General features: G+C 34.2%; 9 protein-coding genes and 1 long non-coding RNA gene across 15 annotated transcripts; 6 read left to right on the forward strand and 4 right to left on the reverse strand.

Annotated features, from left to right (window-relative positions):
- The first annotated feature begins 27,047 nt into the window (after positions 1-27,047).
- LOC110715061 lies at positions 27,048-35,922 on the forward strand. 4 transcript variants are annotated; one of them, XM_021893635.1, is made up of 10 exons: positions 27,048-27,222; positions 27,384-27,515; positions 27,807-27,879; positions 29,097-30,310; positions 34,150-34,429; positions 34,696-34,920; positions 35,008-35,100; positions 35,185-35,322; positions 35,425-35,609; positions 35,724-35,922. In XM_021893635.1, the coding sequence occupies exons 5-10, from the start codon at positions 34,154-34,156 to the stop codon at positions 35,899-35,901; spliced, it is 1,095 nt and encodes a 364-aa protein (XP_021749327.1). In that variant the 5' UTR covers positions 27,048-27,222; positions 27,384-27,515; positions 27,807-27,879; positions 29,097-30,310; positions 34,150-34,153; the 3' UTR covers positions 35,902-35,922. The 4 variants fall into 4 exon arrangements, with proteins under 4 accessions (XP_021749327.1, XP_021749329.1, XP_021749326.1 ...); XM_021893637.1 differs by having other exon boundaries at positions 29,568-30,310; XM_021893634.1 differs by lacking the exon at positions 27,384-27,515 and having other exon boundaries at positions 29,097-29,201; positions 29,568-30,310.
- On the forward strand, positions 31,649-33,037 carry LOC110715131. The gene has a single exon (XM_021893704.1). It carries the CDS (start codon positions 31,649-31,651, stop codon positions 33,035-33,037), a length of 1,389 nt encoding a protein of 462 aa, XP_021749396.1.
- LOC110715060 lies at positions 35,892-40,018 on the forward strand. 2 transcript variants are annotated; one of them, XR_002510201.1, is made up of 7 exons: positions 35,892-36,166; positions 36,344-36,610; positions 36,691-36,986; positions 37,125-37,245; positions 37,395-37,505; positions 37,610-37,691; positions 37,791-37,850. XR_002510201.1 is itself a non-coding variant. In XM_021893633.1 (7 exons), the coding sequence occupies exons 1-7, from the start codon at positions 35,906-35,908 to the stop codon at positions 39,485-39,487; spliced, it is 1,239 nt and encodes a 412-aa protein (XP_021749325.1). In that variant the 5' UTR covers positions 35,892-35,905; the 3' UTR covers positions 39,488-40,018. The 2 variants fall into 2 exon arrangements, 1 of the variants encoding a protein (XP_021749325.1); XM_021893633.1 differs by lacking the exon at positions 37,125-37,245 and adding an exon at positions 39,362-40,018 and having other exon boundaries at positions 37,791-37,886.
- Positions 40,019-40,955: 937 nt separating this feature from the next.
- Positions 40,956-45,852, reverse strand: LOC110715079. The gene is made up of 5 exons (XM_021893654.1): positions 45,373-45,852; positions 43,473-43,565; positions 42,175-42,291; positions 41,711-42,094; positions 40,956-41,255 (listed from the first exon to the last, which is right to left on the reverse strand). Exons 2-5 carry the CDS (start codon positions 43,530-43,532, stop codon positions 41,220-41,222), a joined length of 597 nt encoding a protein of 198 aa, XP_021749346.1. The 5' UTR covers positions 43,533-43,565; positions 45,373-45,852; the 3' UTR covers positions 40,956-41,219.
- Positions 45,853-48,698: 2,846 nt separating this feature from the next.
- On the forward strand, positions 48,699-55,376 carry LOC110715110 (beta-amyrin 28-oxidase-like). Its single transcript, XM_021893687.1, has 3 exons — positions 48,699-49,698; positions 50,511-50,698; positions 54,907-55,376. The coding sequence occupies exons 1-3, from the start codon at positions 48,756-48,758 to the stop codon at positions 55,201-55,203; spliced, it is 1,428 nt and encodes a 475-aa protein (XP_021749379.1). The 5' UTR covers positions 48,699-48,755; the 3' UTR covers positions 55,204-55,376.
- Positions 55,377-77,248: 21,872 nt separating this feature from the next.
- On the reverse strand, positions 77,249-78,652 carry LOC110715081 (23 kDa jasmonate-induced protein-like). The gene is made up of 2 exons (XM_021893657.1): positions 77,908-78,652; positions 77,249-77,632 (listed from the first exon to the last, which is right to left on the reverse strand). The coding sequence occupies exons 1-2, from the start codon at positions 78,355-78,357 to the stop codon at positions 77,450-77,452; spliced, it is 633 nt and encodes a 210-aa protein (XP_021749349.1). The 5' UTR covers positions 78,358-78,652; the 3' UTR covers positions 77,249-77,449.
- Positions 78,653-78,985: 333 nt separating this feature from the next.
- On the forward strand, positions 78,986-80,243 carry LOC110715080 (23 kDa jasmonate-induced protein-like). Its single transcript, XM_021893655.1, has 2 exons — positions 78,986-79,676; positions 79,780-80,243. The coding sequence occupies exons 1-2, from the start codon at positions 79,233-79,235 to the stop codon at positions 79,984-79,986; spliced, it is 651 nt and encodes a 216-aa protein (XP_021749347.1). The 5' UTR covers positions 78,986-79,232; the 3' UTR covers positions 79,987-80,243.
- Positions 80,244-83,118: 2,875 nt separating this feature from the next.
- Positions 83,119-87,550, forward strand: LOC110715100. The gene is made up of 3 exons (XR_002510215.1): positions 83,119-83,633; positions 84,871-84,948; positions 85,804-87,550. It is a non-coding gene; the product is annotated as an uncharacterized LOC110715100 (long non-coding RNA).
- Positions 87,551-90,258: 2,708 nt separating this feature from the next.
- Positions 90,259-92,382, reverse strand: LOC110715085. 2 transcript variants are annotated; one of them, XM_021893665.1, is made up of 4 exons: positions 92,214-92,382; positions 91,412-91,995; positions 91,220-91,283; positions 90,259-90,904 (listed from the first exon to the last, which is right to left on the reverse strand). In XM_021893665.1, the coding sequence occupies exons 2-4, from the start codon at positions 91,972-91,974 to the stop codon at positions 90,440-90,442; spliced, it is 1,092 nt and encodes a 363-aa protein (XP_021749357.1). In that variant the 5' UTR covers positions 91,975-91,995; positions 92,214-92,382; the 3' UTR covers positions 90,259-90,439. The 2 variants fall into 2 exon arrangements, with proteins under 2 accessions (XP_021749357.1, XP_021749356.1); XM_021893664.1 differs by having other exon boundaries at positions 91,412-92,000; positions 92,214-92,376.
- A 32,926-nt stretch (positions 92,383-125,308) lies between these two features.
- On the reverse strand, positions 125,309-127,330 carry LOC110715132 (protein FAR-RED IMPAIRED RESPONSE 1-like). The gene is made up of 2 exons (XM_021893705.1): positions 126,505-127,330; positions 125,309-126,186 (listed from the first exon to the last, which is right to left on the reverse strand). The coding sequence occupies exons 1-2, from the start codon at positions 127,328-127,330 to the stop codon at positions 125,309-125,311; spliced, it is 1,704 nt and encodes a 567-aa protein (XP_021749397.1).
- Positions 127,331-144,179: the final 16,849 nt, after the last annotated feature.

Genomic DNA, 144,179 nt, shown 5'->3' on the forward strand with positions numbered 1-144,179 from the left:
GTTTATGCTGATGTGTTGATCAACCGCGTCATTCGGATCATGATATCCGTTGATATTCGGGCCATTTACATCGCCGTCTTCGTTGCCGTCGAGGGTTGGTGGAAATCGGCAAAAGTGTTGAGTGTGTGACAGAGGTGGGGTTGATGGTTGAGGTGAGAGGAGTGAGAAAGAATAGGAGTGAGAAGAGAAAATGCAAAAATAATAAATAAATAAATAACTTTTTTAACCTGTTTATCATGTCACAAGTAAAATGGACCTGTTGGAGAAGGAGGGGTATAAAGGTTGGATTTTTGAGGAATAATCAAAAGGTTGGATCTTTGTAAAGAAAAAGTTGAAAGGTTGGATTTTTCTTTTCCATTTTTCCAAAAAAATATTGTAATGATTTGAAAGGTTAAAGATGTTGTAAAATTAATCAATAGAAGATCTAGGGTTAATGCAACCTTTCAAACAAAAATGAAAAAAATGATTAGTATGGAGTACAAAAAATAGAAATAAATACAAATATAAATGTACAGTGAAAAAATTAAAACAATTATATATTGAAGAGAATTCGTTTGATGAGTTTGTTAAATCTGAAAATGAATAAACAAAATAACTACAAAAATACAATGTAATTTCTATATTACTGACCAAGTAACTCAATGACACTGACCGAGTAACCTCTATAACCCCAATGAAGTAGGGCCTGTTATGTTCAGCTTAATTTCATTTTAGTTTAGTTCAGCTCTAATTAGTTAAGTGCAATTTCTAATATCCTTCTCTTATAAACAATTCGATTTAGTTTAGTTCAGTTCGGTTCACCTTCAATCAGTTCATTTCGGTTCAGTTGTTTTCATAAATCACAATAGGCCTGTAATATCTATGTGATATAAAATTATAAAGATTTGGAAAGATTGTGAGAATTTAATAAAAAAACATGAAAATACAAAGGTGGAAACACCTGGGTTGGTTATTAAAATTTTTAAAACGAAAATACAAAAATTCATTATTTCATTGTGATGAGTCTTCTAAATTAACCCTCAAATTAACTAAATTTTAATAAATTAATGAAAATTTGCGTTATTCAAAACTTATTAAAATTTTTATAATTTTAAAATATTAGTATGCTACATATATTTGTATTCAAATTTCTTAATTAACTCTAGTACTACCTCCATTACACATTATTTGCAATGATTAGATATTTTTCTTCTCTACTTTATGTCAAATCGTTGCAAATAATATGTAACGAAGGTAAATGTAAAATCGTTGCAAATAATATGTAACGGAATTAGTAATAGTTTTGTAGGATTTTGACTTGGTTACCGTCTCACCTCTAGTCACATACTCACATTATTAGGATTACTCTAGTGTATAGTAGACATGTTTAACGAGCCAAAGCCCCACTTAAGGCCTGCCCCGCCTCATTAACAAACGGGTCAAACCCAGCCATCATGTAAAAGGGCAAGAGGCTACTGGTGTGGATCGGAGAGGATCCTTGCACAAATTACAGCCAACAGTTCAATACTTTTCAGAAAAACTTGGTATAACTTAAGTAACGAAATAATGTAACAACCTTACAACTCATGCATCATTTCATGGCCCTTTCGCATGGGTGACAGATACAATCATATGATCCCCAGACGTCAAAAAAAACCAATGCTGTTGATCAATTTTATTATTTCTTTAGCAGCAAATAACACTCGAAAGCCGCCGATGCTTTTCTCTTTGTCTTTTTTGCTGGCTTGAATCTTTATTTTGTCCTTTATAATTATATACATAGAATTTTAGATTTCTATTTTCTGCATAATTAAATGTCTCAATAGATACCTTTTCGGGTCACATAATTTTTGAAAAAAAATAGATTATGCACGGTTGAATTATGTCCTTTCATATAAACTATATCACCAACAAATATATATGGATTACAACGACTTATCCCACCCATCAAGTGATGAGATCTATAGCCCACTTGCACAGTTGTACTCGTACTCCCTTAACTACTAGCCCACAACTTGGTATGGTGCATTTAGCTATGTACAAGATGTCATTGGCTATCGATATGGGCCAGGCAAATGGGTTAGATCATTCTATTAGGACCATGTCCACTACCAGTATAACTTATTCACCATGACTATGTGAAGAGCTGCTTTCGACCACATAAGCACTTGCCATGCATTCACTTGACAAGACCCTCCCTAAAACGCGACACTTGCTTTTGTATTGTATAAATACCCCTCAGACTTCTAAGATATGATTTTTTTTCATAACCTAAACACTCTCAAATTATTTTTTTAACCCTTTCGAACCAATATTGTATTTATCATTAGAGCGGTTTTTCTTGGGCAAAACCTCGAGAGCAGCTTTCCCAAGCATTATAGGAATAGTATAGTTTGTGAATAATGTTAATAGTACTTTATTCATATTACAATAGTTGAATCATTCGACAAGTACATTTGATTCTTAAACTGATATACAATAATTAAGAAAAACTAATGAATAAATCAAAGTATGGTTCGACCGAGGAGAGACACAACTGATGCAACTAATTTAAAACTTTAATTTTTAAAAAATGATGCAACTAAAAAGAAAAGGAGAAAGTATTTACTTTTATGAAATTGGCAATTTGACATACATAAAGATAAGGGACCCTTGTTTCCAAAAAAAAAAAAAAAAAAAAAAAAAAAAAAAAAAAAAAAAAAAAACCTTTTCGGAACCTCCACCAACTTGTCAAGGGCCCGTATAAGGTCTCCCCATCAAGAGCCCAACCTATTATAATTTTCTTTGAGTTCGATCCACCATAAATCTATTGTGCACCCTGGTCCATCTAGGATAGCTGGACTACAGGCGATTGTTCAGATTTTATTACCAAATGTTCAAAAGTATGGACGTAGTGCAATGTTCAGATTTTTGTACAAAATGTTCAAAATTTGTAATTGTTCAGATTTTTTTACGAAATGTTTAAAAGTATAGGCATACATTGAGATTGTTCAGATATTTTTACTAAATGTTCAAAATTTGCGAGGTTCAAATTTTTTAATTAATGTTCAAATTTTGCAATTGTCCAGATTTTTTTACTAAATGTTCAAAAGTATAGGTGTGGTCAATGCGATTGTTCAGATATTTTTACTAAATGTTCAAAATTTGCGATGTTCGGATTTTTTTCCTAAATGTTCAAAATTTGCAATTGTTCATATCTTTTTACCAAATGTACAAAAGTATAGGCAAGGTGCATTGCAATTTTTTAGATACTAAATGTTCAAAAATTTTGATGTTAGTTAGGATTTTTTTTACTAAATGTTCAAAATTTTCAATCGTTCAGATTTTTTTACTAAATGTTCAAAAGTATAGGTGTGGTACAATGCGATTGTTCAGATACTTTTACTAAATGTTCAAAAAAATTTATGTTCAGTTCAGATTTTTTTTACTAAATGTTTAAAATTTGCAATCGTTCATATTATTTTTACTAAATGTTCAAAAGTATAGACGTGATACATTGCGATTGTTCAGATATTTTTACTAAAAATTCAAAATTTTCGATGTTCTGTTCGGATTTTTGTACTAAATGTTCAAAATTTGCAATCGTTTAGATTTTTTACCAAATGTTCAAAATTATAGACGTGGTACATATAACTAACTTTGAAACAATCAATTAATAAGAATTCATACAAATTAATAAGAACGATAAAATTAATCGATCAAATTAATGAGAACAATCAAATATATCAATTAATCGATCATAATGACTTGAAATGGCTTGAAACCGATCAGGATCGATTAAAATCGATAGGATTAGCTTTAAGAAATTCAAATAAAATTAAAACAAGGATTCTTTTTTTTGAAGAACAAATTAAAACAAGGATTAAATCCACACATTCATCTCAAAAACAAAAACTAAATCAATATTGATCACAATGAATTCAGAATGACTAACCTTGATTGATCTCTTCGGGAATTTCAACGATATTCATCACGTTAAATGCAACAAATCAATGGAAAAAATAAAAAAAAAAATCAAAAAACAAAGGAGAGAGAAGAGTATGAGAAAAAAAAAATTATGATTGAAAAAGAAATAAAAGAATCAGATTAAAAAGGGAAAGAAGAGATCTTATAAAAAAAAAAAAAAAAAAAAAAAAAAAAAAGAAGAAGAAGAAGAAGAAGAAGAAGAAGCTAAGATGGCAAGGTTGAAAAACAAAGTGAAGTTGTGTTTAATTAAGAGATTCGTGCGTTTAGTGACAGGTCCATATAGAATAGGTGGACCAGGGTCCATGTAAAAATTTGTATTCGATCCAATTGCCAACTACTAGCGTGGAGCAGGGCCTTAAATGATGGCCCAACCAACACCTCTAGAACATACTACGAGTACTACGTAAAAATGTACAATACACTACGTACATTACATATTCAAAAGCAATTAATAATGCTTAAATGTTTCTTTCAAAACAAAACAAAACAAAAAAAAAAAAAAAAGCTTAAACGTTGCCTTGAATTGTTTGGAATTCAATTCATAATGAAAAATGCACATAATTGTTAGTGGATCATCTCAACCAAAAGCTTAAAATGATGGCTGGTACCCAAAAATATGTTTTATACACTATCAATAACAATATTTATTATTTATTAACTTCCTCGAAAGTTTTTTTTTTATACTACATGTGTAAAATAGGAGAATATGATATGTACTATGATGGATTGATGAGTTTACTGTATTGCGGGAAGACATTCTTAATTTCCTCTGTATTTTACTTTAAAAAATGATGGATTGATGAGTTATTTAGAATAGAGACCTTGTCACGCTAGCTTTAAGTAACAGCCAATAGCCCAACCTACAATATGCTAAATATCATCTAATTCTTCCATAATTCATACTCATCTAGTCATCTAGCCAACTCAATGTCTCAAGTAACCCCCCACATTTGTACATTAACAAAATCTTTGAAATTTATAAATAAATCAACGTTTTTGTTGCTTCTCCTTATTAAACACAAATAATTTACTTTTTTAGTCTCTTTTTATTAGCTTCTGTACGGGATAGACCGATAGCATCCTTGATTAGCCGGTAAAAGAGTGTTGTTCAGTTAAGCCCTCGTTAATTAGCATCGAAACCGTGGCCCTTATCGACATTCCTCTATGCCACGTGGAGAGCTACTTCTCATCGCGTAGCATGTCCCTCCGACACGTGGAGAGCTGCTTTGGGCCACGCAGGCACCTGATGCCTATAAGGTCGGTGTGCCACCTATCTGTATAGGTGGCACCTGCTTGGTTGTCTTTCTATAAATACCCAAGCAAATCCCCATTCAAAAGGTAGAATCTCTCTCTCTTTCTCTAAAACACTTTCTCTCTCTTATTTCTCTTTCTTCTCATAAAAGTACTGACTTTAGCATCGGAGTGGTTATTCCCGGATAACCCCCGGGCTAGCTAATCTGTACTGGCTGTGTAGGTACGCAATTGGACGGTAAACCATTAATAACAAATCCTAACATGTCAATAAGCAATAAAAATCAAAGCTTTAGCCCTAACATGATGCTAGCATGATATAAGAAATATGAAGCAACCTAAGCATGATACCAGAAACATACATGATATTAAAAATATTAGTTAATACTCTAAACATGATACCACGAACCATAAAGACATCCTAACATGATACTAGGAATTCCTAAAGATATATAGCAATAAAACAACTTACTTTGTTGTCTCGTATCTCTTTCTATCAAAACAATACACACGTTAGTAACTTCAGTAAAAGTAGTATTCAACACTAAATCTAATCAAAGAATTGAAATAAGATTTGGGACCAAACCCTCATAAATTAGCAACCATTCACGTTGAGTTCTAAAGCAACTTTGAGATTGGCTATGTGTGTCTAAGTCTCGTGATGGACGAATTTTGTTTGAAAAGGGAAGGATTACAAGAGGGAGAAAGAATAAGCTTCAAGCTTTGAGAGAGAAAGATCTAATAGAAATTAAAGATGATTGTTGATGATTGAAAACGGGAAAACAAGACCCTATTTATAAAGCAAAAACAACCGAAAACCATTAGAAAAGAGTAAGAATTTGAATCGGAATAAAATTTCTTTCAAATTAACAAGATAAAAAGCATCGTGACGTGATAGGACCATTGCGGCGCGAAGGAACCATCGCGGTGCGATGGAGCTATCATATCACAGCGCGATAAAAAACAGTTTTTTGCGGATTTTGTTTTTATCATAACTTTTGATCCAGAAGTCAAAATAAGGCATATAATATGTAGTTGGAAAGCACTTGAAGTCTATTTTCCAAAACAATTGGAATAAGATAAAAATATTTGTAAAATAAAAAATATAGCCGAAATAGTATGACAGTGTCAGTTTTTGGATAGAGTTTCGTATTCCTTTCATATCTTTTTCGTTATAGATCGGAAATAATATTATAATATATTATTTGAAATATAATTTCAAGATCTATTCAACAATATAAGATATGGATTAAAATTATGAGGCATGAAAATAATATCTAATCATCTTTGAACGTCTTTCATTTCGAATAGAATTAGGACTTTCAATAAGAGAAGTTTTATTCAATTTCAAACTCTTTAATCTTATATTTTCAAAAAAGATAATTAAGATATTTTAGAAACTCAAAGAAGCTTCTAATTAATCTTATTTGATTTATGAATGGGATTAAAACCTTTGGACCCTCCACATGATCATTGGGTCGTAGGTAAAATCCGGTTTGGGCTTAGTTTAGTATTTTGGCCATAATTTCCTCATTATTCATCGGAATTGGGCTTATAATATATCGTTGGAAAGTTCTTTTCAAACCCCATCCAACTACACAATTATTAGACCCATATTATATATGGACCAAACTAAACTAAACTAGATGTTTTCATAAATGGGGTACGAAAAGAATGATTTTCAAAAACAAAATGAAGTATTTTTATTAAAAACAGAGAGATTCACGAGACTCTTTCACATTTTACCTCGTTCAATAATCAATGATGTAAAAGGTATTCATCAATGGGTTTGGTTTTTGGGGAGACACAATCAGGTGTCTACATTCCCTTTCAGTTTTTATATTCTTATTTTATTGATTAAAAATGAATAAATTATGCACTATACAAGCTAAAGAAAGTTTCTTCAAAAAAAAATCTAAGGAAAGTCGTTTCCTGTTACCCGTAGTCTATAGAGGGATTCAAAACTAAAATTTTGTTGTCATATTAATCGGCTCAATAGTTATACAATATAATATCTATTTTACCCATTATATAATCACCAAATCTATAGACATAACACCCTTATATCTTATCTATCTACATGCATATATTTTTTCTAAGCATTGTGCTAAAAAAAATTACATAACAGTTGCATAATCTAAAAATGAGGGTATGTTCTGACTTACTAAACTGAGTTGAACTGCACTGAATTTAACTTAACTTATTGGAGCTGAAATGAACTGAACTGAACATTTTATGAGAAAAGGAAATTAAGAATTGAACTGAACTTATTAGAGTTGAACTGAACCGAATTGAAAATAAGCTGAAGAGAACAGGCCTTGAGTGATTATACAACAAAAATATATATGTATAGATCGATATTGATAAATAATATATGAATTAGTAATAATGGACTTATTTACATTAACAAATTAATTATTAAAGTATTCATTGACAACAATGGCTAGTACAAAAATTAAGGAATGTGATATGAATATAGTACTTTGTCGTTTGTATTTCTTATATTTTACTTTTGTTTTTATATTGCTATTTAATTAATTGAAAAACGAATAACTCGTTAAAATAAAAAAAAAAACAAATAAATTATTATGTTTTATTCAAGAAAAGTTATTTTCTATCTCGTGTAGAGGGAATTAAAATTAAAATTTTCTTCTCATATTAACCGGTTTAGGGTGTGTTTTATTTACCTGATTTTCACTGATTTAAACTTATCTGAACTTAATTATTAGAAGTTAACATCTTATTAAAACTTATCTTAGTTGTAATTTGTACTTGGGTAACCTTTATTAGAACTTATAAAACTAAATTGAATTTATCAGAACTTAATAGAACTTATTACACCTGAAATAAGTGAAAATAAGGTGAACAAAATAGACCATGATAGATGTACAACCTAATATCTATTTTACCCTTCCTAAGCATTGTGCTAAAACTTTTACATAATAGTCGTACAACAACCAACTGATTGAATATACAACACAAATATATAGATATAGATCAATATTGAAAAATAATATTTGAATAAAAGATATTTATTACTTCAAAGATTTATATGAATGAAAGGCATAATTCATCATCAACTAATCAATCATGTTCGTAATGTATTTTTTTATGACCTGTATTCTTATAAATATGAATGAATAAAAAATTATAGCATATAGGTATGTATAAATCATATAAAATTAAAATATGATGAAAATTCAATGATTATAAAAATGAGAATAATCTTCATATATTAGATAATATTCAATTATTAATCATAGAATTGTATGGAATATTTAATAGTTATCAAGTATGCATAAATATTTGGAATTCAATTTCAATTTTTTTTTCTTTGGGAAATTCTCTTTGGTAAATCTCTAATTTTTACTTTTCTCAGTGGTAAATTGAAAAAATTCTTATTATCTTTGGTAAACCTAAATTATTGGTTACCATTGATAAGTGTTATTTTAATAAAAATTCTTAACTATACTTAGTTTTTATTTTTTTAATAATTAAATTATTATAAAAATATTTTATTTAAAATAATAAAATCAAACCGGCCCTTCCCCCACCCAACCTAGCCACCGGCGGCCAAGCCTCGGCCAAAGACGCCCGACCTCCCCCACAATCGGCCGGCGACGCCCGGCCTCCCCCACCCTCATTCGGTGACGCCCAACATCCTCCGTCCCACCTTCACTCTTTCCCCGCATCTTGAAACGTCCCATTTCACCACCTAACGGCCACCGCCGACCGCAACACTAACCAACCCGAAATCTAACCTCCTTCTCCAACGACTCTCCTCCCCTTTTCGCCCGGCCCAGGAACCTTTAATCCCACCCAAAACCACCTGAAAACCAAACCCATTTTCTAGGTTTAATTTGGATTCAATACCCTAAATGGGTTTGAGATTTTTGTGTTTTTGGGTGGGGTTTAGGATTTCTGGTCCGACGAATAAGGGAGAGAGGTCGTCGGGGAAGAGGGACGATTTTCTGGGTGGTTAGTGCGGTCGGGGAAATGGTACATTTTGAGATGCGAGGAAAGAGAGAAGGTGGAACGGGGGAGGCTATCGCCGGTTGAGGTTGGGGGAGGTTGGGCGTCGCCAGGTGGGTGGGGGAGGACGACGCACCGGCGATGTTGGGTTGGGCGCCGGCTGTGGGTAGAGGTGGCGGAGAGTTGGAGGAATTGGTGATCTTGATGATGATGATGAGTTAAGTGAGGGTATTTTAGGAATTTTTTTTTATTTTAAAAAAATGTTAACCATGGTTAAATATTAACTAAATTGCTTCATTAAGTTCACCATTGAAAAATATAACAAATTAAAGTTTTCCAAGGATAATAAGAATTTTTGTAATTTACCACTGAGAAAAGTAAAAATTAGAGGTTTACCAAAGAGAATTTCCCTTTTTTTTTTAAAAAAAACAAATTTCAATTTTCAGAATTAATCAAATTCAATAAAATTTATTTTTAAAGCTATGTAATTTATATACTCCCTTCGTCCCTTAATACAATGCCTCGTTTGAGCATTTATTCCTCACATAATAAAGAGAAAGAGGCATTGTATTAAGGCACGGAGGGAGTATTAAAAACTAACCAAAAATATTATGTAATATATTACAACAAATTTTACATATCGTATTACAGATATAAGATAAGCAAGTTATAAAATGACACTTGTTAGCTCTCATTGATCCACTTGTCATAAATTTTGGCATAAATTTTTCTTATTTAATACTACCTCCTTTTTTTTAGTTGACACGTTTTGACTTTAACACTATTCACATACTTCCCTTGACCTTTTTTTTGTGGTTTATACATAATGAAACATATAGTCATATAGGATCTTGTTAGATTCGTCACAATATATATGGTAAAAATAAAATTTTCATAATTTATGCTCATCGATAATTAAAGATATGAATGGTTGAAGTTGTGCGTTGGCAAACGTGACTAAAAAAAGTGTCAGCTAAAAAGAAACAGAGGAAGTATATATTGCTACAAATATCAAATCGATAAGCTAGACAATGACATTTGTTAGTTCCACTAACGTGTTACGGAGTAAAACCTAACCTAACCAACCCGATTCAAAACCAACTCGAATAATATTCAATATAGACTTTGACTCTCATGTACATATACACCTTAATTTAGGACTCTAGTTTAAAACTAGACCAGACCTGACCTCATCGAACCCGACTCAAACATTAGGTGAAAAAAGGGCTTTGGCAGCGGTTCAAACCCGATCTAAGGCACCGGTTTGAACCGCATTCTATGTGGGGGGTGCCAAATACCCCCCTTTTTAGCATCGGTTCAAATCCGGTGCCCTATACGCCATTTTTTTTTTGTGGTAGCTAGTTTTGGCACCGGTTTACCGGTGCCTTTTTAATCAATTATTTTTTAAATTTTTTTTTCCAATTTTCGTGCAATAATATTTAAAGAAAAAAAAAACTTGTTTCCAGCAATAATAATAACCTGTTATTACAACAATTATATTAAATAAAATAATTAATAATATTATTATTATAATTACTAATAATAATAATATTATTAATTATTACAATAAGATACAAAAATAATATTAAAAACAAGAACTCATATATATACATATATATATATATATATATATATATATATATATATATATATATATAGATATAGATATAAATATTTCCAAACGCAATACATTAAAAAAAAGTGTTTTATATATATACAAATGATAGTAAGTAAATATATAATGAATAATAATATATATAGTTCAAAAGTTAACATAAATAATTTACAATTAAAATGCCATTTACATGTTGAAGGTGATAAAAGACGCCAACATGTCACGAACTTCATTAAGCTCCTTGATTGTCAACGGACCATCCTTTTGGACCTTGAAAAACTTGAAATACAAAAACATTATGTTTGAATTAATTAATTAGGCAAAACAATATGTATTTTATAAAATATTATCTATATGACTTCTATGTAGCCCATTTCCTACATTACTTATCAAATGAACTATTTCTTTCTCATAACATGTTAATGATGGGTAATTTTATGTGTCTAAGCCCTAAAATTGAATCAAAAGAGCATTTTATTAAGGTTTATGACGCTTTTTACTCAAAATGGCCCGAATATGGCCTATATGACTTTACTTTGCCCATTTCCTACATTTCTTATTAAATGAACTTTATTTATCTCATAACATGTCAATATTATCTAGTTATAGGTGTATAAGGAAAGAAAGCACATCAAAATAGCATATTAACACAAAATGGCCCAAATATGGCCCATATGACTTCTATTTAGCCCATTTTCTACCTTTCTTGTCAAATGACCTTTTTGTTTCTCATAACATGTCAATGTTGGGTAATATTAGGTGTCTAAGGCTAGAAATCACATCAATATATCATTTCATTAAGTTTTAGGACTTACCTCATCAAGTTGTTGAGTGTCCGTACAATGAGCCACAATGTCAAGCATGAATCTCATCACATACAAAGCACAATCAAGTCCATTATCTTGTTGTGCACACTAGCATATGAAAAAAAAAATCGCATCAGTGAAACATGCAAAGGAAATTAGCAAATATTTACTAACATAGATTTTGAAGATAATCACAATATCATGTAAATTACCAACGGTGACTTCCATGTTGGACCCTTTGGAGCACGACAATGTAGCTTCTTCATAACACTGTAGTAAATAAAGTACATTCAAATTTTATTAGTCGTATGACTACTAAATTAGTTATTATTAGCAATAATCATCACTAGGTAGCTATATATATTTACTTTTGCAATATAGACTTCACGAGCCACTTCTCCGATGATCGAGCTGAATCAAGGTGATAAATTGTGTTATTGGAATTACAAATCACCATGAGGCTCCAATGCTCCCTATATAAGTTCACAATAGACAAGCAAATTAATATTTAGGAGTCAACATATAATGAGGCCAAATCGATTGAATTTGACAGGGTTAGACTTACTCTTTATAACATGGGGCGAATATGAACTTGTCTCCCGCACGCGCTGATTCCTTGATACTTTGCTCAACATAGAACAACACGTCATGGGGGTTGCCTATGATTCTAGTAGTGGATAACTGCTCGGGGCATAACCACACAACTTTACAAGGATTAATCACATGTAGGATAATCACCATAAATTTGAATATCTTGAAAAAAAGTGTAGATTATGTGGGCATTGAAGTACCTCATGAATGTTTGAATGAGGGAAATGTTAAGATTTGCACCACGTAGAAATTCCTTCACATCTTCTTTGCTGATCCATGCAATTGCATCCTCATCATAGTGGAACATTGCCTTAGGAAGTGCAACTTCCAAGGGATCGACCAAATGACAAGCACGGTTGTGAAGAAAGGTCATGTCAGCAGAGAGCGATTGAAGAACAATGTCTTCAACTAGTGGAGTAGGTTGCATGGGTGAACCTTTTGAAGAGTGCAACTTCGACGCTTGTTCACTCTTAAACCTTTGTTCACTTAGCTTCTTCTTAGGTTGATTAATGCTTTTAGGCTTCTCCACCCTCTTTATCTTTGAAGTTTTGCTTCCATGCGAAATCTGAAATAGTTTGAGAAAGAATAAGTTTATAAGTTGAGAAATGAAGAAAATGGCTTTATTTTGATGAATTGGACCAAAAACCTAAGAACTTAGCGATTTTTATGTAATTTCAACTGACAACCACTTATAAATATGTAATTATGAGATGGTTTGAGAATGAATAAGTTTATAAGTTGAAAAATGAAGAAAATAGGCAAGTGAGAAGCCTTATTGGCTCAAAATGGCTTTATTTTGATGAATTGGACCCAAATCCTTAGAACTTAACTTCTTTTATGTAATTTCAACTGACAACCACTTATAAATATGTAATTATGAGATGGTTTGAGAATGAATAAGTTTATAAGTTGAGAAATGAAGAAAATAGGCATGCAAAAAGCCATTCCGCCGAGTTTTTTTTTTTAAAAAAAAAAGAAAATTGCTCAAATTTTTTTTTTAAAAAAGACGCAACTTCCGCCAAACCGGAACACCCGAGGGAGCCGCCCCCGCTGCCGGAACAGCGAAGGCAGCCCGCGCCGAGGCCACAGCAGCCCCGGCAACCGCCTGCCAAGGCTGAAACATCCTCGGCAGGCTGCTGCAGCCCAAGCAAGGGTTGCTTCAGCCACTGCAGCCGCTCCCGGGGCTGCGTGATTCCAATGCCGGAGTAGCCCCGGCAGCGGCTGCCGAGTCCGGAGCTGCCCGGGCAGCGGCTCCCGAGGTTTGAGCTGCCGGGGCAGCTGCTCCGGAGGCCGGAGCAGCGCAGGGAACACCAGACGAGGCCGCCATTGCCTCGGCATCGGAGATGGGGGCCGGTGAGTCGTGCTATTTCGGCGGTTTTATTTTTAGAGTGCCTAACAGTTATTTAACACTTAAAAAATTGAGAAATAAATAATTTATCTCCTTATTAATCAACTTGACCCATGCACGTGGCCAATCAACGAATCTACCTATAGCTTGCCAAAGCTTTGTTATCTCAACCTCCTCTATCGGTACGGGTAGTGGGATGTCTTCGAACCCCGCAATCACCGAATCGATCCCAACCGAGTAATGATGTGGCCCCGCCGTAGCAATGTTGTCGCTTGGGCACTACCATACGCCACCCAACTGAACGCCGTACTATTTTCATGCCCTGGGGCTAGAAGTGCACACCGGGTGTCTTCCTACACAAGTATATATAAAAAGAAGATAGTTAAATAGGAATTTTACTACAACATAGATAATATAACAAAATTCATTAAGGTAGAGTGTTACAAATCACTTGTAACTCTGGATATTCATGCGGTGTTGGATTATCAAGCTCCCTCGAGTCCGCATGTGTAGGAGTAGGAACCTGCAACAGTACATCAATCATGCCACCTCAGATCTCAATTGACTCAGTATTTCTAAACTTTTAATAACCCAATTGATTTTACCTTAGGTGGCACATCTTCACCACGTATCTCATCTCCTCCATGTCTATCACCTTCTCCTTGTCCTTTTGGTTGAGAAAATGAGTCGACTGGGGTACTCGCAAGGAACGACAAAGTCGGTAAGTTCATCTGCTTCGCCCAAGCATTGAATTCACCTACTAACTCGTTGCGTACTTGTTCCTTGATTGATGCCACCTTGGCATCCAACTCCCCCGGTGAGTTAACACTGGCTCGAGATCTACCCGATTTTGTGTATTCTGGACCCATCACCTTTTTCCATCCAAGAAATAACCCTCCCGAACCTACTACTCGTCCTGGATGGTATGGCCTTCCCAAAGCCATGGTGAAAGGGTTATTCTCCACACTTGGTTCAAATTTTCCCTCCACTAGCTCTTGAGTGTGCTCAAGCTATAGCAAAAGGAAAAATGAGGTCAGTAAGACAGTTAATGGTTTGTATAGTGATTTAGATGCAAAAGTAACTTAAAATTCAACAGTTCATAGGTAACTTACATGCTTATCTGCCAATTTTTTTGTTTCCGGACCCTTGATGACCCATTTCCGGTTTCCTTATCAAACGTATGGAGAGAACAAAAGAAATCACCGGCACGACTCACCAAAGTAGTGATCGTGGAACTAGAGGGTTCCTTCGATGCCATTAGCAGCGATTTAAGGTATAAACCCGTATCGACCCACTCGGGTCTCTTTTCACCAAATGTCTTAGGCCCCATACGATGGACGTTCCTTCATTATTTCTGCATTCTTTTTATTTTTCTCTCGAAGTTCCTACAAAACTAAAAATGTTAGTATCATTGCTACAAAAAGAGTCAAGCTATTATTCAATTGAGATCAGATTTACACAAACTTACAACGGCTTTCTTTTGAGTCTTCATTCTAACGAACTCTTCCCAGTCATCTTTTGACACGGTCAGCCATATTTTCCACGGGAGAAGGTCATCCTCATCAGCTTTCTTCTTCTTCTTGTAGATCCACCCATTACTCAAGTTGGTCTTCAAGCCTCTGAATCTTTTCGCTAAAAAAGATTCAAACACCCTTCTCTTCTCGGGATCATTCGGAATAGAAAACAACCTCTGCAAGCACAAATTAAAACCGATTATTAGTTTCTATTTAGTAACAACCATAAGGTTAAGGTTTCTTAAATTGTCTAAATGTGCAAAAACACACTTACCCTTGTATCATCCCAAAATGTTTGAATCAAACCCGGAGGTACTTGCCGCATTACAAGTGTAATGGGGATTTTCCGCGCATACATTCCAACCTGCTTAGCATATAGTCGACGCCATTTGGGCCCGGGTTGGCCGTTGTTGTCATACTCCAAGACCATGGGACCGTCCGCTTTCTTAAAACTTCTCGTCGGACCCCTTCTTTTTCTTTGAGTCGGTGCCTTTACCCCCCCTCCACCACCTGTATTGTTTTGATCTTGTCCTTGGCCATGAGTTTCAAGAGTCGGGTTCTCACCAACAATCTCACGTGCTGTATTTTCAATAGCCGGTGCACGTTCAACTGATTTAAATTCTTCAAGCCTACGCTCGAACTCATCTTGAGCCTGATCCTCTGGCTCACCCAAGTCATCCTCCTTTTTCACGTCATAAGGCTCATCATCGTCCTCGTACTCGTCCTCATACTCATCATCGTCAATGTCCTCTACACATTGAGGGTCATGATCGTCCGCCATGAGATATAAGCACATGTCAAAGCAATCATAAAATAATATTAGTGTATAGTAAAGTATATGCATGATAGTTCATACACAATACAAAGGAGTTGGGTTAAGTAGAAGCTATTTAAGCCATTTTCACCTACTTATGGTCCTATAACCTTGTATATGCATCATAATGAGTACACTTAGGCAATTTCAAACTACAAACATGTTAAATATAATGAATATAGGTTGTTAGAATGAATAAATGTTAGTTCATACACAAAACAAAAGAATTGGGTTAAGTAGAAGCTATTTAAGCCGTTTTCACCTACTTGTGGTCCTATAACCTTGTATATGCATGATAATGAGTATACTTAGACAATTTCAAACTACAAACATGTTACATAAAATGAATATAGGTTGTTAGAATGAATAAATGTTAGTTCATACACAAAACAAAAGAATTAGGTTAAGTAGAAGCTATTTAAGCCATTTTCACCTACTTATGGTCCTATAACCTTGTATATGCATCATAATGAGTACACTTAGGCAATTTCAAACTATAAACATCTTACATATAATGAATATAGGTTGTTAGAATGAATAAATGTTAGTTCGTACACAAAACAAAAGAATTGGGTTAAGTAGAAGCTATTTAAGCCATTTTCACCTACTTATGGTCCTATAACCTTCTATATGCATGATAATGAGTACACTTAGGCAATTTCAAACTACAAATATGTTAAATATAATGAATATAGGTTTTTAGAATGAATAAATGTTAGTTCATGCACAAAACAAAAGAATTGGGTTAAGTAGAAGCTATTTAAGCCATTTTCACCTACTTATGGTCCTATAACCTTGTATATGCATGATAATGAGTACACTTAGGCAATTTCAAACTACAAATATGTTAGTTTATGGTCATTTTCGCCTACTTATGCTCCTATATACATGATAACTAAACTATATTTGCAATGAAACCATTACTAACTTTTGGGTGGAGGAAGATTTCAAATCACGACCCTCGGTCCAAAAAGTGTACCCATTGATGTCATATCCCTCAAATGAACAGACATTATCCCTAGGACCGTACGCAAGCCACCGTATTGTATCGGTCCCATTAGTATCATCCAATCCACTCATTACTCGATCACGAAACCAATTAACAAACCTCTTATTATGCAACTGTATAAGTGCCCTTTCACCTTTCGATGGAAATTCGTCACGCAAACTAGCCATGTGCTCGTCTAAATATGGGTGCACATCTGAAACATGGTGCAACACATAAAGGTGTGCTTGTAAGAACTGATCTCGGTCTGGTGTCATTCGTTTCGACCCAATTGTGCCATGACCATCAAGTCTACCTTCATGTCGAGAAGTAGGAATACCAATAAGTTGAGCAAGTGCTATGTAGTCCGCCACAAAGTTACATATCTCCTCACCCACGGTCCCTTGCATCATACTTCCTTTAGGGTGAGCCTGGTTCCGTACTTTATCTTGTAATGTACCCATGTGTCTTTCAAAAGGGTAGCACCACCTCATGAACACTGGACCGCACAACTTAATCTCACGCACCAAATGAAGAACCAAATGAACCATTATGTCAAAAAATGAGGGTGAGAAATACATCTCAAATTTGCACAAAGTCACAACCACATCTGCTTGCAAAGCATCTAGTGTACAAGGATCAAGAACTTTGCTACAAATTGTATTGAAAAACGAACAAAGGCTTGTAATCGCTTCCCTCACGTGTTTCGGTAGAATACCACGGATTGCAATCGGTAGGAATACTTGCATCATAATGTGACAATCATGGGATTTCATACTTGTCAGCTTCAATTCTCCATTTAAGGTTACAAATCTTTTCATGTTAGATGAGTACCCTGATGGAACCTTAATGCCGTACAGACATGCACAAAACATACGTTTCTCTACCCTTGACAATGTATAGCAAGCCGGGGGTAAATAATTCTTTTCATCCTTCCCTTTACCCTCAACTTTCTTCTTTGACGCATATTTGACCTTTCCTTTTCCCTTGCTCTTCTCCTTCCCTTTTTTTGAAACATTTTCATCTTCTTTTCTCGGTTCCTTCCCATTTCTAACCTTTTCTTGAGGCCACAATTCTGGACGAATCCCCATCTCTTTCAAATATAACCGTGCACCCTTTCCGTCCTTTGTTTTTCCTTGGATATTCATAAGCGTTCCCAAAAGAGCATCACACACATTCTTCTCTATATGCATCACATCAAGACAATGCCTAACGTCATGTTCTCTCCAGTACGGAAGCTTCCAAAATATTGATTCTTTCTTAAATAGAGCAGCTGAGACCACATTTTTTTTCTGATTTTCCAAACATCGTTCGTATTCCTTTCACCCGAGCACAAATCTCAGCACCAGTCAATGGTCTAGGCGCAGTAACCTCTTCCACGGTTCCATCGAAAGCCTTTTTCTGCCTACGGTACGGGTGATCACGCCTAAGGAACCTTCGAGTCCGTAGGTAGACATCTTTGTGAGAATGAGTAAGGTATATGCTTGATGTGTCATTAATACATATGGGGCATGCTTTTTTCCCTTTGACCTTGTAACCACACAAGTTTCCATATGCAGGGAAGTCATTCATGGTCCACATAAAAGCTGCACGCAATGTGAACATCTCGTTCTGATGAGCATCGAAAACGGAAACCCCTTCGTCCCACATCTTTCTCAAGTCGTCAATAAGCGGCGCAAGGTAAACATCTATGTCGTTTCCAGGTTGCTTAGGACCAATTATTAGCAATGAAAGCATTACATACTTATGTTTCATGCACAGCCAAGGAGACAAATTATAAATCACTAAAAGTACCAGCCATGTGTTGTGTTGGGTACTAAGAGTGCCAAATGGATTCATACCGTCCGTGCACAACCCAAGCCTTTAATTTTTGACTTCATTACCAAATTCCTCAAACTTCAAATCAATTTTCTTCCATTGTGGAGAGTCAGCTGGATACTTCAGCATTCTGTTTTTCTTTCTTCCCTCTGCATGCCACCTCAAGTTTTTAGCGTCTTTTGGTATTGAGAACAGACGCTTAAACCTTGGAATAATGGGAAGATACCACAACACCTTAGCAGGAGGTCCCTCCGTGCCAGGATTGCAACTCGTGCGCTTGTAGTGCGACCGCTTGCATCGTGGACACTCTTGCAGTTGTTCATACTCATTTCGACACAGAATACAGTCATTAGGACATGCATGTATCTTCTTATACTCCAAACCAAAGGTACACATGAGCTTCTTTGCGTAATAGTAAGACTTAGGAATTTCATTCCCATCAGGCAACATATCACTTAATGCGGTCAACAAAGAAGTAAAACTAATGTCCGTCCACCCATGCTTCGACTTAATGTTGAAAAGTGTTAGCACGGCCGATAGTTTGGAGTATTTTTTGCACCCGGGATACAAAGGCTTTTTGGAAGCCTCCGATAATAACTCAAACACTCCACCTTCAACACCATGCAACATCTCATCCACTTGTTCATCCTCGACCTCATCCGCCTGATCATCATCGGCTCCATCCTCACCATTATCAACAATATAGTCATCATTCTCGTATTCCTTATCCACATGAATCTCATTGCTTCTAACACACACATCATTCCGATCAAGATCCCCACTGTACTCTCCACTTTCTCCGTGCCAAATCCACACTGGTATAAATGCCTAAACCCACGACATAATACATGACCTCTAATGATTTCAACACTATCGACCACATTCACATTATTACAATCAACACAAGGACAATAAAGGCCTTTGCCACCCAGTTTGCGTTGATAAGCTAAAGCCCTCTCGCAAAACTCTTGAACCCCATTCCAAAATTCCAATGTATCGCGTCTACCATACATCCAACCACGATCCTTCTCCATTTAGTAAATTGTCTCTAAACATATATAGCAACATATAATGAATAATGTGTAATTGCTTCATATTTTATGTAAATAAAATTTAAGTACAAAACGTGAATATACCATTCATATAGTGAAAAAATGAATGTTTCCAAAGGGTCCTTATCATTCCAACCTAACCCATCCTTGAATGTCTACTCTCACTATTGAATGTATGTCAACTTTCCAATTTTAAGGAAAATCCGGCAGCATTTCCCCCTAGTTCTCCAAGTACACGATGTAGATAATTAATTACCCACATATGTACCCAGAGAACATAGTGAGGAAATGGTAAGCCAAGATGTTCCTTAAAGTCGAAAAGAAAACATACATTCACCACCTAAGTGAGAGTACACATTCAAGAACAGTCCCAACCGGGGACTATTCAAGACTTTCTCCTAATGAGAAAGCCTTGAACGGGTATCTAGGCATATGATGATGCAAGTATTCTATATATTGTTGTATTTATTTGCAATTAAAAAATACACAAGTTGCAATTTCATGAATAAACTTTTATTAAATGGATAAATAGAAAGAAATATAGCTAAGTAAAGTTTATAAGTCATACCAATATAGCAACTACCCACTTGAGCTCAATATGTAGTCCTCAAGCTAAACTCGTGCTTCAATTCACATATGAATCTATATATTAAAAAAACAAAAAACAAAAATTAGGTTAAATATTATGTATGTACTTCTCATAACATGCCAATTCACTAATTTATTTCTAAGCTAAAACACATCATTCATCGAACTAACAATTGCTAAACTATGTATTCACTACTTTGTTCAAAATTCATTTATTTATTCAAAATTGCTAAACTAAAAAGGTTACTAATCTCCAATTTTTTTTTTCATTTTATTTATTCAAAATTGCTAAACTAAAAAGGTTACTAATCTCTAACCATTATAACAAACCAAATTTCAACAAACTAAGTAACAAGGCTAATATTCTCTACTTTATTCAAAATTACACATCAAAACAAATGAATTAACCATTAAAACATACTAATATCCAACTAAATGAGTAACAAGGTTACTAATTTCTAATATTTTCACAATTTCCCTATAAAAAAACCAAATAATTGAAACAAATTGAAGTAAATTATATTCTAACCTAAATTTTAATTTGCCTAACAATTCTTCAACATGCAAAAAAAATTAATATAAGTACATAAATGAAAAATTATTGTGAATAAAGAAAAAAATTTATACATAAAACACTCAAATTATTGTAGTTTAATGTAGCTTGAAGGGAGGAGAGATGGAGTAGCTTCCGTGGTCAGTGGTGCGGTGGTGCGGCGGCAACCTTCAAGGCGGTGGTGCGGCGGCGACCTTCTGGCGCAGGAATAGAAGAGATGAGGTCGGTGGAGGGGTTGAGCTGAGGGGAGAAACAACACGACAGGGGAGAAAGAGAAGGCCATAGGAGAAAGAAAAGGGCAGGGGTGGCGGCGGTGATGGTGGCCTGCGACGGTTACGGCAAGAGTGCAGGTGAGGTGAGGGGTTTCGCAGGTAAGGGCTTGCGGGAATTGAATAGTGAAGAGAAGAAAATAGTGAAACAACCAAAATGAATGAAAGAGAAAGAGAAGGAAGAAGGAAAGAGGCGGGTTTTTTTTTTGAATTTGGCACCGGTTCAAATGGCACCGGTTCAAACCGGTGCCTTTTAATTTTTGGCACCGGTTCAGGCCAAACCGGTGCCTTTTCTCTTGTTCTAAAATCCCTCCCATTTCTAGACCGGTTTGGCCCGAACCGGTGCCATATGGGGGCTGCTGTAACAACCCAATAATTCTCCCTTTTCCAAACCTCTTACTTTAAATAAAAATAGAGTAGAACCATTGGCATGTTACCGCCACGTGTTAAAACGTTAAGGCTTTATCAAAGTATTGCAGCGGAAATCCAACTTAAATATTAAAATAATATAATTTAGAAAACCAATAAGTTAAACCTTACAAATTGGAACCATAAAGGCCCTTATTAAAACCAAACCAATATTCCAAAATCCCAAAACATAATTAAAATAGTAAAACATAAATAAGTTCAACACAAAAAACGAATACTCTCAATCACACCAATCCCTTGACAATGCGTATATCAAATCCCCGAACTTCAGATCATCAACCTAACCTTTGCAATACTGCTCCCCAATAATAAAAGTGTAATAATTGGATCATCACAGGGTCATTGAAAGGCGAAGGCCATGACCAAAAGATAACACACAAAAGCACGCAATCAGCAAAGCTGAGTACATACAAGCTACAACACACAAAACCTAGCATGCTCAACTAGTTAAAGTAAATAAATATACAACTCGAATTCATTAATCAAGACTCCACACTTAAATAATTAAATCGACTCAACATACTTGCTAATCAATTCCAAACACTTGACTCTTTATATTTAATTTAATTAATTTAATTTGGAGGAAGCAATAGACGAGGTTGTCCATTCCACCAAATCATTTTGGTCCCAAATGATCATTTAAAAATAAAAGTTTAGCGCGATGCAAGAATGGGCGCGACTCCATTCTCACAAAGTTAGTCTAGGATCCCATCTAACTTTCATTATAAAATAAAATGTAAATACCAAAAGAAAAGAGAACATGTTGATCAAACAAGCCTCGGAAAGCCACGGGCTACCACCGTGTACCCCAACCCATAATTGTCAATACTCCAGAAGTGCACGCTTTCCAGAGTTTTATTGCTCATTTATGTTTCACTTTACGTGATTACAATTTTAATTGATAGCCGACTCAATCAAATAGACCATACATTAAAATCATACATCAATTTACTTTTAATCTTATTTAGGACAATGGTGATCACATCACAAATTGACCTTTAATTTCATTAAACTTCCAAATTATCCAAATTGTTGAACATAGTCAATCCACCTAGCCATTTCGGCTTAATCCACTTTTACTCAACATACTAACAAGTCATGCTTGATTAATAAATAAAATAAATAACAACCTTATGGAATAATTAATAAATTTATTCCACTTAAACCATTCAATTCCAATCCTTTAATAATCCAAATGTGGTTAACAAACCAATCCAATAAAATTATGCTTGTATCAACATTCCATACAAACAATTAATCCAATATAATTCAACATGTTTGCATCCATAATTCCATACAAACATAATCAATTCACCAAAACATGTCTCATAAACATAATCACATGAATTAATTAAATGTATAACCAAACAATTTTCATCCAAGTGTTCTCTAATCATAAACCTAAGTTCTTTTCTTTGGTACCTAAACACGATACTACTTACAATGAAGTAGACATGTACGTACCTCGTATAAACAATCCTTTGTAACACTTTTAATCACTTAAAAGTCTCCTAAGAAATAATCACTTCCTAGAAAACAAGCAACAACAATAAATTAATACTTAACCAAATTTCCAGCAATATAATTTAGATTAAAGCTCCTTAAAACTTCATCAAAAACATGTTTTTATGCTTAATTAATCATTAGAAAGTCAATAGGAACAAAAGCCCCAAATTAATTGATCATAAGAACCCTAAAATCCCAATTTAAATAAATTGAAACCCTAGGTTTTAAAATTATAAAATCTAAAAATTTATAACACAATTATAATATGAAATTATTAGTTTAAAATATCAAAGACATGATTTTGATACTAAAAATATAATCTTTATACTACAAAAATCAAAACCCAAAACTAATACATTTATAATTAAACAAGTAGTAAAAACAAAGGAGGAATAAGGGGAAGGATGGCCACAGCAGGTGGTCGGCGGTGGCTGGGCAAACCGCCGGTGGTCGGCGCCGGTTTCTGGCAGGTAGGGGCGGCGGACTGAGCAGCAACAGTGAGTAGTAACTCACGTAGGAAAGGAGAAAGAAGAAAGAAAAGAAAATAAAAGGAAAAAGAAAAATAAAAGGAAAAAGAAAAATAAAAGGGAAATAAGAAAATAAAATAAAGAGGAGAGAAAATAAGACTAACCTTTAGTGTGGGAAAAATTTTGGGGATGTATGGGGTATTTATAGGAGAGAGAGTGGTGTAGGGCAAATTGTAAGATTGGGCCTCATAAAATTAATGGGCCAATTAAATATGTAAAGTGAGATTGGCTTTGATTGTTTGGACATGAATTATAGAATGAAGGTATGTATAAAAATTTATACCAAAATAATTTTCGACCCAAAATTAAAAATTGAAACTTTTGAAATTAAATTTCGGAAAAATACAAATAAATATTATAAACAATATATAATTTCATTTATAATATATTTAAAAATATGGGGGATTACAGCTGCCTATTGCAATTTTTTTACTAGTGAAACACTCAAAATTGACACCTTTAACCTCCACATTGATTCGCTTGTCATAATTTTTTGGCACACTTTTTGCTAACAAATAACTTTCTTCTAACCCCCTCTATCCCTTATTTATAGTTCTTTATGGCTAAGGCCCCGTTCTCTTTACCTTATTATTACTGAACTGAAACTATTTTTACTGAAACGAAATTATATTTTCTGAACTTAAATTATGTTTACTAAACTTAAATTAATTGTACTGAAATGAAATTATTTTTGCTGAAATGAAATTATTTTTACTAATTTTCTATTATAATTCTTTTTTAAGAAAATTGAATTTTACTTAACTGAACTTATTTTTACTGAACTGAAATAATTTTACTGAACTTAACTTGTTTTTACCGAACTGAAATTATTTTTGCTTAATATTATTTTTTAAGGTGAAGAGAACAAGGCCTAATTTTAAGTCTCAAAATAATAGTCCTATTTGCTTTTTTCAAGTACCATTAATATTAATTTTTTATAAAAATTTCCTCCAATTTGAAACAATATTTGTACAAATTTAACTTTCCCATGTAAATTTTGTTTTTCATATATGATGCTTTTATGGGTGGATTCGTTTTTTTTTTTATTTTTATTTTTTTTATGTATTTCAGGATTTAGTGAAGCTATTTGAATTGAAGGTTTTACGAAGTTGCGAATTGTGATCATAACTTGCAATTCACTTGGAAAGCCAAAGTTTGAAGTTGAATTCATTTAAGTATAATCTCCAGCCAGATATGCGCATGTCACACATAGAGATGGGTATGTCAGTGTGTTTTGAATAGATGGAAAGTTGGAATTCGAAGTTTTATTTGAGGCATGCCCATGTCTATTTGAGGCACACCCATGCCTTGTCGAGTGAAGTTGGCCCAACGAGACACGCCCATGTCAGAATTTGACATACCCGTGTCTTACTAGAAATTAAATAACAATGATTCTGACTTTGGGTACGAGCATGTCCTGTGTGACACGCCCATGCCTAGTCAATTTTAGGTCGGTTTAGTCCGAATTCTCTCCTTAATTAATCCTATCTTTTAGCCTTAATATAAATACTCATTGACATTGTAATTTCACTTTCGATCATCTTAGAACCCTATTTTTCTCTCTAGACTTTATTTTCATTGTAATTAAAGATTATCTTTCGTAATTCAAGATTTGGTATTTTGTTATTCTCTTTAATTCCCTTGATTGTTAATTATGTTTTCCTTAGTTTTTGTTATTGTTTTCATTAATATGTGTAAGTAGTTTTCTTATTCCAAGATCTAGCAGGGACTAAATATGGTTAATGCGTAATTTAATTCTTTTAATTTTTTTAATGATAATTGCAATTGATATGCTTAATTGGTTGTGCTTATGCTAATACTATATTAGAGATAATTAGTATTGTTATTAATCCATTGTTTGAATCCCAATGAGAGCTGGGTTCTAACGGGTTTGAATAAATCAATTAAGGGTTTGAAATTCATCATGAGAATAGTTTTTTTTTTATAAATGATTAGGAATCTAGGTAATGTGCTTAATGTCTCTAACTTACATGATTCCACGAGAGTAGATTTGATTATGATTACGGAAGCCATTGAAAACTCGAGAAAGAACTTTGGTATTTCTAGGGATTACTTTTCCTCGTTAACTAGGTGAATTATATGTAAGGGGTAGAACGACTATTGCGTTAATTGTATTCGTGGTGATGCTTGATCTTGGATATTTTTAGCATTTGATTTATTATATTACTTAGATTTAATTTCTTTATTAAGCTCTTTAGTTATTAGTTCTCACTATTATATTTGTTACTAATTGCTTAGTATTTATTTGAGTCTGTTTAATTTGTCAAACCTTAGTCTCTTGGGGTTCGATCCTTACTTGCCTATCTACATAGTAGTGGTCTTCTTAGGTTATTTTTGTTAGGTGCGCGACACACCTACCTATCAAAGTTACAATTTCATATTGGAAATTTTGTGAAAAACTACCTATTATAGTCCAGAATTTGCGAGAAACTACCTATTAAAGAAAATGTTGTAATAGACTACCTGATTTTTGAAAAATGTTGTAATTTACTACCTTAGGCCGAAATAAGAAGTTTGACCAAAATTCTCCGGTATGACTTGGTCATGTGTCACTTAATGACTCTTTTCCTCCCTTTTTTCCCTAAAATTGCCCACCAAAACTACAACCAACCTCCATTACCAATCTCCAATTCACACCCTACTCCACCGCATACACCAAGAAGCACCCGCAACCCCGACCATCTCTCTTCTCTCGCTCACAACACGACAACAGCAGCGACTACTGCCACCACGCACCACCAGAAATTAACTCCATCTCACATCTCAGCCACAACTACTCCCACTCATCCGCCATCCCGCAATAATCACACGTCCATTACAGCATACCCATCTCCACCTCTCGCCTCCAAACGCTGCCGCTCACCACCCCAACAGCCACAAAGTCATTATTGCTGCCCAACAGTAGGCCAAAAAATTAGAGCAAAGCAAGAAGTTTAGTGTTCAATCCCATGCACTATACATTTTTGATCTAATGCAACCCCTGAATCCGTTGTGTTAGACATCAAAAACCGTGGTATCAGGCCTAATGCAACGCCCCTGTACCGTGGCTTCTGTTGGCGTGGCGTTAGGCCTAATGCAACGACATTTGGTATCTAATGCGACGGCAGCTCTAATCCGTTGTATTAGATTGTACCTAATGCAACGACCTCCTTTATCCGTTGCATTAGAGTATCACTAGTAGAAAAATTGCTTTTTGTAACCCCCCATTTGTAACTGGCGTAATTTACGTCAGTTACAATAAGAGTATTAATAACTGACATATATAGTGCTGGTTACAATTAAAATAGTTTTAGTAACTGACATAACAAAGGTCGGTTACAAGTAGTAGGTTAATGATAGGCTGACCAACTATTAGTAATGAAAATAAAGAAGGTCAGTTACAATTAATAAGTCAAACATTATTGACCATATCACTTGTAATGGACTTTATTTAGGTGGGTTACTAATTTCATTTATTTATTTATATTTTTTTTTGGAAATTAGTACAATAGTAGTCTGCGCTTCCTCTTACCTTCACCCTTATTCCTTTTACGCTTTTTTCACATAAACTCGCAATCAACTTCTCACTTTCCTCTGAAAGTGCTCTAAAACTCGCTAATTCATCAAGAATATCGTAAGGTATGCTCTCGATCTCCTCCTGATTTATGAATTATTGATTAATTATACCCGATTATTTGATAAAATAAAAGAACTAAAAAGATTTCTAGGGTTAGTTCTTTTGTTTGTTAATGAATTTAATTGAAGTTTTATTACTAAAAAGTTGCAAACTCGGGTTTCAGAGTAATCTGGAATCAAAGAATATCCCCTTTTGAGGATCTGGGTGGCGATAGTTTCAAGAGCAAGAGAGAAATTGATTTTTGTAATTTCTAAATCGATGTCATGTTGTATAATTTGCTGGGCTAGAAGATTCGGTATGGCTTTTTCAGTTCTGGGAAAAATCTTTGATTGTGATATATTGTGTGGTTGAATTAATTTTTATACTTTCTGTGAGAAATTTGACAATTAAGGAAAATAAAATTGACGAACATGAACAAGCTTCTGATTTTAGTAATCTCGGGCTTAATAAAATGCTATAGTTATTTACAATGCAAGTTACTAGCATAGTAGCATGTATGTATTGGAAAATGCTCATATTTTGTTAATATTTTGAGATAATTATGAACTTAAGCTAGACTAATAATCATGTTCCTATTCCTGTTTAGAGATGAAACGTCGATGACTGCTTTTGGAAAGGTCACCTTTTTTACACTGCAACATGATTCTGGAACTATCCAGGTCTTATACGTACTCTCCATTATTTTACTCACTATTTCTGTAACAGCAAACAATTGCATACTCAATTTTTTCTTCAAGTCATTCAGCTTTATTGTGAAAAGGATATGCTTTATTAACTTCAATTTGATCATTTAAAACCACTTGTTGATATTTGTTAATTCTTGTGCTGAGTATTCATTATCCAGTAGTAATATTGAAGTAGATTTTGATATGTTTGAGTTTTATTTTTGAATTTCCTTTTCATGTTTAAAATTTAATGGAAAATTTATTTCCTATTAGTTCTTGTGACTTCTAGTTGTAATTTTCATATATGATCTAGTGCATGTGACTGAAAATGTGAAGAATTTTAAGCCAAAATGATATTTTGCATAGGTGGGCCATTTGGTCATGGAATCAATAAAGCTATCGTCATTGGTGTTGAATTATTAGATTGCATTAGTTGTGCTAATGGAGTAATTATACAGGTTAATATATAGCCATTTTGTTAACTTACGCTTGCTAGTTATGATTATTGTAAACATCTGACTTGATGCGTCTCCAATCTAGAGACACTAGCAAACTTGCACATTCCTGTGAGCAAGCTCTTCTTCCTTCTTTGTCTTTGCTTTACATCATTATCTATTAGTATAAAAGTCACAATCTCTTAAATTATTATCTAAATTGGATACTAGTATTATGAGAAACTAATGTATAATGAATTGGATGTTCTGTTTCTACACTATGTAAGATTAAAAATGGTGAGTGCCTAACTGCCTCATACATGTAAAATTCACATTAGCTTCTATGTACAATGCATAGTATCTATTTGCTCTCTGTATGCTACTGATATATAACGGGTTAAGTTATAACTATATGCCTTCATATGTATGCTCTTAATATAATATGTGTTAATTTATCACTATTTGATCACTATACAGAATACTTTTTTCTACCAAATAAGCATTAGTTTGTTTTGTTAAAGTGCATACTTGAACTCCTACACCTGCTCATTTGCAGAGGCAAAGAAATTGTGTTGTCAAGTGTAGAGATTAGTTCAAGCTACAGACAAATTGAACGTACTTAAGTTTTCAGATTGGTGTGGTGATTGCATTGCACAAATTTCTTTTTCCTTATTGTCGCAGAAATAACAATTTAGATTTCTATTGACTAAAAGACATAGAGATTATGAGTATGGACATTAAATTCTTAATATTGTATTGTTTTCCTCTGTCCTACAGGAATTTCTTATATAAGAATTTGGTATCTATTTTCCCTCTAGAATTAATAGTAAGTGACATGATGGTTTCCTAAGATATTTGTGCTCTATATCTTGAGATATTAAGGTTAGTCCCATCATTCTTCTTTTTCTTTTTTTTTCTCTCCTTTTTTTTTGTTTTTGATGGATAGATCCTATCATTTGGAGCATATACTTGGTATAGTTTTATGTTGCATCTTTCTTATTTCAATAATTCTCTATACTCTTGGGGTTAGGCTCTCAAGTTCCTTATCATTATAGCTCTTGGTAGAACTTATTATGTGTCGTCTTTATTGGATGCATCTGTGGAGTTCCCTCCCTCCCTCCCATCTAACTTGATTAATTTTCATTTTATAGTTCCCTGCATTGGCAAGTAATGTTCTGAATATTCAAAAAGTTGAGAAATCAATTTGTTTTTATTGTTGGAGCTTAGCAAGATTTCACCATTTGGCAGGTAGTGGATTTTGGATACGGGAGTCAATAATAGTTCAAGCTTATTCTATAATCACCTTCAAAAGGGTGAACGTGCTTACGAGAGGATAATTTCTACAAGACATTCTATATATTTTGTATAGTTTATTGTACATTTCTTATCAATCTATTCTTTTAGGATGACATCTCCTTTGTAGTTGAAAATAATTTGAAGCAGACATTGATAAAATCGTCAAAATTTGAAGGTTGACCATTGTATCATTTAACTAACACTACCACAAAATGGAGAATAAATAACGCATAATACACAACGGTGAAGTTGGAAATGCGATCCTCTAGAATTATATAGAACGCCTATCTTAGAAGAACGTTTTGTAGGATAAATTATATAGAGCGCCTCTCTATGTTAACCGTTTTATATGTCACTAATAGATTTTTCTTTTTTTTTTTTAAACATTACCATACAATATAGAGCGCCTGTCAGACTTAACAGATCTATATGATTTTGACCAGGGGAAAATTACACGAGGCGCGCTAAATCCCGCGGAAGGAATAAGTAAATTAGTTTTATATTTTCAAAAGAACCTAAAAATCTTTCAAACCAAAAAAAAGTTAGAACCTTCCTCAAAAAAATAAAAAAAAAAGAAGTTAGAACCCAAAAATGCTACTGCTTCTTCTCCACCGCCTCGAATCTCCATAGCTTCCACCTCCAAGAAGAACTAAGAGAAACGCTGCTACGAAGCCGACGCTGCTACTCAACGTTAGGTTTGTTTTAATCTAATTAATTACAATTTTAAATTTTCAAAGATGAACCCTAAGTATGTATTTGCATGTAATCTGTTTGAATCTTTGTCAATTTCGGTTTCTAGTGACGGAATTCTTGCTAGATATAGACGAATTTTGGTATTTTGTGTTAAATTTTAATTTTTGCTGAAGGTTGTCGGTTTTGATACTCCACAATTTCTGTTATGTTCTTAATTTTTACAATTTAGAACTTTGTGTGAATTTAGAAGCTTGCTTTTGGTAAACTACTCTGACATGAATGTATATATATATATATATATATATATATATTCTTGAGTTTGGTGTATATACAATTTTTTGTTGTGAATTTAAAGTTTGGCAGATTTCTTGATTATTGGAATTATGGATATATATGCTTAGGAATTAGGACCTTAGGTAGATAATATCGTTTATAAATATATAGATAAACATAGGGATTTTGGATCATATTACATGATCTTATTAGAATATTAGTGAGTTAAGCTAAGTGTTATTATACCCAATGCCTTTGGCTGCATATTTATTAATATATATTGTTATTATAACTTTTAATATTTATTTTTATATTCTTCTTTTTATGTACTAGTGTTTTGAATGGATAAAAGTTGGATTACAACTACCAAACCCGGGGACCCAAAATATGATCAGGGAGTTCTGGATTTTATTAAATTTGTTGTAACGAATAATGAAGGTCGTGATACTATGCCATGTCCTTGTTATACTTGCCATAATCTTAGTTATCACAAAGTCGATGTTATACTTGCTCATTTGAGTAAATGGGAATTTGATCGAACATATACTTATTGGTATCTCCATGGAGAAAGTAGAGAAGGAACATCACCAATGGGCAAAAGAATGGATGATGGTCATATTGATTATGAAGGTGATAACTTAGAGGACATGATAGATGGGTTTGAGGAAAGGGTTGAGGATGATCCTGATGTGACCGTACAGGAATTAATTAGAAGCCCTTATATCCAGGTTGTGATAAGTACACAAGATTGTCAAGTGTACTTAAGCTGTACAATTTAAAAGCAGGCCATGGTTGGACAGATACGAGTTTTAGCGCATTACTTGAGTTTATGTATGATGTGCTTCCTCCTGACAATGTTTTGCCAATTAGTACATATGAGGCAAAAAAAATATTGTGTACAATGGGCTTGCGTTGTGAAAAGATTCACGCATGTCCGAATGATTGCATACTTTAAAAAATATGAATCTCTTGATAGTTGCCCAGAATGTAAGGTCTCAAGGTACAAATTTGAAGGAGTTCCAGCCAAGGTTTTATGGTATTTTCCCATTATCCCTAGGTTTAAAAGGATGTATTCAAATCCAGATGAAGCTAATAAGTTGACATGGCATAAATTCGGGCAAAAGAATGATGGGTTACTTAGACATCCAGCCGATTCTCTTCAGTGGAGACTTGTCGATGAGAAATGGAGTGATTTCGGTCGAGAAGAACGAAACTTATGCCTTGCAATGTCTACAGATGGTATGAATCCATACGGCTCTCTCAGTAGCCGCCATAGTACTTGGCCAGTTATGTTGGCCATTTACAACTTGCCCCCCTCCTTGTGCATGAAAAGAAAATACATTATACTCTCATTGATAATTCCTGGACCAACACAACCAGGAAATGATATTTGTGTGTACTTAGCACCTCTTATTGATGATTTGTTATTGTTGTGTGAAAGTGGAGTTGAAGTGTTTGATGCTAATCGAAAGGAAACTTCCAATTTAAGAGCATTGTTGTTCTGCACAATACAAAATTTTCCTGCATATGGTAATCTTTCGGGGTATAGTGTAAAAGGAACAGCCCCTTGTCCTATATGTGAAGACAATTGGAAGGGAGAGTATATGAAAGGATCTCATAAGACAGTGTACTTTGACCATCGTCCATTTCTTCCATGTGATCACTGCTATCGTAGAATGAAAAAGGCTTTTAATGGGAAACAAGAGTTTAATTGCCAGCCACATGTCTCTACCGGCCTTAAAGTGTATGAAAGGGTAAAAGACATTCAAACTACGTTTGGCAAGTTGAAGAAAAATAGAAACGCCCTTCCCAAACAGGGTTATAAGAAGTGTTCAGAGTTTTGGCGTCTTTCATATTGGAAACATTTGTTTGTGCGACATTGTCTAGAAAAGGCAGAACTTTGTGCATCTTTAGCTGGGGTAAAAGTGCCTGAGGGCTTTTCTTCTAATATCTCTTCTCTAGTTTCAATGCAAAATCTGAAACTTGTGGGTTTTAAGTCTCATGACTGTCATGTTTTGATGCAATATCTTTTGCCTGTTGCTATTCGTTCCATTTTGCCAAAAAACGTGCGATATTCCATTATTAGATTATGTTCATTCTTTAATGCAATATACAGCAAAGTCTTCAGACCAAGCGATTTGGATTCTATGGAAACAGAAATTGTTGTTATTTTGTGTCAGCTTGAGATGTATTTTCCACCCGCCTTTTTTGATATCATGGTTCATCTCCCTATTCACTTGGTGAGAGAGATTAAATATTGTGGTCCGGTGCATATGAGGAGTTCATGGCCTTTTAAAAGGCAAATGAAAACTTATAAAGATTATGTTAAGAATTTTTCTCGTCCAGAAGCTTGTATCGCGGAGAGAATGGTTTATGAATTAGCTATTGAATTTAGCATGGATCTTCTAGGAGATATGAAGACCATAGGGGTTCCTAAATCTCGACATTGTGGCTGACTTGATGGTAAAGGGACAATAGGTCGTAGAGATAGGGACTTGACTCGAGAGAAATGGCGTATGGCACACACATATATTCTTCATAATGAAGACGAAGTAGCTCCTTATGTTGAGCGACACATGTCTTTTTTAAGGAGGTTGATTTGAAAGGCTAATCCGAAAGCAATTGCTGCTGAGCATAGTAAATCATTTGGTATTTGGTTAAAAAATGAGGTAATGAAAGAGCTTCAAGGTTCATCACATGCCATTTCGGATCGTCTAAAGAGTTTGGCATACGGACCAGATTTTTCAGCCACTTTTTACTCTGGTTATGTCATTAATGGCTGGACTTTTTATACCAAGGACCAAGATGAGAAGAGTACAATGCAAAATAGTGGGGTATCTTTAGAAGCTGAAGCAATGCATTTTGCTAGTGCGAAAGACACTCGTCCTGTTTTGTGTAAAATGCAATATTATGGGGTAATTGAAGAGATATGTGAGTTGCATTACTCTGATTTTTCGCTACCTATTTTTTGTTGCAAATGGGCTGATAGCAATAACGTTACATATGATGACATGGGGCATACTTTAGTGAACTTTGGTAGGATTGGTCATAAGGAAGATCCTTATATTTTAGCTAGCCAAGCAAAATAAGTCTTTTACATGACTGACCCATCAGATAAGAGGGAGGTCTGTTGTTATAACACCAAGACCTCGATATTCCATTGATGAACATGAAGATAATGCTTTGTTTGAGGAAAGGTCTGGGTTGAATGACATCCAAGTTATGGAAGATGTTGATGATACATCAACCTATATTCGAAATGACCATGAAGAAGGAATTTGGGTTGAAAACAAAGATGATACTTGTAAAAGACCTCAAAAGCGTCGCAAAAAGAATAGTAAAAAGGCAGCAAACAATGCTACAAACATAGTGGCAACATAACTTCTTTTGTAATAACCTTAACCCTTCACCCTTCTTAATTTGCAATTAGATTCTGATTGCTGCATAAAATGATGCATTGGAACTGCGTGTATATCTTTTTTTATTGCTTGCATTTTTTTGTTTCTATTTCTTTATTTTTCTATGCTGACCAATTGTGTAATCAATATTAAATTTTTCTGTTTATTAGGTTGATGGCAAATAAAAGAAAACAAATAAGTTCCTCTCAAGAGGCTGCTACACGTGAGAATCACAGGGGTCGTACAGTCCGTGCAGCAGTTGGAAGAGCAATTCAAAGTGGCAATAAAATCCCTTTACAATGGAATCACCGAAAATTGCCTTGTGGAGATCATAAAACTGACTTTTCTACTTACATTGGTGTTGTTGTTCGCATCCGAGTAAGTATTAATTATAAGGAGTGGGAAGAAGTACCAAAAGAAGTTATCAATGAAGTTCTAGACTTTATTACGGTAAGAGCGTACATTAATTAGCTGCACACTTTCATTAAATTTTTAATTAAGTGTTTTCTTTTTTTTTATTAAATAAAGTTGTATAGACCCCATGTTGCGACCAGGTTGTGGAATAGTTAAGTAGGTTGCAACCTACCTGTGGTCTGATTTTTCTCTTCCTTTCATAAATTTTTACTATTGTTAATTATTGTATATTTAGAACCTTTCTTTTCTTCTGGTTGTAAATTCTATTAAACTTAATAGTGTGCTTATTTTAATTTTTGCAGAAAGGTTTCACTTTTCCTGAAGATCGTAAAGGATATGTGTTAAAACAAGCATCAAAGAGGTGGAGAGAATTCAAGGTTAGATTAAGAAAAGATTTTATGTACGAGTGTGACGAGGAGGGAAATACTACAGATGTGATTATCTGGACACCACCGAGTTTGTATCCATGGATAACCGTAGATGATTGGAAAAAGTTCGTTGAAACAAGTATTGATGATAAGTTTAAGGTAATCTAATATTCGTCACATAAATATTATGAAGTCATATAAGAATTAGCTAAGCTATTTACTAACATAATGTGTATCGTACTGAAGGAATTGAGTGAACTGAATCGAGAAAGGGCTAAAAAGAGGAAGACTTCCTATCGTGGGGGTCGAGAAGGGTACTCTTATTATGAGGACGAGATTGTAAGTTTACTATACTCCATGCTTCTCGAACAATAAATACTATACAAATAAGACTATAACTTTTCATCTGTGTACTTTTTTCAGGCTAAGGAATTGCAGAATCAAGGAATTCAAGTTGTTGATGTACCTCGGCATTTGGTTTGGATTAGAGCTCATTCTAGAGAAGAGGGAGGAGTTCTAAAATTTGACAATCCGGCAAATTTGGAAATAGCTCAAGCAATTGTAACATTATGTATCCATATATATGTTGCATAGTCATAGACCTCAAACTGATAGTATCTTTAATTATTCTAACACAACCAGGCTAATATCTATAAATTTCAGAAAGAATTGGAGGCTCAACATAATCAAGGAGAAATCGATGCATCAGGACGCAATGATATATTGGCAAGAGCATTAAACACTTCCGAACATGGTGGTTGTGTGAGGGCCGTTGGAGGTCTCACAAACAAGGAGTATTTCGGGTACAAGAAGCCTACACCCGCTAACCAAGTGCAATCAGAGCTCAAGTAAGTCAAAACAAAGTTAGAAAATGTGACAAACACTCAAAATTTTCTGATGTCTTTTATTATGTCTAATTTTCAATTGACTCCGGAACAATTCCAACAAATTCAACTTGGTAGTTCAAGTGCTCAATTTGGGGGATTTGGTGTCAACCGGGATGTGTACAGTGCTACATTTGGTGAATTACTTAGCAGCCATGGTTTAGATGGATCAGGTGATAGGCAAATAGTTGGTGAATTGGGTAAGAACCAATCAACCGGTGACTTTACTAATTATAGCTCAGGTGAACCAAGGTAGAAATATGGCCACACATGGACTTCAAGGTTTCCAGTTCCAACTTGCTTCAAAGCCACAACATCACCAACAACTCGAGGTGCCAACAGAGTCATACCATATTATTGCTTCTAAGCCACAACATAATCAACAACTCGATGTGCCAACAGAGACATACCATGTATCATGGCCAGAGCCTGAGACAAACCATGAAAAGGAATATGTTCCAGAGAATTCATTTAACATAGAATCTCAAATTGAACAAACTACAAACCAAGCTTTTCCTGAGGTAAGAAAAAGTTGAAGGTATGTAAAATAATTTAACATATTTTTCCTTAACAAATGTTGTCCGTTTTTTTTTTGTTTTTGTTTTTTTTTTTTGTTTTTTTTTGTGGCCAATATAATTTGTATATAACCCTCATATATTCTTTAATGGATACAGATACTAACATCTTTACGCATTTAGGGTGTTAACAGTGATTGTTCTTTGGCAATTGAGCAAGATAATGGGGTCCAAATAGTTGTCATTGGAACAGTATATATTGGGAAAGGATCTGAAGTGGTCAAGCATCATTTCAAACCTGTGCTGAGTGGTTGTTACCAAGTTTGTATTAAAGAAGGAATTGACATAGGTGCACCTTTGCCTTTTCCAGAAGGAAAAATCACATCTGTGTGTGAAGGAAAAGATCATTTTCTTCTGTGGCCAGCTCACTTGGTTTATCCAATAGAGAAGGTACGAAATTGTTGCTTCTGTACATTTGTATTTATAAAATAACAAGTATACTAAATTAGTGTTTATCTATAATTATTAAGGTTCACAAACAACCTGTGAAAGAGAGCATCACACCTTCTACTCATTCTATACTATCACAATCATCATCCACCAAGTATGTGATCACTCCTGAGGAGAAATTGAAGTTGACCACCAGTTTGGTGCGCGTTTGCAGGAAGTTAGCTATTGAAATGAAAAAGAGTGGAAAAACCATACCTATCAAAATCCCGAAGAATGTGTTTTATAATGAGCAGGAAATTACCATTGATTATGAAGATATGCGTGATTGGTGCTTTGAAAGAAAGATAGGAACAAGTCATATGTCAACTTTTATGATGTAAGTGTGGTGATAATATAAATGGTGAATTTCACTTTACTTAGTTGATTTTTTTTTTTTACTGTTCTAATTGATTTTTTGTTTTTGTTTTTATTATTATTATTATTATTATTATTTTTTTTTTTTTTTTTTTGAAAGGCACTTGAGTGAAATGGTTCATTCACTAGGTATCTCAGGAATCTATGCATTTTGTGATTCTAATTTCATATCCCCTGAAACTCCAACGCAAGAAAATGAAAATGATCGATGTGACTATTTGGTTAGTCTTTGCTCGCAATAATGCACAAAATCGAAACCAATTTTTCTTTGCTCCATACACTGATAAGTAATTTGTTTAATGTGCTTATTATGTTATCATGATTTTATGACTCTTATGATTTCATGTTATTCAACTAACTTTATGTGTAGCATGCACTGGATGTTGGCGGTGATTTGTCCATGGGTTGGATTAGTACATTGGCTAGATCCAGCAGGAGCAGAATTTCAACCTTGTCAATTTGCTCAAGATATCATCAATAAGTATATGCATGAGATTTTAATTGTTTTTTTTTTATCTTATTAGGGTATTAGTTCTGATATTAGAAGGAAAAAAAAAAACTAAACCAGTCCTTGTGGCAATACAGGGCAATTTTGAGATTTAACTTGGAGTACCGAGCAGAAATTAAGTGGAATAAGAATTCAGCCATTAAATGGAAACAAGTAGAGGTAATTGATCTTTACTTTATCTTTTGGGTTCACTTATCTATGTATTGTGATTACAATTTATAAGTATAATTGTATAACTCAAATTTATTATTGTAATAGTGCCCTCGTCAAGATTTCGACTTCGATTGTGGATATTATGTTTGTCGTTACATGCTAAAGACAATTCAATCTAGAAACTCATATGTACCAGAAAAGGTATTACTCTTCCTTAATTGTATGCAGAGGTTAGCTTTTGGTCTTGCAAATTTAGACAACCTACTGGTAGTTTCTAGCAATTTAATGCGATTTTTTTCAAGGTTTAACCGGTAATTTCTTGTTCATTTTCCTGTTTTATTTTCAACTACTATAATTCTTATCTCATTATGTAAATCATAGAGCATTCTTCTTGTGAATTCATCAAGGACCTGCATTATATTGCTTATTATATATGTTATGAAGATCTACATTTGTATTGGTTACCTAAATAATATTAGTTTGCTGCTATATTAAAAATCTTTACTCTATATAAGAGTATAACAAAGCTATATTTAGCTCACTTTTCTATATAATCTTGACTGGAAAACTATCACCCAGAAAACTATCACTTGACTGCTTGATTGAAGGATTTTTGGCAATCAAGCAGAATATTCAGAGTACAAACTATCACCCAGAAAACTATCACTTCACTGGATATGCAATCTTTGATTCACAATTTCTACAGGATTCAAAATCAGTTAAATTTAACAAAACTAACAGTTTTCAACAAGTTCTATAGCTTTCCTTTTAATTCAGAGTACAATAATCTATGCTACCACTCATATTTTCTATGAAGCTTATTAGGTACCAAGTTATAAGTCTGCTAGACTAATAAAAGTGTATACCCATTACCCAGTTGGACAGTTAGCCCACCTACTTGCCTGTCTAGCTGCTAACGCATTATGCTTAAAGCAGAAAGAAATGAAGCAGCCTGATAACACTTGAGCCAGGCACTACAAGCTTGACTAAGACAAACCCAAACACATGCAATGATTTCAGAGCTTTTTTCTCCCAAAAATTTTTTTCTTTGCTTTTTTACCAGACAAGGAAGGGGCCAGAGGGGAGAGGGGAGGGTGGATATTTTTCATCTACTTAGAATCCTAATAAAAACTCTGGATCACCACCAAACAAAACCCCTCACCTATCAAGCAAGAAGATGATAGCCTACAATAGAGCCAATTCTTTTGACATGACTCTGGCAAAACTTATGAACTAAAAGTTAGCAAAAACACAGTATATTACCCTTTATGAGGTGTGTGAAGTGGCTGATACAAAGCAACAACATGCAACAAAAACCCAGCTCATAAAATTTAATGAAGTGGCTCCCACCAAGGTTTCCATCAGTCCATAGGCTTCACCAAGGGCAATAAATATATCAACCCATTTCAGCTTATATAGCTTATAATACAGTCCTTATAATAAACATTATGCACGGAAGAAACCAAGACTCCTAATCGTGATTTTATACATTGTGTCTTAGCAATGTGTATACATGTAAGGATAATATTATGGAAGAAGCCTCCTAATTTTTCTCTGGTTGTTCCAGTTCCTAAGGATAATATAAGTATCTGTTATAATCTGATGGTTTTATAGGGTAGAAATCAGGACTACCACTATATATCTCATTTATTTTTATATATTTTTTTTACATGTAGTATTTTGACAAAGCTCCTGTCAAATATTCTCAACAAATGATCGACGAGATTCGAGACATGTGGATCTTATTTGTTACAAGACATCAACCAGCCGAGGAGGACGATGATGATCAGTTTGAGTTGTAAGTGGGCAGTACATATTAAGTACCTTAGGAATATATTTTGGATATCTTGTATATGTGTTAATTAGATTTGGAATGGAACTAGAATGGACTTTGTTTTAGAACAAACTAGAATGAAACTTTTGACCATGTAAATATTTCTGATGAATGAAATTTTTTTTTTTGGGAAAGTTGTGCAGTTGTATTTATTCTATAAGAAGCAGGTTGTATTTATTTTTAAACATAGCAGGTTGTATTTTATTTTTATGCAAAGCAGGGTGTATACAGGGCAATATTGCATTTAAAAAATTACCCAAAAATGGGAAACCAATTTTATTATATTCATTATTTTTTTTAATTTAAAAAAACAAAAAGATCGATGCCCTATTTCGTAAACAAAAAAAAATCAATAATCATTTTAATTAAAAAATGAGAAAAAGCTAGAGAACGCCTATCTAAGATAGGAGTTTTCTTTGTTAATATATATAGAGCGCCTATCACTAGTTAATCGTTCTGTTTTCCTTGTTTTTTATTCCTTTTTTACACAAAATAGAGAGCTGTTATCTTATACAGGCGCTCTGTATTGTGTTTGATATAGAACGCCTGAAAGAGGCGCTCTATAAATGTTATAGGGCACCCCCTCAGAAGAGTGCCTCACAGGCGCTCTCTATTCCCTATTTTAGGCGTTCTCTAATCCTTATTCATGTGGTAGTGTAACTAGCTTTTTTTTAGTCATATAGTATTATTTATTGTGAATTTGTGAGAGACAAGTTTGTAATTTTCAAGTACATCAATTCAGTAATTTTTTAGAGTTGATGTATATATGTCGTTTAAATTTGGCCTTATAATGGTTAGTTTGATAATTATTGTATTTTATAAAAATTTATTATTAATTTATGGTCTTCACATTGAAATAAATGTAGTGTACGGGTGGTGGCAGTACAGGAATTTGCTACTGCTTCCATTTTATTTTATTTTTTTAAAAAAAACACTATTCGTAACTAGCATTAAGCTATGTCAGTTACAAATAATACCCTAATTGTAACCTGCGTAACTTAACGCAAGTTACAAATAGTATGCTTTCTAACTTGGAAAATAGACTATTTGTAACTGGCGTTAGGTTAAGCCAATTACGAATAGTACATTATTTGTAACTAACATTAGCCGGTTACGAATAATTTTCACTATTTGTAACGGTGGCATTCGCAACCAACAATGCCAATTACAAAAAGCCAATTTTGCCAGTTACAAATAGCACTTTTTCTACTAGTGTATTTTATAAAAAAACGTCATGAAAGTGAGACCTGATACAACGGAAAGGATAACACAACAGTATATATTGCATTTAAATTAGCATCTAATACAACGGCCATATATATATATATATAATAATAATAATAATAATAATAATTAGCTATTTATTATTAATTAACACCTAATCATTAGTAGTTCAATAATATTAATTAGATGTTTAGTTAGTTAAATCTTAAAAGTAATACTAAATATAAAATTACATTAAATTTATAACAATCTCCTAAGTACGTACGTTAAATACATTACAAAATATTGTTTTCATATGACACTACCGCGCGATATTGATATATAAATGTTTACTAATTAATTTAACAATTGTGCAAAATACAATAGATCTCAATATATATATATATAGGCAAACAGTTCCAAATCTTCAGAAGCTCATCGAACTAAATCAACAAGTGTCGCCAATAACATTTACGCACTATTTGTTGGATGCCTAGTCAATGTACTTCATCTCCATCTAGCTCGTCATGCACCTACACGTTAAAAGAAATAAAAATAATAGAAATTTTGATTAGTATAGGTTATAACCACCTCCTCGCACTTAATATATGGTTATATTATAATTACACTAAGAATTTAGTAATCATTAAATAAAAAAAAAAATAACACATGTAAATTTTTTGACATGTACATGGCCATCATTCAAGTTTGGCTAATTGTTTAAGGTAGGCAGTGAAGGTGACATGGCCAAAATTCCTTTAGAGTTCGTGGCCAAAATTCTATCAAATTTCATATTTTTGATCCATAATAATGCCATATACTCAGCCATGGTCAGTGGGAAAAACTTGCTTTAGATACTCTCCCTAGAGATAAAACTGACCAGATTTGTGTTCACTAATCAGTTATGCTCACTACCACAAGTGTCTTAAATCAACAACACACGGAACATAAGCAGCATACACAAGCATGAGAAAGTAAAAGTTGTTACCTGATTAACTGTTGCACCAGATTTGGATTGTCCATTCTGGTTAGTCTTGTTAGTGAGCTGATGTGGTGCACTAGATGCATCATTTCGAACTAATGGCATCACAAAATCAGGAACTACAAGATTAATCTCCGGGTTAGCTTCCTGATGTTGAGTCAAAACTGCAGTTGTAACGCTTGGTGCAAGTTGTTGTACTAATTGTGCTTGCATACTTGCTAAGAATTCCTCTGGGAATATAAAATCTGACTTTTTAGCTTTTTCCTTCAAATCTGCCTTTTTCACACCTTTTCCATGAAGGCGCACAGGATCCGGAATCACTTCGGAGTAAGGGTCCTTAGAGTTGTTACCATCTTCATGTTGGGAAGTTTCTAAAGCTTCCATTTTGGCCTATATGGGAAAATAAAGTAATATGTTACCATTTATGAAAAGTAAAGAAAATATAAATTATATCTAAGATGTTAACTCACAATATTCTCTTTTGCTTTTTCATAGTTGGTAAGGTATGTCCTTCCGGCAACTCTCTTTCTTGATTCCTTATAAACCTTTGCTTGGGAAGGTTCTTGCTTATCCGAATCTGGTTGTTGCTATAAAACATGATATATTGAAGGAAAAATTAGAAATAATAATCCCAACTTTGATGAATTTTGCTAGAATAATCCCAACTTTGGATTATTATACAATAATCCCAACTTTGGGGGTTCCTCTTTTTCTTCAATCCCTAACTGGTCAATAAAAGTCAATGACCTATTATATCAGGTCACTTGGCATGTGTCAAGTTCTTATTGGACCAAATTTTTAAAAAAAAACAAACAAAAAAAAAATCAGAAAAACATCTAGCTACTCCTTCCCCCACCCAGCCACCCTAACCTCCACCACCAAAGCCCAGACCGCCACTCCTCTGATCCACCCTGACCTCCACCACCACAGCGGCCTATCCCGCGGCATCTCCCTCATTCCTTGAGTCGCCTTCCCCCCCCCCCCCTTAAACCCCACGCAACCAGCGAAATCACCGACCCCACATAACCATCGTAAACCCAAAATCGCATCCCCTAAACCCCTAAATCGCAGCCACCAGTCAAAACCCCCAAAACCCACCAACAAAAACGAAGGTTTCAGGGGTGGGTTAGGTATGTTTGGGAGTAGGAGAGGGGTTTCAAGGGAGTGTGCGAGCAGCGGCGCACAGGTGGTCGAATTTAGTGGCTGGGGGCAATTAAGAGGAGAAAGAAAATGAGAAGGCGTTTCGTGCGTGGCTGGGGCAATTGGCCGACGGGAGGAGGGGTGATAGTGGGGGCGACGTTCAGGCAAGGGGAAAGGAAAACCAGCAGAGTTGGGGCGGATTCCGGCGTTGAGGGGTTGCCGGAGGCCGGAGCTGGGAGTTTGGCTGGGATCGCTGATTCGTTGGGTGAATTTTTTTTTATTTATTTTGTTTTTTTTTTGAAGATTTTATTTATTTTGTTTGTTTTTAATTTTGTTTTTTGTTATTAATTTTTTTAACCAATTTACATGTGACACGTGTCACTTTTTATTAAAAAAATTAACCTATTCAACCGGTCACCGGTTTTTGGGATTAAAGAAAAAGAGGAACCCCCAAAGTTCGGATTATTCTGACAAAATTCATCAAAGTTGGGATTATTATTTCTAATTTTTCCTATATTGAAATGATTATATATTATTAAAATAAAGAAAAGGGTAAAAACCACATGTACAGCAAGTAATGACTATAAAATTGATCATGGAATAGCTTAAAATTAGATAAAGTATTTACCAACTCATGGCGTAAAATGACAAATGACTTACGACCCAAATTGTGCATATCATCTAACATTAGATGATTGTCTTTGTTGGTTTTACTAATTTCCTATGGAATAAAACAATCCAATAAGAATTCAGAATTTAAGGGCATATTTGATAAAATAAACAAGAATAATAAACAAGATAATTCGATTGTGAGTAACCTTCAATCCCCTTTCGAATGCTAATACATTTTCTGACTTTGCAATGTTATATCTTATACAAGTATGTCTTTTGGCCTAATACTATTGATATCTTAAGCTTTTTAGCTAAACTTTGATATATAAACAAGCAGATTCCTGTCTAATACTAGTTTAAGGCAGCTTGACAATCTTTGTTATAAGTGGCTTAAAAAGAGTTTTTACAGTTGTCAAGTAAACACAAACCCCAAAAAAAAGGAAAGAAAAAAGATGAAGAAGAAGGTAGAAACATATACTGGTATATGGCATTCATGTTGATAAAATGATTTCAATGCTTCATATACTATATTTGGAAAAATGTGCAGGTCCAATAATCTGAATTTCTAGCTACTACTATCATGTGCATAGTTTATAGTTGTGTGAATTATGGTATAATTAGTAAAATAAATGAATTATAGTTGGCATTCATGTTGATAAAATGAATTATAGTTGCAGGACCAAGTCGGTAATCAAGTAGCATTGAAAGACATTAAGTATAACTAGAGATGGAAACCTTCTCAACACACTAATTACACCTCGCACATATTAGTGGCGAAGGTCGTCTCAATCATTTCCGGGTCCATGTTCTAGTAAAATAAATTGGGCCTTAATATAGAGTATACAATTTTATCAAATCTTAATAAACTTAGTCTTTAAATTTTCAAAGTAACAATATCTCATGTCATATTACTCGTAGTATATTACAAGTTTTAAAGTTTATACAACAATACTCATTTGTTATAAGTACTTTCTTAAGATTAATATTCCATAATCCTTAAGTCAATTTTACTACCATTGAAATATTTTTTCTTAATATGTATTTTAAAACTATATAATTAGATGTAACTAATTATCATAGCAATTATTCAATTAGTAGGCTCAATAAAAATATAAGTATTTTCTTTTTTTGAGTTCATATAAATTTAAAATAATAAGTAATAAAACAGAAAAAAATAATTTATTTTTACAAAATAATCGGAAAATATAAACTCTAATTGAATTTCTTTGGAAAAAGAACACTAATTGAAGAATCAAAGAACTATAATGTATAAAATTTATTTATTTTGGGTTCAAACCAAACTTGAATATCGCAGTAGTGTGGTATGTACAACTAATTGTGAAGAAAAATGGAGAAAATAGGAGTAAAAGCTAATTGCAATACAAATTCACAAACACAAAGAACTAAGTAATTGTAATAACACCTTCCATGGCCTCAAACACAAATCCACAAACACAACAGCAAAAACTTCAAATTAAATTAACAAAATACAAGGGGAGAGAGAAACCTAGACACATATGGATTAGTGCATACCACCTCTAAACCCAACAACATAGATTAGAGAAGAACCCTTGAATATTCTTGCCTAAATTATTCTCTCTTTTCATTGTTTTTCATTTAGGCAGTTGGGTTTGTTTCCTGTTTAATACTATGGGTATTAAAACTGGAAACTACATCTAATTATAGAAGATTTCAGCGTTTCTTTGGAATTCATTACACTCAATTGCTCTTTTTGGGCCAATATCTTTCCAAAATATAGCTAATTAAAGAATCTGCTACCCGATTTACATGATCTTGAGGGATAAAAATTGTGTATTTTTATTTTCTTCCCTAATTTTGAAAAAAAAAAAAAAAAAAAACAAAACAACAACAAAAATTTCATAAAGAAACCTCAGAAACGAATATTCGTTGTATACCTTGAATAGAAATTTGAGCAATCCGACATGCAAGATGAATATGGGGAAAACGCCGCCTGAAGTTTGAGCAACTACCCACTAAATTTATCGCCGCTTGAAGAAGTTCGAGCAACTACCCACTAAATTTATCGCCGCCTGAAGAAGTTCGAGCAACCAGCCACCTCCGTTCTGAGCATCGAACTACCAGCCACCGCCTGAATGTCGTCTTCGTCACTACGTTCCTCTCACTTTTTAAGTATTCTTTTTAATAATTTATGGCCTCAAAATTTTGGGAATTGGGGAAATGGAGAATTTGAGGTTTTTTCAGATTGCTAGAATGAATTGGGGGAAAAGTGAATTGGGAAAAATGGAGAATTGGGTAAAATGGTAGTACACAAGTGTGAGAAAATGGTAGTACAGATTAGAGTTATTTTACATTTCCATTTTTCTTTTCAATTTTTTTTTTTGGAAATTTTGATTTTTACCACCTTCAAATAACCACTTAATTGAATTTACCACCTCCAAAAAAAAAAAGATTTACTTTACCATCACCAAAATTTCCAAAAAATCGATTTTACCACCAACTACCAGATTCCGTCCATGAATCCGTTAGTAGGGCCCACATTTTTTACGTTTCTTCTTCATCTTCCCCGATCTTCCATGTCAACCAACCAGCAACGAAATCAACTACCTCGGTTGGTCGGAATTTCGTGTGGGTTTCGCGTCTGGGTGGTGGTGGTTTCGAGTCGCGATGGTTTCGCGTCTGGCTGGCGTGGTTTCTGGTGGGTGGTGGTGGTTTTGAGTCGGGGTGGTTTCGCGTCTGGGTGGCGGATGTTTCTGGTCTGGGTTTGGGTGGTGGTGGTTTTGAGTCGGGGTGGTTTCGCGTCTGGGTGGCGGTTGTTTCTGGTCTGGGTTTGGATGGTGGTGGGGTTGGTCGTAGCTGTTAGGTGGTGGCTAGGGTTTTGAGGTCGGAAATTGGTGGAAAGGGGTAGAGATCGGTGCGGCTGTGGTGTGCGGTGCGGTGGTAGCGATTAGGTGGTGGGTTGGTCGTAGCTATTAGGTGTTGACTAGGGTTTTGAGGTCGGAAATTGGTGGTAAGGGGGTCGAAATCGGCGCGGCTGTGGTGTGCGGTGCGGTGGTAGCGGTTAGGTGGTGGGGTTGGTCGTAGCTGTTAGGTGGTGGCTAGGGTTTTGAGGTAGAAATCGGTGCGGTGGCTGTGGGTCCCGACGGTGGCTGGTAGCGGTTAGGTGGTGGGGGCTGGTTGTAACGGTTAGGTGGTGGGGCTGGTCGTTGCCAGTCCGGCGGTGGGGGTCCCGACGATGGCAGCAACCATCGGTTGCTTGATGGGGATTTTTTATTTTTTATTTTGTTTTATTTATTTATTTTTTTTAAAACTTAACCAATAATATGGCGACACGTGTGCAAGGTAGGCCCCACTAACGGATTTTTGGACGGAATCCGTTAGTTGGAGGTGATTGATGGTAAAACTGATGTTTAATTTTTTTATGAGGTGGTAAAGTAAATGTTTTTTTTTTGGAGGTTGTAAATTCGACAAAGTTGTTATTTGAAGGTGGTAAAAATCAAAATTTCTTTTTTTTTTTAAAAAAAAATTTTGGCCTAGGAATTGGAACACGTGTATGGCTTAAAAGATATGGGAAAAAATGTAGAGGGAGCAGAAAATTTTTCGCGCGTCTTTTAATTTTTCATCACATACCGTTGCATTAGCTTCCTTTTTTTTTTATTGAAATAGCTACCCTAATGCAACGGTTTGTTAGAGCCGTTGTATTAGCTCTACCTCTCAAAACATTAGTGTTGAATCCGTTGTATTAGCCTACTCTATTGCAACGGCTATTACAATACTGTTGTATTAGCCTTTATCAGGTCGTTGCATTTGGTAAAAAATGTAGTAGTGATGGAAACGGATTTTTTGGGAACAAAATCAACAATTGTTAAAGAGTTTCAATCGAAATCCATTACAGAAAACTAAATTAAAGAAGACATACCTCAATTGCAACCTACAAGAGGAGAATTTGCCTCAAAGAATGGCGTTACAAACTAAAATTAGGGGTTTGGGGGTTAAAGGGGTTGAATCAGGGATTTTGGGGGAAAAAAGGGAGGAAAAGAGTCACGTGATTATCACATGACCAAGTCAACGCCGGAGAAAAAATAGTCAAAGCTGAAAATCCGGTGGGAGGTAGTCAATTACAACATATTGGTACTTTAATAGGTAGTTAATTACAACATTTTTTTTATTAGGTAGTTTTTCGCAAATTCTGGACTTTATTAGTGTAGTTTTTCACAAAAAATCATTTAATATTATATCCTTCTCTTTCATAATCCCTACCCAAACCCAGTATTACTTTTTTTTATTACTTATTTTCACTTACATTAATTACTTTCCATTAATAAACTATTAACTCCACTGTATTTTTTTTACATTTTTTTTAATATTTCTACTACTCTACTTACCTCTTACGGAGTATTTTATTAATCAATTAAATTGCCTAAAACTTTACTATGTGCCGGTTTAACTGTAACATATTAAAACACGAAGAGTGTCCATAAAAATGGGATTATTTTGAGTTAAATTGTACTTGTAGTACAGATTAAAATGAGAAGACATGTAATAGTTCAAGTATTCTAACACTTTTTTTTTTAATCATAAGGAAGTCCCTGTTTAACTATCACTAGGGGTGAGCGTAGTAGGGTACCCTGTAAAAAACTCAGGATCTAGAACCGGAACCTGTTGCAACAGGTTCCTATAAATAGGAACCAGAACCAGAACCTGTTCAACAGGTTCCTAAAAATTGGGAATCGGAATCTGTAGGTTCTGATTCCTAAACAGGGTACCTTGTATATCAAAGTAAGCTTAATAGTTACTTGATAAATTGTTACAAATTGTTTTTGTATAAAAAAATGCATGTTCACAATAAAAGCTTATAACAACTTTAATACAGTATAAACAAGATACTGTACAGGTTCCAGGTCCAAAATTTTATTACCCGAAATCGGAACCCGTTGCAATAGGTTCTCAATTTTATTACCCGGGTTTGGAACTTGCGGTTCCGAAAGGTTTCTATTCCAAGTCAGGGTACCTTAAATTTTGTTCACCTTGCTCACCCCTAATTATCACCAAAAACAAATTAATTAAATTCAATTATCATTCTTTTATAAACCTTGTGATTTAGGACGTGAACGTTAACATCAACTGAAAGACAACTGGTAATTATTTTAAATTGTTCCTTACGATTTATGAAACCAATTTTGGATATACGCAAGCGATTGGATATTTTATTAGCTCAAGAACATTATATAATCCAATTATCTTCCTTAGATAAATCACAAGCAAAATAATTATTCATTTCCATTAACACAGAGCATTCACTTACTACCCAAGTTAAAGCATGGCTTCAATTTATTTGTTAGGTGTTACTACTCTCACAATATTCACCTTCTTTATTTTTAATAAAATTATAAAGTATGGTCGTAATTCAAATCATCCCCCAGGTAATGTTGGGTGGCCGATCTTAGGCGAAACTATAGAATTCTGTTCAAACCCTAAAAAATTTGTTCATGATCGAATGACGAAACACTCCACAGACATCTTTCAAACCTCATTTGGAGGTGATAGAGTGGTCTTTTTTTGCGGTCCATCAGGTAACAAGTTCATCTATTCAAATGAAAATAAATTTACGAATTGGTTACCAAAGAGCATTGCTAGAGCCTTTTCACTAACTAATGTTGATAATAAGTCGCTTCATTGGAGATTTTTCATGGAGCACTTACACAACTTCCTTAGACTCGAATCCCTGCAAGATTGTGTAGGCGTTATGCATTCAAGGGCAAGCGAGCACTTGGAGAAGCATTGGGTTCCTTATAACGAAGTTAAGGTCCAACCTTTATCGAAAGACTTCACTCTATCTAATGCTGTCCATCTTTTAATTAGCTCAAACGAAGATCTAGCAAGGGAAATCGCCGAACCCTTCTACACTTTGGCTGAGAGGGTTCTTTCGGTGCCAGTAAATTTGCCTGGTACATCCTATAACCAGGCTTTGAAGGCGTCGAAGGTTGTTAAAGGCAAGCTTGTGGATCTAATGAGGAGTAAGAAAGAAGAAATATTATCAGCAAAGGAAAATAATGTGGATATCGAAATCGTTGGCAAAGAGCTGTTGAGTAAACTGCTTATTGCTTCATATGAAGAAGATTTCAAATCTATTTGTGACGAGGAAATAGCGGGTCAAATGATTGGTCTCCTATTTGCAGGGTTTCATACTACGAGTACTTTGATCACATTTATAATAGATTATCTTGCTCGATATCCTGATGTTTATGCAAAAGTCTTACAAGGTATGTTTTACTCCTAATAATTTAACTTTTATAATTATTAACGCATAACGTTAAATATTAACTAATTTTGAGCCCGTGCAATGTCCAGTTTGTTTATTAATAAGACATGGAGTAAACATTTTATCTTTATGCCAAATTTTAAACAACTTAGTGATACATTTTTAAACGAATTTTATGATGGAAATAGTATTGAATTATAAGATATTTATTAAAATTTATAATTAATTTTGTATATATGAAATATTAGAAGTATATTGATAATAAACACTATACAATATTTTTATCTTAAAAACAACTATCCAAAATCCACTTACTTAGTTTATGCATGTGTCTCAATATTACCTATTCGTCGCCTACGCGGCTCGACACTTGGTGAAAAACTGGAATGCCAAGTGTCGATGTCTTTTGGCTGCGAGACAGACTTTATATAATAGTGATATGATATCCTCGCTTGTATGTATGTATGTATGTATGTATGTATACATATATGTATATGTATGTATGTATGTATACATATATATGTATATGTATATATAAGAAACTAAGAAATAATTATTTACTTTAGTTAACTATTTAGGCCCCCTTTAATCACCAACCTAATTCTACTTAATTCACTTGTAACCAAAATAAACTCCATTTTCTTACCTTTAATAATTTACTTTAGTTAACTATTTAGCCCCCCCCCCCCTCTTTTTTTTTTTAATCCTCTTTTCCCAATCGTCAAAGATGATTTAAGCGAGATATATGTATAATGTTAATGTCTATTGCAACCGTCCTAAAAACGCATTTTGATAAGCTATATTGATTGCTAGAGCAATTGGAGATAGCACAATCGAAAAAGAAAGGGGAGCTATTGAATTGGAAAGATATTCAGAGCATGAAACATACATGGAATGTGGCATGTGAAACCATGAGATTAAAACCTTCTGCGGTTGGAGGTTTCCGAGAAGCCATCACCGACATCTCCTACGCCGGCTACACTGTCCCAAAGGGAGCGAAGGTACGTATGCTACAAGGTTTTTTTTAAATTTGTTTTATTTGCAACAAATTAAACTACTAGGAGTGAAGATACGTATGCTACATTAGAGCTGTCAACTCAGGTAAATGGGTCGGGTAAGTGCGGGTTGTGTCAACTCGGGTCGGGTTAATTTCAATAAATGTCGAAACCTATGTGGTTCGGATTGGGTCAGCTTGAGTCGGGTCACATCGGGTCATACATTTTATCTAGTTTGGGTTCAGTATAGGCCAGGCCAATAACAGGTTTGGTTACATTAGGGTTGGGTGAATAATATGTCAGGTTTAATTCGGATTTTCACGGGTTAAAACGAGTTAGGGTTATTCTCGGGTTCGAGTAGGGTTCAATTCCAGTCAATAATTTGCGGGTTATAGTCAAGTCGGGTCATTCTCCAATTCGTAAAAGTTAATAATTTGCGGGGTATAATTAGGTCGGGTCATTTTCAATTCGGGTCATTCTCGGGTTCAAGTCAGGTTTGGTTCAATCAATAATTTGCGGTTTACAATTAGGTTAGGACATTTCATCCAAGTTGGGTCATGTGCGGGTTCATGTATCTAATATTAGGTTAATTTGAATTTCGGGTTGATTTCAGGTCAGGTCATATCATGACCGGATACATTTTTAGGCCGGTTTGTGAACTATTCATGTAATACGTTCACGTTTAATCATTATCAATTTCTTCATTTATTGTAAGACAAATAATTTAGATAAGTTTAAATTCGAGCTAATAAGTTCAAATAAATTTAGATAAGATATACATAATAAGTGACAACATATCTATATAACTATACTTTGACCAATATTAATAAGGTGGTCTAAATTGAATTTAAGTTGATTTGAAATCGGGTGTAGTCAATAACAAGTTAGGTTGAGTTCAAAACGGGTCAGGTATAATTCGGATTGAATTTTGGTCTGGTCAATGGGTCAATAACAAGTCGTGTTGATTACGAGTCGAGTTAGTAACAAATCAGATTGAATTTCGAGTTGGGCTAGTATATGTTGGTAAAATTTAGGTCGGGTTAGTAACAGGTTGAGTTAAATTTGGGTCGGTACGGTTTAATAACAGGTCAGTTAAATTCGTGTCGGGTTAGTAACATGTCAGGTTAAATTCGGGTTTTGACAGGTTAAAACGGGTTTGGGTCAATCTTGGTTGAGGTCGAGTTTGGTTAAGGTGAATAATTTACGGGTTATATTCAAGTCGGGACATCTCCAGGTCGGTTCATATTCGAGTTCGGGTCTCAAATACTCGGGTTAACTCGGGTCTAGGGTTGGTTTTATATTGGGTTCGGATCACCATTTTTTCGAGTTCAAATAGGCCGGTTAATGATCAGGTTCGAGTCAGGTTAGCTATTGACAGCTCTATGCTACATTGTCCCAAAAAGCCTTTATCGCAAATATTTTTTTTTAAAATAATAAACATAGCCTTCAGGGCTATATGAGGATTAAGCAAGATTATACTACATGTGTTTCTGTTTCCTTTTTTTTTTTTTTTTTTTTCCTTCCCTGAGAGCACGCTAGATGAACCAATTCATTAAGGTTTGGACAAATTGTCCATAAGTATATAGGAAGCAATATCGGGAGGACAATGACATTCTCATACTTGCTCTAGACCAAAGGGTACTATCCTAGCTAGGTGATGAGCGACAGAGTTTCCATCCCACGAACATGTGATCAAGAAACAAAATCAAAGTTCTTACAAGTAAACATATCATCTAAAACAGAATCTAAACGTATGATCCTTCGGACATAATAATCTATCTACACATTTCTTTTTAATTTGCAACGAAGTATACGAGACATAAAAAAAAAACTCATTTGCTACAAATAAAATGAAACAAATCTAGTACATTAATTACATTGATGTAAGCATGATCTTGTCAAAAAATTTCAAATCTAATATATATATTTAAAGGGAAGTTTTTCCCCAAGTTTTTAGAGAGCCACGTAGGATTAAATTTTCTTAGCGCGCCATGTAGGATTATAAATTTAAGTAGTAGCCAATTAAATAAGAGATTATTAATTTTTTTTACAATTAAATAATTCAAATGCCACGTAAGCAAAATTGGTGAATAAGATTTTAAAGTTTAAATTAATTAAATACAAAATATTATCTTTTGATATTAGGAATTTTATCTAATGTTCTAAAACTAATATAATAACAATTTTAATAACAAAAATATGAAAAATATTTTTTTAAAATAAATACTAACAAAGTGTGCATCGCACCGACTTCATCTAATATATATATATTTGAAAGCCAGGTAGGATTTAATTTTTTTAGCGCACCATGTAGGATAATAAATTTTAGTGGTAGCCAATTAAATAAGAGATTATTAATTTCTGTTATAATCAAATAATTTAAATGACACATAAGTAAAATTGGCGAATGAGATTTCCCTGTTTAAATTAATTAAATACAAAATATTATAATTTGGTATCAGAAATTTTATCTAATATTCTAAAACTAATATACTAACAATTTTGAATCACATAAATATGATAATTTTTTTTTTTTAAAAAAAATACTAACAAACCGTGCGAGAGCTTCATCTACTGTATATATATATATATATATATATATATATATATATATATATATTAGAAAGCCAGGTAGGATTTAATTTATTTTAGCGCGCCATGTAGGATAATAAACTTTTGTGGTAGCCAATTAAATGTGAAATTATTAATTTATGTTATAATTAAATAATATAAAAGTCACATAAGTAAAATTGGCGAATGAGATTTTTCAGTTTAAATTAATTAAATATAAAATATTATAATTTGGTATCAGGAATTTCATCTAAATATATAACAAATTTTAGCACATAAATATATGTATAAAAAAAATTATTTTAAAAAATTCAAATAAATCGTGCATCACACGGGCTTCATCTAGTTTATTCTATTTCAGGAATTTTATGTGATAGGTATATGTAGTCCTAAGGGCTAGACATATAATTTCCCTTGTTTTACTTTTTTTTTTTTTGGCTGTTGATAATAATTTTTATTATCAAATGAAATGTATGATCAATGTGTAAGTTAAACGAAGCATTTAAATAGTGCGAAACGAAGGAAATCTTAACATACTTTATATGAAGTTAATATCGTTAATGTGGCATTTGACTTATAATAACATTGTTGATTATACTCACACTGTTTCAAAAAATTATAAAAAAATAATAATAATAAAAATAAAACTCAAAGAAGTTAAATAAAACAGGTAGTACAAAATAGGATAATTTGCCAATTACTATCGCAAGTTAATACCACTTTGTAAATTACTGCCGCAAATTAAAAAAGTTGTGAATTATTACCGCAAAAAATTTTAAGATGTTGCGATTACTACCAAACCCTCATTAAACCCAACTATGACGTCATTATATCCCTTTAATTAACCCGTGTTTGACCATGGTTAAGGGCTTTAACCACCCCCCCAAAAAAAATGGTTTAGGGATATAATGACGTCATGGTTAAGGGCTTTAACCATGGGTTAAAGTGATATAATGACGTCATAGTTGGGTTTAATGGGGGTTTGGTAGTAATCGCAACATCTTAAAATTTTTCGCGGTAGTAATTCACAACTTTTTTAATTTGCGGTAGTAATTTACAAAGTAGTATTAACTTGCGGTAGTAATTGACAAATTTTCCTACAAAATATTACAACTTGACCATCATTGATTCTCAATCTGGAAAAATTTCTTACTGAAGGTTAATTATAAATTAAAAAAGTTGAATTGTGTTATCTTTGTATGATTTTTTTATTTTTAATTTTTTTTTTGGTGAGAATCTTTGTATGATTTATCATTGTCAAGTACTTTAAAAATAAATTAGGCTAATAGAAATTATTTAGTTTCTTTAAATTAATTGGATGCAAAGCCTTCTGATCCTAACTGAAAATTTGATTTTTAATAAATCAATTAAAGAAAAAATATATGATTCAAATGATGGATTCAATTTGGATTATTTGAGTAGATTTCGGTTTTAATCTAAGCCAAAAATTAAATTAGGGTATTTACAAACAACAAAGGGAGTATTTACGAGTTAAAACTGGGGCCTGGGGGATAGCTCAGTTGGTTGGATCTTCTCTTCTTGTTTCAGGAGGCCTAAGATAACAGCATCCGCTCTTATATGGCTATCTAAATACCAAAAAATGGAGTATTTACGAGTACTAACATTTAATTTTGTTGAATTAGGTACATTGGAATGTATATTCAACACAAATGGATCCAACTTACTTTCCAAATCCAGAAAAATTTGACCCTTCAAGATTTGAAAAAATATTGCCACCTCGTGCATTTGTACCCTTCGGAGGAGGATTGCGCATTTGCTGCGGGAGGGAGCTTGCGCGAATTAGTACTCTGGTTTATATACACAATGTTGTAATTCGATTTACACTTTCAAAGGCGAATCCCAATGAAAAGATAATTTATAACCCTGATCCCTACTCAGTTGACGGGCTGCAAATGCGCTTTAAACCACATGAAATTTAGTCTTTATTTATACCTGGTTTGGTATTAATGGTTGAAGTTATTATTATTTAGATATTTAGCTTGTTCATTTGAGGTGATATGAATTCTCTTCCATTTTCTTCAGAGTCTATTTTGTAAACGATATAAATGGTGAACAAGTTTGTATTGTATTTCTTATATATGTTATATTTCAGTTGCAATGGTGAGAGTTTCACATTTTTTTTCAATACACATACATTCTAGTAATAAATCACAAAATGGGTTAAAGAAGTGTGGATGAATAGTGAAAAGCTCAAAACATTAATAATAAATAAGAAAAAAAATAATAATTACATGCATACTGCAAAAAAAAAAAAAAAGCACATTGTGACTTTTTTTGTAATATATTGACCTTAAAAAGTGTATCAATATTTTGATACTTTTTGTGTACTTTTTTTTCAAAATATTATGGTGCTTTTATGTATTTAGAGCAGAGAAAAGAAGAGGATACATCAAGACTTGTACAACCCTTGTCAAAGCCCGTAAGAGTCTTCATCTTCCCTCTTAGGACCTGTTCTCTTACGTTGAAATTCAGTTCAGTTTAGCTCAGTTTAGCTCAGTTCAGTTCAGCTCAGTTCAGTTCAGCTCAGTTCAGTTCAGTTAAGCTCAGCTCAGTTCAGTTCAGCTCCTAATTTCCTTCTCTTATAAAAGTTCAGTTCAGTTCAGTTCAGCTGAATTTAGTCAATGAGAACATACCCTTACTATAAAGAATACTATAAGAGGGGTGGTGAATTGTAGTATGGGAAGAATTAGTTAACTTTTTGCGGAATTATAAAAACTAAGTTTAAGGACTCAAAGTCACACAAAGAGATTTTAGTGTAGAAAACTTCTTGGCCCTAAAAAGAAGAAAAACCACGACCACTAAGGATTTTAAGAAAGGTTCTTTACTAAAATAAGGCAAGCAACTTATTACAAGCTAAAGACTCTATATCCAAGTTCCTTAACGAATTTAGAGTTCCCAGCAGCAAGTCCCTCAACTTACTTCTCTTCGATTCTCTTTCTTTTCTCTCGCTTTTTCTACTGACTTCTCTAGAGTTCACTCAAACTTCCAATCCCCAAATTACAATTCTTGAAAGAAATATTCGAATGAAAGAAAATAAGAAAATTATCAACTAAAGTAGAATGAGACTCTTGACAAATGGTGGATCCACGTTGGGTTCAAGTGGGTTCATTGAACCCACTGTTTTTCTGAAAAAAAATTAAAAAAAAAAGCTAAAAAAAAAAAAAGATAAAAGCATAATGTCATAAGTTAGATAGAAAAAGTAACATAGCCAAGTGGTCAACTGGAGTTTGTTTTGAGCGTTTGGGATTTCTAGGTCGTGGGTTCAATTCCCACAAAGAACATATCTTTTGGCCTTTTTCTTCAGCTTTTTTGTTTTTCCTTTTTGCTTAAATTTCTTCTCTAAACTCCCCCCCCCCCAAAATTTTAATGATTTTTTTTCTCCTTTGCTTTAATATCTTCTCTAAACTCTCAATATCCCGAAAACTTTTCAAAAACTCAAAACATCAAGCCTCTTTTGCCCTAATTATTTTTTTCCCTAACTTTCTTCATCAAAGTATATAAAAAACCGAATGCTTTTATTGATCCTATTTCTAATTGTATTCTATTGTATTAAGTTACATGTCATCCATTATAATCTGGAATTCAAAACTATCTATTAAAATTAATTTTATACTTTATATATATATTTTATTAATTGCAACGTTTGTAAGTTTACAATATATACACATACTCATTTGATCGTTTTTTGTGATTATTAAAACTTTGGAAGAAAAAAAATCGTCTCGTGAGATCTTGTTTATAACTTAAGATATTTAGCTTGTAGAATTTTTGTTGATAAGCATGAAATCACCAATGTTGCAATTAAAACGAATTGAACGAAGGACCTATATTTTTTTTAACGATTCCGAACGCACACTTCTAAATTCCTGGATACGCCACTACTTTTGACTCTTTAAGAAAACAAAGAAGATAGTAGAAAATATGATTGATCAAGGGTGAAGTTTTCTAGAAAACAACCTCGGTATTTATTGAAAAATTTAGCTTGATTAAAATGCCATGATCTCCTCCACTTACGCCACTACTGCTGCACATCAACACCATCGTTCTCCACTACTTCTAGTGCTTCAAACATGTCCTAATTAAAACTCGGGGCACGTTGAACCACTTTGAAACAGTTTCTTCGTTTAGTGGAGAAGACATAATCAAACAACATTTGTGCAAGTTCAAGAAATCAGTTACACAAGCCTTTGAAAGATATTTTTGTTTAAATGATAGATCAGAAAAAAGATTATTTTCCAAAACGAACTTTCCTATAATTAACCAATCTTTATATTTTATCATTAACCAATTTTATGTGCATTATATTAAGCATCCAACTTCAAATTACTTTCACTGACATAAAACCTAAAATATAAAATACTTTAGACTTTATGAATTCTCTTAAGAAGTCTGTGCTTTGAGCCTTCATTCTCTTGCTTCTAATCCAAAGCTTATGTTCCTCCAAAGGAATACTGCATCCAGTCTTCTGCTTCTTTAAGCTTTAGTTCCTTTGTCTCGAATAACTCTGCAACTTGAGTCTTAAAGCTACACAGCTTATTTAGATTAGTCTAATAATAAGTTTGGCTTGTGTTATCATCAAAACATCAAGAGCAACATTCCCTCCTGGATATTCCTAGCTGATGATAGGAGTGATTATTACATTGGGAAGAGACAGTATAGGAGCAATTGAACCTTTTATTTATTTGTTTTTATTTTTTTTAGGAAAAGGAGCAACTGAACCTTTGCACATTGAAGTTATAGAATTTCAATATTATAGATTGAAATAATTTAGTTAATAGTGTATTATAAGCACAAATAATTTATAATAAATTGATTCTTTTATGTGTAAATAGAGTTAAGTATACAGATGGTGATCAAGTTTTTGTTTTTTTCACCCTTTGGTGATCAAATATTTTTTCACCCTTTGGTGATTGAGTTAGAAAAACCGAGCACTTAACTCACCAAAACACCTTTTTAGCCTGTTTTGAACTCAGCAAAAAAAAAAGAAAAAAAAAACAACTTAGTCACCCAACATAAACTTAACCACCTTCCCAAAAACATAATCACTTATCAATATTAAATCCTGAAATGAGTTCAAAAGCTGAATATATAATACTAGTCGTTGGGATAAATTACAAAAGTATAAATACAAAATAATTCCAACAGCTATCTATTCTAAAAGGCTGCCCAAAAAATTTCTCCATTACTGTCACCATTGCATCAAGAGCTTGAGCGATCAAAACATCCTAAAAAACCCCCAAAAAAGAAGAACAAATAATTTAAACTGTCATGGTTATGTTCATTAAAAAAAATGTGGAATTGCAGGAAGAAATAAAATAGAACGGGAGGAAAATGAATATTCAAAGTGTTGTAATTTTGTTTTTAATATTTGTTTTAACTTTAGTAATTTTGATTAAGTAAGGTACCTTGTAATGTGAGGTTGAGTATGTTGTCCTGATGTTCCTCTAACGCTTGTTTGGCTCCAATTTGGATTGATGTAATGTTGAAAGTTTAAAAGACAATTAAATTGCTTTAATTGATTTTCTGTATAATTTGTATGAAAATGAACAAGTACTTACCACAGCCTGCCTCTAAATATTCCTTGGGGTATGTGTACAAACCAACCCCTCTATTGTGTAGAGTCAAGAGTGTTTGTGACTGTTGGGTTGATTGGGCAGTGGTTCTTTGCCTCTTCGTGCTTGGTGGTGTGTCATTGGGTGCTGTAGGACAAGTCTTCTTGTTGAGCCCTTGTTGTTTGCAGTAGGAGCAATTATGTGATTGACCCTTTCTAGTTACCCTTGTAGTATCAATCACCACCTCACCAATAAAGGGCCTTCTATTTTTCTATGGTCTATGCTAAACCTTCCTGAGAGGGGGAGGAGTGATTGGAATGACACTTGATTCAGGCCATTCATCTGGACCATTCAAGGTCGAGCTCAAGTGGGTACTGGTATGCCCTTAAATAAGTTGTTTTACTAAACCACTCAGACACATAGTGCTCTAGGAGCTCCCCGACCTTCCATATTGCTGCCACAGCATGCCTACAAGGGATACCCCTATTCTACCACACATTGCAAGTACAAGCTGACTACAAACCTTATTTGTGTACCTCCTTCCCTCACACCATAAGGAAAGTTCTCGTCCCAATAAGCCACCCAACCCCTTGCTGCCAATTTAGACCATTCCAACCTCTGCTGAATTCTTGGACATAGTTGAATGTCTTTATGAAGTATGAAGTCTCTCTTTTTTTTTTGCATTCTCTCCATTAAACCCTCCCTAATATCTTATAACATTAGGTCAATCACAAGGAGTCAAGTTTATACCTTGAGTCGTGTCAAGTCAATGAGTCAAGCGACATTAAACCTTAGGTCAACCCTAAAATAATTAAAGAAATTGGCAAAGTTCTATAGTCAAAAATAAATACAGGTGCAGCAGAATAGGGAAGACCCTACTCCAGCGCCAGACGGAAACATCTAGCGTCTGGCAATAGCTTTTAGCGCCTGGCGCTAGATCCCAACGTTTGGCGACAGAGTCAATTCTTGGCGCCAGAGATGTTTCAGCAGCGACAGAGCTCGAAGCCTCTCATAAAGGTGATTTCGACCTCATACAACAATTTCGGGTTCCTTTGTACGCTAGTTAGCCCCTATAAGCAATTTGACATGATTAAGTAGTCGGTTTGATTACAGTCGCAATAAGTGATTGACCTGACGAAAGATCGTCTCACTTAGCTTAAAGAGCCTAAGCGTTGGCTTATCATGAACATAATGTTTCCAAGCAGCAAACCGCCAACGTATTGACATAGCTGAAGCAAAGTTCAAGCGAGCTGTAGAGATCGGCAAGCGTTGGTCTTCAGAAATCTTCTTCAGAATATTATCGCAACAAACATTAAAGTATCAAAAAGCTCTTTGTTCAGAGACGCGTGGACATATTATAAAAGCTCTTTGTTTAGAGACGCGTGGACATATTATCAAGCTCTTTGTTTAGAGACGCGTGGATATATTATTAAAGCTCTTTGTTCAGAGACGCGTGGACATATTCATCAAAGCTCTTTTGTTCAGAGACACGTGGACATTTTCATCAAAGCTCTATTGTTCAGAGACGCGTGGACATATTATTCAAGCTCTTTTGTTCAGAGACGTGTGGACATATCATCGAAGCTCTTTTGTTCAGAGACGCGTGAACATTTCCATCAAGCTCTTTTGCTCTGAGACGCGTGGGCGTATCATCAAAGCTCTTTTGTTCAGAGACGCGTGGACATTTCTCAAAAGCTCTTTTTCTCCAGAGACACGTGGGCATCCTATTATCAAGCTCTATTGCTCAGAGACGCGTGGGCATATCATTCAAGCTCTTTTGTTCAGAGGCGCGTGGACATATCCAAAAAAAAAGAAGCTCTTTGTTCAAAGACGAGTGAACATCGAAACAGCAAGATGGTGTTCCCTAGATTGTGGAGAGTTGTCACAAACAACTGAGGATTGTTTCAAGCGAAGCAATCTTTGATAGTATTCCCTTGGACGTGGAATATTATCAAAGCGGGAGAGGATTGTTTCAAGCGAAGCAATCTTCTATATTGTAAGCAGTTACAAGCGTAGCGGTCTTCAAGCGGGATGACATTCTCTTGGCAGGAGGTCATCAAAACTGTAAAGCGGCAGCAAATCGGTTACTTTCAGAGACGTGTGCTCGACGGTGCAAGATACACGTTTCTTCACTCTTTTATCTGTTTAACTAACGCTAGTTTGCAGGTATCGGCGTTACAAGAATGATTTAGGATCGCAGAACGTTCTGAATCATTCTCCGTTCCTATCGATACTTTGACTTTTGTTTTCAAAACTTGCGTTTCTCCAAACTCAGTCAAAGTGGGGGCTTCTGTAGACACCCATTTGTGTCTCCCCAAAACCAAACCCGGTGATGAGTACCTTTCACGTCGAATCATAATCGAATGAAGTGAAAGTGTGGAAAGTTTAGTGTTGCGGATAGTTTTAATTTCTTTTCTCTTCTCTTCTCTCTGTTTTTGAAAATTTATTTTAAGAAAACAGTCAATCCAGTTTGGTTGGTCCATGATATGGGTCCAGTAATAGTGTAGTTGGATGGGGCTTGACGAGAGCTTTCCAACAATATATTATAAGCCCAAATCCGATGAATATTGAGGAAGTTATGGCCAATTTACTGAGTTGGGCCCGGTTATAGCCTTATATGCGGCCCAATGATCTAAGGGAGGGCCTAATATAGATTTATCATTCCTAATGCAATTAGGAATGGTTTTAGTCTTCTAGATTCTTCTAGAAGGTTCTTTTCATTCCTAATTCAATTAGCATTGATAAATTGACTTTTGTTGACTTTTCAGAGTTTTAATTAGAATCAAAGAGCATTTTTTAGGAAAAATACGATTTTATTCTCCTGTACGGCAATTTTTATTTGATTTTAAGAAAACGCGTGAATTTCTGAATCAACGTCAAACGCCAGCTGTAGCCCCTGGCACTAGCATTGGCGCCTGGCGCTGATGTTGGCATCTGGCTCCAATAGCCAGCGTTGGCGCCTACATCGTTTTATGTGCGCCTGAACTCTGTTTTGATATTTTATCTTTTTGGCTGATTTTCTTTATAAATAACGTCGTAAAAACTCCGTTTTGATTCGTGAACAATCATCCACAATCACCCACAATCATCTACAATCTACCAACTCTCATCAAGATTTTCTTAATTGCTCTCTCTCTCTTTTTCTAAACTAGCCTTTTACATACAAAATTCCGCATTCATTAGATCTAGAAACACCTAGCCATATTCGAAGTTGCCTTCGCCCTAGACATGAAATGTTTAATTTCTGAGGGTTTGGTCCTAAATCTCTACTTCAATTATTTAATTTAATTGTTTTTTTTTTTATTATTTTCCTTGAAGTTACTAACGTGTGTATTTTGTTATTAGAAAGAGGTACGAGACATCAAAATAAGTACTTTAATGGTTTAATTGATATTATGATATAGAAATCATGCTTAGATTGTTATTTTGATTCCTACTATCATGTTAGGATGTTTTATTTCTTCCTAGTATCATGTTTAGGGTAAAAAATAAGTTCCTTAAATCAAGTATGATTGTTATGATGCTTCCTATTTCTCTTCCTAATATTCATGTTAGTATCATGTTTATGCTAAATATTTGATCTTTATTGTTTGGTGACATGCTGAGTTTGTTATTAATCTTGTTAGTATCATGCCTAGGATCTTGCTGTTATTATGCTTTAACATGATTATTATGATTATGATTATTATAATTGTTATTGTGATGATTATTGTTATAATTATTATGATGATTATTATTATGTTGCTTGATGATTATTATTATTGTTATTGCTTGATCACGCCTTTATGCATGTTTAAAGGGAATTAGTACTTGTAATCATGCTTAATAAGATAATTAATAATCTTGTTAGGTTAATTTGATTATAATTCAAGTGATCGCCAATAATAGATTTATTTGTGCATTAATATTCAATCAACATAGATAAACAGGTTTAGGGTAAATCTATTGCTTGCATGTTAGTCAGAAAGCGCACATGAATACAATCTGAATAAAGTAGAGGCCTATTATTAGGGCAGGTTCAATATCTTTTAGGTTGGATTTGTACCTTCATCCCCGAACCCTCTTTGGTTCAAGACCTTATGGAGTAGACGATCTCTTTGATCGTTAAGGGGTGTAACCTTCACCTCATGAACGGTTTACAAGTTCCTAAAACTTGTTGGCGACTCTTTTGCTCTATCTTCTTCCCTTTTGGACGCCACCGTACTTTAGTGTATGATCACAGTGGGGTTTCAAGCTAGGGGATTAATGCTTGAAATATTCCCTACAATTAGTGTTTGATATCGGTTAACAATAGGAACATATCAAACATTAGTTAAAACGTATCAGCCAACAAAAGATACAATATAAGCCAACAAGAGGTGTATATCAGCCAACAAAAGATACATATAAGCCAACAAGAGGAGTATATCAGCCAACAAAGCTACTTATCAGCCAACACAAGGAACATATTAGCCAACAAATGAAGCGTATTGGCCAACAAAACCAACGGGTAAGCCAATAAAATAAATATATATTAGCCAACAAAATAGAACATATAAGCTAACAATTTAAATACACATATCAGCCAACTAAAGAAGCATATAAGCCAAATGATGTTTGTTATCAGCCAACAAAAAAACTTATTAAAAATTTTAAAATACATATCAGCCAACAAAAAGAATACATTAGCCAACCCAAAAATCATATCAGCCAACAAATTAAACATATCAACTAACTTATGAAACATATAAGCCAACAAGTAAAACATATCAGCCACAAGTCATCCATACAGAAATTTGTGTGCGGGCATCCGCACGCAATAGCTTCTCAAGGAATTGATTCTCCCTATATTCCTATCCTTCCTTCAGATGATAATTTATTGTTACACGTGATTTATGTTGGGGTTCTTCTAATATGCCAAATCACAGACAAAAATTATATGGAGTATCTGAAATTTGGATGCTACTTAAGATTACCTAATTATTTAATTAGTTGTTAATTAGCGGATCATTATTCTTTTAAAAGTTGAATAATTTCAAATATTAGGTGTTTGATTGGGCCATCTAAAATTATTATGATCTTGTGGATTATTTTATATAGATGTCAATAATGTACGTAGATATATTGGTTGTTCTTTGTCAAAAAATTATTGGTTGTTGAATGTTCTCTTAATGGAAAACGTACAAAGGGATACAACATAGGACTAAAATATACAGTAATAATAATCCAAATTAGGAGTATCTCAGATTTCAGTAATATTATTCTTTTAAAAGTTGAATCAATTCAAATTTTAGGTGTTAGTTAGATTGGGCCATCTAAAATTATTATGATCTTGTTGATTATTTTATATAGATGTCAATAAAACGTAGATATATTGGTTGTTCTTGTGTCCCATTAATTAGTAATTATTACTACATTGTCTTCATAACAGCAAACCACCATATGGAAGAGATTGCACTCACATAATTGATCAGTGTTGAGATTTCATAAAGAAACTGAACAGAGAAATAAAAATAATACTGCATTTGTCCCCGATTGATAGTCACTTTTGGAGAAAAATAACGGGAATTAAGGAGAATTAAAGAAAGTACATTGAACAAGTAAATTTACACTGGGTATGCAAAAAAGTAGAGAGAGAAAGTAATTAAAGTACATGAAAAAGTTGTTTTAAAAAAAAAAGTACATGGGAAAGTAAAATTTACATTGGAAAGTTAAATTTGCACAAACATTTTTGCAAATGTTAGAGAATTTTGGTAAAAAAACAATATTAATGGTACTTGAAAAAAGCAAATGTGACTAATATTTTGAGTCACCAAAAATGATAAAAATGACTATTAATCGGGGACGGATGGAGTATAATTAGGTTAATGGATAAAATCTGGCCAAACACAATCATTTATATACTACAAGCAGAAAAGGAGTAGTAGTAATATTTTGAAATAATGTGTCCATATAGGAAGACTCAACATAATTATATTTTTTTTGTTATTTTATAAAATTGCGTGACGGTAAAGATGTGTAGTACAAATTTTCATCATTGCAATTAGTGAAGTATGTGCAGATGTGCTTGTAGGTTGTAACCATTGTTATTTTCGTTCATCGTCATCACGTCAGTATCTGAGCTTGATAAATTGTTTGGTAATCTTATTAGAATTTTTTTTTTTTTTTTTTTTTTTTTTTTTTTTTTTTATGGTAGTAAGATGAATGATCTTTACTGAATTGATACTTCTTACAAGTTATTAAAGAAGAAGTCAATGAGCTTAAGAAGCAAATGACAGACGTGACTGAGGTGTTGAAGGCTTTAACCCTTCAAATAAATGACCCTGTGAAACGACAACAAATAAAGCTCATGCAAAATCAGTTGAAAATAGATGGGTTCCTACTTCCAAGGAGATACAAAATATATAATAGTTGATAGAGTTGGAGCTTAGATTTTCAAAGTCATAAGATAAATTTCTCACCAACTCCAATAAATTTTCTTTGGTATTTATATAAGGGTGCCTTTTTATTATAAAAACTAGAATAGACCCGGTCTACAATAAGTTATTGTAAACCCAACCTTCTAGTATACCATACGAATGTGACTATATCATACGAAAATGTGATTATATTATTACAAAAGTGATTATATCATCTTGAAACTGTTATGTAAATATATCGCTCAAAAACTAAATTTATCATTATAAAAAGTATCAAATAGTAAATTACATCATTCAAAAGATGATTTTTAAATTTTATCATCCTAAAGATAATTATATAATCTCATTAAATGGTTTAATATGAGATCAAAATATGACTCACAAAAAGATAATTATATCATTTAAAAAAGTGATTATATCATCCAGAATGTGATTATATTATTTGAAAGTGTCAAATTTTGAATCTACAATAATTTATTGTAGATCAGGTCCATACAAGACTAATTACCTTTTTATAAATAACTCGAAAAGTGAAATTAAAGGGTAAGTAAAAGGGACTACATACTCTTATTACCTACAGCCTGGCCTACGCATTGATCTAAAATTGTTATTCTAAATACCTCATATTATATCCTTTTACGTACACGTGAATCTTGATGAGTTTGTCGCAAGCCAATTCAACAACAATAGTCTAATTAAAATTTGGAAGTTTCTGAATTGTGTCGGGTTAATTTATTTGGTTACGAATAATTATCTTGAATTGATAGATTACCGAGTTAAGAAAGATGTAATAATATTCCAGCGTCAATAATGTGGCATAGATTATTTAATAATAATAATAATAATAATAATAATAATAATAATAGTAATCCTATATTTCACGGCATGGTGGAGTCTGATTTTTTAAGTAATTCTAGTGAGGTCGCTGCCCCGAAACTCATGAAAAAATTGGCAGATATATATTTCACGAAGGTTACCGATTCTGCATAATCCACCTTTTCATTATCCCCTCGTCTATCAGCATTGTGGAAATCTCAGCAAGGAGATCACACGTCTGCTTGGCTTCGGGCTGTTCCTATTTCAGGATTGGGTCAGACTAAGAACGCAAAGACTTACCGATGTGTGTTATGCTACCGATTGGGTGTTCCGTTGTTCTCTGCCTCGACACCGTGCTCTGCTTGTTCGAGGGGATATTTTTGGCGATCACGCGGTGTCGTGTGCTGGTATCGTGGGTATTAAACATAGACATAATGTTGTTCGGGATACACTAATAGATGTTTGCTATCGTTCTGGGATTTCAGCAAGGAAAGAGGTTGACATTGGGTTGTCTGGAGGGAACGACGAGGCCCTCAGACCTGCTGATGTGTTACTTTATTCTTGGGATCCTGGTCGCGATGTCTGTGTAGATTTGACAGGATCTTCTCCTTTGACACAGTCAGGGCTATCTGACTTTATTCCTGGACGGGTTGTGGCTGATGCAGCTCATCGGAAGTGGGTTAAGTATGAGGCTCGTTGTCAGGCGATTGGATATGGGTTCATTCCCTTCCCCTTTTCATCGTTTGGTGAATTAGAGAAGGAGGCTGTTGCGTTGGTTAAGCGAATTCAGAGGTTCTCGACGACGCAAGGCATTGGAGCACCTGCTGCAGCTCATATTTTTACTAGGGTAGGCTTTGCTATAGCTAGAGGAGTGGGGGCCCAGATTGTATCTCGGCTTCCCACTAATTTATTGTAGGTTGTATGACTTTTTGTTTTTGAGATAATAATAATAATAATAATAATAATAATAATAATAATGTTACATCAACAATCGTTTACCCTAATCTTGTGCATGTAATAATTCATGTGCATCGATATATTAGACAATAATTGTCCAATTATAGTAGACCCATTTCACGTGATATTGCGAAATTCCGTCCTTTTCAACGGTATTAACTTAAAACAAATTGATCATTACTAACAATCTTGTTAAAAAACCATCTTAATTAAAAAGTTAAGCTGATAGTCGAGTTCCAAAAAATATGTATTATAAACTTTATCAAATCTATTTAAATTATAAACAAGGGAGGAGCTACATTTTATTGGGAAAAAGTAAATGTCTCTTATATATATTTCTCTCTAAAAAGTGTATTTGTATGTATTAATAATTGATTTGATAATCTAATTTTACCTGTGTATATATTTTTTATGAAGTTTGAGATTGAGATACAAACATTAATATAAACAATCAATCATAATTTTATTGTAAGTATAATAATTGGACATTCAATCTTTGTAGCCTCGGATGATTCTGCTTGTACCCCTTATATTGTGGAAGGTGACGCAGGTGCCTCTCCTCTGCCTGGGTTTTACATAGCTCATCTTGGACTAAGTAACCATGGGAGTGCTTTTCTTTCACTACAAACTGATGGCTCTTGGTTCCAAGATTCCCAACATGCTGGGATGGGTTGGTGTGCTTGGATAATGATCTCATGACTCGTTGGGATGATTGAATCATTGGTGGAAATAACTTCGGGGTTTGTACTCCAGCTTTACCTGCAGAGGCATTGGCTTGCATGTATGGGTTAAAATGGGCTATTGATTGACAATTTCATTCTATCACGGTTATCACTGTAATCTTGTTATCCTTCTTCGGGGGATGGTAAGGTAACGTGGCTTACCTTTGGCTCATCCATAAGATTAAAGAACTTGGCTCAACCTTTCAGTATTTTAGTATACATAAGGCAGATCGTCAGCGCGATCATCGAGCTCATCAAATTGCTGGAGAAGCGGCGGTTAATTTTATTTGCTTTAATATTAATATGTAATTTGTTTGTATCCTTTGTCAAAAAGTAAAAAAATAAAAATTATAATAATAATTGGACAAAGAAGGGTTTTTTTTTTTTTTTATTGAGAGAATAACCTCGTTTAGACATCAACAAATCAATTTAAGAATGTTTTATCTCGTTTGTACCTTCATGAGTTATTCAAGCTAGTAGATCCCATATTTTCTTAGCAGACTTGCATCGCTTGAATTTATTGTGTTCATGAAGTCCAAGTTCACAGTGCAAAAAATTTATGGCTAAAGCATTCAATTCATATTTTTGAAAATCTTCCTTATCAAAATAAAATTAAGGTCTCATTTTTCTCATTAGTTTTGGTTACCTTAAAATCACTAGATTCAATCACATGCCAAACCTGATGATTTTCGGCCTTGATGAACATCTCCATCATGTTCTTCCAGTAGGTATATAACTTCCTATTGAATATTGTTGGATGTTGGGTAGAGTACCCTTCTTCAAGTTTCTATCGATAATTCATGTCTCCTTAGGAACTTACTCAACAAACACTACTAAAATCAGGCCAAATTGCGTCCGTCTCTGACGATCGTAAAAAATAGCAAAAACGGTCGCTAATACGAATTGCGACCGTCAACGGTCGTAACATTGTGGTCGTTATTTACGTGGTCGCAGAAAAATAAAATTGCGACCGTTTGACGGTCGCAGATATTTTGCGACGGTTTTTAATATTTTCAACGACCGTGAGGGGAACGGTCGCAAATAATAATAATTGCGACCGTTTTAAGCGGCGGTCGCAAAACTGGATATTAGTGACTGCCTAAAGCCGTCGCTAAAAATTAAAAAAAAAAAACAAAAAAAAGCACCTGTCTCCCTGACTTCCTGTACTTCTCAGCTAGCCCCACCACCCATGCCCACCCTAAAACACCACCACCCACCCCCGATACACCACCCAACCACCTCGAAAACACTAGCACACCCCATAAATCTCACCTAGCCACCCCCATAAATGTCACCCAGTAGAAAAATAAAAAAATAAAACTGAAAAAAAATCCCACTAGCAAACCAAAAATCAAATCACCCACAAAAATTAAATCAAATGAAAACGAACTAGAAATCTAACAATAGCAAACCAAAAATCAAATCACCCACAAAAATTAACTAAAAAAAAACCCACAGACGAAATCCAGAATACCAAGCATAAAATAAAAAAAATAAAAAAAAAGGAAATCAAGCAAAAAAATCCAGAAAATCAAGCAAAAAAATCCAAAAAATCAAATCCACAAGCAAAAAAAATTATACCAGAAATAGAATTCGAACAAGGAAATTAAAAAAAAAAACAAGAAATTCAAACTCACATAAATCAACAAAAAAAATTTCGAACAAGGAAATTCAAATAAAAAATGCAATAAACCACTTACCTTTTCCAATATTTCTTCCTCTTTGAGTTTATATGGTCAAATTCGACCATAAAAACTTCAGATCTGAAATTTTTATGTTCGAATTTGACCATAAACACAATAATTCTTCGTTTGTTCTACAAAACTCGAACACCTAAAACCGTTTGGTTACAAAAAATCAAAGAAAAAGAAATTGAATGAAGAAGAAAAAGAGAACAAAAATGGAGGAATCGGTGCTGCAATAACGGAAATAAAACGAGATGGAGGGGCGTGTGAGAAAGGAAAGGAAGAAAAGGGAGATGAGGGGAAAGAGGAGAGAGAATGGAAAGAGAAGGGGATGCAAAGGAAAGAGAAAGATATAAGCAGCTGCGTGTAAAGAAATAGGGTTTGGGAACATGAGGCATTTAATTTATACCGTGCTTTAAAAAAATAAAAATAAAAACCTTTTGCGACCGCTTTTAGCGGTCGCAAAATTGCGACTGTCAGACAAACGGTCGCAGTAGGATTATTTTTGCGACCATTTTGGCGGTCGCAAAAGGGTTCTTTTATTTTAGAATTATTTTTAATTGTTCAAACATCTTTGCGACCATATAAAAAGCCAAAAACGGTCGCAAAACAGTCGCAAATTTGCGACCGCCATTAAAACAGTCGTAATATTGCGACCGTTTCATAAACAGTCGCAAATTTCATATTTTGCGTCCGTTTTCTTGACGGTCGTAGAAAAACAGTCGCAATTTAGCCGAATTTTAGTAGTGAAAGTTAATTGTTATGTGTGAGAACCTACTCTGATACTAATTGTTATTAGGTTGAGACGAACTACTATAGGGGGGTGAATTGTAGTGAAATTTTTTCCCTATAGGCGGATGCACGAAGCATCGCGTCTTTTAAAAAAAGGCAGAATGAACATATAACTGTTTTGTAAAGATTATATAACTTTTTTGTTATAATTAAAGAACATCCAATTTTATATGGTTTTTTTTAATTTTTTTTATTTTTTTGTAAATCTAAAGAACATATTTAATTTGTAATATTAATAAAGAAAATGATAATATTAATAAACATTATTCATATACTCCATCCGTTACATATTACTCGCAACAAAAAAATATTTTATGTCTCACAAATAATACCCCTTTGTTGCAAGTAATATGTAACGGAGGGAGTAATAAATGTACATTTGGTATAAATGATCATGTAAGTATACGAAAAAAAATACATTTATTGTATTACAATGCACATTGTATTATATTATAATGAACATGCCTGTTATAATGTTTCTTGCAATTTTAATTTACATTGTATTATTAGGATCATGGAAGTATATGAAAAAGACATTTTATTGTATTTTAATGTACATTGTATTATTTTGATCTACAACATATTCTGAATTTGTCTATTTGCTTGCTTTCTTCTTCCAAAATGTATTAATTGGTTGATCTTCTAGCTTCAAGAACTTCATTTTATTTCTAATTACAACAACAAAACAACATAAATCCCTAATTAATTCCCAATAAAATCAAAAATTACAATTTTCAACCAAATTTATAAAAAACAAACACTCAAACTCAAAATAAAAAGTATAAATGTCGAATCTGGTCTTAATTACCTTTCGTTTTAATCTGTCATCTTGAACAATTTTGGACTTAAAATTTCGAATTTCTGTAAATTTTGCTTGAGGTTTGAAGAATTCACATGGATTTGAAGTTTTGTTTGGAGAGAGAAAGAGAACTTTAAATCAAAAAAATGAAATGATTTGTAATTATTGTATGGCAAAAAATAATTACAGTACTATTTATCTATTTTCTTATATGCAAAATTTCTTTCAAAAATAAAAAATACAAAATTGTTGCACTCGTGTACATTATAAATGAACAGTTTGTTCTTTTATGTATATGTCCATGTACATTATAAATGAACACCATGTTCTTTTATGTGCCCGTGTAAATTAGAATAAACCTGCTTGTACAATTCACCTTTTTTGTAGTTTTGGAGCGGATGCACCATGCGGATCGTGCATCCGCATGCACGAATCACGCATTGGAATTGTATCGTGTTCTTAGTGACTATTTTTTGCAGAATAATAAAACTGAACATTAAAGGAATTAGCAGTGCACACAAGATTTTAAAGGGAAACCTTCCAAGGCCCAACTTGAAGTAAAACCTCGACCCTTTCAAGGGATTTCAACCAAAACACTTCACTATAATAGGACAACACACCTAGTTACAACGTGTTACAATCACAGACCTTTCTCACAAATTCCTGATTGAACCTGCTACATACTCGATAGGACCCTATTCTATTCAACCTCAGTCCCTGACTTAGATTCCACTCATCACTACCTGAGTACTATTAACACGACTTCTCTCTCAAAGACTACCGCACTGTATGCAATATGCTAATCACTCACCCATACTCAAAACAATACAATCATTTGACTCTAAGCAAATATGTGATTGGAAAGCTACACATGAAATCCGAACCTTAATATGACAAACTATGAACTTGGTAAACTTACTCTTAAGAACTCTTTAGATTTTCACACGTAAACTCACGAGTTGTATAAATTATTCACACTCCTTTATATACACAAACTTATGTATGTAGAGTGTAGGGTTTTCAAAAAATAGAATCTTTAAAATTGTCGTTTTATAAGTCCAACGTGAAATGAATTTTTTGAAGAAAATCTTTTGGAAAACTCATCAACAAAGATATAATTTAGAAAAATATTATTATTTTGCAAAATCAGAAATTGTAAGATAAAATCTCTTAAATTAAAGATCTTTTCCTAAATTTATAACTTATCTTTTTAAAACTTTCCATATTATTAAGCACGCTTGCCAAGAATTGTCATGCTTCGTATAGATTTCATGCATAATTAACCAAACATATTTACATCAATCCTAGTAAAAATAAACTTATAATAAAAACCTTAACAATAAAACTTTAAGTCTACTACTAAATTGCCTCCTCAAGCTTCGCATTGTATGAATACTTAGGCTCTACGCATACCAAGACTAAGTTCCCGCTGTCTTCAACTCTCGAGCTCCAGCTCCTTGCTGGTACTTTGAAGACCAAGTTCTTGTGGAGCATTTTGTCTTCAACGCAGTCGAAGGTAGTCAATCTCCTTAGCTTGTTGTCCAATTCCTATTAGGAAGCTTCACTTTGTGTTCTTATTAGGGATCACTTCTAGCTCTAATGAGGAACTCCTCTTCTATTCTTTTTTTCTTTCTATTTTATTTCTCCTTGGATCTTCATAGATAGGTTACTCTTCCACTTCCGAAGTCAAGTTCACATGTTCTACTTCATTACTTAGAGAAATCACATTAGTTGAAGTTTGCATATCCTGCATCACAAAAAATACTTAAGGTCAACAGAGAATATCTTTAAAATGTTTGGATTTGTGGCTGGTTTTATATCCTTTTGAGTATCTTGGTATCCCTCTTGATGTTAGGAGCTCTAAAGTTGTTGATTATATATGATGGTTTAATTTATAAAAAGCATGCTAGATTGCATTGCTAGAGTACACTACTAGAAAACAGTCAAATTACGACGAAAATTTTCCGTTGGAAACACCCCGTTTTCCATCGGAAAACAGGATTCCGACGGAAATTCCGTCGGAACTGGTTGTTGCAATACACTTTGTCGGAAAAACGCACTTTTTCGACGAAAATTCCGTTAAAACCACTTTTCCGACGGAAATCAGTTCGTCAGAACAGGTTTTCGGGCCTGGGAAAGTCCGTCAGAAATTTCCGACGGACTATAATCTGCCGGAAAATACTAAAAAAAAAACAAAAAAAAAAGCCTATCCCCACCACCAGCCACCACCCCACACCACCAGCCCCACAAAAGCCCACTTAGCCCGTACGACCACCAACTACCCACACCACCGCACAACACCATTCCACCTAACCCAAGCCCACCCAAACCAAACCCAGATTTTAACCCTAACCCAAGCCCAATTCGACCGAACCCCCCCAACCTAAGCAAACCACCACTATATATGGCCACCGAAAACCACCTAAGCAAAAAAATTACAGATGAAAAATTAAAATCCTTAACCATTACCCACAAAACCCGAACTCCAACAATAACCACCTTCCACCACCATAAATCGTAAAAAAAAATCCAATAAAACAACAACATAAAATCAAAATTGAAAAAAAAATACATACCTTAATTCAACAACATATAACCTTGAAATTGGGTTTAAGAGGCCAAATTCGACCATAAAAACTCTAGATCTAGAGTTTTCATGGTCGAATTTGACCTGAAACCCTTTGTTTTCAGCATGACAAGAGAGAGAAAGGGCAAAAAAGATGAAAATTGTTGTCGATATTAATGCTGGTGCTATTGATGTTGGTGTTGCTGGTGTTTTTGTTGATGTCAGTGGTTGGAGAGAAGGCGCACACTACAAGAATCATGTCAAATAGTGACAGAAAAAATCCGTCGGAAACAACCCGATTTCCGTTAGAAAACCCGTCTGAACTGGTTGTCGCAATACCTTTTGTAGGAAATTGGGCCTTTTCCGATAGAATTTCCGTCAAAACACTATTTCGACGGAAATTCCGACGGAAATTCAATTCGTAGGAAGTGATTTTCAGGCACGATAAAGTCCGTCGGAAATTTCCGACGGACTGTATTCCGCCGGAGATTGGCGACAGAAATTCCGTCGGAAAATTCTTTTAAAAAAACAAAAAAAAAAAAACCCACCCCACACCACCAGCTACCACCCCACACCACCAGCCCCCCTAACCAGACCCCAATGCAACCGACCACAACCAGCACCGGTCCACCACACAATTGTAGATCTAGCCCCTATCTTACCTTCAAACACCACACCAACACTACCACACTCACACCAACCCTTTCCCACGTTCAAACACCACCACCGACACTAGCCCCTTTCCACCTTCAAACACCACCACCGACACCACCACACCAATAATGAACCCCAAAAACACAAAACTTAGCCAAAAAAAACCGAAAACTAACCCAAAAATAGGAAAATGAAGACAATAAAATCGAAAAAATACCACACAAATTAATCAAAACCACTATATCTACATATTTCACAAGAATTTCATAAGAAAATTAAAAAAGGCTAATTAAACAACAAAAATTAAAGGAAATATATAATTATACAATTATCCAATAAAATTGATAAATTAACATTACAATTACATAAAAATTAACTAGATCTACAATCTAACCTAAATTAAAACTAGATCTACAATCGGTTGACAATTCTTGCGATGGTGGCTTTGCAATTCATGTTGTTGGGCGTTGCCGGTGTTATTGTGGTCGCTGTTATTGCACGGTGGTTGCGGTGTTGTTGGTGGCGGTGATGGCAGCGAGCGATGTTGGTTGTTGTTGGTGGTGAAGGCAGTGTGGTGGCGTTGTTGGTGGTGATAGAAGACAGAGGGGATGAAAATGAAGAGGAGAGAAGAAATAGAAGAAAAAGAAAAAAAAGGAAAGGAGGACAGTAGGGGCGGATCGAGAATGAATAGGGAAAGAAAGAAGAGATGAGGAGGACCAGGAGGAGAGAGACAGAAGGAAGGAAAGAAGGAGGGATGAGAGAGAAAAAGGGGGAAAGATGAGAGGGGAAAAAAGTGGCGGAACGCGGAAGAAAGGGGATTAGGGTTAGTATATAATTTTTTTTTCTTTTTTTAAAAAATATAATTTCGACGGATTATTCCGTCGGAACGTCCAATTATTTCGACGGATTTATTTTCCGTCGAAAATTTCCGACGGATTTCCAACGGAATTTTTTAATTCGTCGGAAATATCCGTCGGAAATATTAATTTTTCCGATGGATTTTTAGGTCTGCCGGAACCAATCTGTCGCTATTTGACTTGATTCTTATAGTGGCAGGTTAAAGAGAGAGAAAGAAGAAGATAATGAGGGAGAGGAGGAGCAGGGAACGAGCGAGAAAGAAGAAGGAGAACGAGAGAGATGGAGAATGAGAACGAGTGAGAACGGAGAAGAGAAGAATGAGAGGAAAGAGGAGAGGAGAGGCGGCTAATAGAGAAGAGGGGGAAATAGAACATGGGTGTTAGGGTTTTGTTGGAACCGGGTTTTAGTTTTTTTTTAAAAAATATAAATTCCGACGGACTATAAATCCGTCGGAAAAAATAATTTCCTATGGAAATATCAGTCGAAAAGCACATATATTCCGACGGATTATTATTCCGTCGGAAATTTCCGACGGATTTGTAAAATTCGTCGGACATATCCGACGGAATTATAATCCGTCGGAAATTTCAATTTTTCCGACGGAATATTGGGTCCGTCGGAACCAGTTTGTTGCTATTTTCCTGTTTTCTAGTAGTGGCAGTAGGCATGCATTTATCTTATGCAACAAAGGTGACTCTTATCAATTCTATGCTTATGAGTCTGCATACTTATTGGGCTTATTGCTTACCGGTGCCAAAGAAAGTGAGTCTTAGAATCACTCAGCTTTGCAAGGATTTTCTTTGGGATGGGAATGCAACTTTGACTAAGGCTCCTCCCTTGGCCTGGGACTGGGATTGCAAACCCAAGGTAGCTGGTGGCCTGCTGGTTTTGTGTTAGGGATTGTATATAAATTGGAATAAGCTAAGGTAGCTTTAGGTAGTTATGTTTGGAAGATTGCTAAGAAGACTGATTCTCTTTGGGTGAAATGGGTACATTTGGTTTACATTGAGGATCAAGATTGGTAAGACTATGTTCTTGCAAAAGGTTGGAAATTGTTGTGTAAGGTGAAAGATGAGCCGAAACCTGTTTTACAGGTACAAGATGTTCAACAGATTTTGGATAGCAAAATGCTATAAATGGTTACAGGGCCACAACATGATAAAGTGGGTGGAGTCCTTAGGTGTGGAACAGGTACAATGTTCGTAAGCACTCTTTTTATAGTGTGGCTTGTTGTGCCGGGAAGGTTGAGAACAAGGGACAAGCTAGCCCAGTATGGTGTTTGTGAGGATGGTGACTGCTTGTTGTATGGACAAATTGTCACTTGTTTTTCAACTGCACCTATATATAATTGAAGGGGTGTGCTGGACGTGTGTTCATGGTTGGGTATTAATGAGCAGCAGTTTAGCATTAAGAGTACTTGGAAGGGTTGGAAAAGGAAGGGAAAGAATCCTATTCAGAAGAATTTGTGCTTGGCTATTCTAGCTGCTACTGTGTACTATATATGGTAAGTTTTTTTTTTTTTTTGAAGGAACCATGGTTTTTGGCATAAAGCTATCCCACTCACTAGTGCTTTAGCTGGAGCTATATAGAGAGAGGTAACTGGTATAGGGCAGCAACCAATCAATCACAAATGGAAGAATGCTAACAACAGATGGCTGTATCAACTCAAGGATGGAATTTGACTTCTTTTTTTTTTTGTCAGTTTGTATGTTTTTTTAGTTAGATTTGTGATGATGTAGTAGCATTGTTGTTTGAGGCATACTTGCTAAGTAGTTGTATACTTGTATACTATAGCCTTTAAAGTTTTGATTGATTTTAATATGTCTTACTTAGCAGAACAGAAAAAATCGCCGATGACTTGAAGCTATCGGAATTTAAAAAATAGCCGATGGTTTTTTGCCATGTGTAAACTGTCGGTATCCCGTTTACCGATGGCAAATCCCTTGATATTTTCTATATTCTCAACGAATTGATCTATGTTGGCCAAATATCGATGACAATCATCATTAAATGTGATAATGACATTTTTTTTGTACCGATAAATTTTAGCCATCAGTAATTGACATAATTCTTGCAGTATCTCAATTTCTCAATAACAATATTACTTTCATTTCGTATTATTTTTGAGATATAAAATATTATTTTATTACAAATAATAATAATAATAATAATAACCATTATCATATCTCTCGCTCATAATTTGCTTTTTTTAGCAAAGACATTAAATAAATAGAACGATGCCATTATTCCATCACCTCGATCTCTCATACTCACTCCATGCATAATAGATTACTAACACTATAGGAAAGCAACATAAATATGAAGTAATACATATAATAATACAAGAAGTAATTTTATTTTTATGGTCATGGACTGTAAGGGGTTATAATTCTTGCTGTGAATACCGGAGAAGTCCCCGTAGCAGTAGAAACCTCAATTTTAACGCCATCCCTGTTGGTCACTTGGTCATATCCACTATTCTCCAAATTCTTTACTACATCATTCCAACGACTATTGAAACTCCCAACCGAACCTACATCACTGTAAGCCTGCGTAAACAAATACCAAAAGCTTTTAGAAATTTACACATCGCAATAGATGCTCTTTTATTTATTTATTTTATATATAGATCGTATAAAATTGATATACGTAGTACTACGTATAACGTATAGCACTATCCATATACTGAAAATTGCGCGCGTTCTTTCCGTGAGAAACGTCTGTTCAATACATGATACAGGCGCCTGTAGGACCACACACTGTCCTATAATGGGTCTTCTCATTACCATTTAAAAAAACAAAAAAAATAGAGAAGTTGTAATACCTTGTTTTTTTTAAAAGAAGACCATGGGGTATCCCAAGCGACTAGAAAGTCACGGGATTGTCCACTTTTGTTCTTACCACGGAACACCACGGCCGCTTCGGACCCGGAGGAGGCACTAGTCTTATGGACATGGAGGAAGGATGCCCATTGGCCGTTCCCGATCTCAAAAGGGTACGGGGTCCGGCCAATGTAACCGTACCAATCTTTACTTGTGGAATAGTAAAGAGTTTCACCAGTAGCGTTGTAAATCATGCACAATGTGGAGGCTCCATTACCATAATCGCTCTTGACACCATCAACATACTTTCTGGCCTTAACGTTCTTGTCGTACTCATTGATCAGATTCATTGCTTCTCTTGCTCTATCTTCTTGGCTTTTGAATTCGTCTACATATCTAGGCATCTCATCTAACTTGTCATCATCAACCACTTGACCGAAGGGATTCGCCATTTTTCTCTTTTTTTTTTTTTTTTTTTTTTTTTTTTTTTTTTTGGTGGTTGTTTGAGAGGGGGTGAGGAAGGTTTTAAAAATCTCTCACTTGCTAGCTTTTTTGCCTATTGCTGTGCGAAGGCACCTAGTAATATTTATAATGATGTCTTTAATTAGAGGTGTCAAAATTATATCCGACTCGAAACCAAGCCAAAGAATATTCGATTTAGATTTCAACTCGAGTAATGAATACTATTATTTAGCATGACTCAAGCTTAAAAATACATCCGACTCAAATTCATGGTTCCTGATTCAGACCCGAATTGACACCTCTATGTTCAATATGCCATTTTGAAAAGATAGTGTACAAATGTACAATAGATGAGATCCGAAAATGTGAGGTTACTTGGTTCTTATCATGTAGCTCTTTATATCATGTTAGAGGACTAATTTTAACCAAAAGTTATAATGGTTAGAGTCTTGGGATTAATACAATATTGTGAGAAATATTATTCAAGTAAACTTCACAAATATTACAACATTTCATTATTTGCATGTAAATGTTTTTTTCTCTTTCTACCTCCTCATCACATTATCCCTTCCCATATTGCAATATTAGAGAAACGGAGGAAGTACTATTATCACTAATGAGAGTTCCCTAAGCAAGTAGGATGAAATTGGGATCCTATTTGCTTGGGGTGAGAATCGAACCCATTTTACAGAAGGGTTTCCAACCAGCTAGACTAACCTTTATTTTCAATTTATAACATAGTAGTAGTATATATATGAACTATTAAGCTCTATATCTTCACACATTAAGCCAAGGTGAAAAAGGTGCTAAGTAGCTTGTAACAATAATTGAGAGAAGGAAAAAAAAAAACCGATTTTAATCGAGAATGAATCCCTTTGGTTCTCCAATTACTGATCAAACCTTGAAACAAATGTCAAAGTATAGAGGCAAAGAAATAACACAAGAAGATAGAGCGAGAGAGGCAATGAGATTGATCCATGCCGAAGACAAGAACATTAGCGCTCTTGAACATGTGCTCGGTCTTAAGTCCGGCTATGGTAACGGAGTTTGCACATTATGCCTTGTGTATAATGGTACCGGGGATACCCTTAAACTTGTAGAAAAGAAGGATTGGTTGGGTTATGTCTATAAGGAGAACCCACCCAATTCCTTTCAAAACGGTCAGTGGCTCGCCTTCTTACACGCCCACCCAACATCACAGGCTTATGGCTCGGAAGCTGCTCGGGTGTATCGCGGTAAGAACATCAAAGGAGAGGTTCGTGACTACATGATAGCTTGGTGCACCCCTTGGAGTACCAGCCAAAACTCGGTATGTAAATAATATCTGTATCAATTTAACTACACTAACATATGTTTTTTATAAGGAGTTTTGTTAATTTTTGTACGTTTGATTGTAAACATATTAAATGTAGGCTTATACTGAGGTTCGTGAAGAAGGTCACTTTCCACAGTACTGGGATTATATCAAATCTAGTCTGCTCGAAAGGGCTAATAAAATCACAGTAGATGATGAGAGCGACAAAAATTGTGCATCAGCTGTGAGTATTGGTGGCATCACTTCACCCGAATTCATCGCAGTACTGAAGCACAAATTTACTCCAGAGCCAGCGAAAAAATGAAAATAAGATGGGATTTAAAGATCTTAAGTTATCAGGACTTTTCATATTTGTCTGTCTTAATGTAATTTTTCTTTGATCTTTGTCTGTTTTTATGTATTGTTTCTTAATGAGTTCCAGCAATAGTACGTAATAAATAGAAACAATTGTTGTGTGAAACTAAAGTCTTTCTGTTAGAGTCTATGTGAATGTTGTTTTACAAACAAAGAATGTTAAAGCATTCATTGGAGGTCTTATAAAGATAATGTTGTGGTTCTATATTTTCCCTTAAAACTTTTATAGTTATTTAATATTTTAAAGGACCAACTCAATCGAAAGTTTAAGTTAATGGTTGAATCCCAATGTTAATTTATATACTCTATTAGCCCGCTCACATGAGAACATGTTACATACATTAGGCTTGAAATGAGTATGTAATAACTTGGATCCCCATACACAATGCGAAATAAATTCCACTTGAAAGAAGGGTGTACGTGGATGAGATTTTGAACCTATGACAATTCGGTTCCACTTAAAAGACGGGTGTATGCCTAAGGCCCAAAGCTATTACCTCTTTGTCACGCTAAATATGATACCAATCATGTAAAAAGATCAACTCAACCATAAACTTAAGCTAATAGCTAAAGCCTAAATTTGGTTTATATACTCCATCTCTTTTGTGATTTCTATATGAATTCATGCTTACAGTCTTATTTTGTAATCTTAATAGTAAATCTTGATCGAGCTGTAGCAAGATATATAAAAAGAAACAATTTAGGTCATCTCATGTTTCACGAATCATGAGTTTATCTTATCTTACTCATTCCATTCTTTTTTACTCTATTCAATGGAAGACTATTAAGTAGCTACAATGAATAAAATGTATGCCACTATAATTGTTCAATCTATCTCAATCTTATAAATATTAAGGATCAATCATATCCATTCATATATAAGTTATTGATTCTTAAATGTAAATTATAAATAAAAATAATAATAATTTTTTTTATTATAAAGAGAAAATATAATTTGGAACTAATTTATTATTTTCTCCTTTTTTTTTTAAATTAATAAATAAAACTTGCTTGTAACCTTTGATGGTTTGATAAAGTTTCAAATTTCAGGTTTTCTACCTTCTACCTTCAAACTTAATCTCTATTTAATATGTAGGATTTTTGACTTTTACCACAAAAAAAAAATCAAAAAAATATTTTTTACCACCAAAACTTCTAAAACTTTTATTTTACCACCAAATAAAAAATTAAAAGTTGTTTTTTACCCGCCCTTGTGGCTCTCTAAACACCAAAAAACATGGTTAGGTTACGTATAATATAAGTTGTTATATATGTTATTCCATCAAACAATTTTCAAATATTTATCATATGATCTGGAAAAAAAAAAATTCATTGATCATACTAGTTATTATTTGTGTCTTCTTCACAATTCACATACACACCATACCACCATATAATTAACAAAATTGTTCTTCAATTTTCATGAATTTATAAGAGAGATAGAATATTAAGAGCTATGTACAAGTAAGGCTTATCAATGGAAATCCAAATGGATTAATGAGAGGAAGGAAGTGTTTGATTGTAAAATAATAAGTAACTGATGATTCAACATTACTACAAGAGAGTGAGGGATTGCTTTGTTGGTTAAAGCTTTCCTTTCAGTTTCAATGGATTTTAGGTTTGTTGATTCTCATCACTTATTCTTGTGGCTCTCTAAACAATAGAAAAATGTTTTTTTTTTTATTGCTTATTTAATTTTTTATACCCATTTTTATCTATTAAATAAGTGACATTTAATTAATACTTTTTCCGTTTTTATTTACTTGCAACACACCACTTTAACACGTACTTTAAAAGAGATATTAGACTAGGTAAATAGACAAATTAATTGATAAATTTTTACTACTGATAAGAAAAAAGTACTGAGTAATAAATAACTATGCTATAAATTTTATACTTTGTAGTTTAATTTACCCGTTTACCACTTTTCAAATAACACGCTAAAAAAGATATGTTGTAAGTATAAAAGAACAGAGGTTGTACTAAATATCAGGATATCAACGATGCAACATTCAAAAAATATTCAAATATTACTATGGCTACAAATTAGGTGGAGACATGTTGAACCACTTCGCTAGGTGGGACTGTCCAAAATAGATGTCATTTTGGATATGATTCCTCCAACTAGGCAGGGTTATCTATTTTAAACGTTACCGTACCATTAATTTGGTTTTTTAAATATGGAGTGATAAAAAAAAGAATTCTAGTCACTTGCAGTGGTGGTGGTTGTGATTGCAAAAGATCCGATTAGAATATAGGGATCCTATTACAAATGATTCTATAATTATTTGAACCAAATAGCTTTTGTCACTATTTTCAGATTTAGGTTCATAAAATTAATTGCAAAGAAAAAAGGGACCACATATAGTGTATTAGTAAAAATATAAAAATATATCTTAAATATACGAAGTATTATCCTTTACTAATTTTCAATCGTAATGTTTGAAGAGCATTACTCAGTTAGTATTCTTTCTATTTATCTTTCTATAAAACTAATTATAGCTGTAATTACTTTATCTGATAATATATATTCAAATAAATCTTACAAAACCCGGCATGTAATTAGATGACAAGGAAGTAAAACTCATCATGATTATACATTATTTTAAGTAGAAAATTTTGCCCATAAACATTATAATAATCATTGATCTTTATTTATTGACAGATATAATCATTGATCTTGTAAGGTGTAGTTATGATAAACGGGTTTGAGACACACCCGTCACAACCGTCCACTTTATAAGACCAAGGACCTTCCACCTCAAAACCATATGACAATGAGCACTACTACATTTTTTATCAAATGCAACGCCAAAAAATGAGCTATTGCAACGCCCTATTCAATGTCGTCGCAATAGATAGCCTATTGCAACGGTAGGGTTAACTAATACAATAGTCAATTATATATCATATCTACTGCAACGGTCCCTCATATACCGTAGAGCTAACACAACGGCTGCTAAAGTTTTAATATTTTTTTCTTTCCCTCCGTATTTTATACCCAAAATTTTGAAATTCTAAATTAAAGTATCCAAATATTTTAACCCCCACGGTTTTTTTTATCTCCAAATTAAAAAAAACTCCAAATTCCCCTTCTTCAATTCATTTGGTTAGGGATTCCTCCAATTTTGAAGTCCATTGAAGCACGTAGTACTCTGAATCCTTTCCTCTCTGGTCCAATGAAGCAGTACTCTGAATCCTTTACATTCAAGTTGTATTTTGAATTCTCCATTGAAGCCGTACATTAAGCTCTTCTCTGAAATGGCTTTTGGGCCTTTTGTTCTCCATTGAATAAGCTTCTCGGGTACTTTTTTTTTTCTTATAAATCATCACCGACTATCGATTTTACAATCTAGGGTTTGCCTCTTGGCTTTTGTTTTATATTCATATTTTTGATTTTAGGTAATTGATTTATAAAAAAGGATTTGTAATTGATTTGTAATCATCATCGACTATCGTATTCTAGGGTTTATGGAGGTGATGGTGGTGGTGACGATGGTCGCGGTATCCATTACGGTGCTTCGATTTCTAGGATTTTGGATTATAGCTGAGAAGAGATTTAAGACTACCACTCCTCTCCTCACTACCACATGCACGGTATTCTTTCCCTCTTCTCTCTTTAAGCTAAAAATTAATGAAGTGTTTGTCAATGTTCAAGTAAGATTTCAGCCTGATTTTGCAATTCCGATCCCTTGGAATTTGATTTTGCAAAGCTTTGGAAATAGTTTGATATTGTACTGTGTTATTGGTTTTAGCTCTTAAATTAGTTATTGCTACACCTCTATACTTGTACGTATTGTTGTTTTCTCTATTCTGTAAATTCATAATGATCTGGTAATCTTTTTTGCTCTACAGTTGTAGAATCAGATCTTGTGCTGCCATTTAACTGTCTCTAATTAAACTAATTTGGTTTGAGAAGGTATATCCTAAGCCCTCTCTCGAAGTTTCTTACATAGTTATATAGTGTATCTTAAGTCCTGTCTGCCAAATACATGAGATGTCTATAGTGGTATGAGTGGGTGCAGGAGGTGTGCGCAATAGTCTCTACAGGGTGAGTGAAGGGGTTTGTCAATCTGTGCTTGGTGAAGGTAGTGGGTCTTGTAGGTCATTTGATGGTATAGAGTGGCAGTGCTTAAACTTGGCGTCCGGTGGCCTAAATATGGTGGTTATGCTCTGTGGGGTATTGTAGGGGATGTGAGAAGATGTTGATGTAATCAGGTGGCTTTGGCGATGAGTTGGATGGTTCTAGAGGGTGTCAAGGATTGCTAGTGGTTTGGTGTCAGTATTGATAACTTAGCTTTGGAGGCAATTTATGCTTTTATAATTTATATATCATAAAAGCTTGTCAACTCTTCAAACTTAGGTCCTAGTTTTTGTGTTTTTTCTTCTGAAAGCATTCCAATTTTCCAAATGATTAAACTTGCCAAAAATTAATCTTAGTTGTAATGGATGGAATTTGGATTGGTTGAAATCCCTTTTATTGGTTTGTGTAAGCATAATGTTTGCACCTAGTTGCCCTTCTATAACTCAAAGGGTTGTGCATAAAAAGTTATGAGGTATAACTGTTTGATATAATTCTTAGTACATGTAGAGCATAATTACCATTGTCAATTATTAACACAAATGTTATGTTTTATTCTCTTGAAACTATAATCGTGTAATGATTTTATAATTGATATCAATGATATGGAATATGTCCATAAGCTTTTAATAATTGGATTTTGTGTGCCATTTCTCTGCTATCTTTTAGTTTCAGATTTCATAACTAGACAATTTTATATTTTGTATTTAGTACATACGAAGTATTTAATTCAGTTTTTATGCTTATTGATAGGGACTGCATTGTGGAGGTGGTTGAAACATTAGCCACAACACATAATATTCAAACTATTGCATAGGATGCTGCAATTAGGTGGAAGGAGATTTCTGGTTTTTGTGATCTTCTCTTCCTTAGATTTTGTATATATATATATATATATATATATATATATATATATATATATATATATATATATATATATATATATATATATATATATATATATATATATATATTAGTGTACTCTATTTCCCCACGCTTTGAGATTCATTTTTTGGCTAAATGCAAAAAACACAAAGAAATAAAGAAATATAAAGAGGAAACGGGTGTGGTTAGAAGAAGATACCAGGGAAGTCAATGACCTTGCCTTGTACTTCATATGTGATTATGTGAATAAATGGCTAAGTGAGTTTTCTTTTTCTTTTTTTTGTTGCCCTTTCTGTACTTCAGAATCACTAAATACTGATCTAGTTATGAGTATCTTGTCCAAGCTAACTTATTATTTGTTGAATACCTTGGTTTGTGTTGATCTAGGGTCTAGGGCCTTATACTGCAGTAGTAAAGGGGATAATGAAGTAAATCTTGCATATTTACCTTTTTGTTGTTACTTTCTTTCTCTTAGTGAAGTTGATAACCTGTTATATTTGTATAATAGCTCTATTAAATAATTTTTGCGGTGGTTTTGTCGGCTTACATTTACTTATCTACTAGCTCATAGGAGTATAATTCCTCCCTTAAATTTCTCCTACTCATTGATTCATCTCTTTAGCATCGTTCTCGTGGTGTATGATACATGTAGCAAAGTCAGGGACATTAGAAAATTCTCTACCTAGCAATTCTTAGCCTTGTTTCTACTTTCTTCTATGCTAGTGTTTATTCTATCGATTGTGACAATTTCTACATACCATGAATATGAATTTTGGAGATTTGATAAGGTGTAAATTGCAGGGAAGAGATAGCCTGTGATGAAGCTGAGCTCGGGGAAGAAGAATTTGCTAAAAAATGCACAACCAGCATGATCTACAAGCACAGGTAGAGTTTAATTAACACTTTCAATGGCTGTGAGTAATTGTTGCTGAGTGTCACATGAAAATAGAGATGTTAAAGTATATGGGTAAATTTCACACAGATGACTAGTCGGCTATTCTTGAGAAGGTATAATTTCTCTCTTCAGCTTGGTTCTGGCTAATCTGTTGTTTACTATGGCTGCGATTTTCTCTAAAAGCATAAATGTAAAAAGTGTCACATGAACAAAGCTGTTACAGTTTTTTGACTCCTTGCAAGGTTGCATGCTGAATTTGTGTATTGCTTAAATGAGGTTGCAGTTCTTGACTGCTCTTACCTCTTAGTGAGTTAGTTCTGGTGTTTAATTCTTGACTGCTCTTACCTCTTATTCCGTCTTGGTACCTCAGTTAGTTCAGGTGGTGCCTTTATTATGTGTAGTGAGATAATTGATGTAAATGAATGAAAGTATTGTTTGCATGCAACTTTTTCTACATCTATATTGTTATCTCCTTATGTGTGTCCTTGTGCTGTGCTAATGGAGAGGCACTAGACTCGTTTTCATGGACGGTTAGCTGGGTTGTCCCTGTTACTTTTTTTGGTCATAATCAGGCGCATTAATTTAAGCAATGTACGGGGGCATTAATTTTCTGCACCGTATTGATTTTTTTTATTTTTTTATTTTTATTTTTTTTTTTTTTTTTTTATTGATGGGAGAAGAATGATAAGGAAATTCTTGGTATAAATTTTGGCATCTTTACAGACTTACAGTTTTTAGCTTCTCTTAGGTGCACACTTCTAACAATTTTCCTACTGTGCCCCTTCCAGAAATAATGGTGGCAACTTAATTAGTTCACCTACAGTGCATGAATCGGTGCTTTTGATTCCAGAATACCTTTGACTACTACTTAGTTCTATTTCTTGTTGGTTATTTAGCTAGTACTTTGTTATATTCCGGGGTGCTATTTTGTTTTTCAGACTTGGAATGCTTATCTTTTGGTAATTAATGTGGCTACTGCCACTATAAATTAATAATATTTTCTTTTTTGTGTAAAAAAAAAAATTATTTGCTGCCATCTTTTAAACAACCATAATCTGAGCTATGCTGATTGTGGGCTTGGTCTATTATAATTTATAATTTAGTTTAATTATATTTCTTTTATTTTTTTCAATTTTACGTGTAGGTGCATGGGGAGTGAAATGGAGTGGAAGTATAGTGACTAGCCATCTAACAAATGGTGCATATATGTTGGCGACTCTTATTCAAGTTCCGGCTTTGTGAAGATTTGGATATTTCGGCTTATATATATGTTGACAATTTGTACTTTGGACGATCAAATTAATTATCTAACTTTTATTTATTATTAGTAGGGTATGTCATACCAATAATAGGCAAGTAATATTTTGTAATGTACGTATTTTGCATTATAATTATTATATATAAATGATACTTTAATTTGTTTATGTTAGTATATTTAGATTTGTACCGACTAATTAATATTATATTACCATTTCATCCCAACAAAAAAAAAAAGAAAAAAAACCCAATGATCAATCCGTTGCAGTAGATACGTACTCCTATCATTGTATTAATTAGCTTCATCCGTTGCAATAGGTTCAATTTCATCATAATTATTAGTCAGTACTCTATTGCCACGGATAAGTTATGCCGTTGCAATAGGTATTGGTCTATTGCCACGGATCAGTGGAGCTGTGGCATTAGGTGTCATATGTCGTTGCATTAGACCTACTGCAACGCCAGCAGATGCCACGGTACATGGCCGTTGCATTAGGCCTAATGCCACGGATTTTGACGCCTAATGCAACGGATTTGGGGGTTGCAATAGATAAAAAATGTAGTAGTGGAGGGAAGTAGCCCCTTAGAGTTATAAAGTGGACACGACTTTCTCTTGTCTTCAATGTGGGATACACATTCCAATATTTCTCTTCTCTTTTATACTCTTTTTAATGTGGGACAACACTTTCACTTACATGTGGGTTTTTTCATAGGCTCAACAAGTTACAAACATCAAAATGGTATAGGGTTTCTTATCTGAATGTAACTTTAGAATTTAGACAAGAATAGTGAACGTGCTTTAGTGGTTTGCTAAATCACAAACTTTTAAAAAAATCGGGTGTACAATAATTATTGCACATCCACTATAAAGATAGACCCCTAAAATAATCCAATAGTTACCCTAATATGCATAAAAGTAATCCAATACAAATAAAAATTATTAGTAAAGAATCACATTTTAAATGACTAAAATCAATTATTTGTGATTAAATGTAATTAAATTACCATTATTAAACTTTTCTTATTGTCTATTTATATAAAAATTGTATTATGTTAAAAGTTACCCAAAAAAAGGCAAAAAGTTACCCTAAAATTAGGTAAAAGTTACCCTTATACTGCTCGATGTACAGTAAAATTAGTGTAAACCGGGTGTATACAAAAGTTTTTGCTAAATTATTGTATGTTATGATAATGATAATACTATAATCTAGTGGTAATATATATATATATATATATATATATATATATATATATATATATATATATATATATATATATATATATATATATATATATATTGTTGCTGTTTTGAAAGCCACAAGATCGAGTGATGAGAATCAATTCCAGGATCACCTAAAATCGGGAGGAGAGCTCTAACCACTTTAACTATCGGTCACTCTCATCTTATTATCCTGCTTTATAATTTTGTTGTAACCAGCTACCGCAATGATAGTTGCCTAATCTAGGTTGTATCTAGCTATAAATACCTATCGAGTCTATGAGAATAAAGTACAACACGTTTTGTGTGCTGTTGATCACACCATGTGACCATTTGTAAAAAAAAAAAAACAACGTAGCCCCTATAACACTGATCGAGTAATCCCTACAAGAATGACCGAGTAACCCCCTATAATGCTAATCAAGTAACTCTTACAACATTACAACACTGATGAAATAACCCCTATATGTAACACTCAATAAATACCTTCTATAACATTAATAAAATAATTTCCATGATAATTTATGACCACATGATGTGACTAGCCAAATAAAGTAACCTTTTCTCTCTAATTTCTACAACGTATATATTATAAGAATGGTGAAGTAACCATACATGTTATCAACCTCAATTCAATCCCATTTTACTTTATTTATTTATTAATTTATTTTGAGCGTACTAATCTACCTACCATATTCATTTTTGATAAATTATTATTTCTCTTTACCTTTTCTTGCATTAGGTCTCAAATTCCGAGGCCCATCTTTATCTTTGCATTTTGACTCCCTTAAATCACCATGTAAAATTATAATGGAACAAGTAAAATAAGTGCAATTTCTATATTACTCTTGGAGTTGGAGTACCATGCATAAGGTATTCCGGGTTAATAAAATTTATGTTATTTTGATGTTAACTTTATATTATTTTAATTTATATACTTTTTTCGTTGTTTTAGTTGACACTGTTTGACTTTCACACTATTCACACAATGCGGCTTGACTCGTTTTTGTGGTTTATAGATATGATAGAACAAATTCATGTGGGATCTTTTTTGAATCGTTACAATATATATTTTATTAATATCCACTTTTTATGATTTTATGATGTTGATAATTAGAAATATTAATCGTTAAAAACATGCATTGGCAAGCGTGGTGAAAGATGTCAACTAAAAAAACTGAGGAAATATATGTTATATTAAAATAAGTACATGTTATTTTATACTTGCATTTTTTTTATTTTGTTTTCTTTGTAATTTATATTCAACATCAATCATTTCATTGTAGCCCAAGTTTATAAAATTCATGTTATTTTGATATGAACTTCTTATTGTCTAGGCAAGTAGGCATGCAATGGACTAGGGATTTGTTTAATATGTCTGCAATCAAAAGCACCTAAGTCACCCCAGTTATACCATGACACTTAGATTATATTTTTTATGGTGATACTTAGATTATAATTGAGTTCACCTGAAATTACTTTTAAATTTTTTTTTTTTTAAAGTTATCTCAGATTTGATAAAAAAAAAATAATAATAAAGTTAAGATATGATCAAATTAGAATAACTTTATTTGCCATGTCAGCAATCCACTAACACATACATTAACCAATCAAAATTATTTGATTCTTTAAACACCCAATTACATTAATTGTTCATGAATTATGAAAATTATTCGCCTTATAATTATGTTAGGAAATATTCAATATGGATCATTTTGAAACGCCAAAATAATATATGGGACTAACAAAATAAAACGGAGGAAGTATTACCTAACAAAGATAAGCGTACATACATGGTCAAAATTAGTCAAATTAGACGAATAGAATAGATCAGAAAATTAAGTTGAGATCTGACCAAATTAGAAAGCAAAATTAAGTTGAGATCTGAATCAACAACACAACGTTTACCTTCAATTTTATTGTGAAATAAACATACACCAGTACATAAGAGACATAATTTAGCAATAATCCAGAAATCACATTAACTTGCATACATTTATTTATTTATAGGAGAGTTGCATTTATCACTCAGCATATGGACCGTACATCGTTGAATTAAAACTAATTCAACTGTCGTGTGAGATCTCATTTGCAATGGCCATACCATTAGGCATAGTAGCTGAATAAAACTTGAGATCATCCAAGTTCGGCGGCACTTTACCACCAGTCCCTAAAATGAGTTTAAGAATCGCACCAGTCGCGGCAGCAAAGAGAATGCCGACCACAGCACCAACCACGAACCCAGCCATCGAAACCATCAGAACACCTAATTGTGCATTTGCTACTACAGTTCCTACTGCAGAGCTAACAGCCACATTTACAGCATATGAGACTGCTCCTGAAAGCACTGACACGGCGCTGTTTAACGCAGACTCAAGCTTGTGCTCAGCTGTGAAGATGTCCCACGCCATTATGCCTGCAGTTACTGCCATCGTCGCAACCCCACCTGCTGTTGCGCCTGGAGGCTTGCTCCTCTTGTACATGGTTGGGATCTTTGCGCGCCCTGATTCTACTATGATGCTGTTGTATACCTGTTTGATGGAATCATGTTGATCTATATCAGTAGAACTAAATCAAACAAACGAACAAGTTGTTAATTTGACTGTAACCCCGGTTACACAATCCCTGACTAAGTATCCTCGAGTAATCCCTGACCGACTGAGTAACCCCATCCAGCCACAGTGGCCAATCGCATATGAAAATATGTGAAAATACATTTAAATTATTGACCACTTGATTAGTGCCAAATAAAAGACAATATATTCTCTGTTGTTCAACAGAACTAGTAGCAAATTAATCAAAATATTTTAAACAAATACAAATATATTATTCGAAGTAGTAGTTACCTCAAGCTTTTGGTCTTCTTCCAAAAATTCAAATTCATCTTTATATCCAAGCTTGTTCTTGTGCCTGAATTTTATATTTATGTCAAGAAAAATAGATACTTATATTAACTAGTACTGTATAAACACGTCAACAATTATTGTAGTTATAGAGAAACAACATGTTATCAAAGGGCTGGATCTGGATTGTTGTACCTGCTAACAAGATTTGGAAACTCAATGCCCTCTAGCTTGAGAGCATCAGAGTAAGCCTTAGAGTGAGCACGAGACGTGCCACTTCGCAAGTTTGTAACATATTCAAACATAGATGTCTTGTAATAAGACACTTCCTCAGCAAAACCTTCTATATCATTGACACCCCTGGAATCAACCGTATTAAGTTCAGTAGCCATGTCGTCGAAGTGTGTCTTAAGGCTTTCGACGACAGTCACTCGCATACCACAGTTCTGAATACACTGCAGGCCCATGTTTACACCATACTTGACATAATCTTGAATATCTGTTGCTATGTTCGCCTTCACCTTGTCAGTGTCCCTTGTTGCCTCATGCTTGTCGCGTAAATCAGTACTTGTTTGTAGCAGTGTGACAACAATGTCGTAAGCATTGTTGCATTCTTCGAGGTACTTGGCTCGATCAGGCTCCGATTTGATGCTTTGACTGAGTGGCTCTTCCTGATTCCTCAGTACTTTTGCAAGCTTTCGTAGTTGTTTGTCCTCCATCAACAACAGAAGATCGTCCTGTGCTCGTACCTCGGCCATTTTATATTTTGCTTTTTGATACTTTACTGATACAATTTCATGAAAATGAAAGATCAAACTTGTTAAGATTAATATAATACAATAATTAATTAATCGTACTTGAACACAAACACTATGAACATCTTATCAATGGATTTTAATCATGTTGTAGTAATTTTAGTGATTAAGTAATTTAGTCAAGGCGTTGCCTCCACTTTCTTTCAAATTAGAAAAACAGAGAAAAAAGTAGAGCAACTTACTAAGGCAACAGAAAAGAAAGCAGAATGTGATGAGAAGTGTTGGAAAGTAGTAGCTATTACTCAACTACTCACTCTAGCACGTTATTTATACTAACCTACGAAAACATAACTACATTAGGCAGAATACTAACCTAAGATAGCATGATTTTATGCTACATTAGGGTGATTAGCTGTCTTAATTTTTTGCTGCGTAAAGTAAAACACAACTACATACATTAAGCAGAATACTAACCTAACTACTAAATATAGTACTGATAGGAAAGGGAAAAAAAAAAAAAAAAAAGTAACTCCGATTTCAAGAGATTCAAATTTTATTCGGATTTTGCCAAAGTTTTTGTATACACAATCTAGGTGTAGAGTAATTTTAGTGTACACTACCAAATAAAAAAAATAATAAATATTAATAAATGCATATAATTACCAACGGTTTAATCTGTCATCACAAAAGTAAATGATAAATATATATAGCCCTTAATAAGCACTGAATATCCCTCCTAAAATAGAATTAAGTTAGAAATTCATGATAAAATCACGCGTAGATAGGTATAACTAGGGGTGAGCAAAAATTCCGAGTATCCGAAATTAGAGCCGGAATCGGTTAGGAACCGGCAGTCCAGAATAGGAATTGGACCCTGTGGCATGGGCGGATCTAGGGGGGGTTCAAGGGGGTTCATTGAACCCCCAGGTTTCTTGAAAAAAAATTATAAGTTTTGATATTTTTTTTTTAAAAAAAGAAAAAAATAAGGTTAAAATAATTTTTTGTAAAGTAAATAAACAAATATGTAACTCTGGTAAATTGGTAAAAGAGTGACTAATAGAGTAGTGAGGCTCCTCTTGATCATGGGTTCAAGACCAGCCACCCTCATTTTTTTGCTTTGTTTTGTTTTGTTTTTTTTTTCCCCCTTTTGATTTCTTCCGTTGTTCTTCATGAGTTAGTGCATAGTTGGTTCAATAATTTTAGGAGTAGTATGTTGGTCATTTTGTTAAGTTAGAGAGTCAAATGAATTTAGAAGTTAATGAGTTTATTTAGTGGGTTTAATCATGGCATTATACTTTCAGTTTTTTAGCTTATTATTTGTTGTTTGTTAGCCTACATATATGGCTCTTGTATTTAGTGAATTAAGCATGAAGAAATATTATGAGTTCTTTATTTTACTTGCTTCATACTTATCTAATATTATTATTGTTTTTATCCTTTAGCACGTATTAGTTTCAACAGTCCCCTTATTCCTCTACTCCTCTTAATTATTAAATCTTTATTTGTTTGTAAATTAGTGATAATTAGATTAATTATTGATTTGTTTAATTAGTTTTGATATATTGTGACGTACAAATTGAATTTAGAAACTTAGAATTTAAAATTTTTACTTGGTCTTTTAATTGATAATTAGAAAAAAAATTCATTGTCAAATTTGTGTTTATTGGGGACTTGGGATTTTTGTTTTTCGTGTAATATTCATTTTTTGCAATATAATTATAGATTTATCATTTATAGAAGTAGTAATGTTTTAGCACGCTTTCAAAGTATAAAACTCGAAGAATTCTTTTGTAGGTATTTTTTTAATTTTTTATTTATTTATTTATTATTTTGCAACTGTTAAATCCATCAATTTGTAATAAAAAATTTGAACTTATATATTGAATATTTAATTAATATATGAGCATCGTTTGTTTTTTAAGATTCCGAACCCACAGTTCGGAATTCCTGGATACGCCACTGCCCGGTGATTCCAATTTCGGGTAATAAATTAAGGACCCAGTTATAACCAATTCCTATTCCAAATCTCAACTTTTTGGAACTGGAACCGGTTGGGTACTCGGTTACCTAATATATGCTAAACTAAATAAATTTTAAATAATAAAAATATGTTGAATGTATCTAATTTGTAAATTAAAAAAGTATTATTAATACCTAACATAAATACAAATAGCTTAATGCATATATAAATATAAGTATTAAACACTAAAAATGAACCTAACTACAATTAGAATTATAATGTATATTATATTTGAACAATTACATACATAAGTGGGTACCCACCGGAACCGGTACCCGGTGGTTCCAATACCAATTCCTATATTTTAGGACCCAGTTGAACCAATTCCAATTCCGGATCCGAATTTTAGGATCCGGTTCCAACCAATTCCAAGTCCGTGTCCTAAAATTTTGACCGGGTACCCGGTTTTCTCACCCCTAGGTATAACTGTTAATTTATCCTCAGTCTTTTCCTTTTTTACTTTTTTTATTTTTTATGTTAAGAGCTATGTTTATCAATTTCCTTAGGAAAATTCTACTATGGTCCATTTCAAATGGACTACCACTATACTTTAATCTCATTGGATGATTTTATCTTTTTTTTAAAGCATGGTCAAACCTTAAATTAGGTAATTTCTTTTTTTAATTTATTTTTTATTCTTTTTTGTTTTTTCAAAATTTAATAACTGTATTTCCAAAATTCATTTTATAATTTTCAAAATTTATTTATTAAATTCAGTTTTTAATTAAATTAAAAAACAATATTAAATTAATAAAACAAAAATAAAAAAAAATTCATCAAAGTTCTTCGTAGTTCTTCGTAGTTCATCAATGTCATCGACATTCTTCAACGTTCTACAATTTTGTGCAACAATCAATGAATTTCTCAACGAAATTAAGAGTTACAGGCGTGCATCGATGAAGAAACCGATTGAGAAGACCAGCATTCGTGCGTGGATGGAGAAAACGAAATAAGATTTAAAATCCCGATTCATAGCGGCGTTAATTAGAAAAAAATTGTACATTATAAATCATCGGATGCAAAAACATCGAATTTATGTATTCGATCAAAAAAATTTTGATTTATTTCGTTGATATAGGTTATTCAAGAAAAACATATAAGAAACGGTATATTTTTTCTTCGAAACGTTGTTTGATCCAAAATATTTGAAAACAAATTACAATTCGTGTTTGTGTGTAAGGTGTTAGTTGAATGATTCAAAATTAGTAGTGGCTAAATTTTAGAAGTAGTTGTTTAATGAATTTAGTCTTTAATAAGTTATAGATGCTTAATATTATCTAGGAGTATGCCGTTAGTGGTGAGCTTAGTCAGCCTATTTTTATGTAGTTTAATCTTGGGATTATCCCCTGATTCTTAGGCTTAGTTTGTTAACTATGTTTCCTATATATTGTGTAACTTGCATTGAGTGGAATAAAAAAAAATATGTATTATCATTTTCTCCTCTTGCTACTTTGGTTTATTAGCCTTTTGATATTTTATTTATTTCAACATGGTATCCGAGCTAATCCGGGTTCCGATCCTAAACCAAAATTAAATGTCGTGAGTGTCGTGAGATTGTTTTTGAGTGAAACCAAAAGATTAAGTCAATATTTTATTTTTATTAGTGCATGATTGTTGTAGTATTTTTGTGGGTAAGTTTTTTGAGTAAGTATGGCAACCAATGGTTCAAATGCATATACACAACCCTTAATTCCAATTTTCAAAGGTGAAAAATATCATCTTTGGAGTATCAAAATGCAAACAATGTTCAAATCTCAAGAGTTGTGGGATATTGTCAAGTGTGGGTATGTAGAACCGACGGAGTCGCCGGCGGAGCCAAATCAAAAGCTGCGTGAAAATCGAAAAAGGGATGCGAAGGCATTGTTTTTTATTCAATCGGGAGTAGATGATGATATTTTTCCTAGAATTTCATCTGCAAAGACATCCAAGCAGGCATGGGATATCCTAAAAACTGAGTATAGGGGTGATAGTAAGGTAATATCTGTCTAATTACAAAACCTTCGTCGTAATTTTGAGTCACTATTAATGAAAGAAAAAGAGTCGGTGCAAGAATATTTGTCTAGAGTACAAATATTGTTAACCAAATGAGATCATTTGGTGAAAATATTAGTGATCAAACTGTTGTGTGTAAGGTGTTAAGGAGTTTAAACCCTAATTTCAATCATGTTGTTGCGGCAATTGAAGAGTCTAAAGACATGTCTAATTATAGTTTTGATGAATTAATGGGTTCCCTTATAGCTCATGAAGATAGAATTTCAAAGTCTCATGAGAATGAAGTAGATGAAAAAGCCTTTCAAGTTGAAGGACAAATGTCAAATGGAAGGTATTATGAGGGTAGTCGAGGTCGTGATGGAAGTGGTCGTGGTTATGGTCGTGGTCACGGTCGTGGTCGTGAAGAAAATGATAGTGGTGATCAATTTGAAGGTCAACGTTCATCCATGAGTAGAGTCCAATGCTATTATTGCAAGAGGTACGGTCACAAAGAAGATTGTTGTTGGGATAAGCAAAGGGACGAGCAAGGTGGTGGACAAAACAGCTATGCTCAAAAGGTCGAAGAAGAAGAGACCAAGCTCTTCTAAAATCGAGTGTCGTGGTTATGTCGTGAAAGTCGTGGTTGTGGTGCCTTGAGTGTCGTGAGTCAATGCATGTCGAGCTCAAGGTCGTATTTGCATGTTCATGGTCGTGGTTGTGTAAGTTGTATCTTGGTAGTCCGTAGTCCAGTTCAGTAATTTTGAATCAAGGGGGAATGTTAGTTGAATGATTCAAAATTAGTAGTGGCTAAATTTTAGAAGTAGTTGTTTAATGAATTTAGTCTTTAATAAGTTATAGATGCTTAATATTATCTAGGAGTATGCCGTTAGTGGTGAGCTTAGTCAGCCTATTTTTTTGTAGTTTAATCTTGGGATTATCCCCTGATTCTTAGGCTTAGTTTGTTAACTATGTTTCCTATAAATTGTGTAACTTGCATTGAGTGGAATAAAAAAAATATGTATTATCATTTTCTCCTCTTGCTACTTTCGTTTATTAGCCTTTTGATATTTTATTTATTTCAACATAAGGAATTCACATACGTACAAATTAGACATTACCTATTATATGCATCTTAAATATTAAATGGCTATGCCCCTAAGTTATGTTGGACATTACTATTTAATTTAAATTAACGTGCGACCAATTGTTTTAAATTATACCTATACATACAAAAATTAAATTCAATCTTGTCAAAAAAAAAAAAATTTAATTCAATCACCAATTATAAAAGGATATCTTTTAACTTAGAAATATTATTTAAAAACATTTCAATCACCAATTATAAAAGGACAGTTTCTAACAATTATAATCCCCCCTTGTTTAGGGAATGAATATAAACTGTATTTATGGAAAAGGAATTTACCAAACATCAAATAGGGATTTACCTGCGAAACACAAATTAAATAATTATTGGATATGGTCATAACATGTTTTGGACATCACCAATTCATAGTTTATAATTTCTGCTATCATTGTAATAAAGTTAATACGGTAGTTCAAAATTGAAATAACTCCATTATTTTGTTCCCTACTTAGGAAATTACCAATTCTTAGATTTTTTTTTTTTTTTTGAAACAACCAATTTTTTAGATTATAATTTTTCACAAATGGGTAGTTGCTTGGTTTTTATTGAAATGAACCGTAGTTTTTATTTACTCATACATGGTTTGGCCCAAATTCACTTTTACTTGTAAAAATTAGTTTAAATACAAATAGGTAATGACAAGATAATAAATATGCTAAATCGTAAGTTTAGTACTTGTAAAGAGCAACGCGGTTAAATCATGAATTGAAAATTTCAAATTCATTGGAATTCAAAATTGAAAAATGAACGCACTTGATTTTCGGTTGTCAGTTACAAAACTACAATTTATATCCTTGACCTAATTCTATAAACATAACCACAAAAAGGAAAAAAACAAACAAATCATTAAAAAAATGGGGGATTCACTACACTCTGGAGGTTCATCTACAAGTTTTGGCGGATTCATGATGAAATGTGGATGTGGTGTTCCCTCTAAGATTCGAACAGTGACCAAGCGTAACCACAATAGGGGAAGGAAATTTCGTGGATGTGGAAAATTTCCGGTAAAATTTCTAAATCCTTTCGTCATTTGTTAAATGGTATGGAGATTGGATTTAAATAATTTATCTAATGAATATGAGTACGTGTAATATTTTGTTCATTAGGGTTGTAATTATGAATTAGGGTATTTTAATATGTGTAAATCGCAAGAGGCTGATTGTGGATTTTTCAAATGGTTGTACGATGATGTCGGTGGATGCGTAGAGTGTGAGATGATGTCAAAGAGGTTGGATGCAATTGAGAAGGAAGTTGAATCTCTTACTATGAAGCTAAACAAAGTGAAGGCAAAAAAGTCACAATTTCATGAACAAATATGCGATTTGAAAAGCAAGTTATGTCAATCAAATTTGGAGAAGAACAAACATATTGCATACACAATAGCGACTTTATTTGTTTGCAATGGTTATATCATGGGCTATGTTTGTGGTCAAATTCTACTGAATGATTTACCTAATGCAATTAATAAGACTCATTTTGAAATCACTTGTGTTGTTGGGGCATTTGTTATTTAAATTATATATAAAAAAAAATTTATGTAATGATGTATTAATGTACTTTAAATTATGACTTTTATACATCGTGTTAGCATAGGAAAATTGCTAATTGAGTGCATCATCCATGACCTTACATAACTTTAGACTAAATGGAAAAATTGTATATCCATTTCAAGTTCACATTTTAATTGAATTTGGTACTTAAACTCAAAGTGTAGAAACATAACACATTTTAATTACATGCCATCACTAGAATTTTGCCACATAGGGCCAAATATATTTTAAGACCTACAGAACATATGATGTTAAATTGTCTTCACATCGCACATGAAACAACATATTACTTGACAAAAAAAAAAATTGTTCCCAGCTATAGATACCTTTCTAGAACAGTTGATAGCATAACCATAAAATACTAACTAAAAAAACAACATAAAAGTCGATAGCTTAATCATCAACAAAGTCGTCATTTCCAGAATCATGATCAAATTCATCATTAGCACCTTCACCAGCATCCCTGGCTCCCATGTCATCATCAGCTTCATCATCAGCTTCCAAACAATGAATAAAAACAATACAATTAGTGCCCCTTAATTGTCAGCATAAAACAATTCGATAATAACAAGGGTTTCATTATATCATTACATATTAATGTTTTGAACATAAACTTTATAACGAGTTCAACCAATATAAGTAATTACCAACATATAGATTGGCAATTACAGATAATAGGCAATAAGCAATACATATCATAGGCAATAACCAACAAGGTATATGGTGACAATGAAGATTAGTAAAACAATTATTTTTACTTACTTTCTAGTATGAGTGAGCTTTAAAATAAAAGGTTTTGTCAAAAACAAAAAAAAAATAAAAAAAAGGTTCTATTTTACTACATAGATCATAGGTATTAACATACATATAGATATGCAATTACCAATTAAATGGAAAGCATAAAACATAAGTTTGATCGACATAGGTATTTACATACTTATGGATATGCAATTACCGATTCAATAATAACAGATCATAGGCATTAATCAACAAGATTTATGGGCACAACAAATTAACTCTGACGTAAATACCATAATGTAAATTAAAGAATTTTAAGTACAATAAATACCTGGAGCCTCATTACGAGCGTCTAGCATTATCTGTGCACTCTCTTGGATGTCACTCATAACATCAGCGGTGAATAGGTCCGGCCTCATACGCTTAAGCATTTCTTGCACAACAATGCTCTCAAGGATGGCAGCATCTGTAGGGCCTCCGTCAACATCGAAATCATCGTCTCCATCATATGCCACCTTCACTTCAGGAGCGCGACTACGTATAGGTGCACGCTTGACCCCTACTTTAACCCACTTGTTTGCATCTGTATCAAATTCGTACCCCAAAGCATTAGAAATGGTATTGTCGTTAAACGGTTGCTTTAGTCCAGATATCACTACTTCATCAGATAAATCAACATCAAAATGCATAAAAACCTTGGTCAACCACATACCATAAGGAAGGAATAGACCTTCCTTTGACGATCTTTAAGTAGTAATCATGTAGTCAATCATCATCCTCGGCATATTCATTTTGATACCAGCAAGTACAAAGTACATGACCAACATGTCTAAGTATGTCAATGAGGACAATCTCCCATTACGGCAAATAAAGGACCCGAAGAGAATCAGATGAAGAAGACGCGTAGGCAGTGGCAGTTCATAGATTTCTGGTTTCTTAGTCCTACCAGAGTCATTTTCATCAAGAACAAGATTGAGACTTTTCTGATAATCAAATTCCTTAACGGTACTCCATTTCTTACCCGGGAGAACGGCGCGCACCCCTGCTCGAGGGATTTTCAAGATTTTGCTCAAAGAATTTTCATCCAACCTTATCTCTTTTCCCTTTACCCATGTGATAATTACTCCCTCATTTTTTTTTTTTTGCATGATCAAAATGAGTGTAGAACTAGCGAACAAGGTCGGGATATATAGGGTGCTTTTCTGTTAGCAACTTGTCCCATTGTTGGTGCTTAAACCACTGTCTTATAAAAACAGCAGGGACCTTGTCAAGTGAATTTAAGTCTACATGCCTGCATTCATATATTGTCCTATTAGTGAATGACTTGTAGTACAGCTCACGGTAGAAGGTCGACTTGAACCGTGGTTTCGGCTCTGGCTCGTTGTCACTGATCGTATCTGGATCAGATGTGGGAGGTGGTGATGTAGAGGTGGAAGCTAATCTTGCATATTTTCTTGTAGGAGGAGTGGGAGCTTCTTCAAGCCCAACGATACGTGCCCCAGCTCTGGGTCTCTTATTTGATTTATTAGCTACATTCTTGACTCTTACCATTATGCTACAATAAATACAATAAATAAATAACCAAATCAGAAAGTTCATTATTATGAATCAAATCAGAATTCAAGTTGAAATTTCCACCCACAGTGAAATACAACAAGGGTCAAAAGTACACAAAACAGGAAGTTTAGAGCATTTCATTTAGGAAATTACCAAAAATACGATGTGTTATTACATAACTAATCTAACAGGTCATTATTTTATAACATAGATGATTGGATTTCATTTATAATGATCATGGGTATTGTAGACACCCATTTGTGTCTCCCCAAAACCAAACCCGGTGATGAGTACCTTTTACGTCGAATCATAATCGAATGAAACGAAAGTGTGGAAAGGTCTAGTGTTGCGGAAAGTTTTATTTTCTTTTCTCTTCTCTCAGTTTTTTAAAACTTATTTTAAGAAAAAAGTCAATCCAGTTTGGTTGGTCCATGATATGGGTCCAATGGTAGTGCAGTTGGATGGGGTTTGCAAAGAGCTTTCCAACGATATATTATAAGCCCAATTTCGATGAATATTGAGGAAGTTATGACCAATTTACTAAACAGGGCCCGGTTTGAGCTTTATGTACGGCCCAATGATCTAGGGGAGGGCCTAATATGATTTATCATTCCTAATGAAATTAGGAATGGTTTTAGTCTTCTAGAATCTTCTAGAAGGTTCTTTTCATTCCTAATTCAATTAGCATTGATAAATTGACTTTTGTTGACTTTTCAGAGTTTTAATCAAAATCAAATAGCATTTTCGAGGAAATTATAATATTTTATCCTCCAGTACGGTAAACTTATCGGATTTTCGAAAACGCGTTGGAATCAGGCTTGGCGCCTAACCCCAGGCCTGGCGCCAGCTAGCCTGGGTTGGCGCCAGCCCTGTTTTCTGAGCGTCAGACTCTGTTTTGTTAAATTATCTTTTTTGGCTAATTTTCTCTATAAATATCGTATTAAAAACTCCGTTTTCATGGACGGACTCTCACTAATCATTAACCAATTTATTCTCACTAATCATCATCTACATTCATTCATCAATTGATTTCATTCATCTCTCTTCAATATTCAATTCTTTATTCTTTTGCTTTTCATACAAAATTCCGCATTCACAAGATCTGGAAACACCTAGCCATATTCGAAGTTGCCTTCGCCCTAGACGTGAAAGGTTTTAATTTCTGAGGGTTTGGTCCCAAATCTCTCTTTCAATTATTTAATTTAATTGTTTGATTATTATTTTCCTTGAATTTACTAACGTGTGTATTTTGTTATTAGAAAGAGGTACGAGGCATCAAAGTAAGTACTTTAATTGATTGATTTATGATGTAGAAATCATGTTTACATTGTTATTATGATATTCCTAGTATCATGTCTAGGGTAATTTTAATATTAAATATGATTGTTACAATGCTTCCTATTTTCTTCCTAATATTTATGATTGTTAGTATCATGTTAGGGCTAAAGACTTGATTTTTATTGCTTAGTGACATGCTAGGGTTTGTTATTAATCTTGTTAGTATCATGCCTAGGATCTTGCTATTATTATTATGCATTAATATTAACATGAACATGATTATGTTTACAATTGTTATAATTTATGATGATTATGAATATTATTGTTATTATTCTGATGATGATTATTTTTATTGTTATTATAATTATTGTTCATGATTATTATTGTGATATTTATTTATTATGTTGCTTGATATTGGTTGTTATTGCTTGATCACACCTTTTATGCATGTTTAAAGGGAATTGGTACTTGTAATCACGCTTAATAAGATAATTAATAATCTTGTTAGGGTTAATTATGATTATAAATTCAAGTGATCGCCAATAATAGATTTGTTTGTGCATTAAATTCAACCAACATAGATAAACAGGTTTAGGGTTAATCCTATTGATTGCATGTTAGTCAAAAAGCGCACATGAATACGATCAGAATAAAGTAGAGGCCTATTATTAAGGCAGGTTCAATCTCTTTTAGGTTGGATTTGTACCTTCATCCCCGAACCCTTATTTGGTTCTAGACCTTATGGAGTTGACGATCTCTTGGATCGTTAAGGGGTGTAACCTTCACCTCGTGAACGGTTTACAAGTTCCTTAAAAAACTTGTTGGCGACTCTTTTGCTCTATCTTCTTCCTTTTTGGACGCCACTGTACTTTAGTGTATGATCACAGTGGGGTTCAAGCTAGTGGGATTTTAAGGCTTGAAATTATTCCCTACAGTTTTTGGCAACTCCGCTGGGGAGGATTTCTATTTTAATTCCTGAATTTGTTTCGGCAATGATTTAGAATGAGCGGATGAGACTCGAAAAGTTCTAAGTATTTCATGTGCGTAATTTTGATTAACATTATTTTCATATGCATAAAAAAGATATCATTAGAAAGACCATCCATAATGAGTTAAAAACATAGGATTTTACACGTAGGAAATTTGAGAAATATCTTTCACAACTAGGACTGAAATAACACCGCGCAAAACTGGAAAATTTTATCGAGCACAGAAAACTGCTGAGGCATGTGGGAATTAGCGTCAGGGGCCAGAGCTTGGCGCCAGACTTTTAGCCGTAGCGCCAGACGCCAGCATTGGCGCCAGGCACTACAGTTAAAAACTGGCGCCAGTCTCTGATTGCTGGCCCCAATTTCCCCCAATACTGAGCCAGAAATATACGTTCAGTCCTACTTCCTGATTGAATTTTTTCTCACTTTTCTGAAACCCATATGTGTTCTACATATGGACATAACCCTCTGGGAATTCATGCTCCTTCTACCTGATTGAACGCTCCATGCAACAAAGGGTACATCCGAGATGTTGAATTCACCGAACCATGGAAGCGAGTTTTTTCTAAAAACTCGCGGTGTCCCATCCACTCGCGCCAATCCTTCACGGTTAGGCTTCCGCACGGTGCATCCGGACAAGTAACCATGGACCCTCTTTGACTAAACCATATCTCGAACTTTAGAGAACTAGAGCCATGGTTAGGTTGCGAACGCATTGCATCATATTGTGCCTACTTGACTAATTGTGCATTATTTGTTGTGCATACTCTATGTGATTTTCTCTTAACCGTTTGTTGACTTGTGTTGAGACTAAATAAATTAATGACTTAAAGAACTTTTCCTAATTAATTAATTAATTTGAGTCAATAAAGTCTAATATTTTAATCGGAATTGACCTAGTACGACTCTAGGCATACCCCGGTTGACTAATAACACCGAAAACAGTCCCAGACCGAAGCTCCAATATTGGCGCCAAGGTCTAAGCTGTAGCGCCACATGATGGACTGTAGCGCCTGACGACAGCTATGTTGTCTAAAATCCTGTCGCTTGGCCGACAGTTCGGATTATTGGTCGAGTCATCACCTAGAGTCTAATTAATCAGTTTTCTGTTTAATTCAGTTAATTTTTCTGTCAATAATGTTTAATTGAATCAATGATCGAGTTTAGGCATTAAGTCCCATGGTCTTACACTAGAGTCCAAGCATGTCACTTACACTCAACGCACACACCAATACACATACTTTGACCATGATTAAGAGAGTCTTGTGTGCGCGTTTTTCCGTCATTTTTAGGGGGGTAAGTCGGATATTAATCCTCCAATAAAAATAATAATACTTAATTCCCTAAAAATATGTGCATTATTTTTGCCAAAAATATGCACCCTTTTATTTTTATTTTTTCCCTTAAAATAAACCATAAAGTCAAGATGATTCGAGTCAAGTAATTAAAACTCAAAATGGTTTAATTTGCAGCGCGTGGTCAAGAAAGGAAGGACGATTAATCAAAGATAATCTCTTCGTACAAGTCCAACTTTTCGATAAACCTATAGCTCGCAAGAGGAAAGCTAGGGTTATAATGGCAACTCAAGAAGAAGCCAATGATCTTAAGAACCAACTAGCTACTGTGACTGAAACATTGAAGCTTCTCGCACTTAGGATCGATGATCCCGTGAAGCAACAACAAATGGACCTCATGCAAGAGAGCCTAAGCAAGTTGTCCAGCGACTACAAGTTTCAAGAGCTTACATCACAAGGGGTCTCGGTGGACAAGGATCTTCTTCCGCAGAAATTCAACGCCAACGACATCCCAAAATTCAGAGCAATTGATAACCCTTACTTTCATTTAAGAGCATTTGAAACCATAATGAGTATTAAGGGTATTGATAAGAAGGTCTTTCCTTCTCTTTTCTCACTATCTCTCGAGACCGTTTGCCAACAATGGTTCTTTTCTCTCGAGAAAGAAAAGACCTCTACCTGGGAGTCTATAGCAAACGCTTTCGTAGATAGGTACAAATGCAACATTCAAGTCGAGACTGACCATAGAGAACTTGAAATCCTCAAGCAGAAAGAGAATGAAGGCTTCACCTCTTTCTTTAACAAGTGGAGAGAAACCTCAGCTAAAATGATGGAGGTGCCAAGTGAAAAAGAGTCTGTAAGACTGTTTATCAAAAATCTCCAAGAAAAATATTCCAAGCATCTTAAATATCAAAATAATCTCCATACCTTTAAGGCCGTTTATGACATTGGGATCAATATTGAAGATGACTTGGCTAAGTCAAAAGCTGCCAACAATAACTCCAACAGTGGCTGGAAAGGAAAGAAGAACGACAATCCTTCTTCTTCTTAATCTGCCCACTCAAATAATGTTAGCACCTTTAATGTAGGAGAAGTTATTTCCATGAACAACCAAGGACAGAAGAAACCATTTAGGAGGAACTTCACTCCTATTGGCATGAGTTATGACACCGCATTTGATCGATTAAATGCAAAAGGTCTTATAACTCCTATTAGACCATTTGGGACCCACCAGTTGAGAAGAGGTCGGTTAACTAGAACCCCAATGCACACTGCAAGTATCACCAAGGTAGGGGCCATTCCACAGAAAACTGTTGGAAGCTTAAGGAAGCTATCCAAGACTTAATCGACAATAACAAACTGCCATAGCCCCCTGCCAGTAAGAAGCCAAGCATCGAAAATGCACCTCTAGCTCATACTCTAGCCATCTCCGATGAGGAAAACGAGGTTGACCCCTCCTCTCTCATTAAACCTGTCAAAGAAATCTGTGCCATAGAAAAAGAAAAGGAGATATACAATTGCTCACACTGTCTATGAAGGAGGCATCGCAATTACTACGTGAAGCTCTCAAGGTTATGAACGAACTCCATAAGAAATATGATGAGCTTCCACTTCCAAAAGAAGAACCTAAAAGAGAATTCACGCTAGTGAGAACGACTTATGAGGCAAAGCACTTTCCCTTACAAGTCACTGGAAAAACCAAGAAGAGCAATAGAATCTACATTCCAATTGGGACCCCATATGCGCAAATGTTCGAAATGCTCTCCGAGAGTGGCGAGGTCAAACCTCTCGAACCGAGACCATTCGAATCATTGAAAAGGACAGATAGGTATTACTGTCAGTATCATCAATCAGGGGGTCACACTATAGAAAACTGTTTCAAATTCAAGGACTTGGTACAGAAAATGATTGATGAAAAGAAACTAGTCCAAGTCCAACAAGAAGAGGATACAACCATTAATGGAGTTTGGGACAGTGATGAAGAAGATGTCTATCTAAAGGACATAGTAGGACCTTCACCTTTTGTATCATACACCACAGATGACATTTGGGCTGAAGAAGATTCATCAATAGATGTCCTCACAAGATCCGGGAGAATGCAACCTCCCGTTTCAACACAACATATGCCCACCATACATCAAGTTCCCATACCTATCGTCGAAGACAACGACATTGTTAAACAGTTTAAGAAGACAAAAGTTGAGATGAATGTGTGGAAACTTCTGGCAACATCTCGAGAGCATAGGTTGGCTGTAATGAATGCCTTGGATAAAATCGGGATAGATTCTGACACTACTCCTGAGGGACTAGCCAACTTCCTCACAAGTGACCTTCCTAGTCCGATTAATTTGATCACCTTTTCTGAAAAAGATTTACCACCAGAAGGTGACAAACATTACAAGGCATTAAACCTTACGGTAGTCTGCAAAAGGATGAATGTTCCTATGACTCTTGTAGACAACGGATCGGCTATCAATGTCTGTCCACTTAGAACTGCGAGGATGCTCGGCATAAAGGATGAAGACTTAACTCCATCCATACTCGTCTTCAAGCTCTCGATAAAATTACTCTAAATGTAACGGCAGGAGCAATAGAACATGCTACTACTTTCCAAGTAGTGGACATCAAAGCTTCATTCAACTTGTTATTAGGACGCCCTTGGCTTCATGATCTAAAGGCCATCCCTTCATTTCTCCACCAACAAGTGAAAGCTATAGTTGGAGGAATTCCAATCACCATCGATGCTTCGCCTATGAGAATCAAATCCATAGAGAATCCAATCATTAATGTGGAGCACGACGATGATGATGAAGACCTATGGGGATTTAACGAAGAAGTCTCCTTAATCCAAGAGGATGAAAGGACATCTCTTTGCCACGACCCCCATTCCAACATGATTGTCAACACCATGTTGAAGAAACAAGGACACTTTCCTGGAATGACTTTAGGAAAGAAGAAAGGAATAGAAAAATCGCTGGAGTCACCTGGCCTCCCTAAATTAGATACTTTCAGACTTGGTTTTGAACCGACTCGGAAAGATCTCAAGCGAGCCTAGGAAAATTTGAAGGCGCGTAGGGACGCTCGCATTCAAAAGAAAGCAATTTCAATGGATCAGTACCCTCTTACGCTTAATGGTCAGTTCATAAAAGAAGGAGAGGACTATCCATGCCATGAATTTCCCGAGCCATTTGTTGTAAACGGCATAAGACAACCGGGATTCGAGATTTTCTTGGATTGCTACTTCACTGATGAAATCCCAACTCTCGTCCATAAGGAGAAAGCACCCCCATGCTTTGACTTTAACGTCATGGGATTACTGTTTGGGCGAGAAAAGAATGAGCCAACTTATGAAGAATATAACTCCTCACTCATTAAAATGGTCCTACAAAGTGAAAGCTTCGACCCCTCGAAACTAATTACTCCAGCTGAAGGATCACTACATGGATGGCGCAAAACTATCAAAGTGACTACTCCAAGCGGATGGAAGATATCAATCACGACAGGACATGGACCGATGTTTAAAGAGTTGTCTTAGTCAAAGTCCGAGTCAGAGTCTTCCCCTTTAGAATTGTCTAAGTCTTTAGTAGTAGCACCTCCCCCTCTTATTTCTTCTCCTAGGATAGTTAGTAAACCAGTCCCTGAGGACATATCACTCTTTGATGTAATGATCTCAGATTATAATAATATCTCTCTTTCTCCTTACTTCTTGTGTTCTTCCCTAACCCAAGATGACGAGCATTGCTTAGCTAACGATGAAAAAGACAAAGAAATTATTAAAGAAATGGAAACACTCGAAAAGAAAACACCGGTAATTGAAGAAACTGAAACGGTTGATATCTCGGATGATTCAACTAATAAAAGAGAAGTTAAAATTGGGTTAACATTGAATAAGCAAGAAAGAACCGATTTAATTAACTTACTTAAAGAATTTATCGATGTATTTGCTTGGTCATATGAAGATATGCCAAGCATTAATAGAGAAATAGCTCAACACACTTATACCACTAATTCCAGGAATGAAACCTGTAAAACAAAAGTTGCGTCGAATGAAACCCGACGTAGCACTTAAAATAAAAGAAGAATTTCAAAAACAAATAACTGCAGGTTTCATCAAGGTATCCAAATACCCCGAATGGGTTGCCAACGTCGTCCCAGTTCCAAAGAAAGACGGAAGGGTAAGGATGTGTGTCGACTATTGAGATCTAAATAAGGCAAGTCCAAAGGACGACTTCTCTTTGCCACACATCGATATTCAAGTAGATAACACGGCAAATCACGCGCTTCTCTCATTCATGGGTGGGTACGCAGGATACAACCAGATTCTCATGGCAGAAGAAGACATGGAGAAAACAACCTTTATAACACCATGGGGCACTTATTGCTACACGGTAATGCCATTCGGGTTGAAAAACGCGGGTGCTACTTACCAACGTGCAACAACTGCTTTACTCCATGACATGATGCACAAAGAAGTCGAAGTATATGTGGAAGACATGATTGTAAAATCAAAAGACCGACCAGGCCATCAAGTAGCCTTAAGGAAATTTTTCGAAAGGCTAAGAAAATATAACATGAGTTTGAATCTATCAAAATGTGCATTTGGAGTCACCTCAGGCATGCTCTTGGGATACGTCATAAGCTCTAGAGGAATAGAGGTAGATCCAACCAAGATTAAAGCAATCATGTCAATGCCACCGCCCAAGACAGAGAAACAGATTCGAGGATTTATTGGCCGGTTGCAATACATAAGTAGGTTCATATCAAAACTGACGACGATATGTGAACCAATCTTCAAGAAGCTCAAAAAGAATGTACCAGTAATATGGGATGACGAGTGCCAAAAAGCCTTTGAAAAGATCAAAACCTATCTCGCAAATCCTCCCGTATTAGCACCAGCACTTCTCGGAATACCTCTTAGGTTATATTTGACGGTTACCAAAGAGACAATGGGAGCCATGCTAGAACAAGAAGTAGAAAGCAAAGAGAACGCAATCTATTACCTAAGTAAAAAGATGCTCGAATACGAAACACGCTATACACCGCTCGAGAAATTGTGCCTCACCTTGGTGTGGGCGACAACTAAGTTAAGACATTACATGTTGGTGCATACCGTTTTCGTAGTCTCCCGATTAGATCCACTCAAATATCTATTCGAGATATCTACACCCAATGGACGCATATCAAGATGGATAGTCAATCTAGCCCAGTTTGATGTACGGTTCATGCCACAAAAAGCTATTAAAGGATCCGTGGTGTGAGACTTTTTAGCAGACTTTCCAATAGAAGACTCGACGCCAATACAAGACAATAAATTTCCAGATGAAGACCTAATGGTCACTGAAGATGATACTTGGACCTTGTATTTCGACGGAGCCTCAAACCAAAAGGGATGTGGCGTCGGAGTGCTACTAGTATCACCTAAAGAAGAGCACGTTCCAATCTCCATAAAGCTTGATTTCGACGTTACTAACAACCCTGCTGAATATGAAGCATGTGTGGTAGGCCTTGAAACAGCTTTAGCGTTGGGAGTAAAGAAGTTAAGAATATTCGGAGACTCTTCTTTGATCATCAATCAGATATCTAAAAGGTGGAAAGTAAGGAGCGAAAGCCTAGCCCCTTTTCAATCCTATCTGGAAACTCTTACCGATCAGCTAGAGAAGGTAGAATACACATATCTACCTAGAGAAGAAAACCAATTTTCTGATGCCTTGGCAAGATTAGCCTCAATGGTTAGGATTCCCACGGAAATCGAGAAAATGCCTCTAACTATCGAAAAAAGGCACAAACCAGCATACATCCAAGCTATAGAAGACGACGACTTAGTCCAAGAAGAAGAAAAAGAAGAAGAAGAACCATGGTACACGAACATACTCAATACCAATGGAGAATACCCTCCTCATGCTGACAAAAAAGCAAAGCGAGCGTTGAGACTTTTGGCTTCTCAATATGTACTCATAGACAACGAGCTACATAAAAAGGTACCTAAAGGTCGAGCTCTCTTATGTGTAGAAAAGGTGGATGCACAAAGAGTAATGAGAATAGTTCACGAAGGAATCTGTGGCACTCATGTAAACGGCAAAATGTTAGTCCAGAAAAATAATGCGAGAAGGATATTATTGGGCTACAATGAATAGGGATTGCCATCAATACGTAAAAAGATGCCCTAAGTGCCAAATTTACGCCAACTTACAACATGTCCCTCCATCTTTGCTCTACACCTACACATCGCCATGGCCATTCTTTACATGGGGAATTGACATAATTGGCAAAATCACTCCCCCAGGAACGGGAGGCCATGAATTTATCCTAGTAGCAATCGTTTTTTTTACAAAGTGGGTCGAAGCGCAATCGTACGCTAAACTCACTGCAAAACATGTAGCACTCTTTATCGAAAGAAATATCATTTGTCGATATGGAGTCCCACATGAAATGATAAGTGACAATGGAACTCACTTTCAAGCCGAATGTGAAGAATTGCTACAAAAATACGGCATTCAACATCATCATTCTTCCCCTTATAGACCTCAAGTAAACGGAGCAGTCGAGGCAGCTAATAAAAATTTAAAGACTATCATCAAGAAAATGACTGAAAATTATAAAGATTGGCCTGACAAGCTTCACTTCGCATTGTGGGGTTATTGCACGTCAATCCGTACATCAACAGGAAATACGCCATTTTCCTTGGTATATGGAATGGATGACGTACAACCTGTCGAACTAGAAATACCATCTCTACGCATTGCGTTAGAGAGTAAACTCGATGAAGTTGAATGGACTAGGGAAAGATATGAAGAATTGATTCTACTCGACGAGAAACGACTAGAAGCTCTACATCATACTCAGTGTTACCAAACTCATATGGCTAGGCATTTTAATAAGAAGGTCAAGACAAGAAATATCAAAGTAGGAGATTCGGTATTAAAAGCATTAAGGAAAAATGTTTTAGACCCAAGGGGAAAATTTAGACCTAACTGGTCTGGACCCTACATTGTCAAGACAATACTATCAGGAGGTGCAGCAAAACTAACTGACATGGATGGCAATGAATTCTCAAACATGACCAATCTTGACCAACTTAAAAAATACAACCCATAATTTCTTGAGTAGGATACTCAAGAGAGCTACGTTCGGCCTGATTTCTTAAGAAAGGATACGTAGGCAACCCTTTACGGGTGCGGCCACTTGATTTTTCGACATCTCCGCGTTCCAGAATTAATTAAAAATTCAATAGAAAATCGGCGAATTGTTGGCGTCGCAGAACAGAGCCTGGCGCCAGCCATAAGTCATCAGCGCTAGCCGATGGAATTGGCGCCTGGCGCCAGACTTCAGTAGTTGGCGCCAAATGCCAATGACTGGCGCCAATTTGGGAATAAAATCTGGGCGAATTTCGGTGTTTTTCGGAAAATTTTCGACTTCCGTACTCGAAGAATTTCTGGAAAATTAATTTTTCGATTTTCATTGCTTTAATAAAATAAATTTAAAGTAAATAATTTAATTGAAAGCTAAAATTTCATTAATAAAATAAAATTACATTATTGATGGAATTTAAATAAAGCTGAAATAAATTAACTTTGAATAAAAATAACAATCTAAGTCTAATAAATCTAAAGCTAAGCAATGCTCTTAATCTTTCTTTTCCTTTCTAGATCATTTCCAATTCTTGTCTGCTTCCTCCTCTTTATCCATAACTTTAGCTAGTAGGCATCCTTTAGAGGACCTACATTCGATTTTAGAGTAGATGGTCTCCCCTTCAACTAACACTCCATGCTTCTTTTCCACCCAAACTCTTTTGTCTGTGGTGTTAGCTTTCCTTTTCCCTTTGTCTTTGGTAGTAACTTTCTTCCTAGGCATTGTAGGTGTTTTGAATTCAATTCTTGCACCTAAGCGTTCCTTGGCAGGAGTTACCCTGTCACCTAGATGATTCTTCACATCGGTTCTACCCTGATCAATCGAAGATTTCTTCAGCAACCACTTCTTTACATCATTGGGCAAAGAAGGAGGAACCTTTCGGGTAATCACTTCCCATAAAGGTCTAGCGCTCCAGTAAGCATCGAATCTATCTACTTCTTGAAAAATAGGGTACTCAAAGGGAGGACGAAGATCTCCGGAAGGAATATTCTGAAGCAAGCCGTATTGTCTTTTTACCCTGCAGGGGTAATAATAAGTTACACGAGACAAGCTTGGAAGACGGCAGAAAGGTTGCTTGTTAACATCAACCATCCTTTCTATTTTCCACCATGGGATGACCCACTTGATAGTAAAATCACGTGATTCAAAGAATTTTCTCCACCCATGGCGCCCAATTTTAGGGATGCGCTTCTTCCTTCTCACGAAGCAATTGGGAGTATATTTTTCAATGTCGTCCGGAGGGCTAATTAATCCTAGCCTCTCCATTAGCCCTATCTGTAAAAAATTGCAATGCAAATAAATTATTATTACAATACAAAAATATATTTTTTGATTTCTGTAATTAATAATATTATTTTTCTACCTGTAATAAAATTGGAGAGTCGCGAAGAGGCGCTTTTGGGTCCCTTTTCAATTCGTCTAGACTAATCTTAGTCTCTCCAACTATTAATGGCATTGGATTTCTCCCTGATTCAATTTGTTCTAGTACAGTGGTTATAATTGATTTACCCTCATTATTTTTACCACTACTAAGAAAAAATTGGTTAAGCATGCAAAATAAGAATGCTCTTCTTCTATATATATGAAAAGATTCAGAAAGAGATTTATCAAAATAATAGCGCGCAAATTCTTTCAAATTCACTATATTGCCATCTACTATTTTTGATAAATCCCTTTCCTCTAAATTAAAGAAGCACTCAAAATCCTTATAATAGTATGCATCTATTCTAGGGATTGCTATAAGGTCTATCGCAGGGAAGCCTAAGATAGCACCAAATTCCTCCGGCAAAGTGCTAATCTCATCATACCCTATTCTGAAACAATGAGTATCAACATTCCAAAATTCTAAAGCGGTATGTATGAAGTCTAGGTCAAGATCTACCACTTTGATGCCATAAATTCCCCCCGGGTGAAATAAATCTAATTCTTTTCTCTCCCTCGCATTAAGAGATCGACACCATTCATGTGTGTATTGGGTGAAGGTCTTGGTGACTAAAGACATGATTATTATTTTTTCTAAAGAGGAGAATTGTTTTATTCGCCGGAATTATGAGAAAAATTGACTGTGCAGGGGGCTATTTATACACAAATTGCGAAGAATTTTAATCAGAGTGAAACACGGAGTCAGCGTCAATTGGCGTCAAAACCCCGTGATTGGCGCCAACAGCCAGCGCTTGGCGCCACACGCTAAGTGTAGCGCCTGGCGCCAGCTGGCGCCAATATGCTAGACCAACCGCGCGTGCTCAACCTGTGTTTTTAATATTAGACTCGAGTCGGTTAATGACTTTATGACTCTGTTTAATCCTTTTCTATCCTTTTTTCTAATCAATTAAATATAGATATTATATTTTTAATTTATATTTTTCCTTTTGGACTTTATTTTAATTTCCAAACACCCGACATTTCACTCGATTTTTTCCTTTTTTTATTTTTTCTTTTTGGGGGAGAGAGTCGGATACCCTCCATCAATAATAAAAATGACAAAAATTTTGCGCAAAATAGTTGTCACACTTTTCTTGCACACACTAACACACACATAATAATAACAATCGAATAAACTCATAATGGCATAAATATACAAGATGTGTCTATGAATAATGAGTCTAAGGCAAAGTTCTATAAAAAAGTCAAAATAAAATATACACAGGAACAAGCTACGGCGCCGTAGGACGTAGGCCCATCATGTCATAAATTGCACCGTACGAGGAGTCACCTCTCCACCAGCTCCAGCTCTAGTCTCCGTAGGAGGAGGAAGAATCAATATAGGACCACTCCAGCCAGGATCAACCTGAGGCTGAGGCCGCGGAGGCTGCTGCGATGACGAGCCAACCTCGTACATCCCACCACCTTTGAAAGCCAAGGTAGCCTCTCCTACCGGTGCAACGGGAGCACCCTCTGAGGAAGATCCCGAGCCCTCTGCAACATCGGCTCGAGCAGCCTCAGAGCGACCGTCTCTACCCCCCGACGAAGTGCGACGACGTCTCGAGCTAGACCTCGCTGGATCCCTCTGCCCCTCAGGTCTCGTGCGGGTGTGAGAAGCGATAGGCTGGCCCTGCAAAAAGAATTAAATCAGAAACAAAGTAAAATTGAAGCAGCAATGCAAAAATAATGAGTAAAGAAAGACTACCTCTCGGATGACATCATCCCGACGGCAAGTGGCCGCATTCCTTATCCGGACGAGCTGGCTCCGGAAGGCATCTATGCATTGTGCCATAGCCGAAACCACCTCGCGTGAAAACTGTCAGAAAAATAAGTCAGTAAATATACATGATATATGAACACAAGATTCTGAAAAAAACTAAACTTACTCTAGTCTGGTGGCGAGGAATCTACCGCTCTACGAAGCGCTCGCCCTCGGGAGCCGGAGAAATCATCTCCTCAATCGGCCCGTACATCCCCTGGTAGTGGATTGACATACGGGGTGGCACGAACTCAGCAGCACCATCCTGATAAAACGGAAAAAATCAGTAAAGCATTACTTGGGGCTACTTAGTGGAAAGTAAAGCTAAGAAAATCTTAACCTCACATCCTCAGCTGGAACAGGGGCTGGAGCTAACAAAGGTAGTAGCTCCTAAGCATAACACCGCCCGAGGATCACATGGGACCGCCAAGGGGTACCAGCTCCCCAGACATGCTCGACAACCGCGCCTCGTTGAACATATGACGTGGTGGAGCAACGAGAACGACGAAGACATCAGAAGAGTGCTGTCTAGCGACCCTCTCTCCCAAATACGCGACCGCTCCGTAAGTCCCCAGAAAATAGCGACGCTCAGCAGAGTACTGTGCGGCTAATCCAGGGACTGTCCAACCGCCCCACGGCCGGTATATACCGCCTCAGGTCCCTATAAAGAGCAATCAATCAGGCAAGAATACATCTAAAGCACCGCAGAAGAGCAAGATAAACGATAAAAGTCATACCGAGATGATCCGGCTCCGGACATATGTAGTGGACATGTCCACATGGTGGCCGCCCCAAGAGGCGCTCACTGGAAATCCTCGCGGCGATGGTCTCGCCGGCGCAGCAGAGGGAAAGTACTCGTAGAACCAAATCTACAAGGAGTTAAAAGTGTGAGTAAACGCTAACTAATATGTAGAGCTAAACTTTATAAGGAGTAAATGTTTACCTCTACGACCTTCCAAAAAGCAAACAAAGCAACGTTCGTCCCAAAGGACCGGTGACGACACGAGTCCCTCAGCACACGAACGAAATTAGCATAGGCCAAGCTGGCCCAGTCATAAGTCCCGATCCGCTGGAGATCACGGACAGCAGGGAGGTAGTAAAGCAATGCCCTACTACCCTTATCAGGGGAGAATGTCCCTGAAAACAACATCAGCACAAAGATGCGCACTCACTGCTCTCAGGTGGTCGCATTGTCATCAAGAGTCGCTGCCAGCGTTGAGCGGCGAATTCCTCTAGCACTGAACTGAGTCGTCTCGACCTCAGCTCGGGCCCGAATAGCGATCGGCCCCAACAGCTCCTCGACCTCCGAATAAAAGACGTCGATTCCACTGTCGAACGGCAGTGGCACAGAGGTGAACTCCAGTCCTGTGATGAGACTGAAGTCCGTAGGGGTGACCATCATCTCGCCCCAGGGGAAATGGAAGGTGTTGGTGGTGTCCCAGAAGAACTCCACCAAAGCGCGCACTACGTGATGACCCCCGCTGGAGGCAACCATAGCCTCGGAGGTCTTAAACAAAGTGGCCAGCCCGCAAGACTCCCATAGGAGTCTCATCTCAAGATCCCTAGCGATGTACATCCTGTACAAATCGCCTAAGCCGTCGCATCCAGAGCCGTGATGCCGCGTCCTCCCGGGCTCGGTGCCCTATCTCACCCTCTCAGAAATGTGGTGGACAGGGGCGAAGAACAAGGTCCGCTTATTCCACTCCGGAAGCCGACCAAGCGAAGTGGAAGGCGTGATGTTATCCTCCACGGGCTCATACTCCTGTCTAGTGTTTCGGGACCGTGAACCCGAGCCTCGTCGTCTAGCCATGCTACATTGTGCAAAATCATCATGAATTAAGGTTTTGTATTATCTAAGGTTCGCCTAGCCGCATGATACTATGTTCGCAAAAAAACAGAGTACGTAGTACTAAAACAGAGCACAAATTCAAATTGAGCATGACAGCATTTTTCAAGCAATTAAACAATTTCTTGCAACACTATAGTGATTATTGTGACAAATTGAACAAGAATTGCTAGCAAAAACATCAAGAACAAGTCACATTGTTCTTCACGACCTTAAAAGGTCCAGCAACGGCAACTTGCTCATTTCTCCACCAAATTGAGTCAGACAAGTCTCAAATTACTCCCAAGGCAATATAAAAACATAATCAAACAATTTCATGGCATAAAACTTGACAAACAAAGCAAATTGAGCATTATAAGTTTCGTATTTTCATGAAATTCGTGAATAAACATGCCAAGAATTCATAAAAACTGATGTGAGTTTGAAGAAAACTTACATAGATCAGGAAAATAGATGAAAAGAGCTTTGATTTGCAACAAATTTGAGCGAATTCGGTTGAGAAACGAGCAAGCAATGAGCAATTGAAGTTTCGGACTTCTTCGAGCAGTTTTGTGACGAACAAAGCAGCGAAATGAAGAGGAAAGGGGTATTTAAGGGAATCCCCACGCTGGCGCCAGACCCTATGCATTGGCGTCACAAATTTGGCTTGGCGCCTGGCGCCAATATCAGCGCCTGGCGCTAACGCTAATAAGGTGGCGCTGATGGTTTTTCAGCGACGCTAAAGCACCCAGCCACCTGATGAGGTTGAGTTAGTCTTCTACAACATAATTTTGGGTTCCTTGGTACGCCAGTTAGCCCCTCTAAGCAATTTAACATGATTTAATAATCGGCTTGATTACATAAATTGATCGACCTGATAAGAGATCGTCTCACTTAGCTTAAAGCGCCTAAACATTGGCTCATTAGCAAAAAGCACCGACATATAGGTTCAAAAGCGCAAGAGGCACCGACATATAGGTTCAAGAGAAAAAGAGCACCGACGTACAGGTTCAAAGCAACAGAAGCGCCGACGTACAGGCATAGCGGAAGCAAAGTTCAGGCGAACTTTTAAAGATCGACAGGCGTGGATCTTTGGTAATTTTCCTTTGGGAAATTGTCGCATCAAACGAAGGTGACTTCAAGAGAAGATATCTTCGACAGCATTCCCTAGCTCGCGGAGAGTTGTCACGAATAACTGGAGATTGTTTCAAGAGAAATAATCTTCGATAGTGTTCCCTAGGATGTGGAATATTATCAATGCGGATGGAGATTATTTCAAGAGAAATAATCTTCGATAGTGTTCCCTAGGATGTGGAATATTATCAATGCGGATGAGGATTGTTTCAAGAGAACTAATCTTCGATGGTATTCCCTAGGATGTGGAATATTATCATTGCGGAGGAGGATTAATTCAGGCGAAGAAGTCTTCCAAATTTGGAAACAGTTACAGGCGTAGCGGTTTTCAAGCGGGATGGCATTCTCTAGCTTGTAGGAGGTCATCAAAACAATCGGTCACTTTCAGAGACGTAAGCTCGACGGTGCAAGATACGCGTTTCTTAACTCTTTTATCTGTTTAACTAATGCTAGTTTTCCAGGTATCGGTGTTACAAGAGTGATTCTGGATCGCAGAACGTTCTGAATCATTCTCCGTCCCTGTCGATACTTTGACTTTTGTTTTCGAAACTTACGTTTCTCCAAACTCAGTCAAAGTGAGGGCTTCTGTAGACACCCAATTGTGTCTCCCCAAAACCAAACCCGGTGATGAGTACCTTTCACGTCAAATCATAATCGAATGAAACGAAAGTGTGGAAAGGTCTAGTGTTGCGGAAAGTTTTATTTTCTTTTCTCTTCTCTCAGTTTTTGAAAACTTATTTTAAGAAAACAGCCAATCCAGTTTGGTTGGTCCATGATATGGGTCCAATGGTAGTGTAGTTGGATGGGGCTTGCAAAGACCTTTCCAACGATATATTATAAGCTCAATTCCGATGAATATTGAGGAAGTTATGGCCAATTTACTAAATTGGGCCCGGTTTGAGCTTTATGTACGGCCCAATGATCTAGGGGAGGGCCTAATATGATTTATCATTCCTAATGCAATTAGGAATGGTTTTAGTCTTCTAGAATCTTCTAGAAGGTTCTTTTCATTCCTAATTCAATTAGCATTGTAAATTGACTTTTGTTGACTTTTTAGTATTTTAATCAAAATCAAATAGCATTTTCGAGGAAATTATATTATTTTATCCTCCAGTACAGTAAAATTATCGGATTTTCGAAAACGCGTTGGAATCAGGCTTGGCGCCTAACCCCAGGCCTTGGCGCCTGGAACCAGGCCTGGCGCTTGGCGCTAGCCATTGGCGCCTGGCGCTAAGGCTGGTGCCTGGCGCCAGCTAGCCAGGGTTGGCGCCAGCCCTGTTTTTTGAGCGTCAGACTCTGTTTTGTTAAATTATCTTTTTTGGCTGATTTTCTCTATAAATATCATATTAAAAACTCCGTTTTCATGGACGGATTCTCACTAATCATTAACCAATTGATTCTCACTAATCATCATCTACATTCATTCATCAATTGATTTCATTCATCTCTCTTCAATATTCAATTCTTTCTTCTTTTGCTTTTCATACAAAATTCCGCATTCACAAGATCTGGAAACACCTAGCCATATTCGAAGTTGTCTTCGCCCTAGACGTGAAAGGTTTTAATTTCTGAGGGTTTGGTCCCAAATCTCTCTTTCAATTATTTAATTTAATTGTTTGATTATTATTTTCCTTGAAGTTACTAACGTGTGTATTTTGTTATTAGAAAGAGGTACGAGGCATCAAAGTAAGTACTTTAATTGATTGATTTATGATGTAGAAATCATGTTTACATTGTTATTATGATATTCCTAGTATCATGTCTAGGGTAATTTTAATATTAAATACGATTGTTACGATGCTTCCTATTTTCTTCCTAATATTTATGATTGTTAGTATCATGTTAGGGCTAAAGATTTGATTTTTATTGCTTAGTGACATGCTAGGGTTTGTTATTAATCTTGTTAGTATCATGCCTAGGATCTTGCTATTATTATAATGCTTTAATATTAACATGAACATGATTATGTTTACAATTGTTATAATTTATGATGATTATGAATATTATTGTTCTTATTCTGATGATGATTATTTTTATTGTTATTATAATTATTGTTCATGATTATTATTGTGATATTTATTTATTATGTTGCTTGATATATATTGTTATTGCTTGATCACACCTTTTATGCATGTTTAAAGGGAATTGGTACTTGTAATCACGCTTAATAAGATTATTAATAATCTTGTTAGGATTAATTATGATTATAAATTCAAGTGATCGCCAATAATAGATTTGTTTGTGCATTAAATTCAACCAACATAGATAAACAGGTTTAGGGTTAATCCTATTGATTGCATGTTAGTCAAAAATCGCACATGAATACGATCAGAATAAAGTAGAGGCCTATTATTAGGGCAGGTTCAATCTCTTTTAGGTTGGATTTGTACCTTCATCCCCGAACCCTTATTTGGTTCTAGACCTTATGGAGTTGACGATCTCTTGGATCGTTAAGGGGTGTAACCTTCACCTCGTGAACGGTTTACAAGTTCCTTAAAAAACTTGTTGGCGACTCTTTTGCTCTATCTTCTTCCCTTTTGGACGCCACCGTACTTTAGTGTATGATCACAGTGGGGTTCAAGCTAGTGGGATTTTAAGTCTTGAAATTATTCCCTATAGGTATTAATCAACTCAAAAAATGGATAATGCATATTCAAATCAGACTTCCATTTGAAATGGCCAAACAGACTCAGCAAAAATAAGGGATTTAGCAAACACAAGAGCATAAGCTTACACCAGCTTTCAAATACAAAAAGGAATTAACCAAAACAGAAAATAGTAATTACAAAACCAATAATTAAGAACATTTAACTTTAGACACATAGGCAATATTAGATGCTAGGATTTCCTATGTAATGAAAAATGTATAAACAAATACAATTAATAGTCATTGCAAAACCAAATCAGAATGCCATTTGAAATGTCCAGGCAGATTTAACCAAAATGAGTCTCATCATAGGTAGAAAGAAAACAGAAGCTTTGATCCACCATCAAATTCAAATTGGTATTAACCAAATCAAGAAAGAGAAATTACAATCCTTATAAAACATGTAATTAGAATTTTGAATACATGGGCCAATTTCAAATACCCTATTTGGAATTATGTCCTTTTATAAAAAGAATAAAAAATATAAAAAAAAATGTTAAACAGAATGACAAAATCATGTTAGGGTATGGACAGTTAGGTTTAAAAAATAATTCAAAATTTTGTATACACATTGGTATTAACCAATATAAACGGGCCATCACAGATCTAATAAAACAAATTTAAAATTTATATATATAAAAAAAAACAGAGTGCAATCTAAAAACCCAAAAAAAGAACACAGCCTAAATATGTATTTTGGTTGAGAAAATAATGACAATTCAATGCATAATAGTTCATATACCAAAAATTTAAGCAAATTTTCCCAAATCAAAATGAAAAACATACTACTTTTACAAAGCTAATTGAATTTCGAAGAACATGACAACAATACTAGTGTTGATTCTCACAAAATCAAATACGGAAAAAACAATATAACAATTGCAAAATGAATTTAAACTCTAGTATACATGCATCAAATTAATTTTAAAAAAAAATTGGAAAAAAATATCAAATACTCAATAACCTAAAACAAAACATGTTCGACATTGTCATTGCAAGCAATAGAGATAAATTTGTATAAAAAACACAACAAAGACGTTAAATAATTGAATAGAAAATAACTTACTTGGATTTTGGTTGCAATTGAAAGAGAGATTGTGGTTGTAGTTGAAAAAAGTTGAATTGGAGAAGAAGGGAGAGATAAGTTTGGGGGGTTTCAAATGCGGTTTTTGAGGGGATTTATTTCCTCCTTTTTTTCCCTTATATGAGTAAGTTAGAGTATTTTCTAATTTTGAAATTTCATTTTTAATAGTTTTATTAATTTTTTTTCACCAATACCGAGGGAAGTAAAAATGTGGATGGGGATGGTTGAGTGTTGTAGTTAATGTGATGATCATGATTACATCACATTAATTGTTGTAAGTTTTTTTGTTTTTTTTTAAAGTAATTTTTTTTTTGTTACTACCTACATTTATGCATTCAAGGAGTCATGATAATTTTATTTAATACCTCACTTTATTTTTTATTTTTTTTGGGCACTTTAATACATCACTATATGTTAGTAATACATGTAATTATGAACATAAGGATTTTATGTAGGTAATATTGTTGGTTATTAAAATCACGACACGTCTACATACTTATTAATGTGATCCAACCTCGATGTCACTTATGTCACTTAGCAATATGCTCGTACCCTTCAACCTTATTTGTTAAGGAGTAATTTGCATAATGAATCTATGATAATTTGTAACTACTAATCAAATAATATGATTTTTTCAAAAGACAGGTCCGTCCAATTCAAGTTTATTTTTATAAACTATGTCAAAAGTTGTTATAAAGGCTTAAGTGATAAAATCCATACTTTAAGTTTTAGTTCATATTCTGTATTCTGTAAATTATGATTTTATGAATACATTTTCTCTTGTCAACCCTAACCTTGTTAAAATAATTTGGGTGATATATTTTTAAAATTATTAATCTTCCAACCAAGTAATTAACAATGTGTACAAATTACTAATTAGGAAGATATTTTTCAAAACGCGAATTATATGCGTGGTAAAAATTATAATTGCTAACAACGTACTTTATTTATGTTATGAATTGACATATAATACAGTAACAGATTTCCAAAAATATAGAAAATTAACAACTGCAATAACAATCATAGTTCCATAAAATAAGGGTTAAACGATATACAAATATAGAGCATATAGTAGTATCTTTTTTAATTGGAATTTATGTGTTTTTTGAGAAGATAATTACCGGAAATTTACATACAATATATCTGAGTAAAGATGTATTACCAAATACATAAAAAACAAAAAATATTCCTTTACAATATTAGTTAAATATAATAATAATGTAGAAGATCTTTAATTATTTGTTATAATTAGTTATATAGAAATTTGTATACACATTTTGGCGCAAGAGTTTGGTGTGAAAATCAAGCATTTTGGCGCCATAATTATGCTATAAATACCAAGCTTAATCACTCAATCAAAGCATCACATTTATTCACTAGCAATTTATTTTCTAGTTATTTAATACTTCCAAAATTTCTCTTTATCATTTTATTTTCTTTATAAAAAATTTAGGAATTTTGAATTGTGGTAACTTGAAAATGGAAAACATTGTCAATTTTTGCACCCGTTTAAACTTTGATACCCATCAAAGTGAATATACATAGGTAATTATTATATGTAATCACTAAAGGCATAATATGTTATAAGCAAACTATCTTAAAATGATTTGGGTGATATATTTATAACTTGAAACGCTTTCTAATTTTTGGCGCCATACTCATACTATAAATACGTAGCAAATAAGCCACAGCAACGCACCACACTTTCACTAACAATTGCTTTCTCTTTGAATCCTGCCACTATTTCTCTTTATCATTTAATTAAGTTCACAAATGGCTCCTGATCCAATTGCAGTCTTTGATCATTTGTTTGACATCATTCACTTTAGTATATTTATTTCACATTTACTTTACACTATTGGCGAAAAAAAAATTTGTGACATCTTGTATGCCTGTGGGCAATTACCTACTGTTCAAATGATTTTTCGCGATGAAGTTACGGTGTATCGTATGGATAATGGAATGACATACGATGACAACCCAGATGGTGGACCTCCTCCAGGGATACTTGGTGATGATGTCAGTCAAGCTAGAGATTATATCCAATTTCGTATATTTATGAAAAAGACTAATCTTAGCATGTGGTGTAACACAAATTGAGCCTTTGATTGAAGGTCAGCCAGAATTTCTTAAAAAAATATTTCGGCTCGAGCGTAACTCATATTACAAAGAGAAACATATGTTCGAAAAGTTTCCTTTGAATGAGAATGGAAAGCGTGTGCTTGAGGTTGTGGAAACCCTTTATGATATGGTTTCAAATGAAGAAACATGGGCACCAACAGCCTTCACCAAACGTCCAGAGAAAATACCCAAGATAACAAAATTTATTAATTTTGTTGATCTTACGTTGGAGGATTAAATGCTCTTAATTTATAAATTTATTTAAAGTAATATGTCTTTTAATTAAAGCTTTTCTTAATATCGAAGTAAACCATTAGGGTTTATGGCTATCACATTTGTAATTTTTTATATTCAATAATATATAATTTCTTTCCTTTGTTGGTTTTGATACATATTTGTATAGGTTAATACTTGTTTTATTCAATAATCAACACAATCGCAATATTTTTTAATTGAGAAGGACAGAAATAAAAGAAAGAAAGAAAATATTTATGTGTGTAAATAATAATTCTAACTCAATAAATAAAAATAACAAATGAATTAAAAATTTCAGTGAAGATAATGTATGCGTAAAATCTAATCAAATTCGTGCCAAATTTTAAATATTTTATTTAATTTACTATTATTAATCAAGTAGTTATATTAGGTAAGGTTTTTATTTAATGTATCAGTTAGTAGGAAAATATATAAAAGTCAAACTATAGCCTATCTCTAGCCTACAATCAAGGGAACGTATTTAAAGATATGTACAATAAACCTACTATAAGAAAATCATATCATTTGTTATTTATGTTAACTAATTTAATTGCTTGTAAAAAAAATTATTCTAATAAATATATTATGTTAGGTTTTTATTTACTATTATTAAGGTAACATTTCTTAGAAAACTATATACAACTATAAACGTTACAAGTCAAACTGTAGCCTACAATCAAGGGAAACGTACATGGTAAAGATATACATAGAACTAAAGTACTTAACTAATTTGAATATATGTACAATAAACCTACTATAAAAAAAATCATTTCATATGTTATTTTTGTTAAATTTTTAAAACGCCCTTTAAAAAAATGAACTAATTTAAATGAAAATGAAATGACATAAAATCATAAATCTGTAATTCAAGATTTATTTATGTACATTTATTACTTATGGACAGAATTTAAAGACTAATTACACGCGTTTTAAGGGATTCTTTTTTTTTATTTTTTTTTTTGAGAAATTATAAGGGATATTTTATGTGCTGGTAATTATTTTTTAAAATTTACAATAGTAGAACGAAAATTATGTATGGAGAATATTGATTGTACATTTGAAGTTAAACATTTAGAATGAGAACAACCAGGTAATCCCGAATAAAATAACAGGTCAATACCTACCGTAAAAATTTAAAACACACATAACAATTTTATTGAACATTCGAAAGTCTCAACATTAACAATAAACTAAAATAAAACATCTTGATGTCTTCAAAAAAAATTAAACAACTTGATAATATCTCTAATAGCTGACATTCGGATCCCAATCGATAATGGTAGGCATTCTCTCGAATATGCTAACCTCATAACTATCAGTAGCTCTTGCAACATCACCCGGCTGATATGTCCTTGGCATTAACTGTATTAAGAAGTCAACAAACCCACCCCGTTTAATAATTGTAGGATGGTCAGTGACATTAGGAAACGCTTCCCTCCTCATCTACATCATGTCCATCCAAACCGTAAGTTTTCTCCTCAGCGAGTTCAAGTTCATTGAACATACGTTTGGGTCTTCCCCTTCCCTTTTTTTTGACAAACTTTTGCTCTATAATAATATCTTTTTCCTTAGGGACTGTTTTTTCTTTCTCAACCTCCAAAATCATCTTTGTCAGTTTGTCCTTTAGTGAAATTGATCGATCATAAGAGGTAGACACCATTCTACAAAGCTGGTTGCTCAATGCACTTAGAAATGCAAAGCGTCCATTTGATGATGACTGATCGTTTGCCTTCTTTAGTTGAAATTGCTTGTAATTATCAGAAAGATGCAGCTTTGCTCTAATTTTCCATCTTCGGAGTATTACACCCGCTGGTAGCTCAACCATTCCATAATGTTTCATGCATTCAAACATATGTCGACATGGAATCCCTATTAACTCAAGTTTCATGCAACAACAGACCATCGATTGTAGTTTCTTGTTGAAACAAACAACGTACTTACACTCTTTCACCACCACACAGTCATTTAACCAAAAAGTAACAGAAGGCCCATCAACATGCATTTCGTCTTCCTCCATTTTAGTAACTATGTGCCTTGATTCATAACCGAGTTCCTTACAAAACAAATTGTAAGCGTTCCTTGTGTAAGTTCGCGCAGCTTGGGTTTTTATTTCAGTCAAGACACCACCAATAACAGGGAACTTGTGTGTGGAGATGTAATCATCTTGATCTTCTTCAAACCTTATATGTTCTAGAACTTGATCATACAGCTCAACAAACCGGTACAACATTATTTTTGATGTTATGACCGTTTTCAGTGAGCTATTCATGGACTCACATCGTTGGGTGCTTCTCATTCCTGCAGTCACAAATTAATTATAGAATGCTATTTAAAAAATGGTTCATGGGATTAGGTAATGACCATTTTAATTATTATTGAAAACATATAAATATAGTTTTAAATATGCATTCATAAATCATTTTTTAGGTAATGACAAATTATAATTAAAAAAATGATACGGACCATAAAGGTTATTTATACACACATTATGTAAAATATCAGTCATAACATTTTTACTCGATTTTCCTCTCAACTGACATACAAAATGATTCATGTATTTTTAGGTTATTACCTATTATCAATCCTGTGAATACAAATAATTCTAATTACACTTACCTGCATAAAAATGTCCAACCATAAAAGCCTCAGCCCACTTGCTTTTGACACTATAAAGATCTTTTGCCCACTTTTTATCTCTGACTTTAGGGTATGCTTTCATTAAATCTTCCCACGCCTCCTCGAACTCAGTTGGTGTCCGAGCTCTGTCCACGCATTTCATGAACCCATTACAAAACCGCCTATTTGTGTGGCCTTTGATGTTACGCATTAGATGCCAAAGACATAGTCTGTGATGAGCCTTTGGAAATAATTCTTCAATTGCGCTTGTCATAGCCTTGTCCCCATCTCTGACAACAGTATGGGGAGTGACACCGCCACCAGCCTTTTTTAACTGTTTTAACACCCATATGTAGGTATCTGTTTTTTCGTTTGTTACAAGAGCAACACCGAATGGCACAGTCTTTCTGTGATGGTTCACATTAACAATGACAACAAAGGGTTTTTGGTATGCGTTGACTTTGTAAGTTGTGTCAAATGCAATTACAGACCTGAACGCCTTGTAATCCCCTTGACTAATCCCATGACACCAAAACATTCTTTCTATCCCATTTTTTGGATGACGAGTATATCTAAAGAAAAAATTAGGGTCTGAAGCTGTTTTACCAAGAAAATATGTTAAGACGGTTTTGGTATCACCGTCTTTTATCTCTTCTTTCTTGAACTTCTCACAAGCATTATACATATCTTTCTTTAAGAATCCTACTCCACGTAATCCCCCAGCATTACGTGCAATATTTCTCATAGTGATAGATGGTTTCACTCCAAAATCAATCAAAGACTTCATATAAATTTGATCGGCTTCACTAACATCTTTGAATGTCATGTATATTTCAATTCAAATAAAACAGTTACAATTGATGCTCGATTAATCGATTACTTTATTTATAATTATATTTGTTTTAAACAGAATTTAAAACCGACCTTTCAATATAAACCTGGTTCATGGGGATTAAGGCATGGTTATGCTCAGCCACAAAACTTTTCACATACCACGAATCTTTAAGGTGATCCCATTTGAAATTAATCACTGCAGTACAACTGCATCGAGTAATTGGTTTTTCCTTACGCTTCCTATCAGGTCTGAGAAGGTGTTTCGCTTCTCGGATACCCTCTCTATTGCACCAAATGATTTGTGAGGTCGGATGGCCATCAAGTTTGCTTAATCTTGTATGCTTACGCCATATTCAAAACCCCGTACACTTGGCATACATCTTGTAAAAATCAATGCATGTTTGAAGATCTTTGAATGATAATCGTTGCATGTCTTCAAATGTAAAATCCTCTAATCTCTTGTCAATTTCTTCCCAAACTTCTAGACCTTTAAACGCTTTTGGCATCTTATAGTTGTCAGTTTCTGATTCATTATTGTCATCATCTTCATTGTTATCCTCATCTCCATCATTTTCATCTCCATTGCCACCATGTCCATCGCCCTCATCTCCATTGCTATCATCTCCATTGCTATCATCCTACATAATATAGGTCATGTATTTATAGTAAGATAGTGTTGTTTAGCTGTACATAGTTTATTAAAATATAAAGTAATGACTAATATAAATATAGGACAATTCCATAGTCGTAAACTTAATTAATACCTGAAGCCCTCGAATCTCAATAATCTCTTGATTATTTGTCTTGTGGAAAGATTTTCATATACAACAACAATGAATTAGACGTCATTAAATGGCCTATAAATTGTGTTTTCGTCTGATAAGTTCTTTGGGTAAAAAAAATAATTTTTGCAACAACACATACCTTAGAATCACAAGAAAGTTGTTGTGTATGAGTTTCATCTGCATCAGAAACGTCGTCTTCTACGAAAAAATCCATTATGAGCTTAAAACCTCAAACTAAAAAAACAATGTAACACGGTGTTCTTAATGAATATTTGAGTCTATAAATTTAAATTTTGAGTAGGAAAGTGATCTGAGTATTAAAGGAAATATTTTTGGTAACTAAATAAAATAAGATATTATTTGGAAAAATATATAATATTCCATGGTAGTAGTAACTAAAATAAGATATTAGTACAATCAATACCACTTTGTGCGTTAGTGGTTATCATTTTAGCTTTTTTTTGTTACCAAAAAGGAAAAAAAAGAAATTAAATTCAAAAAAATAACTACCTTTTGTAAATCGTGGAACAAAGTACGAATATAGTATATTTAATGATTTTCAAATATTATCCTTTATGTTAGTAACTTCACATTTATTCACCCTATTATTTTTTTCCAATAAAAAAGATGTAATATATGTTTGATCAATATATAAGGTTTGACTATAATATATTACGAAGTTTATTCAAACCCAAACAAAATATTGAAATTTATTAAACCACGGACCCCTAAAAATATGATTGATTTCAATTTTATCACGTATGAGAACATCAATATGTAGTTAAAAATGATATTGTTGGTCAATACCAATTCCATTTTTATCAAGTATGAGAAAATAAATATGTAGTAAAAAATGTTAGTGTAGGTCAATACCAATTTTAATTTATCAAGTATGAATAAATATTAGTTGTGGATATTTAATTTTTTTTATTTGCATATATATCTTTACCATATTTAAAGGATATGTGGTTGAATATTATAATTGTTTTTTCTTTCTTTTTATTAAAAAAAAACAAGTTGAAAAGCAAAAAAAATTACAACCGTCAAAATTAAATTTCACACATTTACCAAGGGCGGTTACTATTCACTTTCTCTCTCTATTGCACTTTGTCTCTCTATTTCCCTTTCTCTCTCTATTTCCCTTCATCATTAAGCATTCAACTTTGATAAACAATGGTGTCGGAGCCGGGCGACATCGACGGCAACCTTTTCGAACTTAAACCCACACAAGCGTTGTAAGTTCTATACAACCATACTTACTGTAATTTAAGTAAATTGTGTACTTGCATTTCGGTTTTTGCATGCGTTTTCTATATTAACTATTTGCAATTTCAAAATTTAGCCAAATAATGATGTAAAGTATTATGTGGAAACTAAATTGGGTTCTTAGGTAATTTATTAAAGATTATAATTAGTTGTTGGATGGGTTAATTTTACGAATAATGATGTCAAATTAGTAGTGATTCCGAACTATAATTGGATCATTTGGGTTTTTAATTTTTTTAAGGTGTTGATGAATATAATAAAATTATGTAAAGTGTGTGAATGTATATGTTACTTGATTGGAAGAGTGTGGTTAATTTCATTGCGATGCATAGATTACAATTTTACTTGAATTTTGTATGTAGTGTTATTTGTCTAGAATTATACAACTTTTTAAATTTTTTATTTTTTGGTCACTTTAATTTTAAGATTGTTCGAGTGCATTGGTTATGAATTTTTGTTACCCACTTTAAATTGTATTGAGTAGAAAATAAATCTGATTTCACTCTAAAAATGTGAAAGCAGAAACAAGTATAAGAATGTCTTCCCGAAAGAGAAAGGCAACTCCAAGTTCTGCTCCTGCTCCTACGCAAGAGAAGAAACTTAAACCATATCCTGTTAGAAGTTCAACAAAAGCAAAAACAGGGGTACGTTTTATATATTTTGATTGTCCTCATGTCTTCATTGGACATTCCCTATTTTGTTCTTATCATAATACCACATGTCACAATGTTTTTGTAGGCAACTTGGGAACCAATGTTCCACCTAGAGGAATTTGGTGCACTTGTTAAAGGCTTTCCAAGAGAAAAGAAGGAGAGGTTGGAGGCTTTGGGATTTGGTTTCCTTTTGCATTACAACACCAAAACAACGAGGAAATCGATGTGCAAGTGGGTTATTGATCATTTTGATCCACCCAAAAGAACTCTTGGGGTATATGGTGAAAAATTAGAAATCACACCTACCCATGTAGAGTACCTTTTGGGTTTTAAGGATCATGGGTTTGACATTGGTAGCACAGAGTTAGAGGACAAGAATGCGGTTGATGAAGCACTTCATAGGTTTACGACGCTGAAAATTAAAGGAATGGCATCTGAGCTAAAGAAAGTTGGTCATGACGATCGAAACTTTGGTGCAATAATGTTCACCATATTTCTCATGACAGCTTTAATCTGCCCAAACTTGGAAGAACAGCCACCTACATAATGGCTTCATCTGGTTATTGAAGAAGATTGTATACGTCATTGGAATTTTGCAAAATTTGTGCTAGATAGTATGGTTATTGCCATAGAAGATTTCAAGTCCCAAGAACCACAAGAGCATTTGGGTGGTTGTACTCTGCTGCTGATGGTATGTATTATGTGCATTTTAGTATGTACTGACCAATTAATGTATATGTGATTACCAAACCATAAAAATACTGTAGTATGGTAAAAAATCTTCTTGGCATGCATTATATTAGGTATTGACCAATGAGGTTATAAAAGACTACAATACCATAAAAGCTACTTTGTTTTTTAAAAAATGCTTTTGTTATGCATTTTACTAGAAATAGATTAATGAGTATATTATATTGTAGTTCTATTGGTATGTTTGTTCATTTTAGTAGGTATTGACCAATACTTATTTATGTGACTGCCAAACCATATAATATACAGTAGTGTTTCTTTTTCTTCTTGGCCTGCATTATATTAGGTATTGACCAATGAGGCTATAAAAGACTACAAAACCATAAAAGCTACTCTGTTTATAAAAAAAATGCTTTTGTTATGCATTTTACTAGGAATGGATTAATGAGTGTATTATATTGTAGTTCTATTGGTCTGTTTGTGCAATGACATGGGTGTTTACCAATACATGATTTTAAATATTATTAATACCATAACCAAAGTATGATCAAATAAGTATGGTATACTACTGTAATGTAAGTAACTAATATAGGTGTTAACCTATTAGCTTGTTAGTTATTACATAAATATTGTACAGGACAATATGCATTAGATTGTTTGTTGATGCATATACAAGCACTATTCGATGAGTATTCTCCTCGAGATGGAGATGGACTGTACAGCATCTGGAAATATGACTTGCCTAGGGTTAGAGACTGGACTGATACAAATATGAAGACTTTGCACGAATATATCAGCGGCTTATAGGATGGATACAAAACAAGTAGAGTAAGTGTCGTCCTAGATATTTTTTTTTGTTTTTTGGTTTTTGTTTTTTTATTGTTTTTTCTGTTGCGTACGTTTTTATATTTTCATTACCTACAATATATATGATAACGTTTTGTGTTGTAGTTGATGGCGGTGATTAACACGGAAAAGGCTCCACATAGCTGGAAAAAAGCCACCAGAACATATTCAAGTTGTCGAGAAAGCATTTGACGTCATTCAAGATAAGATTGGTAGATGGGGTGCTGCCATGAACGAGATGTGGAGGTTGATGGGCAGCTTTTTGGAAGACGTCTATGAAGACATGGGTATGCGAAGAAAGGGTAAAGCAAAAGTTGAAGAGGATGAGGAAAACAGTGATTATGAGACGGAATCAAACCTTGGAGCTGATGATTTTGCAAGTGAATCTGATAGTGAAAAAGAAGGTGAAGAAAGGGTTGCCTGAGGTATTCACCATATTTATGTTACTGATGTGATGTTATATACATTTATTTATGTTATATATGTATTTTTATGAAAATATGATTTAACCTATAATCCTGTGTGTCATTACAAAAATTTGTAATGTAAGGAGGCAGAAGAAGATGATGATGAAGAACAGGCAGAGGAAGAGGAAGATGAGGACGTACCATAGAAAAAACCCAAGGGTAGAAAAAAGGGGGAGACAGCTTTGAAGAAGGTATTCCATTATCATATTAATTGTTATTAATTGTTATTTATCTGTATGTATATGATCACCAAAGTATGGTATACAAATACAACGATAATGTTTTATATATGGTTTAACCTATTGTTATGTGTGTCATTACATATTTATGTTATTAGTTTGATTTGTATTGATATTATATATGTATATTTACGCGAATATGGTTTAACTTATAATCATGTTTGTCATTACATTAATATGTGATATGTCAGTTTATAACTATGTATCTGCCCTCCCTTTTCAGATGGCATCCAAGAAAGCAGCAGAAGATAATGATGACGATGAAACAGATGAAGAGGAAAACGAGGAAAAACCAAAGAAAAAAACTAAGGAGGAAAAAGGGGGAAGACTGCTTTGAAGAAGGTATTAACCATTACCATATTAATTGTTAATTATTTCTATGTATATTATCACCAAAGTATGTTATGTAAATATATCGATGGTTTCTTTATATGTGGTTTAACATATTGTCATGTTTAGCATTACATATTCATGTTAAAGGTTTTATATGTATATATATATATATATATATATATATATATATATATATATATATATCCAAATATGGTTTAACCTAAAGGAGTATATGTCATTACACATCTTTATGATATGTAATTTGTTAACTCTATGTATACTGCCCTACGTTTTCAGAAAGCGGTAGAGGCAGATGAAGAATCTGAGGAAGAAGAAAAAGATGAGGAAGCTCCAAAGCCAAAACCAAAACCAAAGGGCAAACAAGGAGCTGTGAAAAGGAAGATTGATTTTGAAGGGAAACAGGAGGAAGAGAAGAAGGGAGTTCCTGGGGCCCCCATGGAATTTAGCCCCCCCCCCCCCCCAAAAAAAAAAGGAAAGACATTGGACCAACTTGAAGAAGCGAAAGTGCGTGAAGAAAACAAAGATGCTTCAAGTGAAGACGAGGGTGATGATCAAAGCGCTGAAATTACCATTTCACGTCTGGTAGCTTCAATTGAAAATCCCTACGTACACACTGTTCAAGAGCCACATGCTGATGATGCTGATAAAGGTGTCACGAAAAGTAATGATGTTTTCGAAGCTGAAAAAGTTGCAACATTGAAGCACACCGACGCTAACGAGGAGGTGGAGGATGAGACCGGAAATGCAAAAGAAGGTGAGGCTGGTGGTGATCAACCTACTGCTGCTGCCATCGATCAACCTCCTAAAGATGTTGGTGACCATGGTGAATCTGCTACCACCGTAGGGGCTGGTGATCAAGGTGGTGATAGGTCTGTTGTCAGTGCAGCTGATCCAGGTGGTGATGGATCTCTTGTCAGTATAGCTGATCCAGGTGGTGATGCTCCTTATGTCTCTGCTACATGAAGTTAACTATGATGTTTTTTATTTGAACTGGCATTAACATAACCTAGGTTTGGTTATTACATATTTAGAATAGTTGATGTTGTATTATTGTGTTCATGGGCTGTAGAAACCCATTTGTGTCTCCCCAAAACCAAACCCGGTGATGAGTACCTTTCACGTCAAATCATAATCGAATGAAACGAAAGTGTGGAAAGGTCTAGTGTTGCGGAAAGTTTTATTTTCTTTTCTCTTCTCTCTGTTTTTGAAAACTTATTTTAAGAAAACAGCCAATCCAGTTGGTTGGTCCATGATATGGGTCCAATAGTAGTGTAGCTGGATGGGGCTTGCAAAGACCTTTCCAACGATATATTATAAGCCCAATTCCGATGAATATTGAGGAAGTTATGGCCAATTTACTAAACTGGGCCTGGTTTGAGCTTTATGTACGGCCCAATGATCTAGGGGAGGGCCTAATATGATTTATCATTCCTAATGCAATTAAGAATGGTTTTAGTTTTCTAGAATCTTCTAGAAGGTTCTTTTCATTCATAATTCAATTAGCATTGATAAATTGACTTTTGTTGACTTTTCAGAGTTTTAATCAAAATCAAATAGCATTTTCGAGGAAATTATATTATTTTATCCTCCAGTACGGTAAACTTATCGGATTTTCGAAAACGCGTTGGAATCAGGCTTGGCGCCTAACCCCAGGCCTTGGCGCCTGGAACCAGGCCTGGCACCTGGCGCTAGCCATTGGCGCCTGGCGCCAGCTAGCCAGGGTTGGCGCCAGCCCTGTTTTCTGAGCGTCAGACTCAGTTTTGTTAAATTAAATTTTTTGGCTGATTTTCTCTATAAATATAGTATTAAAAACTCCGTTTTCATGGACGGATTCTCACTAATCATGAACCAATTGATTCTCACTAATCATCATCTACATTCATTCATCAATTGATTTCATTCATCTCTCTTCAATATTCAATTCTTTCTTCTGTGTCTTTTCATACAAAATTCCGCATTCACAAGATCTAGAAACACCTACCCATATTCGGATTCCCTTCGCCCTAGACGTGAAAGGTTTTAATTTCTGAGGGTTTGGTCCCAAATCTCTCTTTCAATTATTTAATTTAATTGTTTGTTTATTATTTTCCTTGAAGTTACTAACGTGTGTATTTTGTTATTAGAAAGAGGTACGAGGCATCAAAGTAAGTACTTTAATTGATTGATTTATGATGTAGAAATCATGTTTACATTGTTATTATGATATTCCTAGTATCATGTCTAGGGTAATTTTAATATTAAATACGATTGTTACGATGCTTCCTATTTTCTTCCTAATATTTATGATTGTTAGTATCATGTTAGGGCTAAAGATTTGATTTTTATTGCTTAGTGACATGCTAGGGTTTGTTATTAATCTTGTTAGTATCATGCCTAGGATCTTGCTATTATTATTATGCTTTAATATTAACATGAACATGATTATGTTTACAATTGTTATAATTTATGCTGATTATGAATATTATTGTCATTATTCTGATGATGATTATTTTTATTGTTATTATAATTATTATTCATGATTATTATTGTGATATTTATTTATTATGTTGCTTGATATTTATTGTTATTGCTTGATCACACCTTTTATGCATGTTCAAAGGGAATTGGTACTTGTAATCACGCTTAATAAGATAATTAATAATCTTGTTAGGGTTAATTATGATTATAATTTTAAGTGATCGCCAATAATAGTTTGTTTGTGCATTAAATTCAACCAACATAGATAAACAGGTTTAGGGTTAATTCTATTGATTGCATGTTAATCCGAAAGCGCACATGAATACGATGAGAATAAAGTAGAGGTCTATTATTAGAGCAGATTCAATCTCTTTTAGGTTGGATTTGTACCTTCATCCCCGAACCCTTATTTGGTTCTAGACCTTATGGAGTTGACGATCTCTTGGATCGTTAAGGGGTGTAACCTTCACCTCGTGAACGGTTTACAAGTTCCTAAAAAACTTGTTGGCGACTCTTTTGCTGTATCTTCTTCCCTTTTGGACGCCACCGTACTATAGTGTATGATCACAGTGGGGTTCAAGATAGTGGGATTTTAAGGCTTGAAATTATTCCCTACATGGGCAAATTTTTATTTTTATTTGCACAAGTATTAGTAGTAGAACTATGTTTTTAAAAACAGTATGTATTGTTATATGAAACAACCTTAATGTTTAAATGTTTAATGGTTTGGACTCATAGTAATTGTTTTGTGTTTATAGTCCCTTCCCCATTTATTAAACTTTAATTAATTTGCGTAATTAGTTGGAGGAAAATAAATATAAATAAAGAAAAACAAAGAAAATGTATTTCCAAATGATTAGCATCTTTAATTTAAATGAAAAAAAAAAGAATCAATCCACATGGCCTATAACTTAATAAAAATACATAAACTAGAAGGAAGCACAACAACTTATTTATTTTAATTTTTTTAATTTTGTAACGTCATGTATAAACATAGGACATTTCCCAATCATGTATAATAACAATATAGTGCAGGTTTTTACATGTTAAAATAAACAAGAAATCAATCCACAGGGACTATAACTTAATAAAAATAAATAAACAAGAAGCAGCACAATAGCTTTTTTGTTTTAATTTTTTTATTTTGTAACGTCATGTATAAACATAGGACATTGCCCAATAATGTATAGTAACACTATGAACAGATAGGCTGATTGATGGGACTTGCCCAATAATGTATAATAAATAAATAAATACATAAATGAATAAATAAATAAATAAATAAATAAAACATAAAAAAATATTTAAAAAAATTAAAAAAAAAAAAAAAAAAGGTCTCGAAGGGATTATTAGGTTTCCTGTTTTTGCTGTAACTGTGGTAATCTCTTTAGTTATAGTTGGACATAGCTAAATAGAGTACTAAGATTTAAAATGAAAATTTAAAAATATGAAAAGATAGGCGACAATATATTTATTTTTACAACTATATGTATTGTCTATCATTACAATGAGACATTGCCTATTTGTTATCATACAAACATGAGTGAGATTAAAATATATATTATTATATGGTAAACGATAGGCGACAATATAAGGAGAGGTGGTTTAAAAACAAGAGGGAATCTGTAAAAAAGTGTAATATTATTAGGTATTGTCCGTATAGAAAATAAATCATTGCATATTTATATATATACATTCAAAAAAAAATATGAGCTAATGCTGTCATCCAATATTATATGAAATTGGTAAACAAAAAAAAAATCTTTATGTTTACATGTTCGAGACTAAACAATGTAACTAGCCCCGCTCAAGCGGAAAAATCACTGCACAACCTCTTGATGTTGTCATCGATATTATGCTCGCTGGTAAGAAGCTTTGCCAAGTACTTTAACCGTTCAGCACGCATTTCACTTGTCTGTTCAATAGCACAATAATAAAGAGAATTAAATTTATTGCTATTACAATAGTGGAACTTTCACAATTAATAAAGTTTCAAAACATACTGTATATGCAATGTCCTTCATGGCCCTGATATCACCACACTCGATGTACTTCAATACATACATTCCACAATCACGACTGAAAAGAGGTAGAAAATAAATTTAGCTTAGCAATATAGATTAAACTGATGAATATTTAGGTTAATGCTATGATGTTAGATGGATGTACCTATGTGGTTGCGTATGAACATCTACAAATTGATGTGAAATAACTTTATAGTCTTTGAAAAATCGACCCAATGGATTTCTTCGTGTAGCATTGCTAGCATATTTCATCTGTTCACAATTTCAAAAACCATTATAAACAAACAACAACAACAACAACAAGTGTTTATAAGGCTAACACACAATCAGATAGTTACCATATCCATTGAAAGAAGCATTCAGCTATTAGTATTCTCTTACGGATCAACGATGTACACCATTTTAGCAAAGATATGATATACTAGTAGGAACCAATTTGCCGCGCCTAATTCCGTAACTGGGATGAATATCTGATGAACATACATCATTTAATGACGCACATACCATTAAACACATGCAAAATTGTACTAAACTAAAAAGGCTCAAACCTGTTCAATCTTGTCGAGATCTCCAGACAGTACAAAGGGTTTAAACACTTTGTACCAGTAATTAAGAGTAGATTGATTTATCATATACGGGCACCGTTCATCTGATCTCATTACTATAGTCTGGGTGCAGTGTATAATTAAACTATTGTTATAAATCATAATAAATTGACATGTGTAATACTAACTATTGTGAATACCTGAAATATTGCTGGTAATATGAGCTTAGTTGGGTCATTTAATCCCATTACCAAATCATATAAGTAGACATTTATCAGCTGCATTTGAAGGGAAAAAAATTACAAAACAAATGACATATAGGTTAACATGTCTATGATCATTGAACTAAGAAGGGTTGGATGATTACGATATATCATACCTGAGCAGATAGAAATCTATCTGGATACAAAGACCAAGATTCACCGATGGTCAACCTGATAATTGGTATATTTTTGGCACAATAGAATTCTTCAGAATGTTGTTCTTTGTGAACCATGATACATATATGTTTCTCCAAGGATGTTAATTGTGATACATATTCAAGAAATAAGGGAGTTGGAGAATAATGTTGATATTGAAACTGATTCACATCATCATTATCATCACAACTTTGTACTTTAACCTTATTTGTTGGTCCCTGCGTGTTATACGTAGTAATTTAGATAACAATGAACCATAGGAAAATAGGGTAATAAATTAATTATGCAATAACCAGTGCTGTGTTTAGTCATTTCTATTTAAACAAATCATTTTATACAAGATCACCTCTCTGGTAAATGCATTCGTAATTCATTTCTTCTGCCTCTTTGATTTTGATAACTGGGCCTGAAAATAATTCTTTGTACGATGTCACTTATTTGGATCAAATAGACTTGAATATTAAATTAAGAAACATAAAGGAAATATGATTACCAATTCTCCAAGAGTTTGATTATCCTTCTCAATGGAGCACGTTGGTGTTTTTTCATGAACAGGTGTATGTTGCTACAATACACAGTTAGCAATACTTAGTAGTCATTAGACAAATTAAATTTTAAGGAATTATTCATGTCTATTACCTCTTCCACTTGTGCTTTTGATTTGCCCTTATTTCCTTTTTCTGGCTTTGAGGACGGTGAAGCCTTTATCAAATTTATCAAATATAATGACCAAATTATTAATGAATGTTTACCACATAGTAATGTAATGACCAATATATTAATGAATCATTACCTTTTCTACAATCACAGAATCATCGATTACTTGATTTATTGCTCTAGTCCTTGGCCTCCTATGCGGCCTCTTCTCTGAATTTGAATCTGAGGAAAAGCATATCATTTGATTTGTCATTACCCGTATTTGCTGTTGATTTTGCCTTTGGAGTTTTCAATTTGATGTCAGGGCTTTTTGCCTTCTCTTTTGCTTTTGTGTCCTTCACTGTTTCCTCCTTCTTAAGAAGGTCCTTAAGTGTTTCAAGACCCGGCGGAAATTGAGGCTCATTAAAACGGATATTACGAATGCTGAATGAATCAATATCGAAGTAATTAACTTGTTCTTATTTTTCAAAATCAGTGTTTTCCACCACTTCTAGAGTGTTATCCACATCTAGAGTGTTGTCCACATCTAGCTTTTTCTTAGTGGTTGAGACACGTGTACTAACAATCAACTCACCATTTGGGCTTAGGAAAGGAGACTTAGAGCGATTTACGAGTTGTTGATTTTGATTGGTCGTACCAATGGATTCTGGAACCTTGGACGTACTATTGGATAAACTTTTTGTACTAGCAACTTCGGTAAGTAGTGCAGCCAATGACGCCTCCATGTTTGACACTTTGTTGTGAATGTCTTTTATCATTTCCTTATCTTTCTACAAGGAAAAAGCAAGTAAATTTTGATGTTGATGTTACACATGATTCAGTAAATTACAAGTCTTTATCGAGAACATAAATCCTAGATTATTTATGCAATTAATTTGTTTTTGAATAATTTCAATACATAAACCCTATGTATATATGATTGAATCAAATAAAAATTACACAATTTAATAATAAAATTACAGGACAAATACATATAAACAAATTTGATTTAAGTACACTTACATCTGCTTTCTTTTTAACCATGGTTGGTGTTCAAACACAATATTCGGCAGCCGCAAAATTTGCAAAGAGTTTTCCGTGTACAACGATGGAGATGTGCAGCGTTAAAATATTCTGAAAATATTAGAATATAATCTTTTCAAATTTGAAAATTATACTATTCTTAAAATCTTTTATACATTAATAATAAGATAAGAAATTAGGAAACTATCCTTTTATCATTGGTGATTGAAATGTTTTTAAATAATATTTCTTATGTTAAAAGATATCCTAACAGATATTGAGGCTATTGAATTTAATTTTTTATTTTTTATTTTTTATTTTGACAAGAGATTGAATTTAAATTTTACACAAGTATTGGTAACGTTATTTTCTACTAGTCGCACATTAATTTAAAGTAAATAGTAATGTCCAACATAACGTAAGGGCATAACCATTTAATATTTAAGATGTCCATAAAAGGTAATGTCCAATTTGTACGTAGGTGAATTCCTAACACACAAACACGATTTGTAATTCGATCTTGAAATTTTTTGGATCAAACAGCGTTTCAAAGAAAAGATAATGCGTTTCTTAACTGGGTTTCTTGAATAACTTAGATTACCGAAATAAATCAAAATTTTTTTGATCGAATACATAAATTCGATGTTTTTTGCATCCGCTGATTTATATTGTACAATTTCTTTACAATTAACGCCGCTATGAATCGGGATTGTAGATCTTATCTCGTTTTCTCCATCCACGCACGAATGCAGATCTTCTCTAACGGTTTGTTCATCGATGCACGACTGTAATTCTTAATTTCGTGGAGAAATTCGTCGATTGTTGCACAAATTTGAAAGACGGTGAAGAATGTCGATGAACTACGAAGAACTTTGATGATTTTTTTTTATTTTTGTTTTTTTAATTAAATCTTGTTTTTTGATTTAATTAAAAAGTGAATTTATTAAATAAATTTCGAAAATTATAAATTGATTTTTGGAAATAAAGTAATTAAATTTTGGAAAATCAAAAAAGAATTAAAAAAGATTTTGGGAAATAAAAAAAAAAATTAAAAAAGGAAAATGCTTAATTTAAGGTTTGACCATGCTTAAAAAAAAAGATAAAATCAACCAATGAGATTAAAGTATAGTGGTAGTCCATTTGAAATGGACCACTGTAGAAACATCCATTTCCTTAGTTTCAAAATTTTTCCTCTTTGATCTCTCTCTTCTTCTTTCCTCTCTTTCATACTTCTTTATCTCCTTCTTATGTCTCTCTTTTTCCCTCCTCTCTCCTCTTTGTGATTTCTCTTTCTCCTAATGAACAAGCAATCAACTGACCATGATTTTAGTAGTTTGTAAAGATTTAAAAATTGTCACTACTAAAAATTAAGGTTTTTGCAACCGTCCTTAACGGTCGTTGAAAATTTGATATATATATATAGCTGTAACTAATGATATGAAAGGGGATATATTTCAATTTTCTTATTAGTCTTTTGGTGGTTGTGCATGGTGTTAAGGGTTGTGCACGGTGTGAGTGTTGTTAACTTTAAGTGCATTGTGAGTATTGTTTGTTCCTAGATGAAAAAAAAATGTAAAGAGCTTTTAGTTTATATAATCCAAGTGGGCTGCTCCTCTTATTGTCAAGTGTTTTCAAAATGACAAAATCAAGAATCATTCGATGTTAAAACACCCTACCTTTTGTGAGGTCCATTTGATATGCAAAATCTAACATATTAACACGCTTGAGCTAATAATTAACAAGATATATATATTGAGACACAACTTGAACATGACCCAACTTAAATATGATTCAATCTAAATAGTGAATATAACTTCAAATTATTTATCAAAATAAAGTCCTGCCCAAATTGAGAATCTACAATTCAATCCCATCTAACCTATTCAAACCTTAAATAATAATAATAATAATAATAATAATAATAATAATAATAATTAAATACGGTTGTTTTCCTCTAAAAAAAACCCTAGCCTCCTCTCTCTCTTCTCTCTCCTAAATTCTAGCCTCCATTGACAATTTTGAAGGGGCTTCTATCGGATTTCACCAGTGGAAAGCCCCAATCTTTATTTTCTTTTAAGCTTTGTGCTTCTTAGGTTACAATAATAATGTCTCCCTCGAAAGAAAGGGTCTATCTCCTTCGAAAGACAAGGTTTTTTCGATCTCCTTCGAAAGACAAGGCTTTTCGGACTCCTTCAACAGACAAGGTTTTATTTGTGTTTAAATTTGGTCTTCGGTTGTGCGGGGCTACGATTCATTATGGCTCGAATTCGGGTTATGGAATCAGCACAAGAATTAACTTTCTCACAAAATTGCGAAGCGACGACGGATCCACTCAAAAAGTTGTATGAGACAAAGAATCGAGAATGTGTCGAATTGTTATATTTATGTATTTGGATTCTAAGCCCTTCCCCGATTAATTCTTGTTTGATTTTGTTAAATTCGTTTTCATTATTGTTAATTGTCAATTGTAGACGTCGTATGGCTTTATTTAATGAAATTTAATGTCCTTTAGGACTTCTTTCAAATAATAATAATAATAATAATAATAATAATAAGTTAAAAAAAATCCATATTTATTATGGCCTACTAATTTATTACCTTTTTAATTTTAAAAAAAAATCCACCCAACCACCCACACGATATCTTACCTATTTTATGTATCTCTTATATAATTTTATCCCCCAATCAATAAAATTAACAGCGATTTCACCAAATGTCACTAAGTTCTTTGAAAATTTACCAATTGTCATCAAGTTTTTAAAAATTAACCAAATGCCAACGAGCTTAAAAAAAATCACCAAAATGCTCTTTATAACTAACAGATGTTACGTTAACTCCATTAGCTAGTCGATAGAATTAATCATGACACATGTCATGATATGATTGGTTTATTTTAATTTTTTTTTTAAATTACTGACCAGAAAACTAAAATTATATTTTTCGCGATTTTCATAAAAATTACTTAGGTAAGATTTTTTTGGTCGTTTTGAACCTTTACAAATTCAACTTGACCTCGAAATTAGGGGAAAAAACCACGTTTTGCATGTCGAGAAATACCTTAATTTGCGTGTTGTTATTTTATAATCCTGAAAATTGTTGGGTAAGATTTTGGGGGTCATTTTGATCCCTTATAGATACAAATTAAGTTTCGAATTAAAAAAAAGACATAAATGCCCCATTTTATGTGCCGAGAAATATCTGAATTTGTGTGTCGTTATTTTTTAATTGTGAAAATTACTCGGGTAAGGTATTGGGTGTCATTTTGATACTTTATGTGTCTAAATTAGGCTTAGAATTGGCTAAAAAAAAAACTTAAATGCGCTGTTTTGCAATTTTCATGGTAAAAAATATAGCAATCTTCTTAACACGCAAAACGAGGCATTTACGTTAGTTTTTTGCCCATTCAAGCTTGTATTGGATCCATTAAGCGCCCGAGTGACCCCCAAAATCTTACCCGAATAATTTTCATGGTTAAAAAATAACGGCATGCAAATCAAGATCTTCTTGACTCGCAAAATCGGTCTTTTTTTTTTGCCAGTTTTGAGCAAAATTTGAAGCCATAAAGAACCAAAATAATCCCAAAATCTTAACACAATACTTTTTTCAACATGCGAATTGAGAAAAAATGTTATTTTTTATTTATTAACATAAATAATTAAAAAGAACCAATCATATCATGACACATGTCATGATTAATCCTATTGATTTACAAAGTTAACGTCTGTTAGTCATTAAGGGAATTTGGTGAATTTTTTAAAAGATCGGTGACATTTGGTGAATTAGTGAAAATTTATAGCATTCGGTGAATTTTTAAAGAACTGAGTGACATTTGGTGAAATCGTCGTAAAATTAATCCTTTATATTTTTTCTTAAATTTTGTCAAGTAGGAAATGTTTCAGGCATTAATAGTAGAATTAATGCTACGCATTTTTACAAGTACGTCAAATTCATGGCTCGTTTATAATATATTACCCAATAAGGAAATTTTGGAGATGAGATATGAGAGTTTTGATTATAAACAATATGTGTGAATTGTCTTTCAGTTTCCCAATGTATTGTCTTTCTTATGATTGGTATACAATCAAACTAATAATATCAAACTCAAATACAATTATGATCCAATCTGACTAAGCCTTATCCAAACTTGACCTGACCCGATAATGACTTGAACTTGATAATGACCAACCAAACTAACCTATTACAAACTAATTTTAAACACGAACTAAGTTAATTGGCCCAAATGCGGATTGAATTGTGTTGAAGTATTGAACCACAATGAGCATAACTTCACTTGACATCTATACCTAAACTCGATAGGATACATGATTTGACGTGAACAAAGGCCCTATTTGGTTGATAATTTTTTCATGAAAAATGATTTTCTCATTTTCCTTGCTTTTTTTGTGAACATGTTAATAAACAACTTTTCAAATGGTG

The sequence above is a fragment of the Chenopodium quinoa genome, unplaced genomic scaffold, assembly GCF_001683475.1.
Source record: "Chenopodium quinoa cultivar QQ74 unplaced genomic scaffold, ASM168347v1, whole genome shotgun sequence".
In the NCBI taxonomy this organism is placed as follows: domain Eukaryota; kingdom Viridiplantae; phylum Streptophyta; class Magnoliopsida; order Caryophyllales; family Amaranthaceae; genus Chenopodium; species Chenopodium quinoa.

Bases quoted from the DNA above. Each gene is read 5' to 3' on its own strand.
- LOC110715110 (XM_021893687.1), top strand. From the start codon at position 48,756: ATGGCTTCAATTTATTTGTTAGGTGTTACTACTCTCACAATATTCACC. The intron at 49,699-50,510 runs GTATGTTTTACT...ATTGATTGCTAG, and splicing joins TTATGCAAAAGTCTTACAAG to AGCAATTGGAGATAGCACAA. The intron at 50,699-54,906 runs GTACGTATGCTA...TTGTTGAATTAG, and splicing joins CTGTCCCAAAGGGAGCGAAG to GTACATTGGAATGTATATTC.
- LOC110715060 (XM_021893633.1), top strand. From the start codon at position 35,906: ATGGCCACACATGGACTTCAAGGTTTCCAGTTCCAACTTGCTTCAAAG. The intron at 36,611-36,690 runs GTACGAAATTGT...ATAATTATTAAG, and splicing joins TGGTTTATCCAATAGAGAAG to GTTCACAAACAACCTGTGAA. The intron at 37,887-39,361 runs GTATTACTCTTC...TTTTACATGTAG, and splicing joins ACTCATATGTACCAGAAAAG to TATTTTGACAAAGCTCCTGT.
- LOC110715081 (XM_021893657.1), bottom strand. From the start codon at position 78,357: ATGGCGAATCCCTTCGGTCAAGTGGTTGATGATGACAAGTTAGATGAG. The intron at 77,633-77,907 runs GTATTACAACTT...TTGTTTACGCAG, and splicing joins CTTCTTTTAAAAAAAACAAG to GCTTACAGTGATGTAGGTTC.
- LOC110715080 (XM_021893655.1), top strand. From the start codon at position 79,233: ATGAATCCCTTTGGTTCTCCAATTACTGATCAAACCTTGAAACAAATG. The intron at 79,677-79,779 runs GTATGTAAATAA...TATTAAATGTAG, and splicing joins GGAGTACCAGCCAAAACTCG to GCTTATACTGAGGTTCGTGA.
- LOC110715079 (XM_021893654.1), bottom strand. From the start codon at position 43,532: ATGTTAGATGATATGCACAATTTGGGTCGTAAGTCATTTGTCATTTTA. The intron at 42,292-43,472 runs GTAAATACTTTA...CATGTTTTATAG, and splicing joins TCATTTTACGCCATGAGTTG to CAACAACCAGATTCGGATAA. The intron at 41,256-41,710 runs GTAACAACTTTT...TTTAACGTGTAG, and splicing joins CTGGTGCAACAGTTAATCAG to GTGCATGACGAGCTAGATGG.
- LOC110715131 (XM_021893704.1), top strand. From the start codon at position 31,649: ATGTATTCAAATCCAGATGAAGCTAATAAGTTGACATGGCATAAATTC.
- LOC110715132 (XM_021893705.1), bottom strand. From the start codon at position 127,330: ATGACATTCAAAGATGTTAGTGAAGCCGATCAAATTTATATGAAGTCT. The intron at 126,187-126,504 runs GTAAGTGTAATT...TTGTGACTGCAG, and splicing joins GGTTGGACATTTTTATGCAG to GAATGAGAAGCACCCAACGA.
- LOC110715061 (XM_021893635.1), top strand. From the start codon at position 34,154: ATGGCAAATAAAAGAAAACAAATAAGTTCCTCTCAAGAGGCTGCTACA. The intron at 35,101-35,184 runs GTAAGTTTACTA...TACTTTTTTCAG, and splicing joins CTTATTATGAGGACGAGATT to GCTAAGGAATTGCAGAATCA. The intron at 35,323-35,424 runs GTAACATTATGT...TATAAATTTCAG, and splicing joins TGGAAATAGCTCAAGCAATT to AAAGAATTGGAGGCTCAACA.
- LOC110715085 (XM_021893665.1), bottom strand. From the start codon at position 91,974: ATGGCCGAGGTACGAGCACAGGACGATCTTCTGTTGTTGATGGAGGAC. The intron at 91,284-91,411 runs GTACAACAATCC...TATAAAATTCAG, and splicing joins TTTCCAAATCTTGTTAGCAG to GCACAAGAACAAGCTTGGAT. The intron at 90,905-91,219 runs GTAACTACTACT...TCCATCAAACAG, and splicing joins AAGAAGACCAAAAGCTTGAG to GTATACAACAGCATCATAGT.